Below are 144,179 nucleotides of genomic sequence, written 5' to 3' on the forward strand. Positions count from 1 at the left end.
AGAAACATATAATTTTCCAAGACTGAATAATGAAGAAATAGACAATCTGAATAGACCTATAACTAGTAAGGAGATTCAGTCAGGTTTCCGTAATCAGAAACCTCCTAACAAAGCAAAGTCCTGGACTAGATGACTTCGCTGATGAATTCTGCCAACATTTAAAGAAGAATTAACACCAGTCCTTCTCTAACTCTCCCAAAAAATTGAAGAGAGGGGAATACTTTCTAGCTCATTTTATGAGACCAACATTACCCAGATACCAAAGCCAAAGATATTACAACAAAAAGTGTCTACAGACCAATATCCTCTTTGATGGATATTGGTGCAAAAATCTCCAACAAAATACTAGCAAACTGAATTCAGCAGTATATTAAAAGGGTTATACAATCTGACCAATGAAATTTATTCCTGGAATGTAAGTATGATTTAACATATGTTAAATAGCTAAATCTAATGAACATATCAATAACCTGAATATCCAAAAGCTGTAGGATACGTTTTCTTTTCAAGCATACCAAAACATGTATAAAAATTCACTGTACCATTTTGCTACTCAGTTTCCTGTGGAGGTATATATGGTGTGGACATTAGGTTGAACTGTATTAGTCAAAGACATGTTCTACAACTTTCTGTTTGGGTATTTCATCACACATGTTAAGTGTAGATCATGTAACTGAAACATGCCAACTTTCTCTACTGGTAAATCATATATTATCTCATTTAATTCTCACACAACCCTAAGTCTTAGAACCACTGCCCATTATATAAATGATCAAGAATTGTTAACATTATCATTATTATTTCTGCTACTATCTCCTTCCATAAACTTATTACACAAGCATAAAAGCTGTTTTGGGAGTTAGGAGACCTAGATTCTAGTCTGGCTTTCAGTTACTTAACTGTGTATAACCTTAAATAATTCTCTTAATCTTCCTGAGCATCAATGCAGTCACTAAAATAGAGGGGCTTAACCTAGGTGATATCTAACTTCCATTTTAGGTCTAAGATCCTATGCATTTATGAATCCCAGCTCATATGGCATGCTAATTTCATAGAAAACTACCACTAAATTTGATCATTTTTTATGTTTATTACCAAAATCTATTAATGCCAGCTTATGCTTCTACTGTTGACATCATAAATGAATTTGGACTCTAATTCATCTTTATTGCTTTATTTAATTCATGAATTTGCACTTTAATTTGTCTCTTCATTGCTTAATAGAGCAAGAATTCAAGGTGCTACTTTAGGACTTTAATATTGACATTATTATTATCTACAGATTTCTTCCTTCTTAAGACATTCTACTTACTTTGTTTTTAGTATAGTTCTCATGTCACAATTTTACTAGTTCTGGCTATGGCTGTCTCATTCCAGTAATTGCTTTGATTTTATACTGAGTTACTGATTATGAAAAATTTGGAATGGTTATAGAATAATAGCAGGCAACTATGTCATTGATTGCTTTGTGCATGCCAACTACTATTCAAGAACCTTCATTAATTCATCAAATGTTGGTGTGCTTTCAATGTGCCAGGCACCATGCTGAGGGCTTGAAATACAAAGTCAAACAAAATATCCTTGTCCCTATTTAATTTTAAGATAATACTTTAAGGTATGTGTATATTATCTATATTTGGCAGATAAGGAAACTAGGACTTAATTAACTTGCCTGGGATAGTGCTGCTAATGAATAATGGAGCCAGCATTCAAATTCAGGTCTGCATGATGCCAAAAACCCATGCTCATTCCACTATAGCAACTGATCTGCCCTTTAAGAAGATAGAGTTACTGACATTATGTAAACAGATTCTAAATTTAAATTGTAACATTAATGTTTTTAATTCCATGTGTGTTTTATTTTTTAAGCCTGACAGAGAAAGTCAAGATTTCTTGTTTGATAGAATTTCAGAAAGTTATGTGTCACTTTTCATGAGCATACCTCTAAGTCGAAAGGATGCATTCTTTCAGGTAAATGTAGAAATTAGTTATGCTAATTATTTTTATAGCAAGTGAAATATAAAAATAGTTATTTTATTTAAACACATATGAGAACATATTTTGTTACTTTGCAAGCAAAACTGCCTAAAGTAGAGTAAATAATGATAATATTTTAAAAGTCATGCCCCTCCACCCCAGAATATTATATTCTACTGACTAAAAGCCTTACAGAATCTCCTCAGTGTGGTATATGTATTTGTTTGCATATTAATAATTTGAAAACTATTGACTTGTCCTATGTATAGTCTTGGTATTTTACTTACAAAATTATCATTTTACTTTATAAAGTATCTTGATCTAAGAGGACTTAACTTCTTGTGTTATGCCTAAGTACTAAGCACCTGTTACAGTAAAGAACAACGGACAAATTTATGAATCAAATGTTTTACTATGTCTGTTATAGTAAAATAATTTGGTTAAAATAATTTATGTTCTTGAGTAGTGTGAAATGAAGACATGTAGGAATTTCACGGAGTGTTTTAAAATGTAAACATCTGGCATTTCAAAGCAGAAGCCACATTCAAATACTTTGTTGTACGGACATCTGTAATTCAGAAATACAGAAGTATTTTTGAGTCAGTCAGTGTTTTCATGGGTAAAACCTAAAATAAAAATAAATGTCCTTCATGATGAAAGCAAACTTAAATTGCCAAATATTTATGCTCAATCTTGATCTATCTCACAAACATATACATACAATATCGTAGAAGGAAATCAGTAGTGGACTGGGCAGCTGATTCTCCTATCCATACGCTTTCACCTAGTCTATCCCTTTGTGGTGTTTCTAGCCTATACACATGGCTTGATGAAATCAAGCATGCTTTAACACAGGGCTCTTAAGAAAAGAATAAAAGACCTATTTAATGTGAACAAAGGAGGTAGTGACACCATTGCATATCCCTTATTCTGTAATTTCTAGTCTTACATTTATGGTCCAAATGTTCTCCCTTGGGATGGATGTGCCTTTTGATAGATATTGTATTTATAATCTTCTCAAATCATGACTTGATTTTTTTTCTAAGTCCCTATTTTCAGTGGCTTTTTCCAAGGAGAAATTAGAAGTTGTTTAACCAATATTCAAAGCATCACTTGAGAACAAATAACATGTACACCTTAATGATTTGACCCCTTGACCTTTGTTCAGTCATTTTATAATGTTCCCTCTCCCTGTCTCAGTGCTTAAGAACCACGCCACCTCCCTACAGGTCTATTACCTCCACAGCTCTATAAGTAGAAATGGAGCCTCAACTCTCATTGACCAATTTCTATTATTTTTAGCTCATTCAGATAAGAAGGTGTTTTGTTACTATTGGCTCATCTGATTTATCTTACCACAGAAAGAGAAAACTATTAATATTTAAGAATCAAAAAATTAGCTTCAGGTCTCACTATTCAGTACAAATTAACTGAATCTAAACATGTTTAGTACAGCTTTTGCTTCAGTTTCTTCCAATGTCATACAATGATATTCCTTCAGAAATTTTCCCAACACCATTTGACACTTGATCTCTTTTTCCCCTAATCTCCTGAAGGTGAGATATTCACAGAAAACTTTTAAAAGTTCCTCTTACTTACCTTGTTCAACTTTAAAATTTTGATTATTAGTGTGATTTTATATACCACAATTATAATATGTGATTTTTCTGGTAGTAAAAATGTTCATGGTTTATTCAGTAAAATTAAATATATCAGTATATTAAAGCATTCTTCCCTCTCCTCTTCTCCCCTACCCAAAAAAACGTATGGAGTTCTTCAAAGAATACCATCCATACCAGCAGATTTTAGCACTACTGGATTAGATGACTATATTAGTTTCCTATTGCTGGTGTAAAAATTATCACAAAGTTAGTGGCTTAAAACAGCAGAAATTCATTGTCTTACAGTTATATAGGTCAGAAGTCCAAAATGAGTCTTATAGGACTAAAATCAAGGTATCAACAGGGCTAGTTTCCTTAAGAGGCCCTAGGGGAGAAGCCATTCCTTGCCTCTTCTAGTTTCTGGTGTCTGCCAGCCTTCCAAAATAGTAGATAAAATATTTTAAATCTTTACTATAAAAATCTGGTATCTTCCTGTGTTTAGTCAGTCCCCAAGAGAAGCTTAGTAGTCAAGCGACTTTAAGTCTAATATAATACTGATAGTACCATCTATTTGTATGATACAAATATAAAATCGGATCATGATTTTACAATTGTGGTTATAATATATTAACTCACCTAAACAGGCTTCAATTATTTAAAAACATGCTCTTTATTTTCACCACACACTCAAAGTGATAATTGTGTGACGTGATAGAGGTGTTAGCTAATGCCATGGTGGTAATCATATTACAGTAAACAAATGTATCAACATGTTGTATACCTTAAACTCACATAGTATTACATGTCAAATATATTTCAATTAATATATATAATATGCTTTTTATTATAATGACCTGAAAGACAGTGTTCTTTTTCTGAAAGAGGGTATCAATAGCAAGGTTAAATGAAATAAATGTAGAATCATTAGAGTATCTTATCTTAATTGTAACTTCATCCTTTATCCAAATTAAATTTTTTTTCCCAAAATGCTAACAAATAGCCAAATTGACTGACTTTATTTATAAGAAAAAAGGGACACGTATATTTCACAAATTTAGTAATTTCTTTGATAGTTGAGATATGTTATATGAAATATGGAATTATTTCAATATGACTCTGTTTTTGGTAGGTGTATCCTGATTGTTTGGCACAAGCTATCTGTGCAACATTCCAGGAAGCATTTCCAAAATCCACTGATTTCTTTAATGATGAATTTAAAGAAGATCTAGGGAATAACATTTCTCTCTGGTTGTCAGGTACGAATGTCATTAAGTATTGATCATTATTGTGGAACCTAAAACTTTTGAATTACAGTGTTTTGTTTACTCCATTGAAAATAATTTGTAGTTCTTTGCCTTACAAAACAGCATATTGATGTCTGTGTTTCAAAATAATAATGATTATTTATTTTATTCTGAAAATTCTGTTATACTAAAATTAATCAGTTGTTTACTTTAGAAAGCCAAATAATTTTACAGGCAGTGGAATTATTGTAGAAACCCAAATTGCCACAGAAAGAAAACCATACCATAGATATTTTATATTTGTAAGAGAAATATTTTAAGCTGCTTATGGAACACTGCTGGCATTTTTATAGCAAATAATATTGGGTAGGGGGCTTCCCCGGTGGCGCAGCGGTTGAGAGTCCGCCTGCCGATGCAGGGGACACGGGTTCGTGCCCCGGTCCGGGAAGATCCCACATGCCACGGAGCGGCTGGGCCCGTGAGCCATGACCGCCGAGCCTGTGCATCAGGACGGAGCCTGTGCTCCGCAACGGGAGAGGCCACAACAGTGAGAGGCCCGCGTACCGTAAAAAAAAAAAAAAAAAAAAAAAAAACAAATAATATTGGGTAAATTCTAGAGCTAATTGAGTTCCTTGTAGAACATAAAATCATTAAGGAAAACTTATTTTTTGAATCATGGTGTGTGTGTGTGTGTGTTTGTGTGTGTGTGTGTGTGTGTGTAGGTAGGAGTGGTAGGACTCAAAGGCTGAAGGGAAGTAAGATTCCATCCTAGAGTACTTAGCTAGAGATTTAGGCACTTGGGTTTAAAAGTAGGTATTGTTTCATATTCCTGGAAATACCTCCCCAATATTGTTTCCTAAGACTACTATACCATTATGGACTACCAGAAGCTATTGACTGTTTTCAAGTCCTTCTTATAAATCTGTCCAAATTTTGACTAATTTTTTAAAACTGTTTTGTGTCAATTCTTAGTAACCAAACCATTTCTTTAAGAAAATGTTTCATATTTTAAGGAGGGAGTCCTTGGGAGGTACATGCTAGAAAACAACCCTGAGAACCACCCACCTCCATCAATACACATAGGACAGGAGTCTCCTAATTATAGAGAAAAATCCAACTAATTCAAATATAAGAAGCAAAAAGAGAATGAGCACAGCATTCATACAAAAATACTATAAGAAAAAAAATGTGAAGAACAGAACAACTTTCCTACAGACCTGTTGTAGAATGAATTGTGTCCCCCGAAAATTCATGTTGACTTCTGTATGAAATTTTATAAGTCACTGTCTTACTTAATCCTTTTATTCAAGTTAGTTTTGTCATTGATTGTCTCGGGTTTTCTATGCATATCATCTGCAAATATAGTTTTCATATTTCTTTTATAATTCTTATGCTTTTAACTAGTTTCTATTATGTACTTAAAGAAGAATGTATATAACATATTTAGATGAGCGATAGCAATGAGCCAGGAGATGTATAAGGAAAGGTTTTAAAGTCTTCTGGTAAATCCAGTGGGAGGTGTCTACTTTACGCTCTTCCTATGGGTCTTCAAAGCATTCCACATGCAAACTGCCTGAAGTAAAGGCAAGAACACTAATATAAACACCTTATCCTATTTAAATATCAGAATGGATAGTTTTAACTGAAGTAAACAAAAATGTTCTTGTTCAGGAAGTTTTATAGGCTATGACTGGTAGAATTAATCTGAAGGTTGAAAATTCAGCAATTTCTATTATTCTGTTTTCCAGTTTACTAATTCTTTCTTCTGTCCCCTCCATTCTGCTGTTAAGCTCATTCTTGATTTTTTAAAAAATTTGGTTATTGTACATTTCAGTTATAAAAGTTACATTTGGTTCTTTTTTATATCTTCTGTTTCTTCACTGAGACTTTGTTCTTTCATTTGTTTCAAGTGTGTTCATTATTGTTTAAGCATTTTTATTTTAACTGCTTGAAAAATCCTTGTGATTCTAAAATCTGTGTCATCTAGATGCTGGCAATTGTCTCTTCTCATTCAAGTTGAATTTCCTAGTTTTTTATATGACAATTAAAACCTGGACATTTTGGGTATTGTAAGACTGAATCTTATCTAAATTTTGTGTTTCAACAGGCCTCCTCTGACACTGCTCTAGTTGGGGGAGAAGGGCACTGTCAGGTGGGGGATGAAAGTCCAGGTTACCCACTTGGTCTCTTTTGACATAGTGGTGCGAGGAGGGTTTGTTACAGCTCCCAGCAGACCTCTACTGATACCACCCTGGCTTTTAGGGGCAGGGATGCCTTGTTACTGCTCCCCAAGTGGCTTCCACTGACACTATAAGGGGGAGGGTAGCCTTGTTATATCTGGGCAGTGGTCACAGTCTACACTAGGCCTCCTCTGACACCACTTTCCATAGGGAGAGGAAAGTGCACCTCATTCCAGTCCTGTGGGAATAAAAGTCTTCTGTCTCTGCTCTGCCTCCTCTGATACTACCCTAGTGAGAGTGGAAGCTGAGGCTCTCCAACCACCCTTTTCTGGCAGTGGTGGGTTTGGAGCAGCAGATTTTCCTGTTGTGTTTGGCTGGAGTAAGCAGTTATTATCTAAAAGTTTTCTGTCCTACTAGGCAGCCCTTTTCCTGGTCCTTTGGCTAGAGAGAGGAGGGTTTTCTTGAGACTTCTTTTATCTTTGCCTGTTACCATTTCTGGATTCTGGTTTCTCTAGCACCCAGAAATATGAGTCAAAAAGAAAACCCAAGGACTTCACTGTTGTGTTGTACCTTGGGTCCTGAGGTTCCTAGTTAGTCTGCCTTCTTGTCTCTACCTTCTAGAGTCTTCTAATGTGTGTTTATAAACACATCCACTGAAACTGGTGTTATTTCATATTGGGTTACCTGAGAATACCTTATGAGAAGGTAATATTCATCAGAGACTCAAAGGAAGTGAGAGAATGAACTATGTCAATATCTGGAATGGAAACTTTTTTAGGTAGAAGGAACAGCATATGAAAAGGCCATGATGCAGGTAGAAGATTAGCATATTTGCAATACAGCAAGGAAGCCAATGTAGCTGAGGTAGAATGAGAAAGGAATTGAAAAGTAGAAAGATGAGGTCAGAGATATGTCTGTAGTTTAAGGCATCTCATAATTTATAGGCAGTTATAAGGACTCTTTCATTATGAGTGAAATGGAAAAGCACTAGATGATTTTGAGCAAATAATACTTGTAACCTAAAATATGTTTATAAGGGATCACTCTAGCTTTTGGGAGAACAAGAGACCATAGAGGGGACAAGGCAGGAATCAGGAATGCAGTTGGAGATATTGCAGTAATAGAAGTGAGACATGGTGATTGGTTAGAACAGGTTGGTTAAAGGATGAGGAGCTGGCAAGTTATATTAGATAAGTCTGCTGGCAGAGTCCATTGGACTTATTGATATATAGAAGTTGAAAGTGGAACAAATAAAAGAGTCAGGGATGATGCCAAGAATTTTAGCCTGAGCAACTAGACAGCTACTGAAATGGTGAAGACTGTAAGAGAAGGTTGTGGTGGTAGGGTTTTATGGAATCGGGATTTAAGTTTGAGATGTAATATTCGTCAACATTTGCATTTTTTATAACAAAATCTCAAATTTTTAGTGATTATTTTAAAATGTGACAAGGAGATGACTGTGCCCTGAATCGTGTCTACACTATAGGAGAATTACAAGAAAGAAATAGTAAACACTAAAAGCATTTGAAAGCAAAGGAAGAAAAAGTACAGTGATAATTAAGGTAATCTTCATAGCCTGACTCAAGAATATAAGTAGACATTGAAGGAACAGCAGAACTATGCTAGATGAATGGATGCTGGACTCAGACATGGGCAAGAATTTAGACATGACAAGTGGTCTCCGTTTGTACCTATAGAAAGAGGGTTAAATCCACAGCAAAGTCAACAGCAAGCTGAGCAAGAGAAATCCACATTTTACATAAAAAATCCCACTTAAGCCTCAAAAATCCTTATTATAACAATATGCTATTATTCGTTTACAAAAGGGAAAACCAAGGTTAAGAGAATTTGTCTACAGTTACTACTAAGTAACGAACCAGGATTTCAGCTTAAGCCTGTCAGACTCCAGTGTCTGAACTCCTATGAGTAATGGAATATTGCCCCCTGAGGTGAATAAAATAAAAACACTGTTGTGTTTTTATGAAAAACTGTTGCAGAAAAGGAAAAGGGAAATTTTTCTCAAGACTTAGAGGAAGCAAGCCCTCCCTAATCCTCCCAGTGTTTCCCAGCAACTACTTGGGCTTTATTATTCATATGCTAAAACACGTACTTGATTAACACCCTAGGATTCACAAAAGGTGGAATGATCTCAGTTTTATTATAAAACCATCTACACAGGCACAAAATTGATCTATCTTTAGTAAACTTCATTGCTCACTTCTAGTCTGAATACGGCTGTTTATGAATGCATATCCTTCCAACATAGGCTAGTCATCCCTGTTGAACACTTGTTTCAATACTTCTCTGTGGGCTACTTCACCTTAGTAGAAAACATTTCTGTAGCAAAAGGATCATCTATTGTTTCCTCGCCTATTAACTTCACATCAGGCAGAAAAAATGGTTTAAAGTGGAGGGTAGGTGTGGCTAAAATGGGAAACTCAAGGAATCCTTGTGATGGAACCGTTCCATATCCGGACTATATCATTGTCTATATCCTGGTTGTGATACCATATTATAGTTTTACAAGGTATTAGTTACCTTTATGGGAAACTAAATAGAGGGTATGGGGATCTCTCTGTATTATTTCTTGCAAGTGCATGTAAATGTACACTTATCTCAAACAGAGTTAAAAAATTTCAAACCTGCATTTTCTTAAGATAAAAGGCAGCCATGCTGGTGGGAGTGTACAATCAATATCCAATAAAGCTGAACATATGCGAGTTTGGACCAGCATATCTATGACTCCCAGGTACATAACCTACAGAAACGTACATATTTCTGTACACCAAAAGCACAAAATGTTCTTAGCAGCACTATTTATATAATAATCAAATCAAACTGTCCAAATGCCCATCAATAATATGAAATTTAGATACACTGTGGAATATTCATATAATGAAATACTACCAGCAATGAGAATGAACACACTATAATTATATACAATAGTATGAACAAATCATAGAAACAAGGCTGAGGGGGGAAAAAATGCCCAGACACAAAAGAGTAGATCCTGTATGAGTCCACTGATACAAAGTTCAGAATCTGGCAAAACTAAGCTATAATTTTAGAAGTAAAGATAATGTTTATTCTTGGGAATTGGTCCTGGCTAGAAAGGAGGGCACCTGGAATGCTGAATATTTTGTTTCTGGGGGCTGGTAACATGGACACCATATATTAAATTTGTGAAGATTCATTGAACTGTACATGATTGTTCATTTTAATTTTTATTCATTGATAAAAATTTAAGTTGAAAACAAAGGCAGTAGTGGTAGCTGCACCAGAGCCTCTATGGTTTATTTAATCATGAATATGTACAGATTTCTCTCGCAATGCATTTCTCACGTTGCATACCTATCAAGAGTCACATGTTTTCTGAGTCTATGCTCATAAACGACCTTTTCAACTTTTAGTAAGATTTTATCTCTCAGTTGTGATTATTTTGTATTGGCTAGAGCACTTGTTGAAAGAATTTTATAAGACATGTTTTTCTTATTTCTTTGTTGAGGAGATGTTTATAGCATAGATCTAAAATACTTGATTCAATTTCTCCTCCTTAATAAAAAAAATTCCTTTTTATTAGGATGAAGTAATCACTTTATTAGGTTATTTACATTATATTCAGTTTGATTTCTTACATTGTCATTTGGCTTTCATTTTTGGTTCGTTTTTCACAAACAAAATTTTTGTTACCAGAGCTCCTTATACACAATTCTTAGAGCACCAGAGACTGTATTAGTTTCCTATTGCTACCATAGCAAATTACTACTTAGTTTAAAACAACATAAATGTATTATAGTTCTGGAAACCAGAAGTCCAAAATGAGTTTCACTAGGCTAAAATGAAGATGTTTGGCAGGGCTGTGTTCTTCTAGAGGTTCTAGGGGAGAATCTGTTTCATTGCAACTTTTCTGAAGCTGTTTCCATTCTTTGCCTCATGGCCCTCTTTCATTATCAAAGCCAGCAATGGATAGTTAGTCTTTCTCATATTGCATCACTCTGATACTGACTCCTCTACCTTCCTTTTCCATATTTAAGGACCCTTCTGATTACATTGGGCTCACCTGGACAAGCCCACATACCCTATTTTAAGGTTAGCCAATTTACAAATTTAATTCCATCTGCTCCCTTCATTCCCCTTTGCCATGTAACATAATTTAGGATATGGAAGACTTTGGAGGCTACTTCTCTACAGACACATTAAGATTTTGTATGATTGGCTAGATTTTGGCACAAGCCTTATGACTGAATCCCACATGGAAGCCTTACAATGAGCAAGATTAAAATTTGTGCCATGACTTCTGGCTTCTGCTTAGGATGTAGAAAACTAAAATGATATTACTTCTACCCTTCCACCAAAAAACACTGGACTGTCTGGAAATTCAAAACTTTCCTTGAACCCATCAGAGATTGCAGAGCAGTCAACCCCAAATCTAAAGAAAGGGGCCTCCAAGGAGAGACCAGATGCAAGCACTTGCTCTTTGGGGGCAGATGCAGCCAGATACCATAAAAGCCAGTAAGAAGAATTCAACCAAAAAAAAATTTTTTTTTTGTCTGCGCCACGTGGTTTGCAGGATCTCAGTTCCCCAACCAGGGATTGAACCCCAGCCCCCTGAAGTGGAAGCACGGAGTCCCAACCGCTGGACCACCAGGGAATTCCCTTAGCCGAAATTTTTAATGAATTGCTTAAAGCTGAGTATGGTCTAGTGTGAGAATATAGAACCCTTAGTAGCTACATAAAACAAGGGAGAAGTTGCTCTCTCTTGCAAGCTTTTCTCCACACATCTTACAAGAAATACTGAGGGTGGAATAACAGTCTTGAGAAAGCCTGGGGGAATATAATAGAAGCACTGCAAAAAAGGCATAAAGCCTTGCCTGGACCCTTCTATCCTCCTCTATGTTAACAACAACAACAAGCTTTAAGCCACAGCAGGAGGAGAGGGAAAGGTTGTGGGGAGGAAGAGCAGCAAATGTAGTTGCCCTTAGGGAAGAAGTAGAGACACAGCTCACCTGGGGAACAGAAAACTACCTCTACCCCAGAGGCCAGGAATACATACTGGGCCAAGAACAAATTTGCTACAGCTGGGGCAAGGCTGGATTACTGAGAAGACCCTATCCCAAGACCCAGGAACAAAACCCAACGCTGATGCTGATTCAGAACAGAGAATACCTACCACTACCAGGCTAACAAACATCAACTGACAGGTAACAGCAGTCTACTGCTGGGAGAGGGGCACAAGTGTGGAAAAGACCATTTCTGAGAAGACACAAAAGATCTAAAACTGAGAGTGGAGCAGATGCTGATGTGGAAGTAAACTAACAGAAAACAAAAACCTCTGGCAAGGCAGTTTACATCATAAGAGGAATTTGAAGCATGTAGAGTACTAAAGGTAATCATAGTAACAACAAAACCCAAACAGCCCAACTCTCAATTCCCTTCCAGATTGACTTAATTACCCATGCTTAAGACCAAACAAAAAGCCCATTTCAAGGCCTGAAAACTATTTACCTCATCTTTACTGCATTACACAATACGTCTGACTTTCAACAAAAATTATGAAGTCTACAAAAAAGCAATGGAAAAAATAAACACACTATCAAGAGACAAATCATCAGAACCAGTTTTAGATATGACACAGATATTAGAATATCAGACAGGAAATTTTAAGTATGATTAATATAGTAAATGCTCTAGTGGAAAAGATGGATAGATAACATGTATGATCATATATGTAATTTGAGCAAGACATGGAAACTATAGGAAAGAAGACAACATAGGCCAATGGAACAAAATTGAGAGCCCAGAAATAAACCCTCACAAACACAGTCAAGTAATATTTGACAAGGGAGCCAAGAATACTCAATGGGAAAAGGATAGTCTCTTCAATAAATGGTGTTGGGAAAACTGGATCACACAGGTAGAATAATGAAATTGGACTCCTACCTTATGCCACTCACAAAAATTAACTTGAAATGGAGTAAAGAACTGAAACCATAAAACTCTTAAGAAGAAAACATAGTGGAAAATCTCCTTGACATATGTATTCACAACAATTTTTTGGATATGGTATCAAAAGCACAAGCAACAAAAGCAAAAATTAGTAAGTGGGACTACATCAAACTAAAGAGCTTCTGCATAGTAGAAAACAACAAAATGAAAAGACAACTTATGGAATATATTTGCAAATCATATCTGATAAGAGGTTAATATCCAAAATATAAAAGGAACTCAGTTCAACAGCAAAAAGGAAACAATCTGATTTTAAAAATAGGCAGAGGAACCGAACAGACATTTTTCCAAAGAAGACCTACAGATGTCCAACAGGTACATGAAAGGATGTTCAACATCACTAATCACCAGGGAAATGCTAGTAAAAACCGCAGTGATGTATCACCTCACACCTGTTAGAATGGCCATTATCAAAGCGACTACAAATAACAAGTGTTGGCAAGGATGTAGAGAAAAGAGAACCCTTGTGCACTGTTGGTGGGAATGTAAATTAGTGCAGCTACTATGGAAAACAGTATGGAAGTCCCTCAAAAAATTGAAAATCGAACTCCCGTGTGATTCAGCAATCCCACTTCTAGCAGGTAGACTGAATCTTTCCCCTGATCTCCTGCCAGGCTGTAGTGTGGAGTGAGGGGCACTGGGCACTTGCCCCTTCAAATTGGGAAGTGTGACGAGGTGGCAGCCATCAGTGCAAGTCTCTCTCTGCTCTGATTGTTGGCAAGCCAGCACACGCGCACTCCTTACAATTAGAGTCTAGGCTTCTCCAGCTCTTCTGTCTCAGTGGATTTCCCAACAGGCATGGGGGCTCCCCAGGGCAAGGGTCCACCTGTGTGGACCTTTCTCTTCCTTACAGACCCCTCCAGGGGTGCTGGTCCCAACCCGTTGCCTTTTCCCCCCCCAAGTCTACCCAGTTACATGAAGATCTTCCTTGCGGTTTTGGTTTTATAGGAGATATTCTGCCGGTTTCCAATGAGTTTTCTTTGAGTAATCTTCCACATGTAGATGGGTTTTTTTGTTTGTTTGTTTTGTTTCTTGTTTTTTTGCGGTACGCGGGCCTCTCACTGCTGTGGCCTCTCCCGCTGCGGAGCACAGGCTCCAGACGCGCAGGCTCAGTGGCCATGGCCCACGGGCCCAGCCTCTCCGCGGCATGTGGGATCCTCCCGGACCGGGGCATGAACCCGTGTCCCCTGCATCGGCAGGCGGACTCTCAACCACTGCGCCACCAGGGAAGCCCCTAGATGTATTTTTGATGTGTTTGTGAGAGCAAGTGAGCTCCATGTCTTCCTACTCTGACATTGCTCCCCCTCTCAATAAAAAAAAAAACTGTCTTTTAATCTCCTGATCTGTTAGCCTTACTATACCCCAGATTTTCCACAAATACACTACATATTTTAAAACATAGACAATCTATTGAGGAACATTCAAACGAATCACACTTCAGGCTTCTGAATACTTTATCTAGTGGCAACTAATGTGAAATAGGCGATTACCAAATCTAAAAACACTTAGAAAATTCCAATTTGATATCAAAATATAGCAAATAATCCTCATTGAATACTCACTGCTGAGAAAATACTGGCTATGTTTATGAGTATATCAATGTATATTAATAATGATGATAATATTAGCTCATATTTCCCATTTACCGAACACATTAACATGTACTGTCTCAACCATCAGAATAAACATATGGAGTATGCAAAGGAATTTATATTGTTCTCATTTTTATTGCTGAGGATATAAATGTTTAGTGTGGTTAAATCAATTATTCAACCCTATACAGTTTTTGGAACAAAAATGGAACTTTTTAAATGGAATTTATTTTTATTTCTTTTAGGGTACTATAATTGATTCATAAACATTATTTTTAAAATAATAGGAAATACAGATAGGGAAATTTTTAAAACAATAATCACCTATGCTGAGAGGAAATCATGTTAATGTTTAAGCTATAGTCACACATATGTATACGGTAAAATTGTCCTTCACATAAAAACATGTATGATTGCCTTTATATGTTAACAAATACTTACAAGGTAACTTTTAATGGATACTTCCTGATCCACTGTATGGATGTACTGTTGTTGGATATTTAGGTCCTTTCCAAGTTTTCACAATATTAATCTCCCCTGATGTCCATTTATGAACTTAGCTTATGTCTATGAGTCAGAAAAGTATATATCAAGCTTATCTCTTTTCTAATTCTCAGTCTTATATGATAAGACATTAACATTTCTATGTAGAGATTTTCTCTTTTGAAACTTGAGACTGACAATCCTCACAGGACTGTTGTGAGAATGAAATGTATAATACTCCTAAAAAGGCTTTGACAAAAGATATTTTTAAACTCCTAATTTCTTTGGCTAAATATACATATTTGTATCAACAGGTTTAAAACCTAAAAAAGACTTTTGGACCCACTGGAAGCTGAACGAACTCTCCACAACGACCATTCATGGTAGCAAGAAAGCACCTTCAGAATCTATAAAGGACAGGATTGCAAGAAGTCAAGAACGCATATCAACTTGTAAGTAAATTTATTATATACTGCTGATTGAAATAGCCAAAATCAAGTGTATCATTATTTTTTTGTCAAAATTTTCTAATGATTTATTTTCTGGTGAGGGTCTTAAAATAACATTTGATTTATAGATGGGTATTATAGTAATTTGAATATTGCTTTATATTTTAGTTTTTCATTATAAAAATAGCATGTGCTTAAGTTCTTTTCTCATTTGCATGTTATTATGTTTTTATATTGATCTGCGGGAACTCCTCAGGTTTGTAAGAACACTACAAATATTCTTAATTTTTAGCTGTATTGCTCTCTGGTTAATAATGTGTTTTACCAATAGATAAGTTTAAAATTTTTATTCAGTAAAGTTAAATAATGTCTTTTGTAGTTTCAGTTTTGTGGCATGTTTGTCAGGACTTACTTACCTAAATTATGAAAAAAAGAATCTACCTGTTCTTTTTTTCTAGTACTTTTTTATTTCCATGTTTTATTCAACTCCTTACTCCACTTGGGGTTTATTTTGTTATAAAGGAAGGTAGTTGTAGTCCAGTATTTTGTTTTTTCCAAATGCTTACTTATTAAATGGTCCACTTACAGACTACTTGAAATAGCAATTCACATGGATATATTTTTGTATTCTCTTCTACCTCCCAAATTCCTGTACCAGGACCAAACTTCTCAGTAACTCTACATTAATTAGCACTTTCAGGCAAGTTTATTTTTCTCTAATTTATACTATATTTCAATACTAAACATAGGTCTGGTGCTCAGGCCTCATTTCTGACCAATTAAATAAGAATCTGAGGCTCAGTATTTTTTAAAGCTACCCAGATGATTTCAATGTGCAGGCAAAGTTAAGAACCACTAGTGTAGAGGGAAATACCTTTCCATCATACTTCTTGATATAGGCCAGGGCAAGGAGGGACTAACCTACTCAACCTACTCTTCTGAAAGCAGCTCGTCAGTTAATTTCTGATTCCAAAATTGTTTAATTAGTTAATTACTGCTCTTCTGATTAGTACTTTGATTCTTCTCCACTCTTATTCCCATAGATGTCATCCTGTCTGATTTCTATCTTTTAGTAGTTATGTGAAATTTCTTATTTGCTAATGTCACCCTGGTTTTTACAGAGCTTCATGCATATTTGTAATTTTGGATGGAAAGAGAGATAATCCACTGTCTTGACCCAATCTTATCTCTTTTTGTTTCTCAGTCTCACATGTAGATAACAACTTGGCTGAATATAAAATTAAGGAGGTTGGGGGAGCTTTCTTTTTTTTTCATTTTAACTTACAGAAAAGTGTTGAGAATAGTATAACTCCCATATATCCTTTATCCACCAAATGTTTGAATTTATCCTATTTGTTTTATTGTTTTCTCTATCCCTCTTTTATATAAATATTTAAAGCTATAAATTTCTCTAATTCCTATTTCAGCTACAGTCTGCAAATTTTGATATATTTTCGTTATCATTTAATCCAAAATATTTTCTAATATCCAATATAATTTCTGTTTTGACCTATGGGTTATTTAGAGATGTATTATTTAATTTTTAAATACTTAGGGCTTTTCTAGATACCTTAAAATTACTGATTTCTAGGGCTTCCCTGGTGGCGTAGTGGTTGAGAGTCCGCCTGCCGTTGCAGGGGACACGGGTTCGTGCCCCGGTCTGGGAGGATCCCACATGCCACGGAGCGGCTGGGCCCGTAAGCCATGGCCGCTGGGCCTGCGCGTCCGGAGCCTGTGCTCCGCAACGGGAGAGCCCGCGACAGTGAGAGGCCTGTGTACCGCAAAAAAAAAAAAAAAAAAAAAAATTACTGATTTCCAATTTTAAATATACTGTGGTCTGAGAATATACTCTACAGTCTTTTGAAGTGTATTGAGACTTGTTTTATGGTACAGTACATGGTCTATCTTGGTGAACATTCAATGTGCACGTGAGAAGAATGTGTATTCTGCAATTATTTTGTAAATCTCAATTAGATCAAGGTGGTTGATAGTGATATTCAGATCTTCAATATCAAGATTCAACAAACTACAGCCTGTGGACCAAATCTGGCCTGCAGCCTATTTTTTATACATCCTATGAGCTAAGAATGATTTTTACATTTTTAAGGGTTGTAAAAAAAAAAAAAAAAAACAATAAAGAATATACCACAAAGGGACTTTCCTGGTGGCACAGTTGTTAAGAATCTGCCTGCCAATGCAGGGGACACGGGTTCAAGCCCTGGTCCTGGAAGATACCACATGCTGCGGAGCAACTAAGCCCAGGCGCCACAACTACTGAGCCTGCGCTCTAGAACCTGTGCTCCACAACAAAAGAAGCCACTGCAGTGAGAAGCCTGCTCACTGCAACAAAGAGTAGCCCCTGCTTGCCACAACCAGAGAAAGCCGGCTCACAGTAACAAAGACCCACCACAGCCCAAAATAAGTAAATTTAAAAATATATATATACCACAGAGATCACATGTGGCCCACAAAGCCTAAAATATTGGACTATCTGACCCTTAATAGAAAAAGCGTGCTAACTCTCGTTCTGTATCTTTATGATATTTAATTATTCTATTAATTACTGAGAAGGGGGTGTTAAAATCTCCCACTGCAATTGTGGAATTATCTATTTCTCCCTTTAATTCTGCTGATTTTTGCTTTATGCCTTTTTAAGTTACTGGGCACATACACAATTATTATGTCTTCCCTTTAATCATTATGAAATATTTCTTCATATCTATGATAATTCTCCTAGGGGAATTATCTATCTAATTATCTATGAGTTCTATTTTGTCAGATATTAATATAGCCACTTGAGCTTTCTTATGCTTGTGGTTTGCATAGTGTATCTTTTCCCATCATTTTACTTACAACCTCTTTGTTTTTTCATGTTTAAAGGTTGTCTTGCAAACAACCTATAGTTGAATCTTGGTTTTTTATTTAGTCTTACAATTTCTTCCTTTTGATTGGAGTGATTACTTCATTTACATTCAACATAACTATTGACATGATTAGGATTGTTTTTACCATGTTCCTGTTTGTTTACAGTTTTATCTCACCTGTTTTTTGTCCTTCAATTCCCCTTCCCTATCTTCATTTGGTTAAGCAAATATTTTTAGTATTCCATTTTAATTCTTCTACTGGCTGTTTGCCTGTACCTTCTTGAATTTTTTGCAATTGCCTTAGTGATTTCAAAATGCATCCTTAAATTATTAAAATACTACTTAAAGTTAATGTTGTCCTACTTTACTAAAAATGTAGGAACTTGGAGACGGATAGCTACACATACTCCCCTTTGTCCTTTGTGCTGTTGTTGTCATATATATTAGAAGATCTACATGAATAATGGCCTCACATTATACAGTGTTAGGATTTTTGCTTCAAATAACTACATGGTTTATTTCAGCTTTATTGAGGTCTAATTGATGTACAATAAACCACACACATTTAGAATATAAAATTTCACAATTGGACATATGTATAAACTCATAAAACTGTCACAGCCTTCAAGATAGGAAACATATCCACCATTCCAGAAAGTTCCTCAGACTTTTTTATAGTTCCTCCCTCTTTCTCAATCCCCAGGCAATTACTCATGTGATTTTTGTCACTACAGGTTAGTTTGCATTTTCTAGAATTTTATGTAAATGGAAGCATAGAGTATGTGCTATCTTTTGTCTGGCATTTTCTACTCTGCATAAGTATCTTGAGATTCATTCATCTTGATGTACGTATGAATAGTTTGTTCCCCTGTATTGCTGAGTAATAGTGCATGGTAAGGATATACAACAATTTGTTTATCCATTCACATGTTGGTAGACATTTGCATTGTTTCCAGTATTTAGCTATTATAAATAAAGCTGCTATGAATATTCATGTACAAGTCTTTGTGTAAACATAGGATTTCATTTATCTTTAGTAAGCATCTAGTAGTGGAAGGCTGAATAGTATGGTAAGTGTATTATAACATTTTAAGAAATTGCCAAATTTATCCAAAATTTTACATTCCTATCAGTATACAAGTTATAGTTACTCTACTTCCTTGCTAAGACTTTGTACAGTCTTTTTAATTTTAGCCATTCTTGTGGGTTATGTACTGGTATTTAGTTAGGTTTTATTTTAATTTCTCTAATGACTAATTATGATGAGCTCTTTTCATGTGCTTATTTGCCATCTGTATATCTTCTTTACTGAAGTGTCTGTTTCAATCTTTTCGCTATTTTTATTGGGGTTGTTTGTCTTATTTTAATTGTTATAACAGTTTTTTATATATTCTAGACACAAATCCTTTAACAGGTATATATTTTACAAATATTCTTTTCTAGTCTGTAGTTGCCTTTTCATTTTATAATAGTGTCTTTTGAAAGGCAAAAGTTTATAATATGGTAAAATCAAATTTATCATTTTTTCCAATAGGGTATGTGATTTTTTGTGTCATATTCAAGAATTTTTTTGTGAACCCAATTTCACCCAGATTTTCTCCCATGTTTTCTTCTAGAAATTTTATAGTATATAATTTTATAGCTTAGAATTGTAGCTCCCATTATACACTTAGGTCTCTAATTCATTTTGAGTAATTTTTGAAAATTATGTGAAGTAAGCAGTGAGGATCATTTCTTTGCATATTATTCTAGCACCATATGTTGAAAAGATTATCCTTTGCCCATTGAATTATCTTGGAACCTTTGTCAAAAAAACATTTGATCATATGTGTATTGCTCTATGCATGTACTCTGAATTCTGTTTCACTAATGCCAATACCAAACTACCTTGATAATCGTAATTTTATAACATGTCTTGGAGTCAGGTACTATAAGTCCTCCAACTTTGTTCTTCTTTTAAAAAATTATTTTGGCTATCTAGATTCTTTTCATTTCTATATAATTTTTTAACTGCTTATCAGTATTTAAAGTATATACTCTGGAATTTTCATTGGAATTAGGTTGAATCTATCAACTTAAGAAGCGTTGACATCTTAACAATATTGATATTCCAATCCATGAACATAGAATATTTCCACATTTATTTAGGACTTCTTTCTATCTCAGCAATATTTTCTAGTTTTTTCTTTATAGATGCTGCACATATCTCTCAAATAATATTGCATATGGTGTTTTTAATTTCAATTCCTGATTGTTCACTGGTAATATATAAAAAATACTGTAGAAAAATACTTTTGTGTTGATCTTAATATCCTACAATCTTACTAAACTTGCTTATTAGTTCTAGTAGCCTTTTTAGATTTCCTAGGATTTTTTCTTCATGGATACTCATGTCATCTGAGAATAAAGAGCATTTTACTTTATTTTCAATCTATATGCATTTTATTTATTTTACTTGCCTATGGCTAGGATCTTTAAGAAGATGTTGACTAAAAGTGGTGAGAGTAGACATGCGTGCCTCATTCCTGATCTTAGAGGGAAAATGTTAGGTTACTTACCTTTAAATAGATTTTGGCTGAAAGCTTTTATAGATATCTTTTATCAGGTTGAGGTAGTTTCATTGCCTTCCTAGTTTGCTGAGAGGTTTTTGTTGTTGTTTGTTTTTTAACAAATAGATGTAGGATTTTAGCATTTGTTGAGATGAACATATTGTTTTTCTATTTTAGTCTTTTAATACAGTGAATTACATTGATTGATTTTTCAAGTGTTACCTAACCTTGCATTCCTGGGAAAAATCCCATTTGGCAATTGTGTATTAACCTTTTCATGTATACTACTGAATTCAGTTTGCTAAAATTTTGTTTCCTTTTCCTGTACTGTCCTGTCACATTTTAGTAATAAGTGTAATGTTCACCCCTCTTCTCTTTTCTAAGGGTTAGTGTAAACTTGGTATTTGTTCTTCTTTACGTATTTGGTAGAATTCACCAACGAAACCATCTGGGCCTAGAAATTCCTCTGTGGTAAGGTTTTTGACTAAAAATTCATTTCTCTGATAGATATAGTGCTATTCAAATGATCAGTTCCTTCTTGAGTAAACTGTAGTTTTGTGTAAATTTTTATTTTATTCCATTAAATATTTTTGAGTTTTATCTGAGATGTGATCTAGTCATTCAGAAATATTTTGGTCTACTTGGGACTTTATTTTAAGCTTCATTAGGTGGAGCCAGAGAACTCTTTTGTTTAGGCCTTAACATGCTTCCGCTACTGAGGCAGTACCCTTCTTAGTATTCTACCCCATGCTCTGTGTGTAACAGATTTCCCATCTGGCTGTCTGGAACATGAGCTTTCTGTGAGCCCCAAGCATTGTTCTGCCCGCTCCTTCCTGCGTTGTTTTTTTTTTTTAAACCAACCTCAGGCAAAAATTCAAGGATAACCTTCTGAAGAGCTCCAGAATGCTCTCTGTGTGCATCTGTCTCCTCTATATTATGCTGACCTGTGAATTTTAGCTTGCCTTGACCTTCCTGAATGCTAAATTTTATTTTTCAACTCAGTTATGCTTGGATTCCCACCACTACACTGTGGCCTCAAAATTTCTTTTTTAGAGACAATAAGATGAGACAACTGAAGGGTTCTCTCATTAGGTTTTTTTCTCTTGGCTGGAGCGGGGGTGATTACTGTCCTGTGCTGCCTGTTGTCCAACACATGAAAACCGTTGTTTCATATATTTTCTCCAATTTCTTACTTGTTTAAGAAAGAAGAGCAATCCAGTTCCTGTTACTCCATCATAGCAAGAAGTAGAAGTGATTATATGTATTTTAAAAGATTAAGAGAAGACTTAAAAATAGTCTTCTATATTTAATCACATATTTGCCATTCCTGGATCTTCATTCCCTCCTATAAATTTGAGTTTCCATCTGGTGTCATTTCCCTTTAGCTTGGAAAAAAACTACCTTTTGGCAGTTCTTATAGTTCAGTTCTGCCAGTAATAAAGTTTCTCAAGTTTATTTATCTAAAAATAATGTTCATTTTGCCTTTATTTTTGAAGGATATTTTTGCTGGATTTAGAATTCTAGGTTCACTTTTCTTTTGCCTTTCAGCAAGATATTTTTCCATTGGGTTCTGGTTTGGTATTGTTTCTTTTTTTTTTTTTAATCCACTCTTATTTATATTCTTTTCCCATATAGGACATTACAGAGTATTAAGTAGAGTTCCCTGTGCTATACAACAGGTTATTATTAGTTATCTATTCTATATATAGTAATGTGTACATGTCAATTCCAATCTCCCAATTTATCCCTCTCCTACCTTTCCCCCTTGGTAAACATAAGTTTCTTTTCTACATCTGTGACTCTACTTCTGTTTTGTAAACAGGTTCATTTGTACCATATTTTTTAGATTCCACATATAAGCAATATCATATGATATTTGTTTTTCTCTGTCTGATTTACCTCACTCGGTATGACAATCTCTAGGTCCATCCATATCACTGCAAATGACATTATTTCATTCTTTTTTATGGCTGTGTAATATTTCATTGTATACGTGTACCACATCTTCTTTATCCATTCTTTGGTTGATGGACTTTTAGGTTGCATCCATGTCCTGGCTATTGTAAATAGTGCTGCAATGACCTTGGGGTGCAGGTATCATTTCGAATTATGATTTTCTCTGTATATGTGCCCAGGAGTGGGATTTCTAGATCATATGGTAGCCTTATTTTTAGTTTTTTAAGGAACCTCCATACCGTTCTCCATAGTGGCTGTACCAATTTACCTTCCCACCAACAGTGTATGAGGGTTCCCTTTTCTCCACACCCTCTCCAGCATTTATGGTTTGTAGATTTTTTGATGATGGCCCTTCTGACCAGTGCGGTGATACCTTATTGTCATTTTGATTTGAATTTCTCTAATTTAGTGATGTTGAGCATCTTTTCATGTGCTTCTTGGCCGTCTATATATCTACTTTGGAGAAATGTCTATTTAGATATTCTGCCCATTTTTTGATTGGGTTTTTTTTGTTTTTGTTTTTGGTATTGAGCTGCATGAGCTGTTTGTATAGTTTGGAGATAAATCCCTTATCAGTTGCTACATTTGCAAATATGTTCTCATTCTGTAGGTCGTCTTTTTGTTTTGTTTATGGTTCCCTTTGCTGTGCAAAAGCTTTTAAGTTTAATTAGGTTCCATTTATTTTTGCTTTTATTTTCTTTAGGAGGTGGATTGAAAAAGATTAAGCTGAGATTCATGTCAGAGAGTGTTCTGCCTATGTTTTCCTCTAAGAAGTTTATAGTATCTGGTCTTACATTTAAGTCTTTAATCCATTTTGAGTTTACTTTGTATATAGTGTTAGAGAATGTTCCAATTTCATTCTTTTAATGTAGCTGTCCAGTATTCCCAGCACAACTTATTGAACAGACTGTCCTTTCTCAATTGTATATTCTTGCCTCCTTTATCATATATTAGGTGACCATAGGTACATGGGTTTATCTCTGGACTTTCTATCCTGTTCCAATGATCTATATTTCTGTTTTTGTGCCAGTACCATACCATTTTGATGACTGTAGCTTTGTACTATAGTCTGAAGTCAGGGAGCCTGATTCCTCTAGCTCTGTTTTTCTTTCTCAAGATTGCCTTGGCTATTCAGGGTGTTATGTGTTTCCATACAAATTGTAAAATTTTTTGTTCTAATTCTGCGAAAAATGCTATTGGTAATTTGATAGGGATTGCATTGAATCTGTAGATTACTTTGGGTAGTATAGTCATTTTCACAATATTGATTCTTCCAATCCAAGAACATAGTATATCTTTTCATCTGTTTGTGTCATCTTTTATTTCTTTCATCAATATCTTATAGTTTTTTTTGTTTTTTTTGTGGTACACAGGCCTCTCACTGTTGTGGCCTCTCCCATTGTGGAGCACAGGCTCCAGATGTGCAGGCTCAGCGGCCGTGGCTCACGGGCCTAGCCACTCCGTGGCATGTGGGATCCTCCCGGACCAGGGCACGAACCCGTGTCCCCTGCATTGGCAGGCGGACTCTCAACCACTGCGCCACCAGGGAAGCCCTCATCAATATCTTATAGTTTTTGGAGTACAAATCTTTTGCCTCCTTAGGTAGGTTTATTCCTAGGTATTTTATTCTTTTTGATGCAATGGTAAATGGGACAGTTTTCTTAATTTCTCTTTCTTATCTTTCACTGTTAATGTATAGGAATGCAAGAGAATTCTGTGCATAAATTTTGTATCCTGAAACTTTACCAAATTCATTGATGAGCTCTAGTTTTCTGGTAGCATCTTTAGGATTTTCTATGTGTAGTATCATATCATCTGTAAACAGTGCTAGTTTTACTTCTTCTTTTCCAATTTGGATTCCTTTTATTTCTTTTTCTTCTCTGATTGCTGTGGGTAGGACTTCCAAAACTATGTTGAATAAAAGTAGCAAGGGTGGACATCCTTGTCTTGTTCCTGATCTTAGAGGAAATGCTTTTAGTTTTTCACCATTGAGAATGATGTTTACTGTGGATTTGCCATATATGGCCTTTATTATGTTGAAGTATGTTCTCTTTATGCCCACTTTCTGGAGAGTTTTTATCATAAATCGGTGTTGAATTTTGTCAAATGCTTTTTCTGCATCTATTGAGATGATCATATGGTTTTTATTCTTCAGTTTGTTAGTGTAGTGTATCACATTGATTGATTTACATATGTTGAAGAATCTTTTCATCCCTGGGATAAATCCCCCTTGATCATGGTATATGATTCTTTTAATGTGTTGTTGGATTGGATTTGCTAGTATTTTGTTGAAGATTTTTCCTTCTATATTCATCAGTAATACTGGCCTGTAATGTTTTTGTGTGTGATATCTTTGTCTGATTTTGGTATCAAGGTGATCGTGACCTTATAGAATGAGCTTTGGAGTGTTCCTTCCTCAGCAATTTTTTGGAATAGTTTGAGAAGGATAGGTGTTAACTCTTCTCTAAATGTTTGATAGAATTTGCCTGTGAATCCATCTGGTTCCAGACAGCTGTTTGTTGGAAGTTTTTAAATCACAGTTTCAATTTCAGTACTTGTGATTGATCTGTTCATATTTTCTATTTCTTCCTGGTACAGTCTTGGAAGATTGTACCTTTCTAAGAATTTGTCCATTTCTTCTAGGTTGTCCATTTTATTGCCGTATAGTTGCTTGTATTAGTCTCTTATGATCCTTTGTATGGTGTCAGTTGTAACTTCTTTTTCATTTCTAATTTTATTGATTTGAGTCCTCTGCCTTTTTTTCTTGATGAGAACCCTACAGGTTCCATTTTAGAAGGCTCAACGCCCCTCCAGTTTCTACCTGCTTTTAGTCATTCCCTGGTATCTTCAAGTGGTTAATGTCCTTTTTTTAAACACTTCCAAGAATTCATAACTTTTATCTATGGGAGAGTCAGACTGATGTAAATTAAATATTTAAATATTGAGTTTATTTTCCAATTTAAATATCAAATTGTCAAATCACATGTTCTTATAAAACTAGATACTACTTCATTATCTTCTGTTATTTAGTCTAGTAGAGAAGTCTAAACCAGCCTGTTTTCTTCCTTTACAGTTAATTTATAAAATTTAGTTTTTACTTTTACTTATTTAGATGTTTCCAAGATTTTTTAATTTGTCTTTAAATTTGGAAAATGTCACTAGAACATGTCTTGATGATTTTCATAAGTTTTCACAATGCCAAAATTTATTTAAAATTCTTGGATTTCCCTAAGCTCTGTGGTAGACCTAGTAAAGATCTTAGCCAAATATTTCAAGACATAGAAACTTATATGGCCAGACTGAAGAGGAAGGGAAAGTGACACTGTTGCAGATATTTAAGGAAAAAGTTTCATTTCACCATTGGAGAGTATCCCCTGACATTGAGGAAATAAAATCTCCAGAGAAAGCCTTCATATCCTGTTTTCACGTGGTATGCTATGACATACTAAATGTTGTCTTTTTACCTCATAAAAAATGAAAATATATAGGGACCAATTTTTTAAAAATAGGATAAAGCCCACTACAAGCTACTCATTTGGCAAATATGTAAACTAAGAACAATCTTTTATTAGGGAATGACAACTGAAAGGTCTTTGGAGGTGAGGCTGAAAGCAAAAAATCAAGTCCCTCAAAAGACCACGATTTTCAACATCATGTTTTAGCCAGTCATGGGCTTACCATTCTACCCAGTGCCCCTGGACTGTAGGACCTTGAGTAAGGGACTTCTCCTTGGATTCCCAAATAAACATCTCATTTCAGTGGAGCTTTTGCTTTCCTGAGTAAGTTTCTGCCAATGTGGATGAGGATCTGTCAAGACCTCCTCATATAACTAAACTCCTCAAACTAAACTCCTATAGTTTAGTGGTAAACTATATTTATTATGAAAAACACTTTAAAATTTGGTCCCATTTCATGGACTTCAGATATAATATCAGTTTTTGTATTTTCTTTCTGGTGCTGATGCAGATTTTCTTATTTGTAAGTTTTATAGTTGTTTTACTTAGAGTTGAGAGATAGATCAAAATGGTTATGTTTATCCCAATTCTTTACATGGGGTTTCCTTTTGGATTTGCTTTTATTATTATATTTTATTTAAACATGCAGGAAAGTATAGAAAATATTTCCCACACATAACAAATATTTGCATTTTGCCATATTTGCTTTTCAAGCCTTTTATTTACATATCTTTTGTACCATTCCTAAATCTGTCCCTTTCTCCCCAGTGGTAATGATTATATGGCTATTTATAGGCATTCTTCCTTTCTATAATATATAACATTGTTTCTTATGTTCTTTACATAAATAATATATATGAAACTGTTTCAATATTTCAATATTTAACCATAATCAACATTTAAAAATAATCAACAGATATTGACCAATATTTTTGGCCACCAAGAGAACACATTTATGTTATTCCATAGTTTATATAGAGGCCATCAAAAATGTTTTTCTCTTATTAGAGGAAGTACTGCTTATGAGCTTTTAATTACTTTTGTTCCAAATATTATTTATATGTTGCTTCATGATAGTCCTGGTTTTTTCAGAAGTTATTATTTTTGCAGTATCCATTTTATGCAATCTAAAATAAAGAATTACTCTGGGGGGTGAACTACCATGCTTTAAAGAGGTTTTATACTGTATTTCTAATGAAATGATCATTTTAATTTGGAAAAACATAAAAATTATATTTGTTTCAAACACACTTGATTTTCATATTAATGGAAAGTCTTTATAAAATGCATCATATATTTTATTTACCCATAAATATTTGAAAAGTACTTTTTATATTACATTCTAAAACATCACTAGATTTTTCTGTTTCTGGATAAGATGATCTAAGTCTGGGGTATTATGGTAGGTTAGAGGTTTAATTAGGGTTTCTTTTCATATACTGCTCAAAATTAAATTTTAATAATTTATGTTCAACTTGGGGAAATCTTCAATTTGAACTATGTATTTGATAAAGTGTGTTAATGTATTAGGGCTTTATTAGTAATATTCTTATGTAGTAGGTTGCTTTTATTATCAGTTACAAAATGAGGAAACTGAAACATAAGGGAATTAAATAACTTGCTCAAGGTCACATCACTCATAAATGGTGGAATATGAATTCAAATTCAGGAAATTCTGGCCTTAGAATCTGAACTCTTTAACAACTTCACATACTGCCTCTCAGACATTTAATTTTACAGGCTTGTAAGTATGTTAAGGCTTAAAATTGTCATCATAGGATAAGAGTTTTAACTTAGGAGAATTACCATAGCCTTATTCCCTCATTCATGACTAATGTGAATGAGTGTTTAGATCCTCTTCTGGGATCAAGTTTTAATATGTGAGAAGGAAGGAGGAAAGCTGTTAGAAGAGCCAAAGTAGGATGCAGAAGACTGGGGGAAAATCTCACTTGTTTCCCAATTTTGTATACAGATGCCTCTAGAAATAGCAAGCAATCATTTGGAGAATGGAAAACCCACACTGTGGGGCCAAAGTGGTCCAGAGGTACAGTGACAGCAAAGAGTTGGAATTTCTAATCCTCTGAAAGAAGCTGAGCCTCCACTAGGGAAGCATGGGTCTAGTCTACTAGACACTGTCGTTGTTTTTTTTTGTAGGGAAACTAAAAGGGCAGATGTTCCACTTCAAAAAGGCAAGGATTGCATAAAGAAGTAGTCTTATTTTTCTATAAAGTAACTTTTTCTGTAGACTTCTGCTTAGACTGTGACTACTAGAAAATCTGTTCAAGGTAGAATTTTGTTCAAATCTTTGTTTTTATTTGAACTTTGAGCCTCTTATATTTCTGTAGAACCTTAACCTACATTTAAAGCTGTCTTATGAGAATTCATATTAGTTAGTGATCAGTGAGTGCCTCTCCTCCACATAGTGATTCAGAGATCCAGGCTGCTTCCACCTTCTGGGGTCACCATCCTATAGATCTTCACAGTCAGTAGAATTAATCTGTATCAGGAGAATAAAAGAGGAATAGACACACACTCATAAAAGTCTTGGTTCAGAAGTTTCCCATATCACTTCCAATCACATACCATTAGTGAGAACAAACCATGGCTACACCTAGGTGTAAGGAGGGCTGACAAATAAAAACTCTGGTTGGGAAAGTGCTACCTAGTAATAGCTACGTACTATGGAAGGGGGAGCATATAGTTTGCAGGTCAGGAAGTGTCTCATTTACAGGAATTAAAGAATAGTGCAGTAATCCTTACGTATGGAGTGCTTTTGCTACGGCCAGTGATAAAAATTTGAGCTTTCCAGTACTGATGAACCTAGTGGCAGGGCAGGAATAAAGACACAGACATGGAGAACATACTTGAGGACACAGTGGGGGAAGGGGAAGCTGGGACGAAGTGAGAGAGTAACATTGACATATATACACTACCAAATGTAAAATAGCTAGCTAGTGGGAAGCTGCTGCATAGCACAGGGAGATCAGCTCAATGCTTTGTGATGACCTAGAGGGGTGGGATAGGGAGGGTGGGAGGGAGACACAAGAGGGAGGAGATATAGGGATATATGTATTGTATACATATAGCTGATTCACTTTGTTGTCCAACAGAAACTAACACACTATTGTAAAGCAATTATACGCCAATAAAGATATAAACAAAAAAGAAATTTAAAAATGAAAATAATAAAAGTTTTCAGCTTTCAAACAAAAATTTTGAAGAACTTGCATCCACTACCATAATCTTGACAGTTTTCCAATACTTAAAGACCTCTGGTAATTCAGTGGTGATATTAATGAATGTGATTTTTTTTTTTACTATAAAGAAATGTGTCAACATTTAGAATATCTGCATAACTCACTGAACCAATATTTTACAAATGACTAATGCATTATATTTTTTAAAATTTTACATAGATTTTTTAAAGTGTGATAGACCAATGGATTTTAACGCAACAGAGTACGCAAAGCACAGTTATGTGTTTTCAGATTCCACGTTGCAACCCACCATTAAGAAACTAGAACTTGTCACATTTGGGTATAGTATTCAAAGAGTATTCACAACTATTAAAATACTCCTCCTTTTTTTGACTAATTTATGTGATACTGGATTTTCTTAATATGCTTCAATATATAAATATATACTTCAAAAAATACATCACAGTAGAAGAAATGCAGAAGTAAATATTAGAATCCAGCTGTCTTCTACTAAACCAGTTGTTAGAGATCTTTTAAATGTGAAACAGTGTTACTCTTCTCAAATTTTTTTCTTGAATATAGTTATCTTTTTCCAAAAATATGCCATTTATGTTAATATGAAATGGGTTTATTACTGTTATTTTTTTTTTTTTTTTTGCGGTATGCGGGCCTCTCACTGTTGTGGCCTCTCCCATTGCGGAGCACAGGCTCCGGACGCGCAGGCCCAGCGGCCATGGTTCACGGGCCCAGCCACTCCGTGGCATGCGGGATCCTCCCGGACCGGGGCACGAACCGGTATCCCCTGCATCGGCAGGCGGACTCTCAACCACTGCGCCACCAGGGAAGCCCTATTACTGTTATTTTTAATGAAATAATAAATACATGTTTAAGATTTCTCAGTTTTAATTTCTAATATAGGAAATATTAATAGATACAAAAACACATATAAACAAAAGTTCTTGTTGTCTTCAGTTATTCTTAAGAGTATAAAGTGGTCCTGAGACTAAAATTTTGAGGACCACTCTCCTACAGGAAATCAATGCAAAGGGGTTTGGTCCATGGCATCTGAGAGCTACCATATTCTGCTTATAGTTTTACATTCTGCTTACAGTTTTATAGTTTCTGTGTTGCTTATCCCCAAGCTGGACTCAGTCATAACTGTGGAGAATCCTCTAAACATAAGACTCAGATCATTTATTTACTAAGGACATAAGCATGTTTTGATTTGGAGACTTCTCTACAGTTTCTAATGTTTCCTCAGCTCTGATGTATTTAACTTGCACATAAAAGACTTGAATGTCCTTGAGTATGTCATATAATCCCTCTCAGCCTTATTTTTCCACCTGAAAAAAATGAGATGATTAGAGTAGATTATTTCTATAGTTCCCTTTTCTAACATTTTGTTACTCTATGCCTTCTATCCATAGGTACTGAATAAACTCCTAAAGTGCTTGTTGAATGTTGAGGTGAAATTAGCAGTAGAGACTGATAACTTAGATTTATTATTTTGGAACTCTTTCCCCTCAACAGTTCTATCTCTGTGTGTCTGTGTGTGTCTTTGTGTGTATTACTTCCTTAATTTGTGTGCTGGAGGAATGCTGAGGCAGGTCAAGAGCTGAACTGGGGTAAAACATGAGTATATACATATGTATGTGTGTGTATATATGACTGTCAAGGAATGCAATAATCGGGGCTCCATGTATGCTGCTGTCTCAGAATTGCTTCTAATCTAAAACATTTTTAAGACATAATTTCTTCTTGACATTTTAGATGCTTATTGTCATATGGGGTTAACTTTTCTCCAGAATTTTAAACTAAAAGCACTTTCTCTTTTTGTTTTTAATGAGTTAAACAGGCAGCAGGTAGTTAAAATTTGCCTTCCAAACAAAATGGCATATCTCCCTTTTTAGGACTGGAATGTAAGAAGTTACAGAATTTCAGTATCTGGAAGGACTCAGGATTTACAAGCCAGCTCCCCTTAACCAGTATATTGTTAGATTATTTACAAGACTAAAGTTTTAATGGTCATTTCTCTTATTGTGGTACCACACCATATAACCTTTTAAACTCAGATGAAGATCGTTTTTGAAAAACAATCTTTACACCCCCTCTAATTTTTAAGCCCAATTTTTCCTCTTTATCTGAACTTTAAGGTTAAAGCATTAACATACTTTATGGTTTTTTATAGACTATTGTTTAAACCACAAGTGATAAAAAATATTTCTTCTATTCAGTTAACATGTAACTTTTAAGTACCTATGTGCACATTACTGTACTTAGTGATGTGAGGAGGTGAAAAATTTTTTAACAGGTTACTCATACACAAGCACTAGTTGATACTTAGCAAATGACATGTTCCAAAAATGCTTCAAGTAATAGCCAGATGGATTAGCTACTTGAACTTTAATTTGCACCTTTGTCATTTTGCTACATCTTCACTCTAAGCAATGCTTAGGGACAATAAAGACAGAACCCTTCAAACTTGAAAATGAGATAGCCTTCTGAGAATTAAGCCAGTAAAATCTCAACATTGCGCTTTTCAATATACATCATTAAAGAAAAACAAGAAATTTGCGTGGCTAACGAGTGAGGAAACCCCCAAAACAGTAACAGGATGGCCAGAGATATAAACTCCCAAAGTGGCAATAATTTCAATAAGTTGTATTATTGTACTATCATTGGTTAAATTTTTTAAATTTTTATTGGGGTATAATTGATTTACAATGTTGTATTAGTTTCAGGTATACAGCAAAGTGAATTGATATACAAATACATATATCTACTCTTTTTTAGATCCTTTTCCCGTATAGGACAGAGTATTGAGTAGAGTTCCCTGTGCTATACAGTAGGTCTTCATTAGTTATCTGTTTTATATATAGTAGTATGTATATGTTAATCCCAATCTTCCAATTTATCCCTCCCCTCCCTTACCCCCTGGTAACCATAAATTTATTTTCTACGTCTGTAACTCTATTTCAAAGATAGAAGTTTTCGTAGATAATTTCATTTGTAGCCTTTTTCTTAGATTCCACATATAAGCAATATCATATGATATTTGTCTTTCTCTGTCTGACTTACTTCACTCACTATGAGAATTTCTGGGTCCATCCATGTTGCTGCAAATGGCGTTATTTTGTTCTTTTATATGGCTGAGTAATATTCCATTGTATGTATGTACCACATCTTCTGTATCCATTCCTCTGGAGATGGACATTTAGGTTGCTTCCATGTCCTGGCTATTGCGAATTGTGCTACAAGGAACATTGGGGTACATGTAGCTTTTTGACTTATGGTTTTCTCCATATGTACACCCAGGAGTGGGATTGCTGGATCATATGGTAGCTCTATTTTCAGTTTTTTAAGGAACTTCCATACTGTTCTCCATAGTGGCTGTTCCAGTTTGCATTCCCATCACCCTCTCCAGCATTTATTGTTTATAGACTTTCTGATTACGGCCATTCTGATGGGTGTGAGGTGATACCTCATTCTAGTTTTGATTTGCATTTCTCTAATAATTAGTGATTTTGAGCATCTTTTCACATGCTTTTTAATCTTCTGTATGTCTTCTTTGGAGAAATGTCTGTTTAGATTTTCTGCCCATTTTTTCATTGGGTTGTTTGGTTTTTTTTGGCTTTTGTACTATGTGAAGAAAGACTATGTGAACAGAAGTGGGGTGAACAGTGTGTAGCATAGAATAGTTATAGCCCAAAGAACCAGAAACTAGTAGTGTTTTTACAGAACTATCCAAATTTGATTGTTGTGAATTAGATTTCAGAATAACTTGGATAATATATCTTTTAAAATCATTTATCCTCCCTTTGCTGGGATGCAACTTCTTAAATACTAATTTAGCTTCCAAGATAATTTTCCATGGTCTGCCACAGGGTGACTTGCAAATGCCCGCCCCCCACAGGAACATTGGTCTGTAGATTGGTAGCAGTGGTCAGAGGTGCTGGATAGTGTAAAAAGCAGCAGGTTCTTATCGTTTTATTAAATGCATTAACATACTCCGGTGAGTGATGTGGAAATATCATGCTAAGGAGAAGTGAATAACAAGAATTTGAATACTTCTTTTTTTAATATTTATTTGTTTATTTGGCTCTGCCGGGTCTTAGTTACAACACACAGGATCTTCGTCACCACGTGTGGGATCTTCGTTGTGGCAAGTGAGATCTAGCTCCCTGACAAGGGATCGAACCTGGGCCCCCTGCATTGGGAGTGCAGAGTCTTAACCACTGGACCACCAGGGAAGTCCCAAGAATTTGAATACTTCTAAGAGATTAAGTCACTAGGTTGAACAAAACAAGGTGGTATGTTTCTTCTTTATTGAAGTATAGTTGATTTACAATGTTATATTAGTTTCAGGTGTACAAAATATTGTTTCAACGTTTTTATAGGTTATACTCCATTTACACTTATTATAAAATATTGGCTATATTCCCTGTGCATTACATCCTTGTATCTTATTTATTTTCTACCTAGTAGTTTGTACCTCTTAATCCCATTCACCTATCTTGTCTCTCCCCCCCACCCATCGTCCCACTTGTAACAACTAGTTTGTTCTCTGTGAGTCTGTTTTTGTTTTGTTATATTCACTCATTTGTTTTATTTTTTAGATGCTACATATAGGCAAAAATGTGTGTATTTGTCTTTCTCTGTCTGACTTATTTCACTAAGCATAATACCCTCCAGGCCCATCCTTGTTGCTGCAAATGGCAATTTTTCATTCTTTTTTATGGCTGAGTAACATTCCATTGTGTATATGTATGTATGTATATGTGTGTGTGTGAAGATATGTACACATCTTTTTTTTATACACATCTTCTTTATCCATTCATCTGTTCATAGACACTTAGGTCGATTTCATATTATGGCTATTGTAAATAATGCTGCTATGAACATTGGAGAGCATTAATCCTTTCAAATTAGTGTTTTTGTTTTCTTTGGATATATAACCAGGAGTGGAATTTCTTGATCATATGGTGGATCTAATTTTATTTTTTTGAGGAACCTCCATACTCTTTTCCATAATGGCTATACTAATGTACATTCTTACCAACAGTGCACAAGAGTTCCTTTACTCCGCATCCTTGCCAAAATTTATTTTTTTTTTGTCTATTTGATGATAGTCATTCTGACAGGTTGGAGGTGGTATCTCATTGTGGTTTTGACTTGCATTTCTCTGATGGTTAGTGATGTTGAGCATCTTTTCATGTGCCTGTTGGTCCTCTTTGAAAAAAATTCTATTCGGGTCTTCTGCCCAGTTTTTAATCAAGTTGTTTGTTTTTTTGACAATGAGTTGTATGAGCTCTTTATATATTTTGGATATTTACTCTTGGCAGACATACCATTTGCAAATATCTTTCCTCATTGAGTATGTTGTCTTTTTGTTTTGTTGATGGTTTCCTTTGCTGTGCAAAAGCTTTTAGTTTAATTAGGTTCATTTGTAATTTTTGCTTTTGTTTCTCTTGCCCGAGGAGAAAGATGCAAAAAAATGTTGTTAAGATTTACATCAAAAGTATATGCCTACGTTTTCTTCTAGAGTTATGGTTTTTAGTCTTAAATTTAGGTTTCTAATCTATTTTGAGTTTGTTTTTATATATGGTGTGAGAAAATGTTCTAATCTCATTCTTTTACATGTAGCTTTCCAGTTTTCCCAACAGCGCTTATTGAAGAGACTGTCTTTCCTCATTATGTACTTCTACCTCCTTTATCCTAGATTAATTGACCATATGTTTGTGGGTTTATTTCTGGGCTCTCTATTCTGTGCCATTGGTCTATGTGTCTGTTGTTTTGCCAGTACCATGCTGTTTTGATTACTATAGCTGTGTAGTGTAGTCTGGAGTCAGGGAACATGACATCTCCAGCTTTGTTCTTTTTTCTCAAGATTGCTTTGAGTATTCAGGGTCTTTTGTGGTTTCATAAAAATTTTAGGATTATTTGTTCTAGTTCTATAAAAAAGTCATGGGTATTTTGATAGGGCTTGCATTAAATCTGTAGATTGCTTTGGGTAGTATGGAAATTTTAATAATGTTCTTCTAATCCATGACCATGGGATACATTTCAATTTCTTTGTATCATCTTCACTTGCCTTCATTAATGTCTTACAGTTTTCAGATTATAGTTAAGTTTATTCACAGGTATTTTATCCTTTTTGATACAAGTGTAAAATGGAATTGTTTTCTCTTTCCAATAGTTCATTATTAGTGTACAGAAAAGCAACCCATTTCTGTATATTGATCTTGTATCTCACAACTTTACTGAATTCATTTATTAGTTCTAATCATTTTTTGGTGGAGACTTTAGGGTTTTCTAAATATAGTCATGTCATCTGCAAATAGTGATAGTTTTACTTCTTCCTTTCCAATTTGGATGCCTTTTATTTCTTTTTCTTGTCTGATTGCTGTGGCTAGGACTTCCAATACTATGTTAGATAGAAACAGTGAGAGTGGGCATCCTTGCCTTGTTCATGATTTTAGAGGAAAACCTTTCAGTTTTTCACCATTGAGTACAATGCTAGCTGTGGATTTGTCATAAATGGCCTTTATATTGAGATATTTTCCTTCTAAACTAGCTGCTCTGTGGCATGTGGGATCTACCCAGACCAGGGCTCAAACCCGTGTCCCCTGCATTGGTGGGCAGATTCTTAACCACTGTGCCACCAGGGAAGTCGTAAACTAACTTTTTTGAGAGTTTTTATCATGAATGGGTGTTGAATTTTGTCAAATGCTTGTTCTACATCTATTGAGATGATCATGTAATCTTTATTTTTCATTTTGTTAATTTGGTATATCACATTGATTTGTGGATATTGAACTATCCTTACATCCCTGGAATAAATCCCACTTGATCATGGTGTATGATCCATTTGATATGTTGCTGAATTTGGTTTGCTAATATTTTATTGAGGATTTTTGCATCTATATTCATCAGAAATATTTGCCTGTGATTTTCTTTTTTGTAATGTCTTTGCCTGGTTTGGGTATCATGGTGGCTTTAAAGAATGAATTTGGATGTGTTTCCTTCTCTTCGATTTTTTTGGAATAGTTTGAGAAGGATAGGAGGATAGGGGAGTTTTCTGATTACTGATTTAATTTTAATACTAGTAGTCAGTCTGTTCAGATTATCTATTTCTTCCTGCTTCAGTCTTGGAAGATTGTATGTTTCTAGGAATTTATCCATTTCTTCTAGTCTGTCCAGTTTGTTGGCATATATCTGCTCATAGTACTCTCTTATGATTGTATTTTTGTGATATCAGTTATAGCTTCTCCTCTTTCACTTCTTATTTTATTTGTGTCCTCTCTCTTTTTTTCTTAATGAGCCTAGATAAAGGCTTACCAATTTTATTTATCTTTTCAAAAACCAGCTCTTGGTTTTATTGATTTTTTTTCTATTATTTTTTGGGGGGTCTCTTTTATTTATTTCCACTCTGATCTTTATTATTTCCTTCCTTCTGCTGACTTTGTTCTTCTAATTCCTCTATATGGTTGGTTAGGTTTTTTATTAGAGATTTTTCTTATTTCCTGAGGTATGCCTATATTGCTATAAACTTCCTTCTTAGAACTGCTTTAGCTGCATCCCATAGATTTTGGAAAGTTGTGTTTTTATTTTCATTTTCATTTGTCTCAAGGTATTTTCTGATTTCCTTTGATTTCTTTGTTGACCTATTTGTTTTTTAGTAGCATGTTGTTTAGTCTCCATGTGTTTGTGTTTTTCCCATTTTTCTTCTGGTAATTAACTTCTAGTTTCATACCATTGTGGTTGGAAAAGATACCTTAACTGTTTATTGTAGTTACAGTTGATTTTATAATTTTTGTCTTTTAATCTTCATACTAGCTTATTTAAGTGGTTAATTCACAGCCTTTACTATATATTTGCCTTTACCAATGGGGTTTTTCCCTTCCTTTAAGTTCTTATTTCTTGTTATAGCCTTTTCTTTTTCACATAAAGAAGACCCTTTACCACTTCTTGTACAGTCAGTTTAGTAATATGAACTCTTAATTTTTGCTCATCTGAGAATCTCTATATCTCTCCTTCAGTGCTGAAATGACAACCTTGATGGGTAGAGTATCCTAAGTTGTAGACTTTTTCCTTTCAGCACATTAAATTTATCATGCCGCTCCCTTATGGCCTGCAGAGTTTCTGCTGAAAAATCAGCTTATAGCCTTATGGGGGTTCCCTTGTATGTAACTTTTTTTTTCTCTTGCTGCCTTTAGAATTCTCTCTTTACGTTTTGCCATTTTAACTATGATATGTCTTGGTGTGGGTCTCTTTGTTTTCACTTTCTTTGGGACTCTCTGTGATTCCTGTATCTAAATATCGCTCTCCTTCATGTTTGGGAAGTTTTCAGCCATTATTTCATCAAATACATCTCTACCCCTTTTTCTCTTCTCCTTCTGGGACCCCTGTAATGTGAACGTTAGTACACTTGATATTGTCCAGAGGTTCCCTTAAACTGTTCTCATTTTTAAAATTTGTTTTTCTTTTTGCTATTCTGATTGTGTAATTTCTATTATTCTATCTTCCAGATAGCTCATGCATTCTTCTGTTATCACCTAACCTGCTGTTAATTCCTATAATGTATTTTTCAATTCAATTATTGAATTCTTCAGCTCTGACTGGTTCTTTTTTCTATTTTCTAGTTCTTTCTTAAAATTCTCATGATGTTCATCTATTTTTTCCCCCAAGTTCAGGTAGCCTTATTACTATTGCTTCAAGCTCTTTATCAGGTAAATTGTTTGTATCTGTTTCATTGGAGTTTTTTCAGGGGTGGTTTCTTGTTCTTTTGTTTGAAACATATTCTTCTGTCTTCTCATTTTGTTTAAATTTCTTGGTCTCTATGAAATTAGGTGAAACAGTTACCTATTCTGATATTGAGGGTGTGTCCTTGTGTGGGAGTGTCCCTATGCAGTTTTCTTGTGCCCAGAGGCTTTGTTAGGTGGCTATACCTGAAGTGAGCAAAGGCCAGGTCTTTCCCTGATGTGTGCTGGCAGCCACCACCTTGGTGGGAAGTAGGGCTGGAGCCAGAGCCAGGTGCAAGCTGGGACTTCTCCTTTGCTCAGTGTCCATCACTACTCTATCAGGGGTGGGGTCTGGGTCCAAGAGATTGGAACAGGAGCCCTGAGGGACTTGGGTTTTTCCAGGGTTTCTCCACCTTGGTTTAGGGGTGGCTGGGGCCTAAGGGCTTGGGGCTGCACTTCTGTGCGGGTTTCACTTTTCCCCAGTGTGCTTACCTCGGTTTAGACGTGGATCAGGCCAGAAGGGTTGGTGCTACACTAGTGAGCTGGCTCACTCTGTGTGGGAAGGGACACATGCTCGAGTGTGATAATTGTCTCTGCCCTGGAGCTAGTCTCACTCCCTCCTGATTGTGAGCAAGGATGCACTCTGTCAGTGGTAGTCTTTGCCCTGGAGCTAGTCTCACTCCCTCCCAAGTCTGTGCACCAAGCTGCATCCTGGTATGCTGGCAGTGGCTGCCAATACCCTGATCAAAGTGAAACTGCACCCCTTCAGATGCGACTTGAACCCAACCACACTTCAGATGGGACTTGAACCCCCAGCCTCTGACTTAGGAGAGGACTCAAACCCATTTGCACCTCAGCTGGGACTCGAACCCACAATCTTCTAACTGAAACCACAAAACCCATCTCAGGACTTAATGAAGTTCAGGTTCTTTATGCCTCCGTGCAGAAGGAATTCAGTGAGAGACAAAGTGATAGGCAAGAAGTAGATTTATTAATATCCTTTGTAAAGAATTTGCAGGAAAACGGGACATGAGAGGATGGTCATGTCCCAGGTCTTGGGTGAGTCCCTGGGATGGGCCCGCCAAGTGAGGGTCTTTGGCTCCACGCAGAAGGAATTCAAGAGCGAGCCACAGTAAAGTGAAGGCAGAGATACACATTCCATAGACAGAATGCTGGCCATCTCAGAAGGCGGAGAGCAAGCCCTAGGAGAAACACACTCCAAAGACAGAGTGTGGGCCATCTCAGAAGGTGAGAGAGGCCCCGAAATACAGGGTAGTTAATTTTCATGGGCTGGGTGATTTCATAGGCTTATGAGTGGGAGGGTTATTCCAACTATTTTGAGGAAGGGGTGGGGATTTCGAGGAATTGGGCCGCTGCTCACTTTTTGCCCTTTTATGATTGGCCTCGGGACTGTCATGGCACCTGTGGGTGTGTCATTTAGCACGCTAATGTATTACAGTGGGCATATAATAAGTCTCAAGGTCTACTGGAAGTCAAATTTTCCACCACCTTGGGCCTAATTGGTTCTAACCGGTTTATGTAGTATCCTCAACAGCTATGTCATTCTTTTAAAGGTTGTGCCCTGACCCCTTCCATTCTGTCTCAAAACCCCTCACTCCCCAGGAAGGATCCCTGAGCCTGTGAAATAGCCCCCTCCTCTTCTGTGTCCTCTGCTAGGGTTGCAGGTCCTGACCAGATCACTCCTCCCTTCCTACCAGATTGTGTGTGAATCTTTCCTCACAGCTTTGGTTGTAGAGGAGCCTTCCTGCTAGTTCCCAGTGAGAGTCATTCTATATGTAGTTGTAGCTTTGATGTTTTCGTGAGGGGAGGTAAGTCCAGCATCCTCCTATTCCGTCACTTTGAATCCACCCCAAGATGGTACATGTCTATTCATTTGCAACAACTACATTTATATATTGCTTAAATATTGGAATAATGCTTTGTAATGAGGTGTGCTCATTATTCTGTCACTGAATTGGAATTGGTTTATCCATTCATTGAATGAATATTTGCTGACAGCTTACTCTGTGTCAGATACTGTTAAAGGTGCTTGGGATATGTAAGTGAACAAAATAGATAAGATACATTTTTTTAAATTAAGGACTAGTGAGGAGAAAAAGACAATGGGATAAACACAGTGGACTAAGGAAACTCTAAGGTTTATGGTGGGCAGTGAGAAGATTGGACAGATAAAGTAGAGCCAGTTGTTTGACAGCTTTGGATGCTATTTTAAAGAATTTAAATTCAATAGTCAGTAAGCAGCTAACATGGATTCTTTAACTGACAACTGACATCATCAAAGTAGTATTTCAGGAAGATTAAGGAAATAGGTAGTATCTGAGATGGGCAGGAACTTGAGACAGAAGAATGATTAGGGAACAATTGCTAAACTCTAGCCATGAGGTAATGAGGTTGTAAAGGACCAAGAAAGACATACAACTGAGATGTTGAAAAAGAAGAGGCTAGCTAGGTTTTGGTGATAATGGATAGTCAAAGAGAAGTAGAGGTAAGAATAAAGCTGACTAAATTTTGAGCATAAATTTTAGGGAAAGTGTTTATCCATTCCCATGTACAGAGGGTTGGAATATATATTGGGGAAAAGATTCCTGAAAATCAAATTTGCAATTTATATTTTTAAAGGCTTTAAAACTTATGGGTCTAATAGTTCTGTTTCTTATAATTATCTTAATAAGATAATCATAAATATAAAGGAGTATGTACCACAATAATAATTTATGTTAGTGAAAAATTTGAAACAACCAAAATAACCAACAATAGAAGATCAGTTAAGTCTCACCCAGCTTAGCTGGATCCATTAACTGGTTGATTAATAGAAAAATTTTAAAGTGGAGACTCATTAAATTGATATGTACATATACCTTAAGTATTTTCTTTACTTCAAACATAACTGTGTACATTCGTCCATTTTTTATATGGGGCTATTGTCTTTTCCATATCAATGGGCATATCATGTCCATTAAAATATTGTTTACAGTGTACAGTTAGAGTTTCTTTAAAATGACATGAGAATTCAATGATATCTGCCAAACAATCTGAGTGCATAATTCTAGACTTTTATTACTTTTTTTCCTGTTTTTTTTTTCCCATACCTAATTTAAGTTTTTAATCACTTACATTTTTCCATTGCCCCTCCATAGGCCACTCTAAGGACTTTGGCTTTTATTCTAATATGGAAAACAGCTGCAGTTTTGAATAGAGAAATTGCATTATCTGAGATATGATATAACAGAATCACTCTGGCTACTCTGAGAATGGACTATGGTGTGTGTGTGGCAGGTGTTGGGAGTAGGGGGAGGGTGTCCTTTGTGCACTTTATACTCCATAACTGTTTCATTGCAAAAACAACTGTGGCTCTCTTTCCAGTGTTTGTATTTCCTTTTAGCCCCAATGTGAATAACAAAATGTGGAGACAGTAGGAAAACCAGGGATCCAAGAAGCACGGCAGACTTTAGAACCATCTTAGAAAATATGGAATTAGGTGGGAAGCAACATAAGGCTTTTCAGGGTGTTTAAGGAAGAAACAAAGATAAAGAATCAGGTATAATTCCTAGAAAGTCCTCTCCACCCCTGCTGCCATCATTTAGCTAATTGGTTCTCAAATGCATAGGCCCATTAGAATCTCCTGGAGAACTTTAAAAATACCAGTGCCTGGGCCCCATTCCAGATATACTGATGCATTTGGTCTGGAGTGGGACCTAGGTCTCATCATATATATATAAAAAAAAAAAATCCCAGGTGATTCCAATGTTCATCTTGCATTAAAATAAATTGTTTTTCAAGTCTGTTTAGGTCTTATCCTCATACGATATTGGGTAACTTGTGACTGATTACCTCCACCATCTAGGACAAAACACCATCAAAACAAAACACCATCTAGGACAAGCCATCTATGGCTTGAGGAATTTCAGCTGGCATTTATGATCTTATTCTCTTGAGGTAGGGTGGTGGAGGGGGAGGTTATCTTCATGTTGGGTCTGAAGGCAGGGTCATTTCCTTCATGTAGAGGCAAAGTGATGTTAGTTTTCCACCTACATTAGGAGATCTAAGAAGGCACAACTCAAGCTAATAGGCAGTACACACTGTGGTTCAAACCTTTTCTCAATTATCCTATGTGGCATTGTACCATAAAGTATCCCTCAGGGAAGGATCAAATATGTTGCCATAGAGGATATACCTACTTCGTCTTTCTCTGCTGAATGGCTCACCACTGAAAGCCATGAATTACTTGTTATTAGGCCCTAAAGAATCCTGTCTTTGTGGCAGTGGCCTTAAAAACATTGTTTCTGACTTGTGTTAGTCAGCCTTTAAGATGGCCTCCAGTGATTCCTGCTTTCTGGTTTGTATGCCTTTGTTAATTCCCTCTCCTTGAGTACAGGCAGAAGTGATGAGACACTTCTGAGGATTAGGCTATGAAATACTGTAACTTCCATTGTGGGCACTCTTTTTCATTCTCTCTGATTCCTTGCTCTGTGGGAAACAAACTGCCATGTTGTAAGTGGAGCTATGGAGAAGCTCACGTGGCGAGGAAGTGGTATTTCAAACCCACAACCAGTGAGGATCTAAGGTCGATCCCTCTCTGAGTTGAGCATTGAGATAACAGATAACTGCAGTTCTGGCCCACACCTTGATTGCAGCCTTATAGAAGATTCTAGCTAGAGACACCTAGCTAAACCATACACAGGTCCCTAACCACATTAACTATGAGATAATGAAAGCTTGCTGTTTAAGCCATTAAGTTTTAGGATAATTTGTTACACAACGATAGATAACTAATATGTGTCTGGCTGGACTTATCAAGAGAAAGGCCTTCCATCTTCAAGCTAAATGTTATTATTCATTTCACATTTCAATTATTAGACTATAAGTTCTATTCATATGAAAAGAAAATAAATTTTTATCATCTCATAAATTCAATTTGACGATTTGGAAACTCCTGAAATTGAAGAGACTAGGACTTTCTCTGTTGCTTTCTGGCAAATCTTCGCAACTCAGGAGAAAGTAAGGAGGACCTTCAAAATGGCGGAGGAGTAAGACATGGAGATCACCTGCCTCCCCACAAATACATCAAAAATACAACTACATGTAGAACACCTCCTACAGAACACCTCCTAAATGCTGGCATAAGACCTCAGACTTCCCAAAAGGCAAGAAACTCCCCACGTACCTGGATAGGGCAAAAGAAAAAAAAAAAAAAAAAAACAGAGACAAAAGAATAGGGATGGGACCTGCACCTCTGGGAGGGAGCTGTGAAGGAGGAAAAATTACCACACACTAGGAAGCCCCGTCTCTGGTGGAAATGGGGGGTGCGTGGGGGGGAAGCTTCAGAGCCACAGAGGAGAGTGTAGGAACAGGGGTGCAGAGAGCAAAGCGAAAAGATTCCCACACAGAGGATCAGTGCTGACCAGCACTCACCCGCCGGAGCGGGTGGGGGCTGGGAGCTGAGGCTCGGGCTTCGGAGTTCAGATCCCAGGGAGAGGACTGGGGTTGGCTGCGTGAACACAGCCTGAAGGGGGCGAGTGAGCCACAGCTAAGCTGGGGGGAGTCCGGGAAAAATCTGAAACTGCCTAAGACTCAAGAGACCGTTGTTCGGGGTGCGCAAGGAGATTCAGAACACCGCCTAAACGAGCTTCACAGATGGTGCGAGCCACGGCTATCAGCGCGGACACCAGAGTCGGGCATGAAATCCTAAGACTGCTGCTGCAGAAACCAAGAAGGCTGTGTCTAATTGGTAATTACCATTCCTATTAATTGATATTTATTGGACATTCCATCCAAAACAAGAGAATACACTTTCTTCTGAAGTGCTCATGAAACATTCTCCAGGATAGATCATATCTTGGGTCACAAATCAAGCCTCGGTGAGTTTAAGAAAATTGAAATCATATCAAGCACCTTTTCTGACCACAACGCTATGAGACTAGATATCAATTACAGGAAAAAAACTGTAAAAATACAAAAACATGGAGGCTAAATAATACACTACTAAATAACCAAGAGATCACTGAAGAAATCAAGAGGAAACCATAAAATACCTAGAGACAAATGACAATGAAAACATGATGACCCAAAACCTACGGGATGCAGCAAAAGATGTTCTAAAAGGGAAGTTTATAGCAATACAATCCTACCTCAAGAAAGAAGAAACGTCTCACATAAACAACCTAACTTTAAACCTAAAGCAATTAGAGAAAGTACAAAAAAAAAAAAAAACCCCAAATTTAGCAGAAGGAAAGAATTCATAAAGATCAGATCAGAAATAAATGGAAAAGAAATGAAGGAAACAATAGCAAAGATCAATAAAACTAAAAGCTGTTTCTTTGAGAAGATAACAAAATTGATAAACCTTTAGCCAGACTCATCAAGAAAAAAAGGGAAAAGACTCAAATCAATAGAATTAGAAATGAAAACAGAGAAGTAACAACTGACACTGCGGAAATACAAAGGATCATGAGAGATTACTACAAACAACTATATGCCAAAAAAATGGACAACCTGTAAGAAATGGACAAATTCTTAGAAAAGCACAACCTTCTGAGCCTGGACAAGGAAGAAATAGAAAATATAAACAGACCAATCACAAGCACTGAAATTGAAACTGTGATTAAAAATCTTACAACAAACAAAAGCCCAGGACCAGATGGCTTCACAGGCGAATTCTATCAAATGTTTAGAGAAGAGCTAACACCTATCCTTCTCAGACTCCTCTTCCAAAATAGAGGGAGGAGCATTCCCAAACTCATTCTACGAGGCCACCATCACCCCGATACCAAAACCAGACAAAGATGTCACAAAAAAACTACAGGCCAATATCATTGATACACATAGATGCAAAAATCCTCAACAAAATACTAGGAAACCGAATCCAAAAGCACATTAAAAGGATCATACACCATGATCAAGTGGGGTTTATCCCAGGAATGCAAGGATTCTTCAATATATACAAGTCAATCAATGTGATGCTCCATATTAACAAACTGAAGGATAAAAACCATATGATCATCTCAATAAATGTGGAAAAAGCTTTCAACAAAATTCAACACCCATTTATAATGAAAACCCTCCAGAAAGTAGGCATAGAGGGAACTTTCCTCAATGTAATAAAGGCCGTATATGACAAACCCACAGCCAACATCGTTCTCAATGGTGAAAAGCTGAAACCATTTCATCTAAGATCAGGAGCAAGACAAGGTTGTCCACTCTCACCAGTATTATTCAACATAGCTTTGGTAGTTTTAGCCCCAAAAATCAGAGAAGAAAAAGTAATAAGAGGAATCCAAACAGAAAAAGAAGAAGTAAAGCTGTCACTGTTTGCAGATGACATGATACTATAGGTAGAAATCCTAAAGATGCTACCAAAAAACTACTAGAGCTAATCAATGAATTTGGTAAAGTAGCAGGATACAAAATTAATGCACAGCAATCTCTTGCATTCTTATACACTAATGATGAAAAATCTGAAAGAGAAATTGAGGAAACAATCCCATTTACCATTGCAACAAAAAGAATAAAATATCTCGGAATAAACCTACCTAAGGAGACAAAGACCTGTGCTGAAAACTATAAGACACTGATGAAAGAAATTAAAGATGATACAAACAGATGGAGAGATGATATACCATGTTCTTAGACTGGAAGAATCAACACTGTGAAAGTGACTGTACTAACCAAAGCAATCTACAGATTCAGTGCAATCCCTATTAAATTACCAATGGCATTTTTCACAAAACTAGAACAAAAAATTTCACAGTTTGTATGGTAACACAAAAGACCATGAATAGCCAAAGCAATCTTGAGAAAGAAAAAATGGAGCTGGAGGAATCAGGCTCCCGATTTCAGACTATACTACAAAGCTACAGTAACCAAGACAATATGGTACTGGCACAAATCAGAAATATAGATCAATGGAACAGGATAGAAAGCCCAGAGATAAACCCACGCACATATGGTCACCTTATTTTTGATGAAGGTGGCAAGAATATACAATGGAGAAAAGACAGCCTCTTCAATAAGTGGTGCTGGGAAAACTGGACAGCTACATGTAAAAGAATGAAATCAGAACACTCCCTCTTACCATACATGAAAATAAACTGAAAATGGATTACAGACCTAAATGTAAGGCCAGACACTATCAAACTGTTAGAGGAAAACATAGAACACTCTATGACATAAATCACAGCAAGATCCTTTTTGACCCACCTCCTAGAGAAATGGAAATAAAAACAAAAATAAACAAATGGGACCTAATGGAACTTAAAACTTTTGCACAGCAAACGAAACCATAAACAAGACAAAAAGACAACTCTCAAAATGGAAGAAAATATTTGCAAATGAAGCAACTGACAAAGGATTAATCTCCAAAATTTACAAGCAGCTCATGCCGTTCAATATCCAAAAAGCAAACAACCCAATCCAAAAATGGGCAGAAGACATAAATAGATATTTCTCTAAAGAAGATATACAGATAGCCAACAAACAAGTGAAAGGATGCTCAACATCACTAGTCTTTAGAGAAATGCAAATCAAAACTAAAACGAGGTATCACCTCACACCAGTCAGGATGGCCATCATCAAAAAATCTACAAACAATAAATGCTGGAGAGGGTGTGGAGATAAGGGAACCCTCTTGCACTATTGGTTGGAATGTAAACTTATCCAGCCACTATGGAGAATAGTATGGAGGTTCCTTAAAAAACTAAAAATAGAACTACCATACGACCCAGCAATCCCACTACTGGGCATATACCCTGAGAAAACCATAATTCAAAAAGAGTCATGTATCACAATATTCATTGCAGCACTATTTACAATAGCCAGGACATGGACACAACCTAAGTGTCCATCAACAGATGGATGGATAAAGAAGATGTGGCACATATATACAATGGAATATTACTCAGCCATAAAAAGAAATGAAATTGAGTTATTTGTAGTGAGGTGGATGGACCTAGAGTCTGTCATTGACACTGAAGTAAGTCAGAAAGAGAAAAACAAATACCATATGGTAACACATATATATGGAATCTAAAAAGAAAAATAAATGGTTCTGAAGAGCCTCGGGGCAGGACAGGAATAAAGATGCAGATATAGAAAATGGACTTGAGGACACGGGAAGGGGAAAGGGTAAACTGGGACAAAGTGAGAGAGTAGCATTGACATATATACACTACCAAATGTCAAATAGCTAGTGAGAAGCAGCTGCATAGCACAGGGAGATCAGCTTGGTGCTTTGTGACCACCTAGAGGGGTGGGATAGGGAGGATGGGAGGGAGATGCAAGAGGGAGGGGATATGGGGATATATGTATACGTATTGCTGATTCACTTTGTTATACAGCAGAAACTAACCATTGTAAGGCAGTTATACTCCATTAAAGATGTTAAGAAAAAAACAAGTATGTTTTCTTGGCAAACCATTCTAAGTTAGAGGATGAGTGGAAGCATATGTGGGCCTGAAGGTACATCACCTTCATTGAAAGCAGCCGCTCTGCTGGATGCATATAGAAGTGGAATAAAGAGTAGCCTTTATAAAGGCTATAAATAAAGGTGGGCAATACAGGGGTAGGAAATTGAGATTCAAACTGTTATGTATAAAATAAGCTACAAGGATATATTGTACAACACAGGGAATATAGCCAATATAATAACTATAAATGGAATAAAACCTTCAAAAAGTGTGAATCACTATATTGGACACCTATAACTTACATAATATTGTATATCAGCTATATATCAATTAAAAATAGTAAAGTTTAAAATAAAGAGTAGCCTGGCAACAATGTTGAAATAGGCATGAAGGTTTAATGAGCTATGGCATATTAAGATATGCATTAAGAACTCAAATCAGAGAGACCAATTAATAGATATTCTCTAAAAAGTGTTTTAAGGTGATCATAGAAATGGTCAAGGCTGATAATCATCTGATACCCACAAGTTAGTCACAGTGGCCTGAATCTATTCTAATAGAGCAGTGGTATATTCTGATTGACCAGTAACCACTCATACTCGTCATTAAATATTTTTAATGTCACTCTGGTTCACAGTCAACTTTTACATAAACTTTTGGTTTTCTTTAGCCATGTGTCACCTGCGTGTAAAGTTGAACTGTGAGAGGTACAGGATCTCTTATGTCTTATTCATGCCCAAGTGTATGGCAGTGGGATAGTACTGTAAATGAAGCCACATGATAAAGCTTACCCATTTTTCTGATGCATCACTTTTTCCCACTGGTATGAATTTTATATTAAAGCAAACATAAACATATTGTGGAATAGAATGCAAAAATCACATGTGTTTTAAGAGAATGATTTTCAAGAAAATTTGTGTCTTTGGTGGGCTACCTTTGCATTATTCCTTAGACTCTCATTCTCTACCTCTACTAGTATTGGTATTTAAGTAGAAAATTGTGAGAGGCACTGATTTAGGATATTTGTGGATACAGAATTGCTTTTACTATAGCTGGTCCCATAGTCCATCTCTATGTTATTTGTCACTTTAGAGAATCAGAAGGGCAAACTCTGAGAGATGGAAACTAAGAATTTATCTCCAGCATCCCTTCTCTTCTGTCATTAAGTTGAATTTTAGCCAACTCAGAGGCTGATAATTTATATTATAGCATTTTATGTAAAAATGTTTTAGTTCACTAATTGCATTGAAAGTATCTTTTTTATTACTTCTTTTGTTAACATTTTATATTCTTCTGTTTAATTTTTTCCTTCCTAATTCTTGGAAACCAATGTATTTAACCAATTTTCTCTTTCAAAGAACATTTAGAAAAGGTTACTCTGTTTATCTGGCTATTTTGCACAGTGCTTTCCATCTGTAAGTAAAGAGGTGCATTTAAAAGTTGAATAGGGGGCTTCCCTGGTGGCGCAGTGGTTGAGAGTCCGCCTGCCGATGCAGGGAACACGGGTTCATGTCCCGGTCCGGGAAGATCCCACATGCCGCGGAGCGGCTGGGCCCGTGAGCCATGGCTGCTGAGCCTGCGCGTCCGGAGCCTGTGCTCCGCAACAGGAGAGGCCACAACAGTGAGAGGCCCGCGTAAAGCAAAAAAATAAAATAATAAAATAAAAAAGACCACTAACTAATAATCCTAATCATCCAAGAGTAGGAAATACATGCTGAATGACCTAGACTCTTGTGGCAGCTCTGAACCAAACCAGCTATGTGATTTGGGATCTGTTACAATCTCAATTTTCTGGTCTACAAATGAATAGTAAGGCCGCTTGCAGTGTTTAGATTCTTGAATTCTAAGTGTATGTAACTAGTGCAGATTTTATTTTCTAAAATTTTCACATTAAGTGTAAAAAAAAGGGGGAGGGAGGATAAAGAATATAAGTAAGTGTTTCTAGAAACACTACCGGATTGGACTTACTGCTAAATGTTGGTTAATTCAGCGTTGCTTTGTAATTTGTTCATAACTATAACTCTATAGTCAGAGTATTTGGTCCTAATATAGCTCATAAGTTATATACATACACACTGTTTCTGTTTAAATTTCCATATAATCATGTTTCACCATTTTTAAAATAAAGTACGGTTAGTCTCATTATGAATTTTCTTTGATACTCAAACATTGAGTGAATTCATATAAAAAATTGATTATGGACAGACACTCTGCTAGACACTAAGGAAACAAATATGAAAAACATAGATCCTCAAAAAAAAAAACCATATAGGTCCTCTTCTGCTCTCAGTATGTTCACAAGACACCAGTAACAGAAGCCTGATCTAGGAACCTAGGCTAGCAAGGCCCTTGAATCATACAACAGTTAAGAATATCATTCATGGCATTTCCCCAGAGTATATCTGAGGAAGGGCAATTTTTTCTAGCTTCCTGCAGCCTCATCATGTAGGTTGAGTCACAAGGAAATCAAATGAACCTATTATTTCTGTTAACTTAGCCTTTTCATGTAACTCTCTCTTATAAATGTATTATCAGTTAATATTTGTATAAAATAAAGGGACTTAAAAGACAAATATTTTGAAATTAAAACCACCCTTATTAGCATACCACCAACTTAATTTCGATAAATGTTGGCCTTCTACTGATGAACATTAAAGTGCTAACAAGATCTTTCAGTGCCAGAATTATGAAGTAGAAATTTATCTTTTCAATAAGTCCATTATCTGTAGCCTGACCTCAAGCCTTCATCGCTATTCAGGGCCTATTCAAATCCCTAAGTATAGACTCTACTTTGGGCATTGTGCTCTTGCCATTGAACAGGAAAACAACTTTCAATGCTGCCATATTTTGAATGGCAGAGATTTCTAGAGATTAGAAAAACTACTAACTTTAAATATGCATATTTTTTAAATGTTGTACTATTCTACTCATGAACTCAAATATAGTTTAACTTTAAAATCCTGTAAGTTCTTTTATCTACAGTGATTTTACTTATAAGATCCAATTTAGTTGACAAGAGTATGTGGCAAAACATATTTCACATTTTTGTATTGTTCCCTGTGAGACATCTATTGTAAGAATTGCTGCAAGCTGTCATTTTTGTCTGCTGTCCAGGATTTGCTGGCCTGAGTGCTGTGTACTAGACTTGGTGTTGCTCATGAGGGGGAGGGGGAACTTGCAATTGAGCCAGACGGTTTTGTTATTGCTTTAGAATTAAAAGCATATGAAACAGATACAGCTTATTAAGGTTTTTTTTATAAATAACATAAACTTAAATAACAAAACAGTAAAGTTCAAATACAACTTAAAATAGAGTTTAATGCGGTAACCACAGGATAAAAGCATGATTATTTGTGGGAAGAACATTATTAAAAGCCATAATCCCAAATATGAATTATACAAAAGATTATGTTACTTGAAAAAAGCATAAAAGATTTTTGAATTTTACTTTTAGGGATTATAAAATGTTATTTTGTGGTGAGTGAGATGAAGTACAGTATTATCATCATTATTGCTATTTTATATACAAGATTTTTGAAAACATCCTTTAAGCAATACCCTTTCAATTGGGAGCAGCATTAGGAATTTTGTTCTTGTTAACAGGTACAAGCATGTTCTAATCTTATACTCTTGTAAAACTACCTCTTTGATTCATTTCCATAATAGAATTTTTGAGAATATTCCTTCTTTTCTGATTAGAATTTAAGTGGTTCATAATTTTTCACTAGAAAGCATTCAGATACTGCTCATCTTCCATAGTTAGTGTTGGCTTGATTATCTGACAAATCATTCCAGCAGCTTTTAGGTCTGACACATCTTATATAACATCATCTGCATTATTATTATTATAGCAGCCATTTTATAAGCAGATAGGAATATTTAAATAATCATTATCGGATAATCAAATCTAACAGTCTTAAGGGTAAATTAATTTAAGAAAAAACATTACTATTACTGACATCATGATTGTACAACCAGTTTTACAATTTTTTACAACTTTTAGTTACTAAATCTGATTTTTGTGTATATTTTTTCAAATCTTTCTTTAATGCAGTCTCTTAAAATAAACATAAATGCGCAAGTCCAGCTTGATCAGTTTTTCAGTAGTTTTCCAGCCTTTCTTGGTTACTTAAAAAAAAAAAAAAAAGAAAAGGAAAAAGGAAGAAAACAGTCCACTTAAAGAAATCTCCCTGCTGGAACTGGTTTCTTATATGCCATATATGATTAGGTTATTGCCATAGGAAGAAAGTGGGCTGTTTTTTGTTCTTTCTTCGTTTTTTTCCCTCTTACAGGAACCCCCTTTTGATTTAAGGCAACAAACATTTCTCCTCCACTGTGTGTCCATTTAGCTGATGCATATGTGTTGTAGTGGTTTTCCAGAATTAATTCTTTGAAGTTACAATCTTCATTGCATTCTTTCTGCAAAGAACAACAAACAAACAACATTATCCAAATTATTTTTGGAGGGACTCAATTAGACAAAGAATAAGCAGTAATATTTAGTAGGATTAAAACATACATGACTTTTTTTGAGCAGGCATAATGCAGTTTGTTATATATACTTAGCATATTTGAAAAAAGATTAAATTTTTTAAAAGATAAAATGATACACATTTAGTTATGCAACATAGTTTCAAACATGCAGTTTTTTTGGCAGTCAGTTGCTACTATTCTTAAGTATTAAGAGCTATTTCCCCCTAATTAGCAGCTCTCATATTACTATGCCCAAGTCACTCTTTCCCTAACACTGACATTTTGATACAATTAGCAGAGCCTCTGCCTCCCTCAGCTGAAGGACACATTTCCCAACTTTTCTTCATTTACTATTATACTGCCTGTGATAGTGATGGAAAATAAAAAGTTAATTTGTTCATCCAACTATTCATTCATTCACTGAAACCTGTATTTTTACGTAGTCTGTGCCAGGAATACAAAGGAAAGTCAATTATACTTTGTTATGTGGGATGAACAGTTGCATATTTCATGTTATAATAAAGTGGGAACAAGGGGAATGCTTACAGTTCAAAGCCCATGATTGTGAGATTGATGTTGATAAACAAACGTCTGGATTTTTATTCCCCAAGAATTTTCATGTCAGCAAAGTGCAAATTGGGTGAACTTTAACAAAAAGAGCTTTAATACTGACAGATGGACATTTTAGATTTTAAGAATCTAAAATACAAATGGAATTTTAGAGCTGGAAGGATCCTTAGAGGTCAGTTAATCTGACTTGTTTTACAGATGGAGAAACCAGAGTCCAGAGAACTTAAGCAAAGTGTCCAAGATCACACAGAAAATTTAATTATTAAGTATAAAATGTTTTAATGAAATCATTGAATTATGTAGTTTGAGAGGAGTTAATTTCATTTTTACTTTTCAGAAAGGGAAGATATTTTTGACAAAAATAAATTTGAAAAATTAAGTCTAAGGTATCAATTATCAATACCTTTGCATAGAGTTTTCCTTCCTTGTTCATTGCAAGATAATATTCACTTTCCACTCCTTTGATTGCTACAATTCCAACGGCCACTGTCCTGATTTCCATGATGTCTGCAAGGAATCACAGAAAGATATGTCAGTTATTCACCCAGCTTTGCTGATTATCCGAGAATGACCATTTGTCCTTATTTCTGTTTCACTTGGAAGTTAAGATTATTAACATGATTATTTACTCAGCCTGAGACCCCCATCCACCCATAACATGTATACACAAACACCAGATTAGTCCTTATTAAATGTGGGAAGTGCAAAACTATTGATTTTTTATTTTGTAGAAAAAGATATTTGGATTCAAAAAGAAGAGTTACATATTTGAATTTCGCTTTTTCTTCTCTAGAATTACATTTCTAATTTACTCTAATAGTAATAATAACACCAATAATACCTAAAGTTAATTCAATTCATACCACATGCAAAGTATTGTTTTAGCACTCATGTATTAATACATGTACTTATCACCAAGACTATAAGGCAAGTACTCATATTATCCCCAGTTTACAGATCAAGAAGCTCAGGTACAAAGAAGTAATTTGCCCAAATTCTCAGCTGGTAAGTGGCAGAAGTGGAATTTGAACCCAAAAGGTCTGGCTCTTAATCATTATATAATGCTATGAAAGTATATAATTAGCTAACATCTTTAATTTTATACTTAAGCTTTATATTAATAATTATCGCTGACAAAATATTTCTTGAATATACTGAAAATGAATAAAATTCCAATTAAAGCAATTGTAGATGATGGTAAACAGAACCAACTACCTTTAAAAAATTAAATATTTTATTTTGATTTATTTTTTAAAACTTTTATTAAATTTTTTGATTTACAATGTTGTATTAGTTTCAGGTGTACAACAAAGTGAATCAGTTATACATATACATATATCCACTCTTTTTTAGATTCTTTTCCCATATAGGCCATTACAGAGTATTAAGTAGAGTTCTCTGTTCTATACGGTAGGTCCTTATTAGTTATCTATTTTATATATAGTAGTGTGTATATGGCAATCCAGTCTACCAATTTATCCCTCCCCTCCCTTACCCCCTGGTAACTATAAGTTTGTTTTCTACATCTGTAATTCTGTTGCTCTTTTGTACATAAGTTCATTTGTACCCCCCAAAATAGTAAATATTTTAAACTGATAGTGAGCTTTTTGATAATGAAAACAGCATCTAAAACCAAATTATGAGTCCTGATCACAGAATATTTTATAACTTTATACCATTTAATTAATTTTTTAACCATTATTGAAATTGCCATAAGAAAACCTGTTTCATTATATATCATTTCCTAAAGTGCTGTATTTTAATACTCTAACTACAGTAAAAAAAAAAAACTCTCAATCAATTTTTTAAAATGGCATAGAAATGAAGAGTTTAGTGAACCATTTTATGTAACTACTGATAATTATACTTTCAACTTGAGACATTCTCTTTCTTGCGCTTAACCTAATGCAAAGAAAATTCCAAGTGAAAATTATCTGCATAAATCAAGTTTCCAGAAGCTGTGTTCTAAAATAGTCACTTAAGTGGAGGAAATTCTAATTTTTTATTCCATGCCTTCACTTCATCCTCTTATATATTCTTCTGGCTTCATTTTTCCTATCTGGAGAATAAAATTTTTACCCATTTCATCAGGATTAATGTAGCCTAATTAATATGTGTTGTCTGTTTCCAATATATGCTGCATACAGAAGTCATTTTCCCACTATACTATGGTTAGCACTAGTCAGAGCCCATCCAATTGAGAGTTCTACAGCTGCTCATCTAGAAATGGAGGTCTATGAAGAAAATGCAAAGGAATGGATATTTATCTTTTAAAGTATTTATGAAGCATTGTCAGAATGCATAGAACTGTATGGTAATTTTAGGATACAAATTAAGAAAAACAGCACTGGTTTCTGAACTCCAGAAGTTAAAATCTAGTATAAACAGCAAAACACATATGTAAACACACGCATAGATACACCTTAATTAAAAGAAAAGAAAACTTCTGGAGACACAGCCCTGAAGGAGAGGCTAAGGGAAATGTTAACAGTTGCTTACAAGCATGTGAAGGATGTGATGCTGATGCATTCATGCAAAATTCAACAAATCTTCAGTGAGAGCCAATTCTGTGCCAGGCTCAATTCAGTGACAAGCCCTGCCCTTTTGGAGCACTTTATCTGGCAGCTAACTCTTCTTGTTCAGCAAAGGAAGATCAAAGGGAAATAATTTATTACGCAGCAGAATCCAAATAGGTTAAGTTTATATCAATAAACTCAATGAAGAATACTAAAGAAATTCACTGATTCAACCAATTTGCAATACCTTCAAAATTGAGTAAATATATCTATTTAAAAACATACGGAATAGTTGATTTCTAAAGATCTTACCACTGTAAAATGTGAAGTCAGTTTTCTCCTTCTAGTCCCTTTCTCCTGCTATTTCCCTCTTTATTCAATATTTTCTCTTAGAAAGGAGAGTACTGATGCATAGGCTTAGAGTATCTTTCATGCTCAGTTTTAATTAGGGAATGAAATCTGTCATGTTTGCTGGCTTTTTCGTTTATAGACCAACTGTCTACAAAATATAACTGTAGAATGATAGAGGTATTGTTGATTATGCTATGTGGACACTTTCCCTTCAGGTTCAGTCATGACAATATATTCATATTGTCCCATCTCTAAACCCTTTTCATCTATCCCCTGCCTGCCCATTGCCCACCATATTTTTGTTACACTCTGACACTCAATAAGTGATAAACATTGTTAATCTTATCCCTCCGCACATTGGGGTTAAGGACATCAAAAAATCTTTAGATTTTTAACAACCCAATTAAAAAATGGGCAAAATGTCTGAACAGATACCAAAGTAGATACACAGTTGGCAAATAAGCATATGAACAGATGTTCAATCTTTAAAGATTCTACTTTTAACCAGGATGAGGACAGACTTGAAAATGGCAAGGTTCCTGACACAGTAATATTGTATATTGTTTGATGTATTTAAAAAATCATTTTACTAGGAAATCAACAGACCTAAAAATATATTTCTTGGAAGAACATTAAGTAGTGCTGGCAGAATTAATATGCTATTAATCCTGACTTTCTGGTCTGTTTTGCCCCGTGTGCTGTGCCCTTTTTTATTCAAGAAAACCCAAGAATGAAGAAACTAAAGTTATCATTCTTTAATTTAAGTGCAGAGTAGGAAGTAGTGTTCCTACAGATTTTAAAGTGTTTTAACTTTCCTGTTTTCAAAAAAAGTTTTTATTAAGAATTTATTTTTTAGAGAAGTTTTAGGTTCACAGCAAAATTGAGGGGAAGGTACAGAGATTTCCCAACTACCCCCTGCTCCCACACATGCATGGCCTCCCCAGTTATCACATCCCCCACCAGAGTGGTACAGTTGTTATAATTAATGAACCTACATTGACCATCATTATCAACCACAGCCCATAGTTTACTTTATGGTTTACTCTTGGTGTTTGGACATGTATCATCATTTTTGTATCATACAGAGTATTTTTACTGCCCTAAGAGTCCTCTGTTCTCAACTTGTTCATTTCTCTCCCTTACCCGCAACTCTTGGAGACCACTGATCTTTTCACTGTCTCCATGGTTTTGCTTTTTCCAGAATGTTATATAGTTGGAATCATAGAGTATGTAGCCTTTTCAGGTTGGCTTCTTTCACTTGGTAATATGCATTTAAGGTTCCTCCATGTCTTTTCATGAGTTAGCAGAAAAAAAATTCTTAGTGTTTGATCATGTAAAAATCCACCAATCCCAGCTCCTTCAATATTTCTCTTCCCTGAATGTTTTAAGATTTATATTTAAAAGTTTTGAGGGGCCATATATTAATATAGATGTTCTAGCATGATAACTAAGAGTTATTTTAAAGTTGAAAATAAGTGGAAACAGTGGCTTAATGGTTATTAGGTCACTCAGAACATTTAATTTTGTCCTCGACCAAATATACTTTCTTGGGCACATTAAAACTAAGAATTGGTACCAAAAAAGAAAAACATTTTAATGTTAAATGACTTTTATGATTTTCTGTCAAGCTGAGATTGTTAGATGGAAAATCTTCACCATTATATATTTATATTACATTCAAGGCTATAAATTCCATTCATTTTTATATCATAGAAGTACATCCAAATACATACATACATGTACACAAAAAATACATCTCATATTTCCAAAATAAAGAACTCTTAAAACTCAACAATAAACAAATAAGCAACCCAGTTAAAAAGTGGGCAAAAGGTCTGAACAGATGTCTCATCAAAGAAATACACCGATGGCAAATAAGCATATGAAAATATGCTCAACATTATATGTCATTAGGGACTTACAGAATAAAACAACGAGATACCACTACACAACTATTAGAATGATTGAAATTTTTTAAGATACCACTTGCAGACAAGGATGCAGAGCAACTGGAACTGCCATTCATTGCTAGTGGGGATGTAAAGTGGTACAGCCACTTTGGAAAACAGTTTGGTTTCTTACTGAATGCTAAATATACTCTCATCATACAATCCATCAATCCTGCCATAAGTGTTTATCCAATTGGGCTTAAAATTTAAGTCCACACCAAAACCTGAACATGAATATTTATAACAGAGTTTTATTCTAAACCATCAAAACTGGAAGCAACCAAAATGCCCTTTAGCATATGAATGGATAAGCTACGGTACATATGTACTTTGGAATATTTTTCAGCGATAAAAGGAAATAAGCTATCAAGACACAAAAAGATACGGAGGAACCTTCAATGCATATTGCTAAGTGAAAGAGGTCAGTCCGAGAGACTCCATACTGTATGATTCCAGTTGTATGACACTCTGGAAAAGGCTAAACTATAGAGACAGTAAAATGATTAGTTGTTGCCAGGGGCTTAGGAAGAGGGGAGTAGGATGAAAATGTGAAGCATGGGATTGTTAAGGCAGTGAACCTGTTTTATATGATACTGTAATAGTGGATACATGATATTATACATTTGTCAAAACACATAGAACTATACAAGGCAAAGAGTGAACTTTAGTGTAGACTATGGAGTTTAGTTAACAATATGTAATTACTGATTCATTAATTGTAACAGATATACCACATTAATGCAAAAATGTTAATAGTAGAGGGACTGTGTGGGGAAGTGGTAGTGGTATGTAGGAACTCTACTATGTACTCATTTTTTCCTATAAATCTAAAACTGTTCTAAAGAAAAATCTATTAATTTAAAAAGTACAGTCTACATTTTAATTAATAACATTATATGATTGAGTGTATAAGAAACTATAGAGTTGACGCTTGAACATAGCAGGAATTGGGGCACCGACCCTGGCAGAGTAGAAAATCCATGTATCAGAGTCAGCCCTCTGTATCTGTAGGTTCCGCATCCTCAGGTTCAAGCAACCACAGATCATGTACTACCTTAGTACATATTTATTGAAAAAAAAAATCATAAGTAGACTAACACAGTTCAAACCCATTTTGTTCAAGAGTCAACTGTAGTGGAACTTTTTATGATTTATTCTTAACCCAAATATGTAGTAATTCTGGGGTTTGTTATTAATTACTACTATTAATGTCTTTGGTGATGGATTAAGATCGCTTACTAAGTTAATGACTACTCTTTGTGAAATATGGACAGTTATGAGGAGTAAGTTTACAATGCAAACACACTTTGGGAAGTGTAGGAAATACAAATACTCTATATACAGACCACTACTACACTCGTGTGTGATATCTCTCAGGTGTATTGGGATAGAAAAATAACTGAGGTCCAGGAATATTTTAGAAACCTGATCTGGTGACTTTAATTGTGATGTCATCAAAATATCTGGATATTAATAAAATACATATCAAAATTCAGTTAGTATTTCCTCCTACAGAAAACAAAAATGAATGATACCAAGCAGTATATACCAAATGCTACAAAGAACAGGATGGAAAATCAATTCAACCGTTATTCAGAAGAAAGAGATGTTACATATCCTAGGTGGTCAAGGGAGGATTTGAGGAACAGATAGAACTTGAATTACATCTTGAAGGATAGATAAGGTTTACATAGGTAGAATGGAAACATCATGCTAATTGAGAAATAAAAGTATATGTAAGATAGTAGAGTCAACGATTCATAAGTCATTTTCAGAAGATTGAAATTAGAGCTATCTGTCTGGAGTAGGAAATGTATCAAGAGATAGAAAAAGGTGGAAAAGGAGTTAGGATGAGATTGTTGAGGGCCTTGATTGCCAATTTAATGAATTTTAACTTTTATTTGTAGACAATGAGGGGTCATTGAAGGTTTGAAATTTTAAAAATGTCAGGATATAAATTGTGTTTTAGAAAAATTAATTGGATGTGCAGAGTAGTTAGAGAAAATTACTAGACTTGTATAAGCCTGATTTTCTTCCTCTGCTAATAGTATGAGTTGACCCATAATGGGCTATTGTTGTGACTTTTAAGTAAGTTAATAAATAAATATTTTCAAAATGTCTCAGTTTAACTTCGAATACAGGAAGTATCAGTAGTTATAACCCATATGAACAAAAGCTCTTTGGTGTCCTCAATAACTTTTATGAGTGTAAGTTGCCTCAAGTCTAAAAAGTTTGAAAACACCTTTTCTAAATTAATTTTATTTCCCCTGGTCTGTTTAGTTGCAGTTTGTACTTTGTATATTGTACCCTTATTATTGTAGGTTAAATAGTTTTGGCCACTTTATATAACTTTCTACATACATAGGTTTATAAATAAAATCTCCATGGCACATGCATACAGAAATGCTCAATATATTCCAAAATGTCTGGAGAATTTCTTAATGATATTTTAAAACATCAAGTTGCAAATTATAATTAAATTATGTAAGTAAATAGTAAAGCATGTAAACCATTTGTTTGATCAACTTGGTTACTAGTTTAATGTTAGTATGGTTTTAATTAAAGAGTAAGGCTAAGAAATGTATTTACACTGCTCTGATTTTTGTACACTGTTACAATTACAAGAACAGGAAAGAATTTTTCTAAATATGTGTTGTGTATTTAAATCCTGTATCTTAGTGTTATATTTTTTACATATTGTGCACGTGATTGCTCCTATTATTATTAAACCTGTGTGTGTGCATGCACACACAATATTGTAAATTCAAAAGAATTGACTTCAAAGAACAGTAGACTCTTGATTTTGTATACTTGTGTCTCTCTTGGACATCTTCAGTCCCTCCCTTCATTGCCTTTTGATTACAAAAATCCACTTTCCAAATTTTTCTCTCAATAAGGCTGTTTTAAGATATTCATAGACCCTAAGTACCACTATTTCCCAAGACCACCCTATACCAATCTGACATTAAAATACATCCATATTTCTCATTAGATACAATATTTTATAACTATTTTAAAGTTTTATATAAATTTTCTTTTGAAATGACTTGGCCTAAAGTAACTCATTTTATTTATCATTTGCTATCAACTTTCTGCAAATATTGTACATTCTAGGGAATTCTTGCAAAGTGAAAAAAAATTATCAAATTGTTTTCAAATGTTATGAAAAATATTGATAAATTTAATAAATAATGAAGTTGGCTTGATATATTTTATAAGTTAAATATTTGCTAATCTCTTTTTATTTTTTTGTCAAATTTTACTGTCAATATCTAAATTTCAAAGGTTTAAATATATTTGTAAGCTTGATGTTTTCACAGGCACTAGGCTCTGTGCCTAAGGGCCAAATGAATAAAATGTCCCTGCCCTTAACTCTGAAATCTTTTCAAAAGACTATCCCGCTTCCTTTTCACTAGCACCAAATTTCTTTTTCTTTTTTTTTTTTTGCGGTACGTGGGCCTCTCACTGTTGTGGCCTCTCCCACTGCGGAGCACAGGCTCCGGACGCGCAGGCCCAGCGGCCATGGCTCACGGGCCCAGCCGCTCCGTGGCATGTGGGATCCTCCCAGATCGGGGCACGAACCCGCGTCCCCTGCATCGGCAGGCGGACTCTCAACCACTGCGCCACCAGGGAAGCCCAGCACCAAATTTCTTGAACTATAGACTAAATCTTCTCACTTGTCCTCAATTTAACACTTGCATTCTAACTTTTTTTTTTGTTTGTTTGTTTGTTTTTTTTTTTTGTTTGTTTGTTTGTTTGTTTGCGGTACGCGGGCCTCTCACTGTTGTGGCCTCTCCCACTGCGGAGCACAGGCTCCAGACGCGCAGGCTCAGCGGCCATGGCTCACGGGCCCAGCCGCTCCGCGGCATGTGGGATCTTCCCGGACCGGGGCACGAACCCGTGTCCCCTGCATCGGCAGGCGGACTCTCAACCACTGCGCCACCAGGGAAGCCCGCATTCTAACTTTTAATCTGTTTAATGGCTTTATCTCTTCAAGGCCATCAATGACCTCCTCAGCGCCAAGTTCAAGAGTTTTTCAATAGTCATAAATTTCTTCTCTGCATCTTTTGGCACTCTCAACATCCCTAGTTCTATTCCTAATTCTCACTGTTTCTCTAATCTTGCACTACCTTGATCTATTAATTTTTTTTAAATGGTTAATTTTTGTGTAGCCATATCTATGTATCTTTTTTGATAATTTATTGTATTTTTTATGCTTAAAAGTATTTTTTACATTCCACTCTCTGAAATACATTTTATTCTAGCTTTTGTAATGTAAGTTTTAAATATATCTCTTAAATTCATCTGGAATTAATTTTGGGATATGATGTGAGATGAAACTCTAAACTGATATTTTATGCCAAGACTGAATCAGGAAGAAATAGAAAATATGAACAGACCAGTCACAAGCACTGAAATTGAAACTGTGATTAAAAATCTTCCAACAAATAATTTTTTCAATATTAGTTATTAAATACATCATTACGTTTTTTATTGATGCAGTGCCTCTCTTTTACCTTACATTGGCTATCTTGTTTTGTCCCATTGATGTATCTATCTGTCTTCTATATACCCACACTAATTTATTGTAGGTTGCCAATTCTGAAGTGACTCACTACATTTATAGGTAGCTCTGATCCTAGGTGATACTAAATACTCTCAGATATATCCTCTAAAGCTATGCAGAATAAATCAAAACCTTTTCCACATAACACCCCTTCAAAGAGATGAAGACATTGGTCATGCCCCTCCATCAGGCAAAGCATCCATCTGTAGTTTCTTCAGCCATACCCAGATTCTTCACCAGTTATATTATATTACTTACTTAAAACCAGCTTCTCAGCAAGAACTAGATCTATATAGATAGCCCAAGACAGAATACTATTCATTATTTCCCTTAATATAGACCATAAACTACAGTAATATAATCTCACCATCTTCCTTAAGCGTATTTTTAATCATTTCATTATTTTGGAGTACTGATATAATAAAAAGTGTGCATATCAAAAAAATTTTATTTCAGATTAGTATATTTTGAAGGTTATTTTATAAAGTTAAGTATGATCATAATTCATATTTTATATATAAAGACAAATATCAGATATCCCTTTTAACATGATTTATTTCTTTATTTTTTTTTTAAATTCCTTATTTATTACTATTAGAAATAATACTGTATGAAGCAGCCTATACACAAATCTTGAATCTTCACTTCTGGTATATATATATATTTTTTTGTGGTACGCGGGCCTCTCACTGTTGTGGCCTCTCCCGCTGCGGAGCACAGGCTCCGGACGCGCGGGCCCAGCGGCCACGGCCCACGGGCCCAGCCGCTCCGCAGCATGTGGGATCCTCCCGGACCGGGGCACGAACCCGTGTCCCCTGCATCGGCAGGCGGACTCTCAACCACTGCGCCACCAGGGAAGCCCTATTTCTTTATTTTTAAAGCATGCTTTGAGGACAAAAAATTTTAAAATGATCTTATGTGGTATATGCAGAATTGAAATGTATTAAATGTAAATTAAAATATCAATGTCATAGTGTTAAAGGTGACAAAATACACTTTGCTACTCTGATATGATTAATAGACTATTTCTATGCCTTTAAAAAATTAGGTCATTTATTTTTACAATTTTATCTAGTTTTTAAATGGTGAGGTAGGAGAAATAGTGTAATTCTGCTATTTGTAAGTAGTGCTCCACGAATAGAGTACTGCAGATATAGAGAGTCATTATACCCCCCAAAAAGTGAAGCCAACTCCAGTATGATTATCACAGTATTTTCTGCAACATATGAAATTATAGCAAATATTCATTGAGTGTTTACTATTGCCAGACCCCATTCTAGGCACTGGGATTTTACCAATCTGGAGAAGAGTGTCTAAAAGTGAATTGTGGGGTTATCTTTATGCTTCTTATTAGCTTATATTTAACTCAGTGTCCTTTATGCTTCCTATTGTTAACTGACAGCCTGTTAAGGTTATAAATTTAACACCATATGACAATGAGTGAACATATTTATATAATAGTGAAAACCATCATGATTTGATTATGTAGTGAAAGGATTAGTTAACTAAGTCATGAGCAAATTTGTCTCATCTCTCTAATTGCCAGGCATCTGTATTTGATATGTCTGTGTAGACACTCAAACCATTCTTTTCTAAAGAATGATTTTTTACAAAAATATATAGAAGTTGTGAGAAGATTATGCCTTTAGTTAACTTAATTTGCCAAACACCTTGGAAACCCCTGGATGATATACATAAAATCACTGGAGAAATGATTAGTTGAATTTTTTAATTCAGCCTAAGATTATGTTAACTATTTTAGAAGCAGTGACACATTGATGGCTTATATTGAGGTTGTAAAGTACACAAGACTTTATTCATGTAAGTAAATCACATCGTCATTTTGTCATCATGTGATTTTTTTTTTTTTACTAAAGTTCAGGTCTTTATATTTCTGTCTAATATTCAATATCCCTGTCTGTCAGAATGTTTAAAGTTTTAATTCAGCCACCTTAAATCCTATTTGTAAATTGATACGGAATAATTATAAGTAAATGATACATGAGTATATTAGAAAATTATGGTACCCGACATATTAGCTATTCCTTTCGTTTATTTGTCATCAGCAAATTTGAGAGATGTCTTCATCTCTAATGTGCAATGTTATGTAGCTCTTTTCCACCTTCTATTAATCATTGCCCTTTGTACTTTTTTACACCCATTAGAAGTTATAAGTTTTGATCCTAGCTCTTTTCTCTTGAGGCATACTGGGCTTCCTATTCTCTCCTTGTCATATCTGCAGTCCTTAAATCTTCATGCTATGACAGCATGGTGTCATTCATTCAATCATATGCAGGCATTTTTCTCCCCCACTTTCTGAGCAAAGACTATTTATTATTCCCCTATTTCCATTCTCCTCTTTTTCCACAGCTGTAGAATTTTTAGCTGGCTGCACATAATGAACATGACATTTCCCAGTCTGCCTTGCAGTTCAGTTTGGCCATGTGACCAAGTTCTAGCTGATGTGATGTAAGTGGAGTGAAATATCCCATGGCAATTCCCAGAAATCTTCCATAAGAGATAGCCAGCAGGAACCCCTTATACCCACTTTTTCTTCCTTTGTTCCATTCTCCTGCTAGAATATGGATTCTACCGTAGATTATGAGAACAAAGTGATTGTGGAACTGTGAACTGACTGGAGCCTGTTAACTCTCAGATGATTTTATGGAGCAGAGTTGTCACTTCTCTAGATGTTCACTGGCTGGAGAAATAAATGATTTTGTTTAAGCCAAACCAAATCTTTAACTAATACACATCAATTTCATTTTCCCATCAGGCACATTCTTCACAAAATGCACATAAAAATACAGGAGCCCATTTTTTCAGTTATTATAAGCCACCAGCCAGAAAGGCAAATTCTGTATTCAAAGGGAAGTCCTATTAAGTATTGTTAATAGTCAGGTACTTACTTTCATAGTTTTTTTTTTTTTTCCACTTCTAAAGTCAGGAATTTAAACTAGACAAAGAAATGAAAACAGGACCTGTGCTCTCATGTCCTTCATTTTCCTATTCAGAACTTCAGTATCGCTAGAGATTCCAAGTTTCTTCTGGTGCTGTCATTCATTCCTACATGTGTCAGCATTCAGTTAGCTTGGTGAATCTTCACCAGTCCTCCTTTACATTGATACACCCATCAGGAATACCCTGCCCCCACGCCACAGTGAGTTATGTCAAGCACGTGTTCATTTGCTTCTTAGGTAGCGAATGACCTAATTTCACCTAGCTTTTCTTTTTTTTTTCATAAATGTATTTATTTTTGACTGTGTTGGGTCTTTGTTGCTGTGTGTGGGCTCTCTCTAGTTACAGTGAGCAGTGGCTTTTCTTGTTGCGGAGCATGGGCTCCAGGCACACGGGCTTCAGTGGTTGTGGCTTGTGGACTCTAGAGCGCAGGCTCAGTAGCTATGGCACACAGGCTTAGTTGCCCTGTGGCATGTGGGATCTTCCCAGACCACGGATCGAACCTGTGTCCCCTGCATTGGCAGGCGGATGCTTAACCACTGTGCCACCAGGGAAGCTTTTCTGACCTTTTCTTTTTCTTTTTCTTTTTTTTTTTTGTGGTACGCGGGCCTCTCACCGTTGTGGTCTCTCCCGTTGCGGAGCACAGGCTCCGGACGTGCAGGCTCAGCGGCCATGGCTCACAGGCCCAGCTGCTCCGCGGCATGTGGGATCTTCCCGGACCGGGGCACAAACCCGTGTCCCCTGCATCGGCAGGTGGACTCTCAACCACTGCACCACCAGGGAAGCCCTGACTGTTTCTTATTGTGACATAAAGCATGAGACACTGTTGCCAATCTTTCAGAAGGACCTGATTCACCATTCTTGGTTAGAATAGCATAACTGTTCATTTGTGAAAAAAACAATTTATTGGGTACTTAACTATGTTCAGTATTCTGCATATATGTTCTCTTTCTCATCTATAATTATTTCATTTGCCATATTCTTAATGATAGGTTAGATTCCCTAGCCTCTTTAGTTTTTTTCTTCTTGGCTTCCTTCCTGAATTAGTTATTTTTTTAAACCCACTATAAAAATTCTTCTCTAATAAGCTGTAGCATAGAAAAGAGTATCTCAAGCCTTTTCACTTTCACATCTAGCCAAGAAAAACAGCTTATATTTCTGTTACACATGGTGGCCATCTCAGACACAAGGACAAACACAACAGTTACATCCCAAGTCACTCCCAATAGTTCACTGATGTCCTTACATCCTGGAATTTCTCCTGGCTAGTCATTGAGTTCCTGGAAGAATTTCTTTTCATTCTTTCTGGATGGTTCCCTTCTCACTGCCTGTATACTTTGTTAATCTTCTAAGTGGAGCATAATACTGGAATGAACCACCTTGATGTCAAACCTAGCTTCTTTCAGTAAATATGATAAAACACAAATACTCAACATATTCTTGACAACAGTGGTTCAAATTATTTCTATCCCATTTGCTCATTCCTCTTGCTGTGCCCATTTCCTCAGCTTCTAGGCCCAATGGACGTTGAGGCTAAGACATAAGAATAGGGAATTAGACAAGTCAAGGATCATTTTAAACCTGGCTAATTTTCAGAATGAGTACATGAGAAGAAGTTGGGGTGGGACTAATGATGTGTTGAGTTTTATGAAGATGCTGAGTTTGAAAATTTGGCACTTTTCTGTATCTTGTTCCTAAATTTTACATAAGCAAATTACTCTGTGATCTAAATCCACAATTAAATTCTAGCTGTGCTAGATGTATAAGATTAACAGAATTGTTTGTTAGCAATAAAAAATAATTATGTGGGGCTTCCCTGCTGGCGCAGTGGTTGAGAGTCCGCCTGCTGATGCAGGGGGCATGGGTTCATGCCCCAGTCCGGGAAGATCCCACATGCTGTGGAGTGGCTAGGCCCATGAGCCATGACCACTGAGCCTGCACGTCCAGAGCCTGTGCTCCACAATGGGAGAGGCCACAACAGTGAGAGCCCCACATACTGCAAAAAATTTTTAAAAATAATTATGTGTAGCACCAAAAGTTTTCAGGTGATATTGGACTTTTAAAAATATGGCAATAGGGCTTCCCTGGTGGCGCAGTGGTTGAGAGTCTGCCTGCCGATGCAGGGGACACGGGTTCGTGCCCCGGTCTGGGAGGATCCCACATGCCGCGGAGCGGCTGGGCCCGTGAGCCATGGCCGCTGGGCCTGCGCGTCCGGAGCCTGTCCTCCGCAACGGGAGGGGCCACAGCAGTGAGAGGCCCGCGTAACGCATAAAAAAAAAAAAAAAAAAAAAAAAAAAAAAAAATATGGCAATAATGTTAGTGTTTTTAAATTTTTTAACATTTACTCAGCATTCCCGATATTCACAGTGTTAAAGGGGAATATCTATAGCCTTACATGAACTCCTCTAAGCCTGCTTCCCCCTTTAATCTGTAATCTACAATTACATCCTGGAATTTCATCATTTTCCATGCTCTGATCCCAATACTGAGGTCTTCAAAAGATAAAGTAAATCAAAATGTCCCAGTTTGATTATCATTGCATGCAGGGCTTAAATTTTACCAGTGGGAATGATATTCAGACATGTATTGAAGCATAACTACTTTTTCTATTTAATACCTTCCTCCATTGATAAAATGGAATCATTGAACTCTTTAATTGTACTATGGAAATGAGAATTCTTTGGTTTGAAGTGGCTAGATAGTTCCTCAGTTCTTTCCTTACCATTATTTTTCATTTTGAATTTGTTTTTTTATTATTATAACTTCCTGGAGTCATAAAATATTGAAAGATAATGGCAGTATATTTTAGCCAGTAGCTTCTCAATCATGTTATTGCTATTATCAATCACTTTTAAAGGCGTAGCTTAGTTGTGACAAGATCTTTGTAATTAAGATTGGTTTATTCACTGATTCCAGTAGTTGTTATAAATGAGCTCCTCAACTACTTTTAGTCTGCTGTTTAGTGAAATCAGGATCTTTAAGTAAATAGTTTGTTGAATTCTTAGTGACAACTAGTAATTTAATCCATAAGTCACTGTTTTGGCTTTGACTACAAAAAGAAAGCTGTTTTTACTGTTCTAACTCTGAGAAAGGGAATAAAAAATGTTGTGCCATTAAAAGCCAAATGGTTTGTTGGTGTGAGATTTAGAATGAAATAAAATAATGTTTATAAGTTGTATATGAGAACTGAATATAAAATATTTTGATGATTAAACTAATTTTAATGCTCCACACCCTTCAAATAGAAGTAGAATTATGTTTAATTTTTAAAGTATCTCTGGAGGAAGTAGCAGTTTTGTTTATAGATGGTACTCAGTGAAATGAATGATATATTTACCTCTAATCAAGGAATGATTCTTTAAAGCAAATGTGTTCGAAAGCAGAGTAACATAAATCATATATTGACCATTGTAGATAAATTGCTTATAGGAAGATAAAAGACTCATGTACTACTTTAAATCTGTTTGTCTTCAGTTTATTTTTCAGATAGTTTATGAGTCATTGATTTTCTTTTAAACAACTTATGCCTGGAACTTCTATCATGAACCAAGTTTTATCAAAATGTGAAAATTGCTTAAGAACGTGTAGCTGCCAGTATTTTGTTTCAAGGTGTCAACTGAAACACAAGCAAGTGACCTTTAGTAATGTATGCATGTTATTCAAAATTAACTTCCTCAAAAATTATAGTAAAACAGACAAACACCAAATTATCTTAGGTTGAAATAAATTTGTTCTATCAGGTAAGAAAAATGACTGCTTAACGTGAAAGACAAATTTTATTTTCAGGCTAGTGTTGGTTTAGGACCAGCAGGTGGGTATGCTACGCACACACTGACTTTGCTGTCCAGAGGCAATAATTCAGGGTCTGAGTTGGGAAAGAAGTGAATTCACTTTCCCTGCATTTCTTTATTGGCTTCCACTTGGAGTAGGTGACATAAAGGACTTTGTGGAGGTAGTGACCTCCAGCAGGTTCCAGTTTCTCTTACTTTGCCCACGAACCCCAGAATCCACTGTTATAAGATAACACAATTGATACATGTGGGTGATAATGCTAATCTTGTCTTTGGATCACTTTACCCTAAAAAGGCATGCCCTGTAACTGTTAAATAACAGATCTGAGACAGAACTTTGGAATACACTAAAAGAAATTAGAAAACTAATCAAATCAAAGCCAGCATAAACGAAACACAAATAGATAAATTATTACCGAAACCCAGAAAGTGTAATTCCCATCAAACCAGCATGAAACTCAAAACAATTCCACATGATTGCATAATTGCTGGTATCAAATGTAACTGAAATGTTCTGCAACAAGAGAATTGATTCCACACTGTCATCATCACTGGGGGGTAAATCAATTATGGTTCTTATCAATCCTATATCTATTCTATAATGATGTCCAAAAACACTTAAATGACTTGTCAGGTTAGGTAAAAAGAATCATGTCATTCATTCAGGGATTTATTAAGAAAATAAATGAAACATTAGAAAAAAACTTTAGAAAGTACATTGGCTTGTGGTACAGCGATGGCAATGTTTTGTTTTGCAAGAATTTATGTTGCAACAGCTTGTTTCAGCAGGGTTAGAACTATGCCAGAATTAGAAGCAACTATTCAGTTGTGCAACAAAAAGGATGATTCCAGTGGCATATTACTGAATAATATCATGGGAACATCATTGAACTTTATTACACAGAATTAAATTTCTGTACCAATTTACTGACCTTTCCTTATCATTTATGGCCTCTGGAACATAAGGGGGCCAATTTTCCCCTTTGGGCCAGGGAAAGCCTGTTCCCTGAATCAGACAGGAAGAAATACTCTGTCCTGTTATCTCTGAGGGTTCTATACTTTTATTCAGAAAGAATTCTTTACCTAATCATGTAAAGTATTTACATCTGCTAAATACAACACTTTACTGTCCTTAAAATGGCTCCAAAATTATCAGAATAGGTACAGATACCATATCAGTAGATGTGAGATAAATATCAGATTTGTATGTGAAATAGAAATAATCTCTTCCTACTACCTAGAAAATCTCTCCCATATTCTGACTTTTCCTCAAGTCTAAAGTACCTCCAGGGCTTCCCTGGTGGCGCAGTGGTTGAGAGTCCGCCTGCCGATGCAGGGGACACGGGTTCGTGCCCCGGTCCGGGAAGATCCCACATGCCGCGGAGCGGCTGGGCCCGTGAGCCATGGCCGCTGAGCCTGCGCGTCCAGAGCCTGTGCTCTGCAACGGGAGAGGCCACAACAGTGAGAGGCCCGCGTAAATAAAAAAAAAAAAAAAAAAAAAAAAAAATAAAGTACCTCCAAAAGGGAACTTAGTTTTTTTATTACATAGGACTAGAGATAAGGCTCAAAAATATATATATCTTGGATGCATAACACATAGACATAAATTCATACTACGTTGTAAGTGACTATATCTTCTCTGACAGCAGAATTTGATTGTGCTAGAAGGGAATGAGTATAAGGACACCAAGAATGAAACTGAAAGGGGAAATGGTCATAAAAGGAAGAAGTTATGGAAACTTTCATTCACACTTTGCATACAGCTAGCTCTAGGAGTCAACACATCTGTAGGCTTCATCTAATTCATAGAGACACCAGCTTAGAAGATAAACCACACATCCACTTCATCCCTCTATTTTAACTTCAATATGTCCTGTGGAGTTTTGCTGTCTGGCAGATATATAATGTAATCTATCCTCTTTCCCTCTTTAATTTATATTTAAATATTCTGCCACCCAGGAAATAAAATAATTCTAAACACTTTGGTTTTTAGATCATGATGGTAGTCAGCATTGAAAAATTAAATCATGATTTAAAGCCATTTTGGTCATTGGCTTTTAGTAAGTTTTAGGCACACATTTGTTGCTAGCAGTCTAAATGAAGAGTTTAATACAGATTAGTTATGTTTTCAACAGAACTGAAAATGGAAAAGAAATTAAAAATATGAGTTTACTGAGGAAGATAGTGAAAGTATTAAAAAGGAGATCCAGACACCCCAAACTCTTACCAGAAACTATCACATTTGCCCATTCTGTATTACCAAATGTGTATCTAGTACTTCTCTTCCGCTTCCATTGCCATCACTTTAGTCCAGGCCTTCGTCATTTGTAACTAAACTATTATTATAGTTTTTAAACTAGATCACTACCTCCAGCCACTCTGACTTTATATTTACCCTTTTTGTATTCATAAAGGACACGTTATAAAGGTTACTCTTCTGCTCCCAAACTTTCAGTGGTATACTCTACTGTAAAGCAAAATAAAATAAAACCTCTTTTCCTTGGAGTTCAAAGCCCTCCAAAATCCGACTCTAGCCTACTTTTAGAATTTTCTCCCATTGTTCCTCTACAACGTACATGAGCCTTTGGCTCCAAACTGATTTACTCATTGTCTTCCTCTCCCATACAAATTGCCAGAAACTTTTCTTGCGTCTGCCCACCAGTTCCCGTAATTACATTGCATCGCTATTTCAGTATTTCCCAAGCATTGCCTCATGGACTGGCTGCACGGAATCACATGATGAACTCTTAAAAATTTCAAACGCCCAGTTCCTACTCCTCAGAAAGTCTTATCCAATAGATTTGAGGTGAGGCTTGGGAATCGTTACTTTAACAGCTTCCATTTAGCGACACATTTCTTTCAAAGCCAAATAGAAATTCAAGTTTTTCCATAATGTTTTACAGTTTTCTAATCTGTCGTCGTCTATTTTACTTTAAGAACACACTGGTATACTATGAATTAGCAATCACCTCTATTCTTCTATTGTTCCTCAATTTTAGCCTATTTTTTTCCATCTATGTTACAAGCTGTTTGAGATTATTTTATAATTCTGCAAATCCCTAGTACTTAGTGTAAGACTTTGTACTTGGCAGGCTCTCATTAAATGCTGAAGTGTAGCTAGAATAATACATAAATCCCGTATTAACTAGTGTGTCATATTATAAATCAGCAAATGTAAATCAGTAATATTCCAGTGTTAAAGAATTAACGAGTGTGTTAATCATCAGAAGAACCTAAGGGTAAAGATTGATTAACCAGAAGTATCTGTTAAATTTCCTTTTAATTTTCATTACATTTTTTGAGTTTATCTAATTAGGTAAGCACAAAATTCCATGGTTAATTCAAACTATAGTTCATCTCAGATTATATTTTATGATGCCAACTCAAAAAAGTTGAGAGATTCCAAACATCTCTAGTTATCTAACCAGTTATAGGTTTTCTTTCTTGGTTTTGGCTAAACCTCTCTTGAACCTATTTGTATTTTTAGCATGCAGTACTTGTGTGTGTAACAACTTCCATATGTTTTCTGTTTGCTGTGTAATATAGCACATCTACTTTTCTATCTTACTCTTAGCACATCAAGGCTTTAAGAAGTACATTCTAGTTCTAATGCTTCATGACCTGACTAGCAACTCTCTATTCTGCTTATCCACGTTGTTATGATTTTATAGACATTGAATATCATCCATATTAATATTCATCTTAATAAACATTTATTTTTCTAGATCATAGCCCAAATTTTTTAGCCTATGCCATGGATGTCTTATATCATTCATTCATTCATTCTAGTTCTAGGATGCTTCCATTGTACTGTGTAGTCCTTATTAGTGCTAAGCAAAGAGGATGACATCTGTATTCCAGACGTAGATATACCATGTTGTTTACACAGAACTATTATAATATGTTCTGTTTTATGTCTTACTTTCTTCCCGATGATGCCCATTACTTTACTGGTCTTTTGGGTACAAGTACACATATCTTTAGGGAAAATATCCAGAGTGATTTCTTGATGCTTTTTTTGGTGAGGAAGTTACTGTTTGGAGCCCTTTATTATATAAATATAAATTAAATTTTACTGAAAATTATAAGCTCATCTGCCAGTTTTCTGCATATGTTCTCTCTTGCAGAATTTTATCATCATTAGCTTATTTTACTAATTTAAAGATGTTAGCATAATCTGCAAACTTGGAATTTTCACCATATATTCTCACTGTTAGAAAATGTTGACTAAGTTGGATCATTTTACTGATCCCTGAGGAATCTCACTGTTATATATGTTCAAAGTATTCATTCAGACTAATTCTTTATTTTGAATTTGTTCCTTTTTCTTTAACCAGTGATTCTCAGAATGATGGGCTGGGAGTTGGGGTGGGGGCAGGCGTTGTTGAGTAAAGAACATCCTTCAGGGAAAAAGGTTTCAGAATTACTGGGAATTTTTAAAACCGCACACATTTCATGGAGATTCTAATACTTCCTCCCCATCCTTGAAAAGCCATGTTCTGCCCAACCCATCCCTTATGGGACTTATCACTGTAATTAGCCGATGATACTGATAAAAGTATTCTCTATACAACAGGTATTTGAGGATGAACAAAGTTCACAATCTATTCAAAGACAGGTTTTAAAAAGTATCTCCCCAATAAAAAGGATCAGCTTTGTCTTAGCATCGTAATAGTAACTTCTTTTTAAAAAACTTGTTTTTTGAACCACGTCAGATAATTTTGAAGATCAACAAAATGATGTCGACATGCTTATTTCCTCAGAGAGCTATAGTAAATAGGCACAATTTTCCTCTTACAGAAACTGTCTTGTCTTTCCTCAACATCTATTCTACAAACATCATAATATTTTGTAGCAACATAGTAGAGAGATAGGGCAAATTAGGCAAAGGAACTGTATGAGAAAAACACAAAGTATAAACTACAGTGGTATTTTGGGGTTAGTTTGCTGTGCTTGTAGCGTATACAAGGTGGACTGCCAAGAGAAAAAGCAATGAATATAGCAAGGGCCAGATCATGAAGAACCTTATGTGGCTAGTTGAGTTTGGGTTTTTATTCTGTAGGAGGTGGGGAGCCACTGAAAGTTTTAGAAAGATGCTTCTATTCATAGTGTAGGAGATGGATTGCCAAGAGGCAAGACCAGTGAAGAGATGACAGCTCTGGTCTAGACAAAACCTGATGAAGGCCTGCTCCAAGGCAAGGGTAATAGGGGTTGGGGATTAGAGGTGAGTGTACTTGTTTCCTCAATACATTACACTTGCATAAATGGTTAATGCAGATTCTCAATCCCGTTTTGAGTGATTTAAGACATAACCTCTTAAAAGACCTCAAAGTATGGTTGATACTTAGAGAATCCAATAATGTTATAGCTACCACAGCACAGCTCCAATATGCCAAAACTGAACGTTTAAATGCCCAAGTTAGGGCCTAAAGAAGAAAATTTTATTACTTGTTTTGAATGTAAGATCAAGTTTATAACGTATCAATAACCTTCTAGAATAGCCATCCCCTTTGTACATTCCAAAATCTTCACTAGTCTAAGCTACATTCATATTATGATATCTCACTTGTTTATCTTTCAAAGTTGTGTTTTAACTTAATTGGAAGCAAAATAAATTAAACAGGAGAAGGAGGAGAGAGCAGTCATATAATCTGTGAATAAAGGTAAGTTAGCTTTCCTCCTCCTGGTAAGAGTCACTGTGACCTGCCTTTACCTTCCTTCCCCGTGCTTTCCAGTTGTGTGCCACTGAGATTGGATCACACACGAGGAATTAGGAGATACCAAGAACAGAATAGAATGATGAGAGTGTTGTAAGATATATTTGCCCATGCTAGAAAAGAGAACTGTGGGACTAGATTAAAGATATTTCTGGATGAAAGCTGGATCTCTAGGCAGTGTAAGGAAAGAAAGGATTGCAGAACAACCCCAGATTAAGAAACCTCATTTGAGAACATCTAAATTTAGTAGACATATATATTAGGAGCTTACTATTCATCCTGCAAAATACTTTCTTTGGAAAGGATTTCTGGCAAGATATTTTAAATAATAGGATCCATTTTTATGCATTCAGATGTGATTAGGTATAAAAAACACAATAATCAAATTTTCAAAGTTATGTCTATTATATAAATCAGGGTGCCTATTAACCATATACAGATAGTGAGCTCTCAGCTGTTTAAGTTAAATCAATATAATTAGCATAAGGAAATTCAGCTCAATTTTCTGTGATATCTCTTCTGTGATGATGTTTTAATTGAATATCAAAATTTTTCCTTAAAAAAAATCAGGATTGCCCTTACTTTTTTGATGCCTTGAGAATATGTGTACTCTATCTGCACTACCTAGTGTACAGACTAATCTAGCCAGTGTATTGCAGGGATCAACCCCATATGATCAAGTTAAACAAGAGTGCATGGTTCTTTCACAGAGAGACAAGACATCTGGTACTAAGTGTGGAGAAGTGCCAGAGCGTGAAGTATGCAGTTTTTCAAATCAGTTAAAGTTTGCATTGAAAAATAGACCTGATGTCAAATAAGCCACTGCTCTTTTTATAACTGTAGTAATGATCAAGGAGTATGTCTATTTAATAGTTTTCAAATCAAAATAAAATGAAGCAAAGTTTTGACTGTGTACCTGCCCTGTCTAGAATTGTACATGGATCCATTGTGTAGAGTGTGGGAAACACACAAAAAAATAAGTTGATAGCTCTCTATCTCTGAAAAATGAATTGTCTTTGGGAAATAAAGAATAAAAGATAATAAAGAATAAAATAAAATTAACCCACGTGACAAGAAAGACTTTCAGTGGCAAAGTAGTAAAGAAGAGAAAAGATCAGTGTCAGTAGTCCAGTAAGGAAGGACTTCTGAAGACAGGACAGCCTTGAAGAAGTCCCATCAGGATGGGGAATATTTGAATCAGGGAGAAACAGACTAGAAGGAAATAGACTAAGACAAATGGCAGCGGTAGGGCAAGGGCAGTGTGTGTGGAGGAAAGCTGGCCTCCCTAGATTAAATAGCATTTCTCCTTTGTGGTATGTGGATGCCAACTATCCACACTGGACTCTGACATAGTAGAATTTGCCTTGGACAGAATTCTTTCAAGAAAGAAAAACTAAAAACAAAATCAAACAATTTATTAAAAAACAAGCAAAACAAAAAAGAAACACACAACTCTCTTCTTTGATATTTACTTAACACACAAAGACCATACAGCTTTGACCTCTAATATTGTCTCTGCTCAGTACAGGAAATTATATTGCCAAGACAGAGAAGCTGCACAATTTTTACAAGTGCTAGAGGCGTTCCAGAATTGTTTAATCATTAATATACATGACTGTGGGGTTTTTTAAGACTATAATGAGTACAATGTGTGGGGGTTAAAATATTTGTTTTATGACTTGGCTGTTGTTAGAACATTTTTGGAATTCGCTAATACTCCCACCTCGAATACTTGGTAATAATTGCCTAGACTGTGAAGAAATGTCAAAATATAAGTAGTGAAAACAAAGGAATCCTGGTACTACTGATTTAGAATTTGAGCTAATTTGAGTACATGTGTTTCAGACCCTGCAATGCAGTCAGAGATTATATGTAGACACCCAGTACATACCCAAAACATGTAAATTATATTTCATTCCAGTAAAAATCAAACTTCACCTTTTATAAGCATAACTATATCTGTGTCTCAGCATGTTGTTATCCGTGTGTGTATCAGTGATTATGTATGATGTAACTAAGTGTGCAGTTCATCCATGTCTAGGCGCAATGAGTTTTGGGGGCTTTTTTTTGGCAGGGGGTGGGAGACCTTCAGAAGTAACTTCAGTAGGTACCAGGGAAAGGATATCGCTTTTCTTCCTCTCTTCAGAGTCCAGGGCCTGCCTCTTGCATGATACTTGATGTTTGGGTCTGACTTTCCATGTACAGGTTGCCATAGCACTAACAAAATGTGAAGTCTGTTTCTGGTAGAGACAAACGCGTCAGTGGTGGGGTATGGTGCCAAGGGAGAAAGGTGATAGCTGTGGAAACTTCTGCAGGCAGTGGGTGTGCTGGTAAATACGTAGTAACTGGCTCTCCAGAAGTAAAGAACAGGGTCTGATTTGTAGTCTTTGCCAATTTCCATGGTGTAAATACTCCCACAAGTCCAATTTCATACCCTTATCAAGCTACCAACATGGTTTAAGAGATAAATGTGGGGTCGGAAAAAGATGCACACTGTTGGCTCTCAGGAGCCAAGGTGGGCTGGCTCCAGTGCACTACTGCCTTCAGGCTTCAGGCACAGTTCATGCTGTGAACCATAGCCTGGCCTTGGTCCCTGAAAATGTGTAAGATCATCTTTTAAAAGCATAAACTAATAATATACAGCATTATACAGATATTAGTTGTAACTATGCTCCATATCCTATGAACTTACATAAGAACAAAATTTACAAAATAAAGCAATGTAAAAGAAAACAAGAGGACTTTAAGGTATACTAATTAAAGATATAGGAAACTGTAGCCCCTTTATCAGATGGAAAAGGAGAAGCATTAAATATGATGCTGAAATGCAGGTTAATTTTTTAAAATCACTTTTCACTCTTCTATCTCAAAAAAAAAAAAAGAAAACCAAGCTACAAGAATGTACAACACATGGATGAGGAGGTTCAGAAAACGCACTAAACAGATTTACTAATAATAGGTATTCTAGTTCTAAAAGAGTTTTTGAGTTTTGAGTTTTGAGTTAAATATATATAACTGAATCACTGTGCTGTACAGCCGAAACTAACACAACTTTGTAAATCAACTCTACTTCAATAAAAATAAATAAATCGAAAATAAAAAAGAAACTTCCCAGGAAACTTATACTCTGTAATGTTTGTATCCATATCACCAAAGAAGGACAGGACATGGTCAAGTATTGATTACAAGAGAGTAGTCTTTAAAAAAAAAAAAAAAAAAAGGAAATAAGGATAATCAAAGGAATTGTCTTACTCAACTGGATAGCAGGTCAATATTTTTACAATCAGTGGTAACTTTTATCAAATAGCTTAATAAAAATAAATTGATTACTTATAATTAAAGAGCAGATGCTGGGCAGCCTAGTAAAAAAATAAACAAAATACTTGTGCAGGAAAAAAGCTTTGAATTTATCTATAAGGCTTATTTTTTGTCTATTAACTAAATTTATAGAATAAATTTTTAAAAGACAAAATTTTAGGAACTTCAAAAGTATCCACAACTGTAACTAATCCCATTGTTTTTATGAAACATTATCATGAAGTTGATTTTGAGTTTTGTCGTCTGGGGCATTACATTTTCACTTTGTATGAGAGTCAGAAAGTATGGGAACATAAAGTTCACTCTGATTTCTATAAAGACAAGAGCTTGGCAATGGTAAAAAGCAATTTCTAGTCATCGGGTTCTTAAAGAGTTTTTTCTAGTGAGTATTATTTTAAAATGCATGAAGTGTGTTGAATCTTAAATTGGGAAACAGGGAACAGGAAAATCTTGGATGAAAAATAATCCAAATAAAACTGAAAGCTCTAAATGATAATTAGAAACACAAGTTAACTAGGCTGGAAGTGCATGTTTATGAGTTTAAATGACCTTTAAATATGACTCAAAGCCAAATAATAGCTTATTTGTGGATTATGACTATTTAAAGGTCCTATTTTCTTTTGTTCTTTTTGCCCAGGGAGTTAACAGTTTATGTTAGTAATTATAAACACCTTGACTTATTCATCTTATCAAGCTGAAGTCCTACCTTAGCACCTTTCACTAAATTTTCAGAAAATCTTTACATATTTTATCTCATTTGCTCTTCCCAACAGCACTTTTGCTATGAAGTGAATATTGCAATGGAAAAAAATTAATCAAGGAAGTATTATTTAACAAAGAAAAATAATATCAGTAATAGATGTAATGTTTAATGCTAACATTAGCACAAAATTAATTAGATCATTTTAATTGTTTGATTTTTCTTTTTACTATAATAAACCCTTTCCAAAAATACACCATTTAATTGAGGACTACGAAAACTCCTAGATTTCTTTAATATAATGCATTCACAAGCTCTCTTAATTTTAAATAATATAATAAATAAAGCCTCAACACTTGCCTTCTGTTTTCTAAATACTGAATTACTAATGCATTGGCAATCTATTGTCATTGGTGCCTTGGGACCACTCAGAGATTCTGAAGAAGATCACACTCATCCTATAAACTCATTTTCTAAGTCCGCACTCTGTGGTTTCTCTCCTCTTGAAAAATGAAAATGGTAAAGTTTCTGTTGTTTGAGGAATTTTGACAATCCATTCATTCTTATAAAACTATTGTTTGATAGTCTCTGGCCTTACAGTTAGGTCTTTAATCCATTTTGAGTTTTTTTTGTTTTTGTTTTTTGTTTTGCAGTACACGGGCCTCTCACTGTTGTGGCCGCTCCCATTGTGGAGCACTGGCTCCTGACGCGCAGTCAGCATGCATGGCTCACGGGCCCAGCCGCTCCGAGGCATGTGGGATCTTCCCGGACCGGGACACGAACCCGTGTCCCCTGCTTCGGCAGGCAGACTCTAAACCACTGTGCCACCAGGGAAGCCCTTGAGTTTATTTTTGTGTATGGTGTTAGGGAGTGTTCTAATTTCATTCTTGTACATGTAGCCGTCCAGTTTTCCCAGCACATTTTGCAAAATGAAGCAACTGACAAAGGATTAATCTCCAAAATTTACAAGCAGCTCATGCAGCTCAATATCAAAAAAACAAACAACCAAATCCAAAACTGGGCAGAAGACCTAAACAGACATTTCTCCAAAGAAGATATACAGATTGCCAACAAACACATGAAAGAATGCTCAACATCATTAATCATTAGAGAAATGCAAATCAAAACTACAATGAGATATCATCTCACACCAGTCAGAATGGCCATCATCAAAAAATCTACCAAACATAAATGCTGGAGAGGGTGTGGAGAAAAGGGAACCCTCTTGCGCTGTTGGTGGGAATGTAAATTGATACAGCCACTATGGAGAACAGTATGGAGGTTCCTTAAAAAACTACAAATAGAACTACCATATGACCCAGCAGTCCCACTACTGGACATATACCCTGAGAAAACCATAATTCAAAAAGAGTTATGTACCACAATGTTCATTGCAGCTCTATTTACAATAGCCAGGACATGGAAGCAACCTAAGTGTCCATCAACAGATGAATGGATAAAGAAGATGTGGCACATATATACAATGGAATATTACTCAGCCATAAAAAATGAAATTGAGTTATTTGTAGTGAGGTGGATGGACCTAGAATCTGTCGTACAGAGTGAAGTAAGTCAGAAAGAGAAAAACAAATACCATATGCTAACACATATATATGGAATCTAAAAAAAAAAACAATGGTCATGAAGAACCTAGGGGCAAGACGGGAATAAAGACACAGACCTACTGGAGAATGGACTTGAGGACACGGGGAGGAGGAACGGTAAGCTGGGACAAAGTGAGAGAGTGGCATGGACATATATGCACTACCAAATGTAAAATAGATAGCTAGTGGGGAGCAGCCACATAGCACAGGGAAATCAGCTCCGTGCTTTGTGACCACCTAGAGGGGTGGGATAGGGAGGGTGGGAGGGAGGGAGACGCAAGAGGGAAGAGATATGGAGGTATATGTAAATGTATAACTGATATAAAGCAGAAACTAACACACCATTGTAAAGCAATTATATCCAAGAAAGATGTTAAAAAGCTTGTTATAGATTTTTTTAAATTGACACAATTAGTAATATTTTACCAAATTTCTAGTTTAATACTCTTGATTTTTGTGTTTTATTTAACGGCATCACAATTTTCCAAATCATCTAGTTTATAAATTTAAATGCTTTTTTAAAAATTCTTATTTCTCATCTGCCGCATTTAATTACCACTTTCTACGAATTCCATCTATGGGATAGTTTGCCCATTTTTTCCATTTCTATTACCAACACCATTGTTACCGCACTTGGAATGTTATAGTATTAACTGAACTCTCTGTCTTACCCTACTCATTCCCCTCTCCAATTCACCCAATAAACGGCTTCCTGCTTTCCTAAAGAAATGACACTGTTTGTAAGTTTTTAATAGTTCCCCATGATCCATGAAATGAAATGCAAAGTCCTTGCCTTGCATTATAGTCTTCATATTTCAGTACCATGGTGTAGTAGTAAAAACAATATTGGCTTTGGGACATGGCTTAATTCTGGATTCCTCTAATCAATAGCTCTGTGCTCTTAGCAAGGTAACTAACTTTTCCGATTCTGAGTTTTCTTCCCTGAAATATAGGGACAATCCTATCAGTTTTTTAAATTAGATTAAATTACATGTAATACATTTAGTGCAGTGCCAAACACATTGTGGGAAGTCATATATCCTTTTCCAGTCTTATCACCCATCAACAAAGTTAGACTGCCACTGATCCTCACAACTCTAAATCTTTTGCTCACTCAGAGTACAAAGTGACCTTCTACCCTATGTTCGTGTGTCAACATTTTGTTCATCTCTCAAAGCTAAGCTCAGGTGCTTGATCCTCCCCCATTTTGCCCTTTTCAGAAATTCTGAAAATACATCTCCCACTCCTTTGAGAAAGAACACTTATACCATCCTGCCTTATTTTAGAGTTACTTGTGTAGTTACGTTATCTTTCCTTTTTAGAGCATTAACTTCTTGAGGTGGGAGAAGCCAGCCATATGTATATAAATGCTTGTGCATGGTAGAAATCCTACATTTGTGAATGAATGGGAATATAATTTTTGAGAAGTTTTACTCCAAACATGTTACCTACGCAGCATTACATTTTACATTAACCTTTCTTAACCCTGTCAAGTAATTTTAATTGGCAGAAACAACCTGTCATGTAAGATGCTGTCCAGCTGCTTTCTCTTTCCATTATTTCTTTCAACTTTTAAATATAATTCTCTACTTCTTACCTCTTTCACAAAGGGTGCTGTTATGATCATCAAACACATGGGAATTTTAGTAATGACTTGGGTCTCAGAGTGAAATAGGGTAAAAAGTAAAACTCTGAAAAATTAACTCTAGAATATAATGTTTCTGGAATAAGAACTGAAAAAAATCTCAATAAAAGGTGACTAACAAAAATAGAATTCTCTAATATGGAGTCTAGACTCACTTTAAAATTTTAGAATGTCTCTCAAGAGTAGTTAAAAAGGCAGAAACACATTAAAGCGTGTAACGGCATGTTGAGCCAGGTCTTATTTATGTTAATGGAAGCTCTTCCAGAGTTCTCCTTCATAATTCCCATTCCAGAGCAGTTTCCAACACATTTTTAGTTGTACAGTGAAAATTGAAGAAGCATATTTCTGGGTACCAAAAGGAAAGAATAAAGCTGTGGTTTAATAATACCCAACAGTGAAATGATGGCATACTTGAGACAAACTGAAAATTTTCACCTATGGACTATACCCAAAGTAGAGCAGTTTTCCTAAGAGTGTATTTTCTTACTTCTCCTACTTTGAGGAAGAAGATAGCATGCATATCTACTTAAAACACCAAAAGCATTTATTTTTCTAAACACTGCCATATAAAATGTATATGTGTAGAAGTAAGAGATGTTTGGTAAGAAATTAAGTTGTTAAAATATTTCTTACAGGACTTTTCTATAAATTCTTTTTATAACTGATGGTGGGTCTAACCATAAATTCAGTAAAAAAAAAAATTGTCTTACATATCTCAGAGTGCTGCATTTAAGCACTTGTATGGTATAGCAAGCACTAACTGCTTTACCATGTACCTACTACATTTGCATTACTTAAGAGAATACAGAAATTGTTTTGAAAAATACTGGCTTTTGATGCACTTTTTTTGCACATGGTGTTCATCAAAAAATAGATATTTAACAAATGAAATCAACATAGAAATATAAGTTGACTTTGCTTTTCAAGCTAGATGAATTCATGATAAGTATAACCTCTATACATTAGGGATACCATGTCAGCCTAGTTAACCTTGTGTATTCAGCACCTAGCACAGTAATGACACATCAATGAACAGGAACATCACCTAGACTTAAGGTGCTTAATCTTTCACATACATACAAATCATCTGAGAAACCTAATAACAGAGACTTTGACTCAGTGGGTGAGGATTGAGACATAGGGAACATACTCTTAACAAGTAAAATTGGTGAGCCTAATACAGATGATCCCCAAACTACAGTTTAAATTGTACTGCTGTGTAGGGACACGGTCCTTGCTTTCTATCCCAGCTCTCTAAAAATCCCTGGAATTGGCTGATGGAGTATGATGAGGCTGAAGGCCTGTATAGAGTGCTTTAGGAGTACAGTTGTTGTGGGAATATCTAGGTCTTCAAGATCTCATCTCTATTAAAAGTATATATAGATAAATTGAGTGGAACCAATACTCTCATTAATAGGGAATTTCACAGAAGAATTGAATTTATTTGAGGATATGCTGATAAGTAAATATATTCTATATACAAAGCAGGGACTCAGTAAATTTTGGCTATCATTACTATTACCAGGATTTTTACATAGGTTAACGTTTGTGTTTCTTCCCCCACTCTATCTGTATATACTGTTTTTCTGGGATTCAACTGGAAATGGGAAAAAGAGGAGGAAATACTACATGGGAGAGACCTCACAAGTAGTGGACCTTTGGGTGATCTGTGATATGTTTCAGGGGTTCCAAGGCAATGTATTTAGTCCTTATTTGTGAGGATAGCATGCTAATTCTACTTCAGTGTGACATGCTGGCATGCACTCTATTTCTTTTTTTTTTTTTTTTTTTGTAAAAGTGTATCCTAGATATATTTTGTCTTCTTACTCAATAGACAAAGAAGGGGAGAAAGATCAGCCAATGGAGGTACACAGAAGTGTGAAAAATCCTGGTGTATTTGAGTCACGGCAAGCAGCAGTGTATAGGTAGAACCAAAGAAAGAGGGGAATAGCAAGTGAGGCTGGAGCTGGACGTTTGAATTTGATCCTATAGGCATTGTAAAACCATCAAATTGTGCACATTATAAGTAGGAATATAGTAATCAGATTTGGTTTTAGACACATAGTGACAGTCTGAAGGATGGATTCTAAGCTGAGAAAATGGAACAATGTAAATTATTTAAGAGATTAGTGCAATGAACTGCTGTAAGGGGTGGGGGGGTGTTGGTGGTGATGAGAGCCTTAACTAAATCAGTTTCAATGGGAATGGCTTGGTAGTGGAAGAAGAGAGGAAAGGGGAAGGAATTAGTGTTTACTGATAATCGCCTGTTATATATACATTATATAGTTTAAACTTTGTACAGCTCATTTTTCAAGTGAAGAATTGAGGCTTGAGAACATTAAATTTACAGCTCTAAATTATACATGAACTATGGGTAAAGCAGAATTTCAAACCAAGGCCTGTGTGACACCTCTTTTTTATTTTACCACACTGCCTCTCCGGCCATATCAATTTCCTAGGAGATCTGAGGATCCAATCTGAGAAATACTTAAGGAGTAGGAGGACTCAGTGACTGAAAATGAGAGTTAAAGGAGAGGAAGAATGCAGGGCTTCCAGCTAGGTCAACTGAGTGGATGATGGCATAACTCATATGTAAGTAATAGAAGACAAGAGCAGGTTTGAGGAAGATTATGTGTTCATTTGGGAACATAGTGAACTTGAAGTGCCTGGAGGCTCTCAGGAGAATTATCTAGTAACCATTTAGATATATGGACCAAGAGCTCGAGAAAAGAAAGAGGGATGGAATTTCAGATTTCAGGATAATCAACATATGGGTCATAAGCAAAGTCACAGGTATAGAAACAATCACTCAGGACTATATGAATAGAAAAAGACAATTACCATAATACAGAATATAAAATGGGGACCAAGCATGCTATAACTTTTCATGTACCTGGATGCAGTATTTTAGGATGATTATCCAAGATTGTTTATAAAAACCACATTTCCAGTTTTAAGAGACAGGAGAAAAGTCAGCATTATATTAACAGCACAATTTTTTTTTCTTTTTTTTTTTGCGGTACGCGGGCCTCTCACTGTTGTGGCCTCTCCCTTTGCGGAGCACAGGCTCCGGACACACAGGCTCAGTGGCCATGGCCCACGGGCCCAGCCTCTCCGCGGCATGTGGGATCCTCCCGGACCAGGGCACGAACCCATGTCCCCTGCACCGGCAGGCGGACTCTCAACCACTGCGCCACCAGGGAAGGCCTAACAGCACAATTTTTAACAAGAGCAACATTTTAACGAATTTGGACCATCTGGAAGAAAAACCAGTTTAAAATGATAAAAATCCTGACTTTAGTATATTTAAAATACATTTTTAATTTAGTTTTGTCATCTTTTTGTCCATATCATAGTAAGTTAGGCATTTAACAGTCAACATTTATTGGGTGCTTATATATATTATACCCTTTGCTGTGCTTAACATATAGTCATTATTTTAATACCCTCATAATCCTGTAAATTAGATATTATTATCTCTGTTACTCTAATGAAAAAGAAATCAAGATTCAGAGAGATTATGTAACTTGCCCACGGCTAATAATGTTTGTGTCTTAGCTTGGATTTGCATCCAAACTAGGATCTCTTTATTATACTTCCTAAAAGATCATATCTAAGAAGCTCTCTTTAATGTAGTCGCTTGAATGAAAAAATAATGGCCTGGAACTGCATGATAATTCTATGTAGGCATTTCCCTCAAGTGACAGAAAATAATATTTTGGTTTCTCTAATAGCTTATTATCACTTATTTATTTGTTTACCAAACATCCTTTTTCACAAATAGTATAGAAGTAAATGTCAACTAGGGTTCATTTTAATTTTCACATATCTGAATTAGTAAGGTAACTAATGTTCAAAACTCTGACTAGTATTATCAAATCAAATTTTGAATCTATGTCAGGTAGTAAAGTAGGATATCTATTGCCAGAAAGTTTTATCAAATACATTTTTTCTCTAATTATTAAGCCCAGTCTAAAATTCTGAAAGAATGCTGGATTCTGGACTCTTGAACCACCAGTTGCAAATGGAAGAACTACTTATAAAATAAGTCATTGCCTAAGAGATTGCAAATATGTCTTAGTTTGTTCTCCTAGGCAAAGGATTTACTGAATTTCTATTGACTGATATTTAAGTATGACTTGAAAAACTTGGTCAGCAAATAATTTTAAATAGGTACGTTGATAGCATAGACTGATGATGGTGTCACATCAAGTTATCTCCAAACTTATCAAGCTTATCAAGTTACATACACTGAATATGTACATGTTTTTCTATGTCAGTCATGCCTCAATAAAGTGATTTTTAAAAATTAGGAGTATCAGTCCTCAATAAGGCCTTCAAAGCTAGAAGATATTTTTCATGATTTGAGATATACTTAAAAATTAAAATTAGGTTGGGCTTATGATTGTGTTTCATTTCACATTCACTCAGAATATCAATGTAAATGAATCTATTGGATATTCAGTACAGATAAAGGTGAATTGTAGAAGAGACATAACAGGATTACAACATAAAGACTAAAATTTCAGTAAAATTAAGATTTCCGAATTTATATAGTTATAGTTGTCATACATAGCGCATATAGTTGTTATGGTTATAGTTATGCAGTGGTTCAGCCTTTGAAAATTTTATTAAACTTTATTTCCAACAGTGAATAGACTTCTGTCTAATTTTACTGTTGCATTAAAAAAATTTACTATTTACTTGTTTCAACACTTCACAGAAAAAAAAAAAAGCTTCATCCCTGTAATACTAATTTTGTGCCTAATAACACTTTTTAAATTTTTATAATTTATTCTCTCAAAAAATATTAGGTTCTTTGATACATAAGTATATTAAGACATTATTATTTTCAATGTTAGATAACTATGGTAGTTGTCAAAATTTTAATAGAAAGTGGCAAAATCTAAATTGCTTAGAATTCAATGAGGTAATATTCATTTCACGTATAAGTAGCCACATGCTTAGTTAGTATTTTAGAATCAAACACATGTAAATTTTACAGAAAATTGTTTTCTGATATACTTTTTCTAGGTCATGGGATTTATATCTGATTCGAAATTTTGGTGGGATTAAACTGTCTCTTAAAAAACAATTTTGTAGAAGTTGAATTTTTCCCCCCACATGTAGATGGCACTGAACAGGACAATACATTTTCTTGGTCCATTCAGAAAAGTTGATCACCTGTAGATGTGCTAACTACATCTCTAGACTGGTTGTATTTTCCAAACAGGCTCAGTCCACGTGTGAGAAAGAATAACTAAGCAGCTCCAGAGAACCTAAGCTATCCAATTGCCTGTAACAGATTTTACAGAAAAATAAGATGAGATTCATTTTCAAATGCTTTATTATAACAAGTTCAACTTAACAAATTTTTGGTTGAATTGGATTTAAAGATCAAGAAAGTAATTGAAAACCTATGGTGTGGGAATCAAGAGGCATAAGGAAAGTTTTTCTCCAAAACACATATTTTATCCATACTCTTGCTTGCTACATCCCTGAAATTGTACCATTGGAAACTAACTGCTCTATATTAAACATCATATGCCCAGGAGCCACAACTAAACTAAGGACAAATATTCCTGAGGAAGTTTACACATTGAGCTATTAGCCATTATAACATCAATTTATAAGATTGATTTCTAATGGCATGGTTGGCTGAGGGGAGGGCCCTTGAAAAAATGGCATTCAGGAAAGTCTTGAAGGATCAGAGCAAGGGAAAGAAATCTGTAACAACATAAATAGAGACAAAGGCCCAGAGCAAGGAGCTCTGGATAGTCAGGAGCACAATGAAAGTTCCAAGATTTGGAGGAAAGAGATAGCCTGTAATAAGAGAAAACTGCTGAAAGATATAAGGAGAGCAATGAACATACACTTCATCAGTTACTCAGTTAATGTCTCCTGTCAGCTCTGAGTCTTGACGTATACACTAAATTCACTTTCTGGTATTCCAATTCCACTACGGGTTTCTTTCTAGTGAATTACCCTCTAAGAAGGCACATAAATCCTACAACTTTATGTTTTTCATTTGTTTCTCATATGGACTTATACAACTTTGGCACATGCATTGCTGTTCCTCTCCCTATGGGTCCATGCAACTATATTTGCATGAATGTACAATGTCACGGTCTAGTTTGTGATTGAGCATGACATTGTCCTCTTTTCATAAGTCTGTGATGTGTTTCTTCCATGTGTTTCTAAAAGCCTGTTTCCCAGCTCAAGAATTATAATACTCAAAATGCCCAGAATAACAATATCTCTAAAGTTAAGTAATCCCAAGGAGTATCTGCCCTCTTCACATGTAACTTTTTTTTTTTAATAATTGACTAGAATGTTGAGATGAAGCCAACAAGATAGAGTTTAGGAAAGATAGTGTCAAGGTGCTATAAATACAGGTTCAAAACAGCAATTGCACCAGTACAGAAGCAAAGCAGACCTGACTTGGCAACAAGTCATTTGAAAGAGACATGGAACTTTTAGTACACAAGCTTAAGATGAGCCAACAGTATAGTACATCTGCTCCAAAATATATTAATTGCAAACTTTGGCTGCCTTAATAGAAGTTTAGTGTTGCTGAGGAAGCAGTTGTCCTGCTGTTCTTGGCCTCACCCTGCTCAGTTTGGAGCATTGTGTTCTGGGTACCTCATTTTAGATGATGTCCCTAGAGGACTAATGGATGGTAAGAGGTTAGGAAATTGCATTTAAAGGTAATGGTTGAGGGAATTTACATTGTTTAGCCTAGAAAAGATAAGCTTAAATAGAAATATAACTCTCTTTATATACTAATATCACTGTCTTATAGAGAATGATTTAGAAGTAAAGGAGTAAAAAACATTTACTAATTCATGGTCTTATTTTAGATTATGGATAGATCTATTTCATGGTAGTTACATTCCATATAGAAATAAGTAGCAATAAGTATTAGAAGCTCACTATGAGCATGTGTAGATGGAAATTACTTAGAGTAGCAAGAAAAGGTTGGACTTGGTAATACAGTCTGACACAGTGCTGGAAAGAGTAGACAGTTCTCTGCAGACTGGAAGCATTATTCAAGTCTCCATTCACAGATTATCTCTTAGCCAGCCCAGCATTTTAAATAGACAAATACCACTTAAAATTGTTATGTGAGTTTTAGAGCTGAATGAGATCTAGCGATCACCTGGTTTAATCTTATAAAGAATAGAGGCTAGGGGCTTCCCTGGTGGCGCAGTGGTTGGGGGTCCGCCTGCCGATACAGGGGACGCGGGTTCGTGCCCCGGTCCGGGAGGATCCCGCATGCCGTGGAGTGACTGGGCCCGTGAGCCGTGGCCGATGGCCCTGCGCGTCCGGAGCCTGTGTTCCGCGGCGGGAGAGGCCACAGCAGCGAGGGGCCCGTGTACCGCAAAAAAAAAAAAAAAGAATAGAGGCTAAGAAAAATTAACCAATTTGCAGTGTTCCTAATACAAGTCACAAGTGGATCAGGAACCAAAACTCTGGCCTACCGATTCCTAGTTCAGGTGTCAAGTTTGTTCATTACACTAGCTAAGTAATTATTTAAATGATATTAGGGGCGTCATTTCCTCTTTGTTGTATAAAATATTAGTTCTAGAAATTCCTCACTTCTTTTGAAGTCATTTACCAAACCACTTCAATTATAGAAAGTATAACCAGAAAGTAAGCATAAAGCCTTCTAAAGCACAAAAATAGAAGTCCTAAAAACTTGCAAACTAAACTCATTAACTCTATGCATATTTGAAGCCTCACTCAGGTTGTTTATTCAGACACTAGTTCTATTCAGAGTTACTCAATCCTTCTGATCCTTTATTTACTCATTCTTCAAAGAAAAATAATGATTCCTCTTTCAGTTATTTTGAAGATTAAATTAGCTGTCACATGTGACTTGCTTAGCTTTGTGCCTTACACACAGAAGAGTTCCCAAAATGTCAGGCATTATTACTCTTCACTAGTCATGTATTGAAGATGTGATATGGTGCTCCTGGCTTCTACAAGAGAAAAGGAATGGACCTATGTAAAAAGGTCCAGAACCAAGTGAGGATCTATAACTAGTTTGTGGCCAGCTATTACCCTGTCCAAACAGTGGACAGTGATTTTTGCTCCTGTAAGCCAGAAATGGAAGTACCTTCTAGCCTCAAAATTACTCTACAAAACAGAGATCTACTCATAGAAGAAGGATAAGAAAGGATTCAGGTCTAGCCTAATCCTTACACCACCCTGTCCCTTGTTTCTTGAAGTAGCTTTTGAATATTTACCAACTGTCCCTCCCCCCAAATACATACACACAATCCTAAACCTAAAATTAATTCATACAAAGTCTGTGACCTCATATTGGTATGGCAGTATACCTCAGGAACAAAATGTCTGCACAATGCATAGGCCATATGTTTTATTTATTTAACCACAACTGAGCCTATTATTTTGCTATGGTAAAATTATAGGGAAATTATATACTGGTCACGGATGAAATGATTTAATTCAAAGAGCAACATCAAACTTGTGAAAAATTAACAATAACATTTTGAAAAGTTATAGCTGTTTTTTATTTTCTAAGCTACTTTCCAAAGCATGTCTTTTTTATTTCCAAAAGCCTTTTTCCCACATCACTTTTTCAGAATGTGTTATTCTGTACATGGTTACAGTGGAATAGGCACTGCCTTGGAATGCCAGAGCAATGGATGGATTCTGATCCTGGCTCTGCCACCAGTGACCTTAAGCAAGACTGAACTTAACTATCATATTTCCCTCTGTGGCTAACTCAGACTCTTCAATGGTTTGAATTCTTATTGTTTCCTTAGGAAGGAAAACCATGCTTTCCCCTCAAAGCTCTAATTTTAGTCAGATAGTATAATTTCTAAGAAAGGCACAACTACTTCTCCCATCAAACCCCCGCTTATTAGCAGCACCACAGCAGCACTGGTTTAGCGTCATCTCTGGGATCAGACAACTTGTATTTGAATCCTGGCCTTGCCAACTACTGCCTCTCTGACCCTGGATACATTTGTTAACCACTTTGTGTCTGTGGTAGTTGTTTTGAGGGTTAAACTGATAACTGTACCTGTGAAGCACTGAGCAGAATTCTTGGCACATAATAAAGGATCTATAAATATTACCTCATATTATTATTACTGTTATTAGATAATAATTACTGTTATTAATTTAGTCATCCACCTACTCAGTGATTCAATGAATATTTATTAAATGCTTGTAAGTCATTCTGTGCCAAGAATATGCAGCTGTAGAAAAAGTACTGCCGTTTCTTTGACTGTTGTAACTCTGACAGTCTAGAGAGAATGCAACTTAGGATGTTTTATAAAGTTTCAGAGTTTAAATCCCCCATACTCCATTTTAATATTTGAAATCCTATTTTTATTACTATCTTTTAATTCTAGAGATTTTTCTAGAGGGAAAATAGACATTTTTGCAAACATTTTAATGTTTCCAGAATAATTAAAAGTTGGTTATTTAAGAACTCTTACAAGCCGAATGATTCTGATATTAGTTACAGATCAGAGTAATTTGAATGTGCTAAGATAAAAATCTGAAAGACCAGTTGATCTTCTAAGTCATCTAACGTCCCTGAATTCAGGCACACACACAAAACACAGTGTTTAAAATAAAACTCAATATTGAGTCATTTTTAAGTTCATCTATTCATAATTCCCTCTATCTTGCATTCAGTTTTCCCATGACAAATTTCTGCATTTTTATTTACTTAGTTATATTCCTCCCTTAGTTATTTTCCTCCACAGTCCAAGAAGAGTAACATTTTCTTTGTTCTCTTTTCTATCCCCAGTGCTTGGTCCAGTGCCTGACAAGTAGTCAATAAATATTTATGGAATTCATCCATTCATCCCCTCAGGATATGTTTATCGAGCACCTACTATGTTTCAGGAACAACTCTAGGTACTGGGTATATAACATAGCAGTGAACAAAACTCCTTCTCACTCTAATCAGAGAAACAGTTTACACACAAGACAAATAAAAATAATATATAGTATGTTAGTGATAAACGCTAAGGGGAAAAATAAAAGAAGAAAGGATAGGAAGTATGTGTTTGGGGACAGGAGACAGGGAAGATCTCAGTGAAAAGATGACATTTCAGTAAAGACTAAGAAGAAGTAAGGCAGTGAACCACCCAAGCATCTAGAGAAGGACGTATTTCAGGTAGAGAAACATATAGTCAAAGGATATGATTCAGGAACTTACTTGACTTTGTCCTAGGAGCAGCAGGAGACCAGTGTGAATGAAGCAGCATAAGCAAGGGAGATAACGCTGAGAGCTGGTGGTGAGAGGTGCAGCTCTTTGGGGCTTTGTAGGTCGTTGTAAAGATCTTAGATTTTACTCTGAGTAAATTGGGAAAACATTGGAGAGCTCTGAGCGGAAAGTGACATGACCTGATTTATATTTTGAAAGAACCACTCTGATTCTGTATTATGAGTAGAGTTAGGAGTGCAAAGGTGGAAGCAGGGAGACCAGGTAGAAGGCTATCGCAACAGACGATAGTAGCTTGGACTACAGTTGTGGAGGTGGCAAGAAGTGATCAGGTATGGATATGTTTTGGAGATACAGACAGTAGGATTTATTAACAGATTGAATGTAGAATGTGAAAAAAAGAGGTAAGTCAGGGATGATTGCAGAGTTTGGGACCCAATTAACAGGAAGACTGGCATTGTCATTACCATTTTTAAGAGACATGGGGGAAGGGGGGATCCTGAGTTCTATTTTGGACATGTAAGCTTGAGAAGCCTACTAGCCACTCAGTAGAGATGAATTTATGGTCTGGAGGTGAGGAGAGAGGTCTAGGCTAGAGACATAAATTTAGTGGCCATTCACCATGAGACTAGATGAAATCATCAAGGAATGATTATAGACAGAGAAGATATGTATTATTTCTCTAAGTGTATGAAAGTGTTTTATTAGTCATGTCAATCTATTATTTATACACAGAGAAAAAGAACATGAGGAAGGGCTTAACTTAAAGCAGAGGTAAATATGAGAAACTGTTTGGGTAATATAATACTGGAATTGATTATGAGAGGTTCCATTCTTAGAGAGCTTCAAGAAAAGGTTTGATAGTTATAGGTCTTGGATTTCTTAGACTACCGGGGGTTGGGGGAGCCTTTCTCATCCTATCAGAGTGTGACTGAAAGAGGAAAATGAGAGCCACATGTGTAAAAAGCAACATAGTTTATTATAATTAAATGTAAAAGTATAAATATATGCATATATGCTTATGTTCATCAAAAAATTAATATATGCTCATCAAAGAATATTTGGAAATCACTAAAAAAAGTAAAGAGAATCACCTGAACATATCACTGTTGTAATCTAATATATTTATTTTCAGTCATTTTCCTGTCCATTTTGATAAAGTTGTAATTATAAGTAGGTTTTTTAATGTGATAAATATAAATTATTCTTTTTAAATTGCTTTTTAAATTCAAGTATAGGGAATTTACTCATTCATCTTAATGAATATTTAATATGTACTTCAGTTCTATGTTGTGTCTAGTTAAAGCAAAGAAATGGAGAAAAGAAGCTAAAAGAGTTAGGAAGAAAGGAGAGAGAAAAGAAAGAGGAAGGAGAAGAAAGCAGGGAGGAAAAGGGAGTAGAAAGGAAGAGGAGACAGGAGATATGGGGAGAAAGAGAAGAGTTGGGGAAATATCAGTAGTGAGATGCCAAGGAGAAGGTTGAAAAGAAAAGGCTTAGTAATTTGGAAAGTTCCTGAGATCATCTCCATTCATCTGGCCCTCCAACACCATAGCTGTAAACAGGAGCATAATGTGTTGCTTCGAATTTCTGCCCTTTGAACTTCAGATTAGATAATGGTTTGTTAGATAATGGTTATAGTTCTTTGTCTACTCTTCTGCCTTAAAATAACCAAAAACACTCAAATCACTAGAGCAGCCTGTAAGTGGGGAAGGCTTTTCTGATTGCAAAAGCCAAAGCTAAATCACTGAAAGACAAGAGCTTGAGAGTTCTACCTCTGCCTAAGACATTAATCTGCATGGAAAGCAAAAGGCAAACCAGCTGTTTATTCAATATATTCCTCCTCTGTGAATCTTTGATTTTGTTTTCTCCATCATGTTGGTGATAATTCAGCTAAACTAGTTTGGAGTCAAGAGTAATGAAGACAAAGTCATTCCACATAAAAATATTCTTATGCATTAACAGTTTTCCATGGACAGACTTCAGTTTTACCCAAATCAGCTTCCTCAACAGTTACTAACTGTTTGGAAATCTATCAATTTGCATGAAATTATCACTATTACCAGGAAATCCACCCCAAGTAAATATATCATTGATGATGAACATTTATTTTAAGCATAGTGAACATCAGTGCATTTGCTACCAAGATGTACTTAATTACAAATAAAAATGTATGTATTTCCCATCAACTTTTATTTTGCTCACACACAAAATGCTAATGTGAATCATGTATCTAAATCCTGTTTTTAAAAAATTAATTTCAAAGAAACATACAAATCTAGCTATAATACTTAAGTATAAATAAATCACTGAAATAAAATGGCTGGTATATGTGAAAGAACTGGCCAAAATTTCAGAGATTTCTACCTCAGTATTGGTTTATGCAGCAAGTAATAAATATGAACTTGTTTCCACAAGTACAAAATGAAAATATTCAAGAAGATTTCAGTAAATGCAGAGGCTGCTAACCTGTACTAGGTCATTAAAGATAATAGGGGGCTCTGAGATGCTGATCTAACCTTGAAGATGACATAATGAGGACCACTCAGTCTCCTCAGAAAGCTATGAAATTGTCTGAGACAGGATGAGCCAACTCACTATTGCTTTCCTTTTAATTTTATAACAACTTTCTTATTCTTATAATAAGGGCCTTCAAATTTATAGTATGAGAAAGACGTTTTTTATGATAATGTTAGCATAGTCAACAAAATGTAGAATCTTGGATGTCTGAAGAGAAATGATCTTCTATGTATGATATCATACATTTTCTTTGAAGGTACTCCAGGAAAATAGATGGTGTTTCATCTTTTACTCTAAACGTGGGCAGAGTTTCCTACTGGGCAGTATTTTATTTTGAATTAGACTACGACTTGAGGGGTAGGGGTGGAGTTGGTTTTTTTTTTTTTAATTAATTTTTATTTTATTTTTGTCTGTGTTGGGTCTTCGTTGCTGCACGCAGGCTTTCTCTGGTTGCGGTGAGCAGGGGCTACTCTACTCTTCGTTGCGGTGCGCAGGCTTCTCATTGCACTGGCTTGTTGTGGAGCACAAGCTCTAGGCGTGCAGGCTTCAGTAGTTGTGGCACGGGGGCTCAGTAGTTGTGGCTTGCAGGCTCTAGAGCACAGCCTCAGTAGTTGTGGTGCACAGGCTTAGCTGCTCCGTGGCATATGGGATCTTCCCGGACCAGGGCTTGAACCCGTGTCACCTGCATTGGCAGGCAGATTCTTAACCACTGTGCCACCAGGAAGCCCTGGAGTTTCTTAAATTAACAATAGGCATTAATTTCTTTCATTGGTGCACTTAGCACATTTCCTTTTGTTTCTTATCTTAAAAACTATAAGAAGTTTATAACTGTATATTTTTATATCTGTAAGTGGAATGTGATAGTTTTACTACAATTAAATTTTTTAAAGTAAATAGTTCTTCCTTCAGACAAATGTCAAAAATAGAGTTCAAATTCACAAGTAGAGGAGGATATGATTTCTTGAGAAGTTGTGCTTGATTCCTTAGATTTTAATCTTAGAATATCTCAAAGAAATTTCTCTCATACTTACAAGTACTAATTACCACAGTGAATAAGATTATATTTCAAGAAAATTTTTGTATTTGACACCGCTGAAACAAAATTTGTTTACAAGAAGATTGAGAAGCTCTTGTGTTAACATATGATTTCTTTGCTAGTTGTTATATTTTTCTCTTTGACCCTTTTAATGCATCTCGGGATACCTAGCAATCTAGGTTCCAGTCCTCCTCTACCACTGACTAGCTTTGCAACTTTGGCTTACTTCTTAACCTTATAGAAGCTCAAAATATATTTACCCCCTAAGCAAAGCTCCAAGTATTTTGCCAGCAACGTACAAAAAGAATTTCCTAGTTTATAGTCTCAGGTTCTTAAACTTGTCAAAAGAAATAGCAATACAATGCAAGATTATTTACAATTATTTACCATGAACCAGGTGACTTGTTTCCATAAACTAAATACAGGGATGATTGTGAAAGCCTTACGTCAGAGTAGGAAACCACAGGCTTGCATATCTGACCTTTAGCATGATTTCATTGAGTAATTAGGGTAATATTAGTCGAATCACAGTCCATTTATCCAAGAAGACGAGCCGCCATGCATGCCCTCTACCTCTGGTGAGTACCCTGGTTACATCTGTCAAAATCTCTGTGGACTTCAGGACTTCCAGAGCATCCCTCTGCCTTTTGTCTTTCCTTTCTTGATGTATCTGTGTATTCCTTTTCCCTCTTTCTCCCTACTTCTTCCCCTGCTTGTCTTTCTCTATTTACTTCCTCACATCCATCCTTTAATTCTATCTCCCCCCGCCACCGACCTTCACCCTCTTTTTCTGTTCTCCTATCTTCTCCTTTCATACTGTGAAGTTAAAATATGTTTTGAAGCATTTTTCCCATTTACTAGCTCTGTGTTGCTACTTGCCATGCACCATACTCTCCAGTTAGCCAGGACAGGACTCACCATTCTTCAGAATTCCCCTACTGTACCCATACCTTTGTGCATACTTTGTGCATGACTTGGAAAGCTCTTCACTCTGTCAGAATCCTTCAACCAATCCCCCTTTTGTTCAAATGCACTTTTTCCAGGAAATTTTCTTTTCCTAATTCTACTCTCTCCCTTTCACCTCTTTTGGCTCACTGAGAAGTCTCTCCCTTCTTCATGTGAAACGTGTTAGTAACTTTCAGAACTTACCAAATTATTTCCTATAAAAGCACAGTAAAGACAAAAGTTACTCTCTTCATAGCCTTTATTATACATATACATAGCCTTTATTATACAATGTCACCTTGTATATTAAATGTACTCTATAAATATGGAATTGAATTGCGTTCTCAATTTAAATCCTAATGATCTAGATCAAATTGCCTTTTAACTTCACGTGACATTTAGTTAAAATAGTCCATGAATAGTGGCTCTTGACTTTAAAAGTGTTCCCATTTTAATCAGAAGTCTTCTCCAGTGAAATTGTTGCCAGCCTACTCCCAACAATAATATACTAATTACTTCATCATTATTTTTAAAATAGTAAATAAGATAAATTAATAAAACATCAGTATTTATAGTGGGAAGCAGCCGCATAGCACAGGGAGATCAGCTAGGTGCTTTGTGACCACCTAGAGGGGTGGGATAGGGAGGGTGGGAGGGAGGGAGACGCAAGAGGGAGGGGATATGGGAAATATGTATATGTATAACTGATTCACTTTGTTATAAAGCAGAAACTAACACACCATTGTAAAGCAATTATACTCCAATAAAGATAGTTTAAAAAAATCAGTATTTAGAAGTATACCATAGTTTTAATGTAAAAGAAAATTTAAACTGAAAATAATATCTTTATCCAGCAAGTGAAAATTTTGGAAATTTATGTAAAATTATAATATGTAAATTTATGTAAAATTATAATATGTATGGGGAAATCTATACTATATTATTGTATTCTCCTAGGCTTTAAGATCAGGAGTTTAAAATGTTACACTTCTTTACATCTATTATATCAACTCTTCTCCAACTCCCTTCTCACCGCCTCCCCTTTCCTTATGCCTCACCTCCCACCTCAGCTGTTAGATTAGTGCTTTGCATAGAGTACTTACAAATCACCATATTTAATGTCTATTATAATTGCCTACCTTTATAAAGCTGTGTGTAAAAGCAATCCACTAAGATAGTTACTGAAGCATTCCACAGAAAACAACTCAGTTCCAAGTCGTTGCTGTTTATACTAGACAATTCAAATCCCCCACCATTTTCTTTCCTTCTTTTTAAAATGATACCCTGTTTTGGCTTCTAAATGACACCTGTATCTCTACTCAGTTCTTGCCATCCACCAGTTATGTGCTGCCCAAACCACTCAACAGGTTTGTCAAGGAAAAGAGATTGAATATGACAGAGGCAGATAGGGAGGACTGCTAGAAATGGTGTGAGGGCAGAAATTGTTTCTATCTTGAGTTCTATTATATTGCATCCCCAACAACTAGCACAGTTCCTGGCATATATTGCATGCTTAAAAATATCTATTAAATGAATGAATTAATATTTGGGGTCAGTCTTTGGATTTATATTATATATGACCAACTATAATCTATTTGCTTATCTCTTTTTCCTATCTATAAACACTGGGTTTTCACATTATAAATACTTCGGAGCAATATTCTTCCCCTCTGATGACTCTTACTTATATGAAACATACCAATGTTTTAACAGTTGGTAGGGGGACAAAAGGGAGAATGATCCTAGTAATAGAGGTGTGTAATTGGAAATCAGCTAAGCCTTTGCTTTTACAAACCAGAGTAACAATGAATATTGCATACCTAGGGATGTAACTAAAATAATACTGAGCTAAAAACCAGAAGACTCCAATTCTAGTCCAAACAACCACTGCCACTAATTCATGACATGATTTTGGAAAGTCCTCTTACTTCTTTGTGTCTCAGATCCCTCATCAATAAAAGATGAGCATGATGTACTATATTGGTGCTTCTTAAACTTTTTTTGGAAACGGGTACCTTTGAGAATCTGATGAAAGCTTTGAATCCACTCCTCAAAATTTTGTGTATAATTTTTCCTTAGCAATTTCCATGTCAAATTCCATGTCAAGATCTTTGGACTAGATGATCTCAAGGGTTCCTTCCAGCCCTATAACTCCAGAATGGAGCTGTCTTTGTCTCATATGACCACTGTGTGTGCTTTCAAGTAAGCAAATAATCCCGTTTCTTTCTCAGCGCTACAAGGTGGGGTACTAACAAATGCTATAAGGTTTCCTCTCAGTCTGCAGTAAGAGAAGAGAGTCACACATGCCTCCTAAGGAGACCTTCAGCCAAATTAGCAGCTTCTACAAGGAGAGTTATCTGTTCCTCAGTCTCATTTCACAGTCGTGTTGCTCTGCTCCTTCTGTCGTTGCTTTAACAACTTTGATTCCCAACTTGACTAAAAGGTCTGCAGATGCAGAAACCATAAGTGGTAGCCAGCCTTAGTTTGGTCTCTAATTATGCCCACCACTTAATATTCACACCCTTGTGTGGTTCGCTTCCACATTTCACGAGGGCCTTTCATTGTGACCAGTGAAATAAGGCAGAAGTAATGGTGTGTCACACCTCAGTTTCCATCTTGGAGGTGTGCTCATTTTTTCCTTCTCTCCCTCTCCCACTCTCTCTCACCACTCAGTCTGGGGGAGGCCAGTTACTGTGTCATGAAGACACTGAGGAAGCCTATCGAAAGACTCATGTGGTGCAAAGGAACTCTCTGACTGACAGCCTGCCAGTTACCTTGTAAGAGCGCTTGGAAGCAGGTCCTTCAGCTCCAGTCAAGTCCTGAGAAGCCTGCAGCCCGGGTGACAGCTGACTGCAACCTCATGAGAGACCCTTAGCTAGAACCACTCAGCCTAGCTGCTCCCATATTCCTGACCCTCTGGCACTAGGAGATAATAAATATTATTTTCAGCTGCTAAATTTGGGGTAATTTATTATGCAGCATTTATAGCTAATACACCTCTCTCTCTCCCTCCCTCCCTCAGTTGCTTAGTACTATTGGTAACATTTTACAATTGAAATCTATTCAAACAATCTGCTCTAACCACACACAACCCCCTTTTTTTTTTTTTTTTTTTTTTTTTCCGTTTTTGCAGTACACGGGCCTCTCACTGTTGTGTCCTCTCCCGTTACGGAGCACAGGCTCCGGACGTGCAGGCTCAGCAGCCATGGTTCACAGGCCCAGCCACTACGCGGCATGTGGGATCTTCCCGGACTGGGGCACGAACCCGTGTCCCCTGCATCGGCAGGCAGACTCTCAACCACTGCGCCACCAGGGAAGCCTGGCTTTTTTTTTTTTTTTTAACATCTTTATTGGAGTATAATTGCTTTATAGTGCTGTGTTAGTTTCTGCTTTATAACAAAGTGAATCAGCTATACATATACATATATCCCCATATCTCCTCCCTCTTTCATCTCCCTCTCACCCTCCCTATCCCACCCCTTTAGGTGGTCACTGAGATCCACAATAGTTGAGTACTTGCCCAAGGTCAATTAATTACTGGAAGAAAAAAGATTAAAACCCTAATATGATGATATTTCCACATCCCTATGCTGCTTCAGACTTTATAATCAATTCAGTGTACTCCTAGGTGTTAAATAACAAGTATTAATGTTTATACTAAAAGAGCACTATGAAAATTAAAATATACATACTGTCTTTGCACTAACTTATTTTTATTCCCTTTCTCTTGCGTCTTTTAATTGGGAAAAGTCCTAAAAGGATTAGAAATAAATTGAGAACATAGTAATTGTAGACAAAAGAAAGAACCAATTTGCCAATATACTATTTCTTTTTCAACCTATCTTTCAGAAGTGCTTGTTAGAACAAACTCTCTGCGACTTCTTTCATTTGTTTTTGTGTTTGTTCCTTTTGGATTTAATGGCCTTTAGAGAGGGGAACTATGTGGCTGTACTCCTAAAATTGACTGATTTACTCTCTGAAATTAAACGGTATATATGTGTGTATTCTGTAATTATGAAGGCACTTACTAATGAACAGAAGTATAAATAGTTTTAACAAATGTCAGAAATGTGTTTAAAATACAACCAAATCAAATTTTGCAATGTCTTTAGCAATTTGTAAGCAAAATAAACTGAAGGTTTCCACGCCAACTCAAGAGGAAGACAAATGGAGATGTTTTGTACAAGAAAAGTTGGAGCAGAGTTTTTATTTAATGATAAGAAAATACCAAATACTCATTAGGGCATATTACAGAGAAGAACATTGCAGCTGTTTATAGTTCTTCGGATGCAAATTATCCAACTGCATGATGCAAATTAATGTGTGATATTTTAGTCACACCAGTGACAGTATAGTGATACATGTGTTAATAATAAAAATTTGAAGTTAAACCTACTTGAGTTCATATCCCATCTCTGGCAGTTACTAGCCATGGAACCTAGAGCAAGCTACCTACCTCTGTGTTGCCTCAACTGCAAAAAGAGCATATAACTCTGCCAGGCACACAGTAACTACTCAGTAAGTTTACCTCTTATAGTAATTTTTATGATCCTAAAATAATATTATTGACCTGTGTTATCATTATGGGGGAAAAGTGTAACTTTAAAATACCTCACTTCTTCCCCTTCAAAGTCTCTTAGTATCTTGTGTTGACTATAAGGAAACTGGAAGTTTTAAAGTAGTATTCTGAATATGAACTTCTTGATCTTTAATATATAATGATGTTAATCACACAGTGAATTTATCAGGCCTATTATTCAATATCTACTATTTGTAAGTTAAGTGAATACCCATATAGTTCCAGAAAACAATCAATTACTGCACACAGGTTTTTGATATGATCATTTCAATCATCAGCTTATTTTAAACACCAATCTTTCTTAATTAAAAGGAACAACACCTAAATAGGAGGCAAAACCAGCCTCTGTATTTTTTATTGAGGTACAGTTGATTTACAATATTATATTAGCTTCAGGTATACAACATAGTGATTCAAAATTTTTATAGATTATACTCCACTTAGAGTTATTATACAATATTGGCTATATTCCCTGTGCTGTACAATGTATCTTTGTAGCTTATTTATTTTACACAAAGTAGTTTGTACCTCTAAATCTCCTATCCATGGCTTGCCCCTCCTCCTCCTCTCTTCCTACTGGTAACCACTAGTTTGTTCTCTATATCTGTGAGTCTGTTCCTTTTTTGTTATATTCACATTTGTTTTATTTTTTGGATTCCACATATGATTGATAACCTACAGTATTTATCTTTCTCCGTCTGACTTATTTAACTAAGAATAATACCCTCCAGGTCCATCCATATTGTTGGAAATGGCAAAAAAATGTGCTTTTCATGGCTGGGTAGTATTCCATCTTCTTTATTCATTCATTCATTCATTCATTCATTCATGTGTTGACAGGCACTTAGATTGCTTTTGTATCTTGGCTATTGTAAATAATGCTGCTATGAACATTGGGGTGCAGTGTCCTTTTGAATTAATGTTTTTATTTTCTTTGGATATATACCCAGGAGTGGAATTGCTGGCTTATATGATAGTTTTATTTTTAGATTTTTTGAGGACTCTCCACAGTGGCTGCACCAATTTACACTCCCACCAATAGTGTACCGGGCTCCCTTTCTCTACATCCTCTCCAGCATTTGTTATTTATGGTCATTTTGATGATAGCCATTCTGAGAGCTGTGAGGTGATACCTCATTATGGTAGCCTATGTATAATTTTAAAACTAGAATTTGTATACTAGCAAACTTATCAAGCTGGCCAATTCCTGAGGGGTTTTTTCTTTCCTCTTGTAAAGTGGACTAATAGCGTGATTGCAATCTTACAACAAAGAGGTATTTTGAGGATTAATTAGAATGGAATGAAGTGTCTGCACCAATTTCAATACTGGCATGTGTATTTTTAAAGAATTAACATCATTTTAGTAATCTACTTATATTTAGTCACTCAATAAACATGTTCCCAGTTGTATGTTGTGCAATTTTGTGTAGACTAAATCAGAAGATTTATGACGACAGTAACAAACAATTTATTTCTAACAGTGCAGTAATTGTACTAGTACTATTAATGTGAACACCCAATAAAATATTAAATAGCACCTTAAAACATGACAAATTTTAGGTCCAAGTACAAACTTAACAACCGTGACATAGATTCATCTATGCTCGTCTTCTTTGGGATGAATTTTTATTCAATATCTGATCAACTTCAAGCCAATTAAGAGAAAACTTGAAGACCAAATTAGGGCAGAATCTTCTCAGAGTTGAGAGCACCTCTCTATGTCTATTAAACATACAACAGTATTTTATAATGTATTATTTGTACAGGAAGGGAGTTGAACACAATTTCTCAGAAACAGGGATACATCAGTAGATTTATCTAAGTGGGAAAACCTCACCTCACCTCACCTCATTGCCTACTTCAGGATTTAGAGGGAGTAAATCTGCACAGCTGCTTGACTACCGAGTGTCCTGGTTAAATAGCTGAAGCAGGTGATGCAACTCTAGTAGTAAGAAAAGTTGTCTTATCTTAAAGAATGTGGCAGATAACTTTCATAATTTTGTCTTTAAAGGCTAAGAAGAAGCTTCAATACCATTGTTTCTCTTACTATTTAGAAACTGCTGTGGGGAAGAAAATCCTCCATAATCATAAGGTCCCATGATCATTACTGAACAGCTCACTTAAGCATATTACAATGATGATCAAAGATTCAAATTACATTAAAAAGAGAAAAATATTCAGTTATCCAGAAAAACAATATTATTCCAATTAGCAGAACTTAAATTATGCCTTTAAAAACACTTTTCCTTTAAAGGAAATAGACATTTTTAGTAAGCAGAGCAATTAGACAAAGTCAGAAAATTGATAAAGGGCGAATGTTCTCATATTTTTTAATAGAAAAAAAAAGGTTTACCTTAGTGAGCTTAACATTGATAACTGGAAAGGTATTAAATCACTTTCCGTTTCCCAACCTTGCAATACTTTCTTACTACCAAGCACGTAGAAAAAATATTTCCCCTGAAAGTAATACATTCATCTTCTCTCTTTCATCCTGCTCATCCTTCAGGTCATTTTCTCCCAGAAAAGACCTCCACACCCACCTCCACAAGTTGAGTTAGGCAACACCCGAATGTGCTCTAAACTTTCCCCCTCTGACTTGGAGTTCACCCTCCACCCCCAACTAATCTGTTAATTCTCTAAATACATGGACTATGGACTTTTTTTTTTTTTTTTTTGCGGTACGCGGGCCTCTCACTGTTGTGGTCTCTCCCGTTGCGGAGCACAGGCTCGGCGGCCATGGCTCACGGGCCCAGCCGCTCCGCGGCATGTGGGATCTTCCCAGACCGGGGCACGAACCCGTGTCCCCTGCATCGGCAGGCGGATTCTCAACCCCTGCGCCACCAGGGAAGCCCTGGACTATGGACTTTTAATTACGGTAGCCTTGATCTGGCATAGGCAAGGTATCAGTGACTGTTTGTCGAATTAACAAAGAATGAAAAAAATAATCACCAATCTTGTTTTGTGCGACGTCTTCATCATTCAAGCAAGCAAGGAAGGAAACTTTTCACTGCCTACGGTGAGCTCCCATGACAGCTGCCTCAATATGAACCCCACTAACCAGGCCTGTGGTCAGAAATACAGTTAGAGATATCATAAATCACCAAAAGACTACCTGAGGATCAGGCTACTGGCACTAAAACAAATTGAGGGTACGTTCACCAACTTTGTACTTCTCCCCAGCTCTCTCTTCCTATACACATGTCCTCTCCTCTCTTCAACCTTGCCCAAGATCAGTTTTATAAGTGCTGCTAGAAAGTAGGCAGATCTCTACATAAATATTATCAGCCCACTGCTTGTTTTCACCAGTATAGCTCATTTAATTTTTAAAAACTTTTCCCCTCTGTGTATCCTTTTAGTGCAGATATTCCTTAAGCCAATATAAACTACGAATTTTTTTCTGCATATAGTTTTTCACATGTAGGGATTAGTTGACAGTCAGATGAAAATAAGAATGAGTGCTGAGGAAGACTACCGCTTTTCCAGGATTGGTCTTCACCATGCCCTGCCAATCACCCTTTCAGTGTCACCAGTGGTACCTGTGCCTACTTAGATTATTGACCTCTACAATAAAACCTTGCCACTCCTCCCTTAAAATTACCTAGAAAAATATTAAGTCAAAGAGGTTCTGGAGACCAACATTTTCTTAATAATAGAGAATTTTAAAAAGTGAAGTGTACTTCTGTTTTATTTTAGCAAGATTTTTCATTCTTGTCCACATTAAATTTTCATGATAATTTACTGATCTATTTCTTACCTATGGTTAATTTTAAATGTACAAAAAGTTAACAGAGAAATATGAGTGATTGTCAGTTTGTCTTCCCTTCTTCCACCCTTTGCATCGAGCTATCTACCATTGGGAGACAAAAGGGAGAGTAAGGCATGATACTTATCTTTCCAGAACTGACATTCTAGTGGCATTGCCAAATGCAAACAGAAAAAACCATAAGACAAGCAAATGTGTTGTATATGACTAGAAAAGCAGTTAGTTCTATTTAAAATCTCAAATAAGTGACTTTTTCAAAGGGTATGAAATTAATTTATTAAATTTGCAGTCCTCCCTTCTGTTTAGGTTAAATTTCAAATTTCTGAATAGTTTTTGGCCAGTAAATGAAACGTGTTCTTTATTGGTATAATTGAAATAACTTCAATTTTTACTCAAACTGCTTTTTTGAAAAGTAAAACAAAGTTTATTGATTTTAGGTATATAAGATACGAATTCTTCAATCATGTTGGAATGCTAAAACATTTTTAGATTACTGCATGGGAAATGTTTTTGTCAGTTTCTAGATTGCTCAAATGATAGCTATTGGGCATCATTTCAGATTAGGAGAAGGGTTCTTTAAAGCTTCTCAGAAGTCAGAAGGAGCTTCGGACTAGGCTTAAATCTCACTGCAAATCTCTGGATTTCAGTACAGCATTTATACCCAAAATACTACCCTAATAGTCCAAAATTATATGCAGGCTCCTGACTTTGGCACACATTTTTGGTTCAAGGTCACTCTTAAAACATTGGTTCAAGTCCATTTTTATAGCCTTTTTATTTGGACCAAAAACGGAGTGGAAGCTTGGTTTTTGTTCTTCACTACACCAAAGATAGATTCCCTAGGCAATAGCTCCCTAGTTTCCATTTAGAAATTTAAATGTTTTACCCAAATCAGGGATGAGAGTAGGGAGGGTAGTGGGAGTGGAGGGTATACTCTGCTGTCAGATAAGTTTGGGAAACCATATATAGTCTTCTCCTAGAGTTTTGCAATTCATACGAGTGTAGTATAGGCTTGGAGAATTTTCTGCTCTGAAAAAAACTTGTTCAGCTTTATTTAACCTAATATTTTCCAATGAGCCACAGAAACTGTGCTGCAGGAAACACCATTACTATCTCAAAGGACACTAGTGTTCTAAGAAACAAAGTTTGTAATTGCTGCTGTAAGAAAAATCTGAGGCAGGCTGAGGTGATTCTGAATTTGATCTCAAATCATTTTCTCAGCATTATCTACAACTACATGTGAAGTTCCAATAGGCAGATGAAATGGAAAATATTACAGTAGCTTTTAATGGAACGTGATAAATATGCTATTTAAGGATGTTGAAATATGCCTCCTTTCTCCTTTCTCATATTAATCAGAAAAATAAACTCAGTTTCAGAATAGTCTGGATAAATAAGCAAAGATTATTATAGCTAAAAGCACAAATTTTCAAACCTCCTATATGAGTAACATATGCAATAATCTATTATCATTTCAACCCCTCTGTACACTATTTTGTTTTTGTTTTTGTTTGTTTCCATCTCAGAAATCCTTCCTCTACGATATTGTCAATCCATTGCATTCAATTTCCTTTATTCCGTAAGGGCATCAAAAAGTTAGTGGAATATTGTACATCAACTACTTCAGTTTTTTAAAAAATTTAGTAGAGCTGTATTTTATGAGAATCTTTTGTATTTAAGTCCTCCCTAAACTTAAAATACAAAATTCATTAATTTTTATATAAGGTCCTTTTTTCCTTTCCTCTCTCACCTTTTTCTCTCCTGTTCACAGACAAAAGATATTTTCTTCCTTTTTATTCTTAGGACACTAGCCAATGGCCCTATCAAGTACTTGTGGCCACACCAGTAGAAGTGATTACATTCTTCTGCAGGAAAGTTGAATGGAACAACTGAAGAATCTCTAGAGACAATTCTCCCCAATATACATTAAACTTTTTTTCTCTGAGAAGGATGTTGTCTGCCTAAAAGGCAAGTTCTACTTGGACATGGATATTGGATAATTCTCCTCTCTCCTTCCCCACCCTAATCCCCTTGTCTTTATATATTACTACACAAACCCAACTAGCTGAATAACTTTAATGACGTTTTCTTTGTTAGTAAATTTGGTATGGCTTCTCTATCTAAGTCAGGTGCAGATATCATCTCAAATACAGATGCGAATCTTGGTCAAGGAACAGTCAAATGTTCAGTGATTCTTTAATGTGGTTTTCAGAACCATGTGAAAGGCAGACAATTTTATTTTCCAACCTGTTTTGCTTGCAGAAAGATTGGATATGAACCAGGAGGACATTATGTTAAGTGAAATAGGCTAGATACAGAAAGGCAAATACTACATGATACAACTTACAGGAAGAATCTAAAATATTAGTTTTAAAGATGTTAAAATAAAATAAAAATTACTTTTCTCTTATGGAAGCAGAGTAGAATAATGGTTGCTAGGCTGGAGGGTGGGGGAAACAAGGAGATATTAGTCAAAGGGTACTAAGTTTCAGTTTTGCAAGGTGAATAAATCCAAGAGATATACTGTACAGTGTAGTGTCCATAGTTTGCAATATTGTATACTTAAATATTTTCTAAGATGATAGGCTTTATGTTAAGTACTTTTATCACAAATAATAATAATGATAATTAATAAAAAAGCACAGGAGGAAACTTTTGGAAGTGATGGATACGTTTATGGCATAGAATATAGTGATGTATTCTTATCTCTGAATTCATCAAGTTGTATACATTAAATAAGTACAGCTTTTTATATGTCAATCATACCTCAATAAATTTTTTAAAGAAAGATTGGATATGGTTTAGGAAAAGGAGGAATTCATATGGAAGCTCTTTTCATTTAATATTGATTTTTCTCAGTATTCCTTAGATAGACACAATTCCTGCCTCTTCTTCTATGTGCCATATGTGAAATTAAAACATAGAAAAATATTGTATTCCAGTAGTGATGAAAAAGAAGTTACTCTGCTACCATAAATTCTTTGATACAGACAAAGAAAGCTGGAATCGTTAGAAAAGAAAGAAAGCTTTGCCTTAATCCCCAATTTACAAAGGGAACAAACTGCTAGGTTCGTAGCCTTTCACTAATCTGGATAGACCCTCTAGGCTTAGGGTTTCTTCCCTGTTGGATTTTCTAGACTGGAGTTTGTCTCTTTAAATCACTGCTTTCGTGAGGTGGTCATAGGAGGTGAAACTCTAATTTGGGGGCATCTGGGTTCATAATCATAAGTGGCTCATTTAAGTGCCTTGTAAGCTGGCATTGATGCCTGTTCTCCAGGTTCCCTGCTGCAGCACCCCTTGAAAGTGTCAGAAGAGAATCAGACCTGCCTGTCATTTTGAAACTGTGGCACCAGACCTATTTTTTCTCAGCAATGAACTCATTCACGGAAGATGCCTTCTTAAATAGTAGCTGCAGAGCTGTCATCACGTGCATTTCCAAGCCAGTTCACCAAATGTTGGAGCCACTAAGATTTGTCAGAAAGGTCGAATGGACCCAGAAGAATTTCCTTGATGCATAATTCAGAGATTCATTCCTGATAAGCCCATTTCAAAATCCCCCAGGGTAGAGGTTAACTCAGGAGCCCTCTAAAGGTTCCAAAACATTCCCAGGACACCCGAGGGAATCCTGCTGAATTAGAAGCCTTGTCTCATTAAGTAGTGGTTTTCAGCCTTAGCTGCCCGTTAGACTCACTGGAGAGCTTTAAACAAACACTGATGCCTGGGTCCTTCCTGCCTTCGGAAGATTCTGATTAAACTGATCTGTGGTTTCCCCAGTAATCTAATGTGATCCCCTCAGGCTCAGCTTTGGAGCCAGCCATGTCAGAATTATCTGGGGAGCTTTTAAAATTCCTGATGCCCAGGCTGCACCCCAAATACATTTAATGAGAATCTTTGTGGGTGGAACCTGGTATCAGTATTTTTTAAAGTTTCGCAGCTGATTACAATATTTAGCCAAGGCTGAGAAATAGAAAAGTCTAGTAAAGGAACCCCTTCCATATATCTAAAAGCTAGCTTCTTGCATCCTCTTCAATTCACTTGGGTCTCTGAAAGCTCTAAAACTATAGGCTGAAGAGTTGTAATACAACTAAGTCACAAGGTTAAATACATGATCAGATGCTCTGGATTAATATAGAAATGAAAGCGATGGCCAGTTCAGATGACAATTAACAAAATAAATAAGAGATGCACCTGTGGCAATAAGTTGTTACTAGCACTTAATAAGTGCCAGGCACTGGTGTTAGCCTAAAAAAAGAGGAAGACCATAAAATGAAAAATTATTCTTAACATTAAAGTTTTCAAAGAATAGCTAATATTTCCAAATCTAGCTATTTCCAAATTACTAGTATTTCCAAATCTTCCATAATTTACAGCCTTCACGACTTAAAGGAGAGTAAGGTCACCAGTTCTACAGGATTCCATTTTGTCAGTAATTCTACGATTTTGGTTCAGTTCCATAGATATGTTCCTCTTTGTCTATTGTTTTTAGAGATGTGGTTGTCATGATTTTCTTATTTTTTATTTTGATGGTGTGAATTATTGTTCTTTTTTTGATAACTTGCTAAGAACTCTTTGGAGAATAAGCAAGTTTGCTGTCTTTGTATTTAGAGGTGATATGCGTATTTGTTAGCTACTAGGAGAGATTCTTGTTGAGCAGGAGCTTATCCAAAGAATTGTTGACAATTGAGTCACTGAAGATTTTGTGGTCAAATCAGATCCAACAGCAGTGTGTTTATTTGCTTTTTGCCAATTGCTAGGCCATATCCAGTCACAGTCTAACAATCCAAAAGACAATATTGCCAAATCATTGGCCAGTTTTCAGAATGGCTAACCCTTTTCTTGCTATGGAACTTACAATGCTTAATAATAACAAGTGAGGCATACTTTTTCTTGAATCAATGGCTTATGGCAATTAAGGATTTCCTCTGAAAAGGAATGGGAACCAAAAAACTTTTTAGTAATTGGATGCCGAAAGCAAGAAAATCATCCTGAGGGACTGAGTTTTCAGAGTCCACATCTGTCTCTCAGGGCAGTTGTTGGTTGCCCAGTGCACTGCTGCTGTCTCTCACTCACCACCTCGACTTCCAGCTTAAACAGCAGTGTTATTTGTATCAGGTGAGGAGTGATTGCCTCTGTCTGCTGATGGGTTGCCTGGTCCAATTATCTAAATTCACCCTCTGGCCTTAGTCCCCAAGGGGAAACTCTGGCAACAGCAGTGGAAGTATTGACCATCCATTGCCAGTCCTTTCATGATATTATTAATGTTCTCCTCTGCAGAGAATGTGGATATTTATTTCATTTTGAAGGGGCATTTTATGCTTTTATTATTCTTTTTACTAGTTCAGGTTAAGTTCTAGTTTCATCGCTTAGAAACCTACTAAAAGGCTAAATGTGGTGCCACCAGAGAACAAGTTGAGAGGAGAGGCTTTCTTGCCTCCGGGGTAAGAATAGCGTGCGATCTCAGGACCCGTTCTCCAGTGATAGCTTTTCTCCCCTCCAGAGTCAGAAATGCAGTTCAGCATCTCTTGGCCTCTTATGAATTCCTACTTTTACATAGTCAGGTCTTGCTTATATGGCTACTAATACAAGTCTTGTTTCTGTTGGGTTACTTGGTACATTTTTTCTGACATTGACTCAGTCTTATCTAGATTTAAAATATTTCACAAGACAACACTATACTTAAGACTGAAGTGAGACCCTTACAACCCAGGGTAGCTCAAGTAATTTTTTAATTCCCTAAAGATGTGAGACATGAGCCGTCATATCCACCTCCTTATCACTCCTGTTCTCTTCCTCTAGGCCCTCCATTCGCCTGCCCCAGCCCAACACCTTCTGGAAGGAGAATTATACACCCAGGTTTTTCACCTCACCTACCTACTCCAGTCCATTATCTTAGCAATATCTTATAAGCCACATTCCTATGAGGGAGCAGTGCTTCTGCTGGTAAAGTAAGCAGTCCTTCAAGGTCCATTAACATCTTCAGGTCACTTTCCTTTTCATTCAAAGTAAAGCCATGAGAATGGACTGGGGGCTTTCGTATGGTAACCCAGAGAAAAACTGTTTCAGGTAGCTGGCATCTAACTTTTCATGCAGATTTTATCATCTAAGATATTTAAATCTATACCATCTTAAAAGGCCTCCAAAGAAGGATGTTTAACAACCAGTGAATGAATTTAAGGCATCAGAACACCGAAAATGAAATTCAAAGTTTAATTTTAACCTTTACCACTTTCTGACCTCTGCTGAGTTTCAGTATAGTAGACAATCCAATTACCTTTTACTGTCTCATCTTAATGAAAATAGGAAGGAAACATCTTTTGTTCATTTGTTCATTAATTCAATTAAGGATTGAGGAATGTAAACAATCTACAAGTTTTATAATTTCAATATTTTTGTTTTCTTTGACTTTTTAAAATTCTGTTGAGCACTTTCTTTGTACCTAGATTTCTTTGTACCTGGATACAGTAGCTTCAGCGTCACATGTGACAATTTGCATGTTTTATGTATGAGGCATTCAATTTTAAAATTGAATAATAGGAAATGACTATCAGAATTCTGTTCTATGTTATACTCCATATATTTTTCAATGGAGTGCCTTAGGATTTCCTATAGACAACAGTGATTAGCCCCTCTTTATGGAGAAGCCTGACAGGCTTCTTCAATAGGATAGCAGCACAACTTGACAACAATTTTGGAGTTACTGAAATGATCCCTATCTAAGTTTCCCTTTCCAGGAGAATTTATCATATCAAGAAAGTATATAGACTAGGTATACAGTCTATGGAAAAGCTTATAGAAGTGAAGATTATTTATATATTTTATATCATGTCTTTTAGTATATCGGTATTGTGACATTCTAATTTATAATGATATAAAATGACTTTCCTTCCTTCCTTCCTTCCTTCCTTCTCTCCTTCCTTCTTTCCTTCCTCCCTTTTTCTTCCTTTCTTTTTTTACTGTAGAATTAGAGTTAGAATAGAAATTGTCTACCAAATTGGCTTTATGGTTACTCAAGGTCAGTGCTAAATTGTGTTTCAAACTATAAAAAACTTCAGCATTTTGTGTATGCTTTAAAATACCTGAGTTTCATGGTTTCAAGAAATTTTAATATAAAATAAAACGTATATATCTGAATGCATTCCAATCGTAGATATTCTAATTGATCCCAAATAATTATGAATATTATTCACTTTCACTAGATTTTACATCTAATTTTTCATTACTTGGTAAAAGCATTCAAAAGGAATTAGCATATGGAAGAATTCTATAGTGTTTAGGTTCAGTAACCTTATTATTACAATTTGAAATTAGTTCTGACAGCTCAACTTATCTTTGAGATGACATTCACTTTCATCTCATTCAATGTTTACGGTAATTATATGAGTACTTAGATTGTTCACATTTATGTTATATATTCTGAGGTTTAGGATAAAATAGACTGTAAGAACTAGAAGGTATATTGGAGATCATCTGTAGATAAAAAAAATGAGAATTGGAAAAAGTAAGAAATTGTTCCAAAGTCATTCATAGGCGGGGATTGGACCTATCATAATTTCCACCTGGGCTCTGTTTTCTCCACCAAGTTCTGTTATCCATTATAAATCTCAATAACTTTTAAATAAATTTATTTATTGAGGTCAGCCAAATTCTGTTGCTCACAGAGAAGTAGCTCTCCACAAAACTTTCCTCCAAGTAGTTATTTCCTTACCTAAACTTCAGGATAATCAGAACAATATTCTAGAACTAGCACATTAACATTATTAATGGAGGTAATAATAAAACCATACTGTTAGCAATCCATTTAAATGGCCTTAACATTCTATATCAATTACAGTCTAAAAAGTGGATTCTCTCATTTTCATATTGGAAACGTAATTCCCCATATTCCCATACTGGTTCATTGGTTTGGAAGCCTAAAAGCCATTTATTAAACAAGCAGCAAAAGTTTTAAATATTCACTATAATCCTAGCACTGTGCTAGGCAAATGTTTACACCATCACCCCATGCATTCTTTTTCAATTGACTTTAACATACATAATATTATAAAATGATATGATAATGACATTGTTCAAGTACTAGTTATACAAACAAAATTTCCTTCCACTCAGGGATTTTAAATTCTTAATGTATATGTTCAGGTATATATTGATATTTTACCCCATAAAACTTAATACTTTTGAAATTGGTTATTAATCATAACTGCTAAATGATAAATCCAACCCTGACATATCAACATGAAAAGAATAACTGATTCTTGAGGAAAATGTAATTATTTACATTTAAATCATGGAATTAACATCTCTTCCAACTCACTTTTATTTCCTCCTTCACATTCACATTTCTCTTAAGGTACCATGGAACTATTATGGCACAGAATATTTAGATAAAGAAAGTGTTAGAAGGAACCTATTTTTGTGCCTAGGTAAATGATTAAGCAATCAAATCCAAGCTCTTTATGTTACGAACAGATGAGGATACCACAGATTCCCTTCTGTTTTAAAACTATACACAATTGCACAAGTCACTGAATGCATGTTTTCAGTATTTCACACCATGGAAATATTTTTTCAAGGGAAATCAAATTATTTTTAAAAATTATCTGTTCCTCAAACTAATGGTAAGTCATTTTTGGTGAGCATTTACTGAGTACTCTATTAGAGTTCCTAATGACTTTTGCTAGAAGACAATAAATCACATTTCAGTATGAATAATAGCATTTACATTTTGCTTAACATATGAGCATTTTGAGCTTAGGACATGGAGAATATATTTTCAAATCGGCTTGAGTGATCAGCTCCAACTATAGTATTAGTAGATTTGCCCTACTCCAGGAGATAGTTTTAGGAACATAGTTTAACTATCCCGATTTAGAGCCAATAGAAAGTTATATTTAATTTTTTTTTCAAAAAAAAAAGGAAATGGAGAAAACATGTCACTTGAAAATTGATCCTTTCACAGATTAAGGTTCATAAGCTGTGCTGTAAATAAAAAACATTACTTACTGTAATTATTCTTCATCTCTTGGGTCCCTTTGACTTTGCCTCGTTTATCAATCCTCAGATACCACTGTGTTCGACAGAAGAGTCTTCTCACTCTTATATCCCCTCCTTCCATGTAATCATAACTTCTTGTATGTCGCTCAGGGCTGGAACAGTTCACATTTGTAGCCATTTGCTCTGGAGTCATGTCATTGCAAGCTAAAGATATAGTGCCCACTAGACAGATAATGTGGAAGCATGATCTGTAGAGCAAACTTGGCAGGATCCATGTCAGTATCCATTTGTGCATTATAGTATAGTGCCCCGGGTGTTCATGAATAACATAATGAAAATTAAATCTTGAGTTGGTTGTTGTTCCTAGGTCATTGACCTCGTCCTATCTGTGAACTGTAGATTGATTTAAGAAAGAGTAGTTGCACTCTCCAAGTTGTTAGCCTTGTCCTTTTAGTTCCTGATAACAATATAGAATTCCTCCTTAAATAACTCTCTGTCAGTATATCCTTATAAAAACAGGTTGTAATAAGCTCAGTTGCTGCGTTGCTGTTTGCTACTTGACTTCTGTTTGCAATGAGAGATTAAGAATGGGGAGGGAGGAGAGAGAGGAAGATGAAAAATTATATGTATAAATTTCAGTGTGTAAATACTATTATAACATACTGTGTAATTCATACTGTGAAGGGTACATTTAAAACAGCTTTCACAGAGGATGTCAATGTCTTTACCACTCTGTATGTAGATTTACAAAAGTTATGCATTAGTAGAGACAAATCAGAATATGATTGTACCATTCATTCCAGTTCGTACTTGGTAAGAAATATCCTGCAATTAGAGCTGTTGATTTAAATTAAGTTCTAAAATTACTATTAACAAAATATAAATGCTTTTCCCTAGGTTTCTTTATTATATTCTTTTACGTCTGTGGTTTGTCAGTTATTTTCTCCTGAGCTGCCCACATTTCTCAAGTTAAATGTCAGGATTGCTCTGGAGAATTTCAAACCTTATCTTTATGTAAGTTCTACAGCAGAATACTATAGATAATCTCACAGCTCAAAAATCTGGTAACTTTACTTTTCCCCTCAGTACTAAAACCAGAAAAAGAGATAAACTACTAACAAATATTCAGCATTATTTTAAAGACAAATAACAGTCACTTACTTGTTCTGTTGATAACAGCTGGATACACAAGAATTCCATGTCTGTTGTCTGCCCTGTGCAACTTGAGCCTCTCTACTGTAGCTACAAAACTATTCTCAGCTGAGAAATTCTCCAGCAGAAATCATAATTGTTTCCATAAATCAACAGGCAAGAGGATTTTCTCTGTGTATGTGAGCGCGTGTGAGCTTGTGTGTGTGTGTGTGGAGCCTTTTATTCAGGGCTTTTCGATAAATACCTTTGCTGACCTCATTGGAAGCAATTAAAACTTAACCAGTGAGCTGTTAGTTGAATACAACAGCGAGAATAAAGGAGGCTTGTATAGTACTCATTCAATGGTCATGAGAGGGAGCTATGAACATGGTTTATGCTCAGACCTACAACTGGGTACCTACTTTGTAGAAACAAATCTCTGACTCTGAAGCAGTTAGAAAGGGAAAGGAAATTTTTTTAGTTTGTCTTATAACATAGACGTTGTATATAAGTTGAAAATATTCCTTGGAACATGTATGTAAAAGGGATTTTTTTAACTTAAAATCTTTTACATAGCTTTATGATGCATGCATTTCTACTATTACTCCTTTGTGTTCAGAATGTCAGAATGAAACTACTAATGTGTATTAATTCACATCTTACTGTCTTCAGGAACTATATAGCTGAGTTAAGGGTATATCTCTTCATACAGAGATATTTCTGCATTGCATATGAGTATAATTTTATATCTTATGTTACTAGACTGAAAGTAAGAATAACAACATTCTTATTTGAGTTGGACCACTAATTACCAGTATGGCCTGGGCAAGTCACCTGACGTTTCTGCATCTCAGCTGCTACATTTGTAAAATTAGTCTAGATGATTCTATTGTGCCTTGTAGTTTTAAAATTCTGTGACTTGTTACTTACACTAACTACTAAGATAAGGACGAGGATACATACTTTTAAAATTATTATTCTTAAAAATTAAAAAAAAATTATATGGTTTTATATTGGTTATCAATGTTTGACTCTTGCCCTTAATAAGAACATTAATGCAATAAATAAATGTTAATTTAGGGATGGAATTTTAAGAGGTATAGCTCATGTAAATAAGAGAATGCTACTTTGCTTTCCAACATGAGTTATTCTCCCCTTTATTTCCTGTTCTAACGTGTATATAGTAGCGCTCTAGTGTTTTATTAGATATTTGCTTCAAAATAATTGGATTGTTAATCTAAAACAATAATTAGGAATACATATTAAAATTCTCTTTCCCATATTAATACCCCCAACACACACATACACACACACACACACACACACACACACACACACACACACACGCAAACACTGCACTTGAAATTCACGACTTTACCACCAGGTGGTGCATGTAGACCAAATAGGAAAACAAAATTAAGTACGTTCAGTTGTATTGTAATTTATGTGATTTCCCTTTGTGTCTATGCTTTTGGAGAACAGAATCAATAGCACAGCATAGTTTAAACATATTTAGTTATTCTTTAGGCACCAAATATGACATTTCTAAGTTTATTAGAGCAGAAGAGGATGGCCCTTCCTTAATTGCCTTTGTTGAAAGCTAGATAGCTACAAAATATTCCATCATGTATTTCTCTAAAAAGGGGGGAAAGAAAGAAAAGAAAAAAAAAGAAAGTATGATGCTACTGTGATCTGAATCATACCTCCATTAGTTTTGTAGGCAACAATACTGAGCAGGGTCAGAACTCCTGGGACTTGGATATTTCTTCTAAAGAAATGAAAATTATTAACAGTTAGTTCACATGTAAAGATATTCAAGAGCTCCTAAATTCATGTGTTCCAAATTGACCCTACAGATTTTATACTAAGAAATCAATAGAACAGAGGTCAAAAATTGCTAATTAAATATTCAAGACTTAAATTTAAAAATGGATTGTCTTAAAAGGACTGAGAAAATATTTGAAGAGAATATAGTTGAAGACTTTCCTAACATGGGAGAGGAAATAGTAAATCAAGTCCAGGAAGCACTGAGAGTCCCATTCAGGATAAATCCAAGGAGAAACAAACCAAGACACATATTAATCAAACTATCAAAAATTAAATACAAAGAAAAAATATTAAAAGCATCAAGGGAAAAACAACAAATAACATGCAAGGGAACCCCCATAAGGTTAACAGCTGATCTTACAGCAGAAACTCTGCAAGCCAGAAGGGACTGGCAGGACATATTTAAAGTGATGAAAGGGAAAAACCTACAACCAAGATTACTCTACCCAGCAAGGATCTCATTCAGATTCAAGGGAGAAATTAAAACCTGTACAGAAAAGCAAAAGCTAAGAGAATTCAGCATCACCAAACCAGCTCTACAACAAATGCTGAAGGAACTTCTCTAGGCAGGAAACACACAAGAAAGAAAAGACCTACAATAACAAACCCCAAACAATTAAGAAAATGGTATTAGGAACATACATAGTGATAACTACCTTAAATGTAAATGGATTAAATGCTGCAACCAAAAGTCATAGACTGGCTGAATGGATACAAAAACAAGACGTATATATATGCTGTCTACAAGAGACCCACTTCAGACCTAGACACACATACAGACTGAAAGTGAGGGATGGAAAAAGATATTCCATGCAAATGGAAATCAAACGAAAGCTGGAGTAGCAATTCTCACATCAGACAAAATAGACTTTAAAACAAATACTATTATAAGAGACAAAGAAGGACACAACATAATGATCAAGGGATCAATCCAAAATAAGATATAACAATTGTAAACATTTTTGCAGCCAACATAGGAGCATCTCAATACATAAGGCAGATGCTAACAGCCATAAACGTGGAAATCGACAGTAACACATTCATAGTAGGGGACTTTAACACCGCACTTGCACCAATGCACAGGTCATCCAAAATGAAAATAAATAAGGAAACACAGGCTTTAAATGATACATTAAACAAGATGGGCTTAATTGATATTTATAGGACACTCCATCCAAAAACAACAGAATACACTTTCTTCTCAAGTGCTCATGGAACATTCTCCAGTATAGATCATATCTTGGGTCACAAATCAAGCCTTGGCAAATTTAAGAAAATTGAAATCATATCAAGTATCATTTCCAACCACAATGCTATAAGACTAGATATCAATTACAGGGGAAAATCTGTAAAAAATACAAACACATGGAGGCTAAACAATACACTACTTAATAACCAAGCGATCACTGAAGAAATCAAACAGGAAATCAAAAAATACCTAGAAACAAATGATGATGAAAACACGACGACCCAAAACCTATGGGATGCAGCAAAAGCAGTTATAAGAGGGAAGTTTATACCAATACAATCCTGCCTTAAGAAGCAAGAAACATCTCAAATAAACAACCTAAACTTACACCTAAAGCAATTAGAGAAAGAAGAACAAAAACACCCCAAAGTTAGCAGAAGGAAAGAAATCATAACGATCAGATCAGAAATAAATAAAAAAGAAATGAAGAAAACGATAGCAAAGATCAATAAAACTAAAAGCTGGTTCTTTGAGAAGATAAACAAAATTGATAAACCATTAGCCAGACTCATCAAGAAAAAAAGGGAGAAGACTCAAATCAATAGAGTTAGAAATGAAAAAGGAGAAGTAACAACTGACACTGCAGAAATACAAACGATCTTGAGAGATAACTACAAGCAACTCTATGCCAATAAAATGGACAACCTGGAAGAAATGGACAAATTCTTAGAAATGCACAACCTGCCAAGACTGAATCAGGAAGAAATAGAAAATATGAACAGACCAATCACAAGCACTGAAATTGAAAGTGTGATTAAAAATCTTCCAACAAACAAAAACCCAGGACTAGAGGACTTCACAGGCGAATTCTATCAAACATTTAGAGAAGAGCTAACACCTATCCTTCTCAAACTCTTCCAATATATAGCAGAGGAAGGAACACTCCCAAACTCATTCTATGAGGCCACCATCACTCTGATACCAAAACCAGACAAAGATGTCACAAAGAAAGAAAACTACAGGCCAATATCACTGGTGAACATAGATGCAAAAATCCTCAACAAAATACTAGCAAACAGAATCCAACAGCACGTTAAAAGGATCATACTCCATGATCAAGTGGAGTTTATTCCAGGAATGCAAGGATTCTTCAATATACGCAAATCAATCAATGTGATACACCATATTAACAAATTGAAAGAGAAAAACCATATGATAATCTCAATAGATGCAGAGAAAGCTTTCAACAAAATTCACCACCCATTTATGATAAAAACCCTCCAGAAAGTAGGCATAGAGGGAACTTACCTCAACATAATAAAGGCCATATATGACAAACCCACAGCCAACATCGTCCTCAATGGTGAAAAACTGAAAGCATTTCCACTAAGATCAGGAACAAGTCAAGGTTGCCCACTCTCACCACTCTTATTCAACATAGTTTTGGAAGTTTCAGCCACAGCAATCAGAGAAGAAAAAGGAATCCAAATCAGAAAAGAAGAAGTAAAGCTGTCACTGTTTGCAGATGACATGATACTATACATAGAGAATCCTAAAGATGCTACCAGAAAACTACTAGAGCTAATGAATTTGGTTAAGTAGCAGGATACAAAATTAATGCACAGAAATCTCTTGCATTCCTATACACTAATGATGAAAAATCTGAAAGAGAAATGAGGGAAACACTCCCATTTACCATTGCAGCAAAAAGAGTAAAATATCTAGGAATAGACCCACCTAAGGAGACAAAAGACTTGTATGCAGAAAATTATAAGACACTGATGAAAGAAATTAAAGATGATAGAAACGGATGGAGAGGTATACCATGTTCTTGAATTGGAAGAATCAACATTGTGAAAATGAGTATACTACCCAAAGCAATCTACAGATTCAATGCAATCCCTATCAAACTACCAATGGCACTTTTCACAGAACTAGAGTGAAAAATTTCACAGTTTGTATGGAAACACAAGAGACCCTGAATAGCCAAAGCAATCTTGAGAAAGAAAAACAGAGCTGGAGGAATCAGGCTGCCTGACTTTAGACTATACTACAAAGCTACAGTAATCAAGACTGTATGGTACTGGCACAAAAACAGAAATATAGATCAATGGAACAGGATAGAAAGCCCAGAGGTAAACCCACATACCTATGGTCACCTTATCTTTGAAAAAGGTGGCAAGAATACACAGTGGAGAAAAGACAGTCTCTTCAGTAAGTGGTGCTGGGAAAACTGGACAGCTACATGTAAAGGAATGAAATTAGAACACTCCCTAACACCATACACAAAAATAAGCTCAAAATGGATCAAAGACCTAAATGTAAGGCCAGAAAATGTAATGCCTATGCTTAGAGGAAAACATAGGCAGAACACTGTATGACATATATCACAGGAAGATCCTTTTTGACCCACCTCCTAGAGAAATGGAAATAAAAACAAGAATAAACAAATGGGACCTAATGAAACTTAAAAGCTTTTACACAGCAAAGGAAACCATAATAAACAAGACCAAAAGACAACCCTCAGAATGGGAGAAAATATTTGCAAATGAAGCAACTGACAAAGGATTAATCTCAAAAATTTACAAGCAGCTCATGTAGCTCAATATCAAAAAAACCAAACAACCCAATCCAAAAATGGGCAGAAGACCTAAATAGACATTTCTGCCGAGAAGATATACAGTTTGCCAACAAACACATGAAAGGATGCTCAACATCATTAATCATTAGAGAAATGCAAATCAAAACTACAATGAGATATCATCTCACACCAGTCAGAATGGCCATCATCAAAAAAATCTCCAAACAATAAATGCTGGAGAGGGTGTGGAAAAAAGGGAACGCTCTTGCACTGTTGGTGGGAATGTAGATTGATAGAGCCACTATGGAGAACAGTATGGAGTTTCCTTAAAAAACTAAAAATAGAACTACCATACGACCCAGCAATCCCACTACTGGGCATATACCCTGAGAAAACAATAATTCAAAAAGAGTCATGTACCACAATGTTCATTGCAGCTCTATTTACAATAGCCAGGACATGGACACAACCTAAGTGTCCATCAACAGATGAATAGATAAAGAAGATGTGGCACACGTATACAATGGAATATTACTCAGCCATAAAAAGAAACGAAATTGAGTTATTTGTAGTGAGGCAGATGGACCTAGAGGCTGTCAAACAGACTGAAGTAAGTCAGAAAGAGGAAAACAAATACCATATGCTAACGCATATTTATGGAATCTAAAAAACAACAACACAAAATGGTTCTGAAGAACATAGGGGCAAGATAGGAATAAAGATGTAGACGTAGAGAAGGGACTAGAGGACATGGGGAAGAGGAAGGGTAAGCTGGGACAAAGTGAGAGAGTGGCATGGACATATATACACTACCAAATGTAAAATAGATAGCTAGTGGGAAGCAGCCACATAGCACAGGGAGATCAGCTCAGTGCTTTGTGTCCACCTAGAGGGGTTGGATAGGGAGAGTGGGAGGGAGACACGAGGGAGGAGATATGGGGATATATGTATATGTAAAGTTGATTCACTTTGTTATACAGCAGGAAGTAACACCATTTTAAAGTAATTGTACTCCAATAAAGATGTTAAAAAAATACAATAAAAATTAAAAAAAGAGAAGTCCACAGTCTAATTAGGGAAAGAAAACATGAAAAGTAAATCACAATAAATTTATAATTCAAGACAATAATAGAAAGATTATCAAAAGCCTGCAAAAAGTGATCTCTTCAAAGAATTAGGGAATAACTGTTAGGACAGTTTAGAGAAGTACAGCTGGTAAGTAGGCTGGGAAGAGAATATTCTAGTTCATGCAATATTACAAGTGCAAGTAATGAGATACATGAACAGAGTAAAATTTTTACTAAAGAGAATAATTTAAGAAAGAGGTTAGGGAGAGTCTAGAAGGAACGCAGGCAAGAGAATGAAGGGTTCAAATCTTTCAGGACCATAAATAACAAGCCAGATCATCTCACCTCAACTGGGAAACACTTAGGAGGTATGAAGTATTTTGGAAATGGATAGTAATAGGTTCATTTATCTTGTGATGGTATAAAGAATGGTTTGGGGAGCAGAATACTAGCATGGAGACAAATCAAGAAGCTATTACAGTGTGCAATGATAACTTCCAGAATCAACAGATTGGCAGTGGGAAGAGAAAGAAAAGCTGTTTTGAAGCCAGTAATTTCATTTACTAAGAAAGAAGAAGAAAAAGGGGGAGTCAAAGATGATCCTAAGGCTCTTTTGAGTTGAGAGATGATAGAGCTCTTTAGATGCCAGCTTTGGAAAGCCATTTTAGAGGAAATTATTAATACAGTTTTAAAAAAATATCCAGTCATACCTATGCCTATAGTTTGCACATAAAGTCTGGAGTTTAAGAGAAAAAAAAAACAAAAAACTCTGCTAAATTCCCTGAAAAGAACTGAAACATAAAAGTGCCTTTGAGAGGCATCCCAGAGAAGGTAGAGTCCATAGAACAGGCAGCATAGAGAAAAGTCTATTTGGGAAGCCAAGCTCTACATTTCTGGTAACTCCACAGCACACAGCAGAAGCAGCAAAGCTCCAAAGAGTAAAGCCTGCCCATGTGTCTAAACAGACTGGCTCATAAGCCACCCTCATAAAGATTTCCCGTGTTTTAAAAGAAATCTGGAAGAGCAGAGAACTCAGACCTGAAGGAACTGTGTGAGCAGAGTCAGTGAACACCCAGAAGTAACCAGAGTAGACAAATGACTCAACCAGAAGCCCTTGGCTTGGCCCTGAATAAGACCCTTGAATTCTATCTCATCCTGAAGCAGAAGAGGGGAGCCCAAGAATAATTGACATAAGTTTTCCACTAACTGGGGGTGGGAGGTAAGGGGCGTTGAAATTCTCAAAGTTGAAGCTAGGTTGATTTATAGACGTAAAGTTATATGTTATCCTTTGCATATTTGAGATTGTGGTCCAAGATTTATTTCCACTACATTCCCACCACTATCACCACACTATGGATTTATCTTCATCTTTTCTTCTGTCAGTCCCATTTCATAAATTCAGTCTCAACTTTGAATCATGCCATACAACCAACATTTCTCATTTCCTTGACTCATTCACTTAACAAATATTTATCAAATACCTACTGGGTGCCAGATGTTGTCTTGGACTTTTGGAGATACAATGGTGAGTATTCTAGAAGTGGTCTTTTCATTTAAAGAGTATGCATCCCAGTGGAAGAACATAAACGCACTGATCTTTGGCATGTGTGTGTGGCAGAGGCAGGGTGGGTGTGGATGGGATACAAAGAAGGTATTCAAGAAGGTAGGAGGCAGAGAGGTAAATGGGTAGAGGGACCTACTTTAAGTAAGAAAGGCCCACCTGAGAAGGTAAATTTTGAGATGCCTGGAACAAGACTGACCTTGCTGTGTTCCAAGAACTGAAAGAAGGCCAGTATTAATGAAGTACATGAGCAATGGGAAAAGGAGTGAGAGATTAGTGAAAGTGGAAAAGTAGACAGCAGCCAGATCATAAAGAACTTTGAAGGTCATGGTAATAGGAGTTCGGGTTTATTCTAAGTGTAATAGGAGGCTGGAGTACAGGCGTGTCTACTTATAGACCTGGTCGAAGACAATAGTTTAAACTCTGGAGTAAAATCCCGAAAGTAATTGAGCAAGCCTGGGGTTCCTATAAATCTTCATTTATGCAAACTTTGTGCTTACTCTTGTGCCCTAACATTTAAAAACTAACTGTATATAAGATACAGAGTTTGAGTCATATGCTCAAAATTGTGGTGTGCCTGTGACTCAACTATATAAATATCTCAGTTTACAAATGTATCTAGACTCTTTGTGTCTCTGAGTCTATAAAAATTTGTTTTATTTCATTTTATGTTTATAAAAAGTTATCTAAAATGCTAATCTAGAATTCAAGCTCTTGAAATTATGTTTTTAACTTACTAAACAACTTTGGACCTGGAGCAAGATCTCGAGAGTCACTAGCTCTTCTTTTTTCTGTATAATGAAGTTACATTATATAATTTACTCTTGATTGCCTTGACACCCTTTAAATTAATGCTTAACTTTAGCAAAGACTCAGTCTCCTTGATTCAGGGCAATACATTAGTGCCTGTTTTTGACAGCCTAGTGCCACTCTAACAGTTGGAAATTGTTATAATGGCTATGGAGAGAGTTTTGCTTCACCCCTAGGAAAACATTATAAAAAACAACAAATACTCTATGCAGTCAGGGTTATTACATTCTTTGCTTTAAATTGTCATTCTTTGGTTCCATATTCATTGCCTACATAGCAAAATGAGGAGTAAAACTAGCAATTTTTTTAATGTCATGGATGTCAGTGTGTTAATTACAAAATTGTTTTAATTTTTCATTCATTAGCTTTAAAACCATGACTTTTCAGCACTAGATAAAACTTTTCAAAAGTGGAAGAAGGAGGTAGAATAGAGATAATTATGGTAGTAAAGAAGAAGAAAGTTATGGAGTCCAACATCCTTAGTATAAAGATACATTCACAGAAAGCCAGGCATCTGATAAAATATAGGTCCATGTAAAACTGGCAGCTAACAAAATATCTCATGCATAAGAGAAAGGAGGTTCATACTCCTCCCTGGCTTTCTTTTCAAACTAAACCTTCTTGCTATCTTTAAATATTACTCATATTTTCCCTTCAATTGTATTTAATATTAACTCAGTTATAATGAGTCCTCCCGCTAATCAATTCCAAAAATTATCAATTCTACCACCACAATTTCTTCAACACCTGTTTCTTCCTATCGGTTGTTACCTTCACATCCTAAGTCAAGTAATTATTATCTTTCATGTCAGTTCTATCCTAACCCATCTCCTTTCATCTCTTCTCTCCAACCTCCAATCCATTTTATGTGTTGCTATCAAGTTAATCTTCCTAAAGCACGGTTGTAATCATGTTATTTTTCTGCTCAAAAGTATTCAGTAACACCTCCATTTTTCCTGAATAAAATTCTAGTCTTCTTTTTCTAACATGGGAACTTCTGTTCCAACATCCTCTGTGATGATCAACACTTCCAGAACACCTGTCTCACTAGATTTAGGGTAACGGGAGATTCACCTGCTCCTCACGTCTCTTGGTAGGGAAGGGAACTAACAGAGAAGAAATCCTCCTCACAAATTGTCTCTCTGCTTCTCCCTCTCCCTACTTTCTCTGCCTCCACTCTTCTCTCTTTCTTTCTTCTCTCTTATATCTTCTGTCTGGTGAGGAACCCAAGAGTCATGTAAGCAATTATCAGATATTTCCTTTGAAATTTTACATATTGAGTTTTCAATGATGCAATAAAATCTTTGTCCCTTGATGAACTCAGCTACTTGCTTCAAATCAACATTTACGGCGTATTTAGGTAGTATGCAATATGATAGAGATATACTGTTCGGTAAGATAAGCAAGGTCCCTGACTTCATGGAGCTTAAATCATGGAGGAGGGGACAGATTATGAACATATAAAAGAATTCTGATTATATTGCAGGAGGAAATAAATAGGTACTATGGTAACAAATAACTTGAGGGAGAAGGGAGGAGAAGGGATGGTTTAAATCTGGTCACAAAAGACCTTTCTGAGGAGGTGACACTTAAGCTGAGATCTGAAGGATAAGAAGAAATCAGAAGTGGAAGTAATGTATTCCAGGCAAAGGTAACAGGGAAAACAAAGGCTCTGAGGTGAAAATGAGGTGTGTTCCAGAAACTAAGTGACAGTATGACTGGAACAGGGTTAACAAGGGGAAAGTTAGGTGATTTGAAAGCAACGTGTGTAGGATCTTGATATCAGCAATGGGGACTTTGGATCTGATCCTAAGTATCATGGGTAATAATCAATGAGTAACGTGATCATCCTGAAAACTTTGTGAGAATGGTTTGGAGGATGGCAAAAGTTGAAGTAAGGAGACCAGTTAGGAGGCTGTGGCTATAATCCACTTTGCAGATGATGATTCCTTAGACTAGGATCATGGCAGGGAGAGGGAAAGAAGCAGGTAGAGAAATTTTGGAGACAAATCTTGGTGATAGATTCAATGTGAAAGACAAGGAGGAGTCAAGGTTAAATTCCAGATGTCTGACATTTGTTAACAGGATAAATGGTGGTGTCATTTGTAGAGATAAGAAAGACTGGAAGAAGACCAGTATTGGAGGGGAAAATCAGGTGGTTGGAAAGTTTAGGTGAGAGGAATGCTATAACCCAAAAAACCTACTCATTCTGGATCAGAGGGATCTGGACCTGTTACTCCCTTAAAATGAGAACCAGTAAGCATCTTGCAAATCAGTTAACACAAAGTGTGGAATTAGAATCTCTTTTTAAGGTACTCTGGTGCAAAAAGAAAACTCTTCTCATAGCAGTATTAAGTATGTATTTTGACAAAAATGTTAAATGAGGGCTATCCTTCCTCATTTCCCTAATTTAAAATATTTCTGACAACCAGAATATCAAAGACCCCAGTATTATAACACATGAAATTATCAGAAGGCAAGCTATGTTATGAGACCTTATTATAAAAGTCTAAAGGAGTTTTATTTTTTGGTTACAGCCATAAATGGGTTTCAAAGTTGTCCAGATATAGGTTAATGTACAGTTCAGTCAATTCTTGTGACACTGAGAAAGAAGTTTTTAACTAACAATGTTGGCAATTTAAAAAGAAATCAATACTTAATACTCTCTCTGAGTATTTTACCTAAAAGAAAATTGCTTTTATATTCTAGAGGAATGTTGTAGTAGAGTAGTTCATATCAGCATATAATGCCACGGTGAACTATACAACAACAAAAATATCAGAAACTAAACTTTCGTATATCTAATGCCAAGAGAAATTAGTGAAGTTTAAAAAAAAAGACAGTTAATCAGTCATTTGATAGTAGCCAGAAGAAAAACAAAAGACTGCCTGATTTTTTTCTAATAGAATTTTTTGGCTGCACAAGATTGTAGCTTTGATTTCCTAGCCTAAGAAGCTTGGAGGACTCCCCTGGTTGTGCAGTGGTTAAGGATCTGCCTGCCAATGCAGGGGACACGGGTTCGAGCCCTGGTCCAGGAAGATCCCACATGCCGTGGAGCATCTAAGCCCATGCACCACAACTACTGAGCCTGTGTGCTGCAACTACTGAAGCCCACACGCCTAGAGCCTGTGCTCCGCAACAAAGAGTAGCCCCGGCTCACTGCAGCTAGAGAAAAGCCAGTGCACAGCAATGAAGACCCGATGCAGCCAAAAATAAATAAATAAATTTATATATAAAAGAAAAAAGCTTGGAAGTTGGAAGCGTAGTTTCATGAGTTTAGAGAATTGCTGAATTAGTAAAAATCAAAAAGTATATTTTAAAAGAAGTACTGTTTATTAATGCCAAGAACTATATGTGTAATAAATCAAACTGTCACCTGGCTTAATTGAATCAATAAGAAAAATATGGAAATAGCTTATTAACTTATTTGCAAATGTGAATGTGAAAGTACTGAAAGATGTTTGAAAGTTGCTTTCTCTCTTAAATATTTTTAAATCTCCCCTGACAACTGATTTATCCTACTAATTTGTACTATCTTGGAAATATCTGCAAAGCAGAAAGATAAACTTCAATGCAAACTCAATTTGAATGGTAACAAATTCTGAATTAAGGGACCCCAAATGAATGAAGTTCTACTATATTTTAAATTATTCGAAGGATAATAGGATAGCGTTCACTTTATTATTTTTGCCTTGGATAAATAAAATTAAAGAGAATAACACTAGTTCTTAGTATAATGAAAGGGGCGATTAAAGACTAATTCAAAAATGGTAATGAAATTATGTACGGTGCACTCCTCCCTTCCCTTGATTGCCTTTACACCTTCCATTCCATTTATTCCACTCAGCATGTTGACATATTGTAGTAATAAGTATACTGTATTTCTAATATAATCGAAAATAAAACCAAGAAGCAAATTCAAAGCATCAAAAACATTATTGTTCTTTTCATCCCTCTAAAAATGTGGAAGAGAGGGGTGAAAAATATAAAATTTCTGGATCATTTTATCGCACCCAGAGCATGTCATATTTTAAGTTTAAAGGGGGCTTTTTTTTTTCTTTCAACAATAGTCCTCATCTTTTTCATATTTAATTTATTCCTTTAGACTGAAAGACCATCTTGTCCCTGTTTTTTTCCTTTTTCACTTTTTTGGTCCATAGGTAAAAATTCATTTATGCTATTTCCTTGGTGATACCAAATATTTATCAAGGTTTAGGAAGGTTTTTTTCTTCTGTTTTGAATTCTGAAACTGTTTCTTATCCTATTCATTCTCCTTCCCTTTCTCTCTGCATTTTTCTCCTTCATTTTTTTATTCTTCTCTCTCTCTCTCTCTCTCTCTCTCTCACACACACACACACACACACACACACTTTTTCTATTATACCCATGCTTCAAGTTTCTAGAAAACTCCTTAGGTCATTCTTATAATAATTTTCTACTTGTTTGTCATTTTTTTCACTCTAGTATTGAAAAACACATCTGGTTTCTATTTTAATCAGTATTCCTAAGAGAATAACTTCATATTATAGAAGACAAACGATTCTCAAATAACCCATAATGATGCAACCTCTGGTAATTTAAACTCTTATCCAGTGATTTTAAAAGAGCTATTTATGTACTCTAGCTTGGCAGGCTTTTATTTTTAATTTAAGATAAAGTTTATGGATGTGGGGTTTGTATGCGTAATCATTTAAAGCAAGTTAATATTTGGAAACCTATTTTTTCAAAATGAGAAATCTTGGAAACTAAACATGGAAAATGATTCACTCTTCTCATTAGCAATTCATTTTTGAGAGTTCACAAGTTAAATGACACATACAAAGTGTTATGGGAGCAAGAAGATAGCAAAGCCTATGTACTGAAAAAAAAAAAGAAAAAATTGGAACCACTAAGAAACAGTAAATAAATATTAAGTGAGAAATTACTAGCTATGTACAGTATGAGAGGATATGGCATTGAGAGGTAATATGGAACAACTGGCCTGTGAAGGGTTTTCAGGATTCAGATAGTATCTTTGCAGTCAGACATACCTGGATTTGAATGACTATTCTTCTCATCGACTGAAAAAAAAAAAAAAAAGCACAACGTGAGAGTTGTGAGTTAAGTTTTATTTGGGGCCAAATAAGGACTGTAGCATGGGAGATAGCATCTCAGATAGCTCTGAGGAACTGCTCCCTAGAGGTTGGGGCGGGGGTCAGTATATATATGATATTAGTGAAGGGGGGATACATGCAGTCAAGCACACATTTTGGCAGAAGGTTTGCTGCTAGTCACGAGGAGCAGATGTCCCCATTAATGATTTTAGTGCTTGTCTAGATATGAGAAGATGCAAGAAATTGGGCTCATAAAATTTTCTCCTGAAAATATCTAACTATGTAAAGGCCTGTTCTGCCAGTTTTTCCCAGAGCACAGAGTGCCTCATTCCTGATCTCTGCCCTGATCTCCTTTCAGAGTGTGTTAAGGGTCAGCGACTGCAGTGACTAGTGACTTTATTCTTGAAGAACCAGATGGCCAGCAATAATTTGTAGTGACAGCGCCCCCTCATGGTCATAAATTCGACCATGGTTTGGGAGGCATTTCGTGACCGTTTTGTCCCACAGTGCTAGGAATGCTCATTCCTAGGTCAGGCAAGGATTTCATAGATAGGCCACTCAATGTGACTGGACTAGGTCCTATTAACAGTAGCCAAAGGTCTCTGGACCACCTGTCTTACTAGTCTGTTATGGTCCAGAAAATGGTTCCCTCTTGTTGCTTCTTAGCATATCTAGAGTTACACTATTACAATCATTGTTCTTATATAGAACTATATAACTGGTTACTTGCTTCAGGTAACCTAGTCATCATTTTATCAAAGGCTCTGTCACACATTTAGTAATGTAAGAAACAGCAATCTTGTAAAATAGGCAATATACAGGTAATATAGCTAGTAGTATGAGTAAGGTCTTAAGTAAGAATTTAAGTCAAGAACTTCCATTAAGTGTGGCACAGTATATCACCAGGTCTTCTGACGTAGTCTGTTCTGTAACAATTCTTATCTTTAAGGGAAATGATACACAGGCATTGTGCATAAGGCACCCAGTCCAATTTCCTAGTGTTATTAGGCTGGTTACCTTAGTATGGTTTGACTGTTCCCAACATAAGGGGGGCCTTAAACTTAAGTGATCATAGCCTCATGTTAGCCATATAAAGCCATCCCACGATGGAGGGAGGTTATATTTTTTGGCCAAAATTTTGCTTGTTGCTCTGATTGAGACTGAGTAACTTTAAGAGAAAATTTGTATTTATGGCGATGGTCAGAGCAAGTATAATTGATAGGCCAAGTGAGGGAGTCTCATCTAGTAATATCAATAGTGGCCCAAACAAAACTATAACTTCTTTCTTCTAGAATAAATTTCCCAAGAGCCATCCAGTTAGAGCCTTGGAGAGGACAAATCCACCAAGGTAAACCAGAAGTTCCAGACACAACTTTGTGTCGGGTAATTGACCACAAACCTGACAACTAGATTGATTGATTGATTGATTGATTGATAGCTGCTTGGGTCTTCGTTGCTGCATGCAGGCTTTCTCTCGTTGCAGTGAGCAGGGGCTACTCTTCCTTGTGGTGCATGGGCTTCTCACTCTGTGGCTCCTCTAGTTGCAGAGCATGGACTCCAGATGCGTGGGCTTCAGTAGTTGTGGCATGCAGGCTCAGTAGTTGTGGCTCGTGGGCTCTAGAGTGCAGTCTCTGTAGTTGTGGCACACGGACTTAGTTTCTCCGCGGCATGTGAGATCTTCCCGGACCAGGGATTGAACCCATGTCGCCTGCATTGGCAGGTGGATTCTTAACCACTGCGCCACGAGGGAAGCCCCAATTGGATTGATTTTTAAAACTAGCTTAGAATCAGGCCCATGATGGAAAAATGTTTTATCCATATGCAAAGTTCCAAGAAGTAAAAAAAAAAAAAAAAAAAAACAAACACTACAAATGATCATATGGGTCAGTTCTGGCATCTTGGGACATCTGTCTACTTCTGATGTCATTGTCTTCTCGTCCTGGTGTAAGTGTAGTTTCTCCTGTTGAGTCTTTTTAAGGTGAGTTTGTGTTGGTAGTCATCTCTATAGCCAATCCAGTGCAGGGGCCCTTTCTAACTGGGAAGTATTAATCCAAGAGTCAATTCCCTTCAGTTCTGCTGTGCATGAGCTAGTTAAGAGTATCTGATGAGGGTCCTTCCATTTAGGTTAGAGATTGTTCTTTAAATGATGTCTTTTCCAGTATGTATTATCTCCTGGTTGCAGATCATGGAGCATCCAATCTTCATCTAAAGCTAGATTACTGAGATAAGCTTCAGAAACAAGCTTGGAGTGTCCTTTTAATCATTCAATTAAACTTCACAGTAATAAAACAGTGAGGAGCTATCTGGGAAGTGAGACTTAGTAAATACAGACCATAATTAACTAAACTAGAATTTAATATTCACTGAAACGTAATCTTTTTCTGTCTATAATTACCCTCATTTCTACCAAATAAAGCTAGATTAAGACTAATTTGTTTGCAAAATAAGTCTGGCTTCAATAAACATGGCCTGATGATTTGCATAAGTGTAATTGATTATGCAGGCTCTTTCTAAATTGGCTTTGCTGGAAATTTTTAATAAGGAATCTCAGATTGAATTTTTAAAATGCCTCTCAAGGCCAGGAAAACCAACGGCAAGGGCTTGTCACAGATTTTGTGGGTGATATCCGTAGATTCGGGTGAATTCCTCCTTTTTTGAGGGTTTCCAAAATACCTTGAGATTCCGTGCACCTGTTAGGAGGTGGTCTTCCTAATTTACCTAATAAAGCTTCTGGGAACCCAAGAGTTTCCAATCTCTGGAGGGATCAGGTAGTGAGAAAGGATAAATTGTTTCAGTACTGCTTTACAAAGGTATAATTTACCAAATCGCTATAAGTCATAATTAGGAGATAAGTTTCCTTATATCTGGAAAACACAGATTAAAAGCCAGTAATACTTCAGACAGAAACCATAAAAATTATAACCCTATTCACCAGTTCACTCAGTCCTATGTAAAAAAATCCTTTTTTTTTTTCTTTTGGCCACCCACGTGGCATGCAGAATCTTAGTTGCCCCAACCAGAGATTGAACCCGCACCCCCTGCAGTGGAAGCATGGAGTCTTAACCACTAGACTGCCAGAGAAGTCCTTTTTGTTAACTGTTTTATGAAGCCATCAGGTTTTCCTATAAATTCTTTAATTTTTCTCCCAGTTCAGCATATGATCTGAAAGTTATCAGAAAACCTGTAGTTGTCAAAAAGTTCTTGCTATGAATCATCTTGAAGAGGAAGAATTTTGCAAAGACATCAGAGTAAACAATAGCTATCTATGAATGATAAAAGACTTAAGAAGGCACGGTTGAAGACCTGTTACAATGCAATTGACAAAGAAACTTGGTTACTCCTGTGACATAACAGCATTTAAGATAATACTGGAAAATATGACTGATAACATTTTACCTAAGACATAACCATATTTTTAGGAATTCCATATAATTTCTAGAATACTTAAATATTAATAACATTTACCCATACAACATAAGATTTATTACTCATTTGACAATGCTAATCCCATGTAATTTTAACACTCCAATGAACCTAATTAGTTTAATTCAGGTTTAATTAGACATCTCTTTGGGATGTCTCAGGGGCCCTTTGAAGCATCTCAAAGTTAGCTAGAGGTCAAAGGAACTTCATTAGATTTTGATTTGGGAAATTTCTCCAAAAATATCAAAAAGGGTTTTAAAATACTTAGTCAAATAGGATCATAGGTCACTGTTAAACAATACTTCTTCATTTAACCAAAGGGACAATAAAAGATTTCAAAAGCAAATATGGAATAGATCACTTAAAAGGTAAAGAAACTTAAAATCTGTTATCAAATGCAGATTGACCATTTAAAGAAAACTTTGTCCTCTTAACAGAGAGAAAAACAAAATTCAGATTTTGTACCAGCTTATGTTTAAAATTTATTTACTCAATTAAATTTATTCTAAATTTAGCCAGTCCTGACCAGGCACAAAACTGTTTTCTCAGGTTCCTTTTCGATAAACCTTCCATAATTTTCTGTACTCAAATAGTTTGTCCCTTTTTTTTTCTCATCCAGGAACAATCAACTCTAGAAAAAAAATTACTTTCTTTTCCCTTAACAAAGCGCAATCCAACTCCTCAGTACCTTCTTTTACTAAAAGCATACATCCTACTTTGCTACTGTATCCTAAAATGTTTCCCTTATTATTTCTACTAGCTTTAATTACATATTTAAATTAGAATTCTCAACTCTTAAAAATCTTAATTTCTAGTGAAAACTAAGAAGTAAGCCAATGATGAGCTTTCTGTAGATTGGCAAAACAAAAATACCAATAATAAATTCTAAAAACATGTGCTTTCTTATAGAAAAATACCTCAGTGTGGCACAAAATGTATTTATTAATAATTCTAAATACCTTTATTTTCTCTGTAAAAGGAAGCCAATGTTCAGTAGTTTATGTTTCAGTATCTTACTTTATTTGGGAATGACCTAGCTGTTCAATAAACTTCCAACATTTAACTTAATTTAGCACAACTCTAATGTTCAAATTGCCAAATATATGGAGAGATTTTTTTTTAATCGAAGTATAGTTGATTTACAATATCATGTTAGTTTCAGGTGTACAGCGCCGTGTTTCAGTTATATATATATAGAAAAGGAATATATATATATATATATATATTCCTTTTCAGATTCTTTTCCCTTATACATCATTATAAGATATTGAGTATAGTTCCCTGTGCTATACAGTAGGTCCTTGTTGGTTATCTACTTTATATATAATAGTATGTATATGTTATCCCTCCCACAACCCCCCTTTCCCCCTTGGTAAGCCTAAGTTTGTTTGCTATGTCTGTGAGTCTGTTTCTGTTTTGTAAGTAAGTTCATTTGTATTATTTTTTTTAGATCCCACATATAAGCAATATCATATGATGTTTGTCTTTCTCTGTCTGACCTCCTTCACTTAGTATGATAATCTCTAGTCCATCCTTGTTGCTGCAAATGGCATTATTTCATTCTTTTTTTATGGCTGAATATTCCATTGTGTGTATATACCGCATCTTCTTTATCTGTTCATGTGTTGATGGACATTTAGGTTGCTTCCATGTCATGGCTATTGTAAATAGTGATGCAATGAACATTGGGGTGCATGTATGTTTTCAAATTATGGTTTTCCCTGGATAATGCCCAGGAGTAGGATTGCAGGATCAAATGGTAGCTCTATTTTTTGTTTTTTGAGGAACCTACATATTGTTCTTCATAGTGGCTGCACTAATTTACCTTCCCACAAACAGTGTAGGACAATTCCCTTTTCTCCACACCCTCTTCAGCATTTATTATTTGTAGACTTTTGATGATGCCCATTCTGACTGGTGTGAGGTGATACCTCATCATAGTTTTGATTTGTATTTCTCTAAAAATTAGCGATGTTGAGCATATTTTCATGTGCCTTTTGGCCATCTGTATGTCTTCTTTGGAAAAACATCTATTTAGGTCTTCTGATCATTTTTTTCTTGGGTTGTTTGTTTTTTGATATTGAGCTGTATGAGCTGCTTATATGTTTTGGAGATTAATCTCTTGTTGTTTGCAAATATTTTCTCCCATTCTGTGGGTTATCTTTTCGTTTTGTTTATGGTTTACTTTGCTATATAAAAGCTTTTAAGTTTAATTAGGTCAAATTTGTTTTTGTTGTTGTTGTTGTGCTTATTTCCATTGCTCTAGGAGATGGATCCAAAAAGATATTGCTGCAATTTATGTCAAAGAGTGTCCTGCCTAGGTTTTCCTCTAGGAGTTTTGTAGTATCCAGTCTTACATTTAGGTCTTTAATCCATTTTGAGTTTATGTTTTTATATAGTGTTACAGAATATTCTAATTTCATTCTTTTACATGCAGTTGTCTAGTTTTCCTGGCACCACTTATTGAAGAGGCTGTCTTTCCTCCATCGTATATTCTTGCTTCCTTTGTTGTAGACTAATTGACCATAATTGTATGGTTATACTTCTGGGCTTTCTGTCCTCTTACTGTGGTTAGGACTTCCAATGCTATGTTGAAATAAAAGTGGTGGAGAGTGAGTGAACATCCTCATCTTGTTCCTGACATTAGAGGAAAATGCTTTCAGCTTTTTCACCATTATGATGTTAGCTGTGAGATTGTCATATATGGTCTTTATTATGTTGAGATATGTTCCCTCTATGTCCACTTTCTGGAGAGTTTTTATCATAAACGGATGTTGAATTTTATCAAAAGCTTTTTCTGCATCTATTGAGATGATCATACGGTTTTTATTCTTCAGTTTGTTAATGTGGTGTTTCACATTGATTGATTTGTGGATATTGAAAAGGTCCTTGCATCCCTGGGATAATTCCCACTTGGTCATCGTGTATAATCCTTTTAATGTATTGTTGGAATAGGTTTTGCTAGTATTTCATTGAGGATTTTTGTGGCTATGTTCATCAGTGATATTGTCCTATAATTTTTTTATGTGTGGTATCTTTCTCTGCTTTTGGTATCAGGGAATGGTGGCCTCATAGAATGAGTTCAGAAGTGTTCCTTCCTCTGCAATTTTTTAGAATAGTGTCAGAAGGATAGGTGTTAACTCTTCTTTAAATGTTTGATGGAATTGTACTGTGAAGCCATCTGGTCCTGGACTTTTGTCTGTTGGAAGTTTTTTAATTACAGGTTCAATTTCAGTTCTTGTAATTGGTCTGTTTATATTTTCTATTTCTTCCTGGTTCAGTCTTGGGAGATTGTACCTTTCTAAGAATTTGTCCATTTCTTCCAGGTTGTCCATTTTATTGGCATATAGTTGCTTGTAGTAGTCTCTTAAGATCCTTTGTATTTCTGTGGTGTCTGTTGTAACTTCTCTTTTTTCATTTCTAATTTTATTAATTTGAGCCATTTCTCTTTTGTTTCTTGATGAGTCTGGTTAAACGTTTATCAATTTTGTTTATCTTTTCAAACAACCAGGTTTTGCTTTCATTGATCTTTTCTATTGTTTTCTTAGTCTATATTTCATTTATTTCTGCTCTGATATTTATGATTTCTTTCCTTCTACTAACTTTGGGTTTTGTTTGTTCTTCTTTCTCTAGTTGCTTTAGGGTTAAAGTTAGGTTGTTTATTTGAGATTTTTCTTGTTTCCTGAGGTAAGCTTGTATTGCTATAAACGTTCCTGTTAGAACTACTTTTGCTGCCTCCCATAGGTTTTGGATCATCATGTTTTCATTTCATTTGTCTCTAGGTATTTTTTGATTTCCTCTTTAATTTCTTCAGTGACCCATTGGCTCTTTAGTAGCATAGTTTTTAGCCTCTGCCTGTTTGTGTTTTTTGCAGTTTTTCCTTTGGAGTTGATTTCTAGTCTCATAATGTTGCAGTTGGAAAGGATGCTTGATATGATTTCAACTTTCTTAAATTTACCAAGGCCTGCTTTGTGGCCCAGCATGTGATCAATCCTACAGAATCTTCCATGTGTACTTGAAAAAGTGTATTCTGCTACTTTCAGATAAAATGCTCTATAAATATCAATTAAGTCCATCTGGTCTAATGTGTCATTTAAGGCCTTTGTTTCCTTTTTGATCTTCTTTCTGGATAATCTCTCCATTGATGTAATGTGGTGCTAAAGTCCCCCACTATTATTGTGTTACTGTCAACTTCTCCTTTTATGTCTGTTAACAATTACCTTTTATATTGAGATGCTCCTGTATTGGGTACATATAAATTTACAGTTGTTATATCTTCTTCTTGGATTGATCCCCTGATCATTATGTAGTATCCTTTTTGTCTCTTGTCATAGTCTTTATTTTAAAGTCTATTTTGTCTGATATGAGTATTGCTACTCCAGCTTTCTTTTGATTCCCATTTGCATGTAATAACTTTTTCCATCCCCTCACTTTTAGGCTGTATGTGTCTCTGGATGTGAAGTGGGGCTTTTGTAGCCAGCATATATATAGTGTTTTTTATCCATTCAGCCAATATATATCTTTTGCTTGGAGCATTTAATCCATTTACATGTAAGGTAATTATCAATATGTATGTTCTCACTGAAATTTTGTTAATTGTTTTGGATTTATTTTTGTCAGTCTCTTTTTCTTCCTTTCCTCTTTTTTTCTCTTCTCATTTGATTTGGTGACTTCCTTTAATGTTGTGTTTGGATTCCTTTTACTTATTTGTGTTATATCTATTATAGATTTTTGGTTTGTGGTTACCACGAGGTTTTGATATAGCAGTCTATATCTATCTATCTATCTATCTATACCTATCTATCTATCTATATATACATATATATATATCAGTCTCTTTCTCTCTCTCTCTCTCTCTCTCTCTCTCTCTATATATATATATATATATATATATATATATATATTTTGTGTTAAGTTGTTGATCTCTTCATTTCAAATGCATTTCAAATATCCTGCATTTGTACTCTCCTTCTCTCATGATTATTTGCTTAGATATCATATTTGTATGTGGATGATTTCCTATCTTTACTGTATATTTGCCTTTACTGGTGAGCTTTCCCATTTCATAATTTTCTTGTATCTAGTTGTGGTCTTTTCTTTTCAGCCTAGAGAAGTTCCTTTAGCATTTGTTGTAAAGCTGTTTTGGTGCTGCTGAATTCTTTTAGCTTTTGCTTGTCTGTAAAGCGTTTGATTTCTCCTTCGAATCTGAATGAGAACCTTGCTGGGTAGAGTATTCTTGGTTGTAGGCTCTTCCCTTTCCTCACTTTAAATATATCATGCCACTCCCTTCTGGCCTGCTGAGTTTTTCCTGAAAATTCAGCTTATAGTCTTATGGGGATTTCCTTTTATGTTATTTGTTGCTTTTCCCTTGTTGCTTTTAATATTTTCTCTTTGTCTTCAATTTTTGTCAATTTGATTATTATATGTCTCAGCGTGTTCCTCCTTAGGTTTTTATTTTTTTTTTTCCAGTATGTGGGCCTCTCACTGTTGTGGCCTCTCCCACTGCGGAGCACAGGCTCCAGATACGCAGGCTCAACGGCCATGGCTCACGGGCATAGCCACTCCGCAGCATGTGGGATCTTCCCGGACCGGGGCATGAACCCGTGTCCCCTGCATCGGCAGGCGGACTCTCACCACTGCGCCACCAGGGAAGCCCCCTCCTTAGGTTTATCTAGGGAACTCTCTGTGTTTCTTGGACTTAAGTGACTGTTTCCTTTCCCATGTTAGGGAAGTTTTCAGCTATTATCTCTTCAAATATTTTGTCAGGCCCTCTCTGAGTTACAAGAAGTTTTTAGCAAAGAGTTAGAAAATATAAAGAATAACCAAGCAGAGTTGATGAATACAGTAACTGAAATGAAAAGTACATTAGAATAAATCAATAGCAGAATAAATGAGGTAGAAGAATGAATCAATGAGCTGGAAGACAGCGTGGTGGAAATCACTGCCATGGAACGGAAAATAAAGAAAAAAATAATGAAAGGAAATAAGGACAGTTTAAGAGACCTCTGGGGCAATGTCAAATGCACCAACATTTGCATGATAGGGGTCCCAGAAGGAGCAGATGGAGAGATTATTTTTAAGTAGACAATTCTAAAACATAATTATTCCTAAAGATTCCACCCAAAAGCTCTTATCTCACTTACATTTAATTTACTTATTAAAAATTTAATCATACCAAGTTATTTTTCTTGCCGACAAATTTGCAACAGACATATCTTATTTGACTTCTATTAAACCTAGGTACAAAGAAAGTATTATACTTAATGTTGATGACTCTAAAGATGTATCTATATTAATTAAATTGACAAACTTAAAATAACTTTAATAACCTTAATAGAGTTAAATTAGTTTAATACTGAGTGTCTCCCAGTTCACAGGAACCTGAAATTCATTTGGGTTAGTTTCTCTGTATTTCTGAGGAACTTTATAAGTGCTAATTTCCTTTACACCAATTAAGTAGAGCTCATTTACAAATTAATTTTGATAGTACCATCCAAAGGTAGAGAAATATATTTATAATGCACACATAGACATATAGACAGACACAACCAGTTATCTAATATCTTCATTTTAAAGCTTAGCCATGAATCAGGTGTTACAATTTAAAAATCACTAGAAGTGACCCTTGAGAAAAAGATAATCCAGGAAATATAAAATATTTATTTCAAATTCTAAATATATTTTTTATACTCATTTAACAAATATTTACTGAACACCCATTATCTATCAGACAGTGGTTTGTGGTACAAAATGCCATGGTAATGAAACACACTCCCATCCAAAAACAAAAAAAAACATCATATCTGCCCCATGGAGCTCACTTGAAATTACATTGCATCATAAAAAAAAAGCACAATCTGACAAGAAAATGGAGCTGATAAAAAATAGTTCTTAGGAATCAAGAATATGATGGGTGAGTAAATATCTTAGCAGAATGGATAAGCAATAGACTGAATATGGGTAAAAAACAAATAAACAATTAGGAAGATCACAGCATTCAAAAGAAGAACAAAAATACAGAAAGGTAAAAAATAGAGAAATGTTATGATATAGAAAATGAATTCAGACAGTCCATTCTTCACTACAAAGGAATTCCAGAGATAATATGAAGGAAAAGAGAGAGAGCAAAGAACACTTTACAAAGTTAAATGAAAATTCAAGCCTTCAGACTGAAATGGCCCACCAAGGGTCATGAATGAATAAAGACCCACGGCTTAGTGAAACCTGTGAACTCGAAAGACTGAGAAAACTCTGAAAGTTTCAAAAAATAAAAGTTACACAAATAGTTTATAAAGGGACTAGAAATCAGATTGGCATCAGATACATCATTTGGTGGCACGTGGTCCTAGAAGAAAGTGCAGAAATACCTACAAAAGTCTGAGTGTAATGACATTAAACCAAAATATATACCAGTCAAAATATCATTCACATGCAAGTTTAAATAAAAATATCTTGGCACAAGCAAGAACTTCAAAGGCCTACTGGCTACAGACTCTCTCTGAAAGAATTACTGCAGCAAAATAAAAAAGGTTTCCAGAGGAAAGTGTGGGATATAAAAAAATTGATTAAATACTACTCAACAGTAGGAGAAACAAGTTACTAATATGCACAACATATGCATGAATCTTAAATCATTATTCTAAGTGAAAGAAGCCAGACCCAAAGTCTACGTATGGTATGGTTCCATTCATATGGCATTCTGGAAAAGGCAAGAACTATAGGTACAGAAAACAAATCAGTGGTTGCCAGTGACTGCAGTGAGAGGAAGGGTTGACTACATTGGGGCACAAGAGGATTATCTGGATAATGACTGTTCTATATCTTGATTGTGGTGCTGATCATACAACCATATTCTTTTGTCAAAATTCATAAGACTGGGCTTTCCTGGTGGCGCAGTGGTTAAGAATCCACCTGCCGATGCAGGGGACATGGGTTCAAGCCCTGGTCCGGGAAGATCCCACATGCTGTGGAGCAGCTAAACCCGTGTACCACAGCTACTGAGCCTGTGCTCTAAAGCCCATGAGCCGCAACTACTGAGCCTGTGCACCACAACTGTTGAAGCCCACACACCACAACTATTGAAGCCCACGTGCCTGGAGCCTATGCTCTGCAACAAGAGGAGCCACCACAACGTGAAGCCCTCACACCGCAACAAAAAGTAGCCCCCACTCGCCACAACTAGAGAATGCCCGCGTGCAGCAGCGAAGACCCGACACAGCCAAAAATAAATAAATTAAATAAATAAATTAAAAAAAAAAGAATTCATAGGACTATATATCAAAAAGGGCAAAAAATAAAGCACTATGTAAATTATGCCTCATAAATAAATAAGTACATGCATATAAACACAAATATATTAGTGCTAATAAGGGAGGTGAAAACAATGAAGACTAAGAAAACTAAGTGTATATTTAAATCTCAATGTTAAAAAATTTAAAAGCAATCTTGAACTAAAATCTTTAATGATTACAACATTGGAGGTGGTGGGAGGTAAAAGTTTAGCGAGAATAAAAGTAATTTACTGAGACTATTCCTTTATTTACATGGAGAATAGAGATATAAATGTATTCTAAATGTTGATAAAAAATATGCTAAATATTTTTAGATTAACCCCTAGAAGAATAGAAATGAAGTTTATAACTTCCAAAGACAATAAAGAAAAGAGTAATAGAAAACAATCTAATAAGAAAGTAAAATAGAAATAAATGAAAAGTGTGGTTAAAAGAGGAAAACTAAAATAAAATTGCAAAAATAATTTCAAACACATTAGTCATCATAATAAATAAGAATATGTTAAATTTTCATATTATAAGACAGACCCTAAGAACTGATTAGAATTAAACATAAATGTTCACAAGTAAAGATCCAACTATATGCTGCTTGCAAAAGACAGACCTAAAATTAAATGATACAATATGATCATCTTGTGAGATACAAAAAAATATAATAGTTAACGTGACTTAATATTCATTTTTAATAGAAGGTGAAATAAACTTAGTTTGGTGAGACTTAGAGGAAAACTTCATTAATTTGATAGAGGGCAATACCACAAGCATGTAGAACATCCTCCTTAATGGTGATACACTAAAAATAGAGTCACTGCTCAATTCAATATTGCTATTGCAGGTTTTAGTCAATATAAGAAGAGAAAAAAAAGGGAAAATTTTATATGATGACACCTGTAGAGCTAAAGGTGACAGCTAATCTCAGTCTAATACTTCTATCAAGATTCTCTTTGCCTATTAAATGACTTTTTATTTCAATAATTGCATGAGTGCATTGTTCTAAACAGTTTTCTTCCTGACTTCTTGTTCACGTGTTAAAATTAGCTGTTGAAAATCTATTGGTGCTCACTACACATCAGCCTGCCTTCCATCAGCCAGCAACTGTATCTTGGTTGAATGGCTGCCAGAACTCACTTTGCCCACATGTGGAGGGCCAGAATTAATACCCTCTGAGGGTAATTCCTTAACTGATGACTGATGAGAGAGAGTTAATAAATGCCACAACTTCCCTCTACTCCCTATCCTTGGCTGGGATAATTCAGAGGCATGTATTTTGCACTTTTTTCCAGAGTTTGTTTCCCTACAGGATTATGACCCAGTCACCCACTGTGGTAGCTGGCTTGATACTGCATCTTTCATTGGCTATTTTACTTTTCCTGTATCATTTCCCTCTCTAACCCATGTTCCTTGTTTCTCCCAATAACCTGCTTACACTGGAATCCTTGGTACAGAGTCTGCTCCTGGGGAATGTGAGCTATGCATAGGCATAAATGATAATAATCATTGGTATTTAAATGCTTTTTATTTGCTTCACATTTTTAATGCTAGCAGAGTCTGCAACTTATTTTCAAAATGATTTAACTGAGTAAATAAAGAGAAAGCAAATGTAGCAAAATGTTGAAAAGGCATAGAGTTATTCCATTTTGATAGTTCTACAACATTTCTTAAGTTTATAATCTTTCAAGATAAAAGGTTGGAGAACATGCTGGATGACTTCTGGTTTGAAGATGGCAGCATAAAAGTGGCGTCTCCCTCTTCATGGAAGTCATCCAAAATCAACAAGAAGAACAAGCAATTGAAATTTCACTTTCAAAAGAGAAATTGGGAGATAAACAAAATTCAATACCACAAAACAGGTAGAAGGACTTCCCAAAAGAAGAAGAAAAATAAGGAGGGAGGGGCAAAGGAACAGGAAAAACAAATGGCAGATGAAGGACATTCTCCAGAGGAATGATACCATGGAATAGGAGTAAAATATAACTAAATGTTTTACTACACATTTAAAAACTTACTGATGTGCTTCTGTGAATGAAAACCACAGAGAATAAAAGCAAAAGCTTATTGAAGAGTCATACTGAAAAAAATGTGAAAAAGAAAGCCATCAAGAGATATGAAGGTGAAATTGGAAGAAATCCAAGAGAGAATAAGACACTGATGAAAAAAAGATAGTAAGGATAGAAGGAAAGGAGAAAATGAGCAAAATGAAAATCAAGAAAAAGTTTTAAATGTTAGAGAAAATGATAGTTAAAATAGTCAAAGAAACTCTATAAAATTGAAGCCCCCAGGCTTCCCTGGTGGCGCAGTGGTTGAGAGTCTGCCTGCTGATGCAGGGGACACAGGTTCGTGCCCTGGTCTGGGAAGATCCCACATGCTGCGGAGTGGCTGGGCCCGTGAGCCATGGCCGCTGAGCCTACGCATCCGGAGCCTGTGCTTCACAGTGGGAGAGGCCACAGCAGTGAGAGGCCCGCGTACCAAAAAATAAATAAATAAATAAATAAATAAAAATTTGAAGCCCCCAAAGAATCAAAACCAAAATAATAAAAAGAAACACATATTTTTAAATATAATTTTATTTTTAAATATAGTTTTCAAAAATAGTTTTCAGAATGGACTTCTCTAGACCCTTTCATTTGTAGAGTCTAAAGTGCAATGAGACTTGATAGGAATTTCTGTTTCAGTTGCACCTTAAGAAGGATTGTCTTATTTTTTAAAATAAAGTTACCAGAGTAAGTACATCAAGGGAAGGCTATGAAACCAACCAGGACCCTGTGGAGCCTTCCCAGGGACAGACACCACATGCTCTGACCCCTGTGTTCCCTGCCTCTTGTTTTAGGAAAGCTTTAGCTTCCTAGGCCTTCCCTGAGTTTCAAAGAGCAAATTTAATCAGAGAAGTAAGAAAATGCAGAAACAAAGGAAAGCAGTCAAACCAGACAAAATAATGATAGTTTAGCCATAAAACAAAGTTAAGGACCTTTAGTTCCTCCTCAAGGCCTACAGATAATATTCTGAACCATATACTTGGGTAGTTTTGCAGATACTAAAACTCCCACCAGGTGGAAGAAGTTAATTGCATGCTGACCACAAGCACATAGACCCCAGATGGGTTGGGACCAGAAGGTTGATGATGGTAACTCCAGAAATACCACCCTATTACCTCACAACCAGCCATCAGAAGAATGTCCACAAGCTGATCAGGCACCCTACAACAGTCACCCCTAATGTTTCCTTTAAAAACCCTTCCCTGAAAGCCACTGGGGAATTCAGGTCTTTTGAGCATAAGCTGCCCATTCTCCTTG

At 35.7% G+C, this 144,179-nt stretch overlaps 1 protein-coding gene and 1 non-coding gene across 3 annotated transcripts; both read right to left on the reverse strand.

The window, feature by feature from the left end:
• Nucleotides 1–33,730: 33,730 nt before the first annotated feature.
• Nucleotides 33,731–33,803, reverse strand: TRNAG-CCC. Its single transcript has one exon. It is a non-coding gene; the product is annotated as a tRNA-Gly (tRNA).
• Nucleotides 33,804–51,845: 18,042 nt separating this feature from the next.
• FGF7 (fibroblast growth factor 7) lies at nt 51,846–115,280 on the reverse strand. Of its 2 annotated transcripts, none has more exons than XM_032623297.1 (4): nt 115,078–115,280; nt 113,926–114,480; nt 53,163–53,266; nt 51,846–52,135 (listed from the first exon to the last, which is right to left on the reverse strand). In XM_032623297.1, exons 2-4 carry the CDS (start codon nt 114,209–114,211, stop codon nt 51,941–51,943), a joined length of 585 nt encoding a protein of 194 aa, XP_032479188.1. In that variant the 5' UTR covers nt 114,212–114,480; nt 115,078–115,280; the 3' UTR covers nt 51,846–51,940. The 2 variants fall into 2 exon arrangements, with proteins under 2 accessions (XP_032479188.1, XP_032479187.1); XM_032623296.1 differs by having other exon boundaries at nt 113,926–114,477; nt 115,078–115,250.
• Nucleotides 115,281–144,179: the final 28,899 nt, after the last annotated feature.

The sequence above is a fragment of the Phocoena sinus genome, chromosome 2 (assembly GCF_008692025.1).
Source record: "Phocoena sinus isolate mPhoSin1 chromosome 2, mPhoSin1.pri, whole genome shotgun sequence".
In the NCBI taxonomy this organism is placed as follows: domain Eukaryota; kingdom Metazoa; phylum Chordata; class Mammalia; order Artiodactyla; family Phocoenidae; genus Phocoena; species Phocoena sinus.

Coding starts and splice junctions, on each gene's coding strand:
- FGF7 (XM_032623297.1), bottom strand. CDS start 114,211: ATGCACAAATGGATACTGACATGGATCCTGCCAAGTTTGCTCTACAGA. Junction 53,267..113,925: donor AGAGATGAAGAATAATTACA/GTAAGTAATGTT, acceptor GATTCCTTGCAG/ACATCATGGAAATCAGGACA. Junction 52,136..53,162: donor AAGGAAAACTCTATGCAAAG/GTATTGATAATT, acceptor TGTTCTTTGCAG/AAAGAATGCAATGAAGATTG.